The sequence below is a fragment of the Pagrus pagrus genome, assembly GCF_965226575.1.
Source record: "Pagrus pagrus genome assembly, chromosome: 5".
In the NCBI taxonomy this organism is placed as follows: Eukaryota; Metazoa; Chordata; class Actinopteri; order Spariformes; family Sparidae; genus Pagrus; species Pagrus pagrus.
The window spans coordinates 1,283,806-1,412,385 of record NC_140189.1 but is presented as its reverse complement, the minus strand read 5'-3'; the positions used below and the strand labels follow the sequence as shown (position 1 = coordinate 1,412,385).

The window sequence follows — 128,580 nt, the reverse complement described above, 5'->3', positions numbered from 1 at the left end:
CGGCCAACACTGTCCACCGCACATCAGATGCCCCCTCTTCCTCCTGGATGACCGTTGTTAAGAAGGGGAGACGGGTCTCTCTCTCCCTGTTTTCCCCTGGCATGGATGAATATGACGATGATCCCATCCCATTGTCAAACTTCCTCACCCCACTGGAGAAGTTAATTGAGCTACCGGCTACATCCTCACGCACCGCTCCGGAGCAGTCAGCCCTGCCAAACTCCAGACACAGAAAGCGTTGCACCCCTCCATCTAGCCCAATGATGTCCCAGGACAAACGCCCAAGGTGTTCATCCCCTTCATCTGTATCCTTTGCAGAAAACTGGCCTCCTCTCCCTGCCCCACAGCCATCGTTTCCACTGCCCAACGTGGGTCCGTTCCCCTCGACGCTCAATGATGACGTCATCTGCGCAGGTGACTCTAATCCCTCTTCTGCTGTTCTGGAAAACCCTGGCATCTCCCATCTCTTCCTGTCTCCTACATTGTCAGTCTATGACAATGGCTGCAAGAATCAACCTCCTGAAATTCTCATAATTGGTGACTCTATCATTAGAAATGTGCATCTCCCAGGCTCCATCACTTACTGTCTCTCTGGTGGGATTACTACGGACTTCATAGAACTGATACCAGTCATCTTTGATCTCCATCTGTCTGTTCACACTGTTCTGTTGCACACTGGCACAAATGACATCATGTCCAGACGCTCCTTCAAACTCTACCATGAACTTGAGTCGCTGATTCACACTGTTGAAAGCCTCGGGAAGAGGTGTGTTCTCTCTGGCCTTATTCCCACCCTGCTCAAAAGCTCAGAGCGTTTTCGTCGACTTTTTAGTCTGCACACATGGATGCAGAACTTCACCACTGCAACAGGCCTTGGTTTTATTAGCAATTTTGACTGTTTTTGGACTGAGCGTGACCTCTTCAAATTTGATGGTCTACATTTGAACAGGAAAGGGTCTGAAAGACAAACAAACAATTTTATTAACTTCATTGCTTTTAGCCTGAAATGATGCCTTTCCCAGCAAGACCCTGCCCTGCTCACGTTGTCTTCCTGTCACAACACTGTCTCTGACAGTGCGGGTCCTGCTGTCATCTCTAGTGTTGGCACTATCTCCGTCTCTGGCCCCCCTTACTCCACCTAGTTCCTCTGCAGCTGCAAAACCTGTAGCTCATCCTTTAACCTCTTTTCCAATGTCGATTTCAACTCCTAAATGCTCTCATATTCCTATTAGAGTTACTGACAGGCGTGATATCCTGTCAAAACACTCTCTCTGTCCTCATAGCTTCAACCCTGATCTCACCAAAGTTACTCGCTCCAGCTCTCATAGAAGGGTCAGATCTAACCTAATTAGCATAAAAACAGTTCCTGTCCCTCAAGCTCCTCCCCCTGTCGACCTCAGGTGTGCCTTACTTAATATTAGGTCACTCTCCAGCAAGACTTTTTATATTAATGATTTTATTTCTCACCATGGTTTGCATTTCTTTTTCCTCACTGAGTGTTGGCTTTCCGCCACTGCCAGTGCTGTTCTTATTGAGGCATCTCCCCCTGACCATAGCTTCTTATTCTCTGCCAGGCATGACAGAACAGGTGGAGGACTTGCGGTTATCTTTTCCAATCAATTTTCTTGTACAGCATGTTCACTTGGTAACTTTACATCTTTTATGACAAAATAGTTCTGCTCGGTGACCTGAATTTTCACATTAATGATGTTTTGGATACAAAAGCAGCAGAATTTCTGAATCTTCTTACTGGCCTCGGCTTCATCCAGCATGTCACGGGCCCCACTCATAATCATGGTAATACCTTGGATCTAGTCTTTACAAAGGATATCACTGCTGATCTCCCATCTATTCTTCAGGTGCCGGTCTCGGACCACTCTTGTGTCTTTTTTTACCTCCCCTCGAATGCACAGACTACTCGCTCTGAACCTAACCCCCACTCTTTTCGTGTCATTAACAACCATGTTAAGTCCCTTTTAGCTGAGCATTTGCCTGATAAACTTGAGTCATTCTCCAATACGGCTATGTCTGTTAATAACCTTACAGATAGCCTAAACACTGCACTATTAGAATCACTCGAGTCCTTTGCGCCTCTTAGAAATAGTAGAGGCACTCGAACCAAATCTGTCCCTTGGTTCTCCGACCTCACTCGTTCATTAAAACGGGCTTGCCGCAGACTTGAAGTCAGATGGCGCGCCGGCAAATCAGAGTCCTCCCGCCTCGCCTGGACTCTTAGTTTTAAACGCTATAAACATGCACTTTCTGCTGCCAGATCCTCTTATTTCTCCAACCTGATTGAAACCAATAAGAACAATCATCGGGTCCTGTTTAATACTGTGGCCAGGCTTACACAGTCTTCACCTATTCTGAGCCCTGCTATCACAGCTAATGATTTTTTAGAGTTTTTTACTGATAAAATCTCCCTAATAAGGAGCAATATCATTAGCCAGCAGTCCTCTAGCAACATGACTGACCAGTGCTCTGCATCCTGGTCCACAAGTTCACTCTCACAGTTTAAACCTATTTCGGCTGAGGCCTTGGCCTCAATGGTTGCCGCCTCTAAGCCTACAACATGTTTACTAGATCCCATCCCTTCTGACCTCTGTAAGGAACTTTTTCCTTGTCTTAGTGGCCCTTTACTTACCATCTTAAACACTTCCTTCACTGAGGGGTGTGTCCCCTTATCCTATAAATCTGCTATCATTAAACCACTCCTCAAGAAACCCAATAGCGATCCTCTGGTTCTTGCTAATTATCGACCTGTCTCCACTCTCCCTTTTTTCTCCAAATACTTGAGAGAGTTGTTGCTGATCAACTGCCTGCCCACCTTTCTGCCAACAATCTCTTTGAAAAATTACAATCTGGTTTCCGCTCTTGTCACTCTACTGAGACTGCCCTAACTAGAGTAGTTTATGACCTACTTGTTACTGCTGACTCTGGATCAGCTTCCTTACTTTTGCTTCTTGATTTAAGTTCGGCCTTTGATACTGTAGATCATTATGTGCTTCTACACCGACTGGAACATTGTGTTGGTGTTCATGGGCTGGCGCTCTCATGGTTCTAGTCCTACTTATCTAGCAGAACACAATGCGTTAGTTTTAATAACTCCTTGTCCGAATGCTCTACAGTTATCGCTGGTGTGCCCCAGGGGTCTGTCCTGGGCCCTCTGCTGTTTTGTATTTACATGCTTCCTCTGGGTAGAATAATTGCTGAATACGGTATACAGTTCCATTTCTATGCTGATGACACACAACTATACATTCCACTGCAGCCTAATGACCCCTCTCAAATACAAAATCTGGAAACGTGTAAATCAAATCAAGATCTGGATGAGCCACAACTTTCTCATGCTTAATACTGCTAAGTCTGATCTGCTGGTGATCAAGCCTAATAATTATAAATACTTATCCGAGGGTCTTGGTCTCAATATTGACGGTTTTTTTTATCTCTGAAAGCACTCTCATCAGAAACCTCTGTGTTATTTTTGATCCAACCCTGACTTTTCAGTCCCATATCAAAGAAATCACCAAAACAGCTTTCTTTCACCTGCAGAATATTGCCAAAATCCGCCCTTCTCTATCCCTGCGTAGCGCCGAGGTGGTTCTCCATGCCCTTGTGTCCTCCCAATTAGATTACTGTAACGTCCTTTTTTCCGGCCTCCCCATCTGCACTACCAGGAGTCTCCAGCTTGCACAAAACTCAGCCGCTAGACTTTTAACGAAAACAGGTAAATTTTGCCACATAACTCCTGTCCTGGCATCTTTACATTGGCTGCCCATTCAAGCTAGAGCTGATTTTAAGGTTCTTCTGTTAACTTATAAGGCCTTGAATGGACTTGCACCACTGTATTTAACTGAACTACTCACTCCCTACACTCCGTCACGTCCTCTTCGTTCTCTTGGTTCGAACCTCCTGGTCATTCCATATATCAGTAAAAAGTCAGCTGGTGGTAGGGCCTTCTCCTACCATGCTCCTCTCTTATGGAATGGCCTCCCACAAGAAATCAGAGACGCTACATCCACTGCAATTTTTAAGTCTGGTCTTAAAACATACCTTTTTACCCAATACTTTGGTTTATACTAACTAATTTGATCATTTTCCTCTGGTGTTTTACTATTGTTTTATTTATTTTTTATTGTCTGTTATTATTGTACTTGTTTTTACTGTAAAGTGTATTGAGACCATGTACCATGGTGATTTTGCACTTTAAATAATAAATTGATTGATTCAGACCCATTACTCAGTACCTAGTTGAGGCACTTTTGACAGCATAGAGTCTTCTTGGGTATGACGCAACAAGCTTTGCACACCTGGATTTGGGGATTTTCTGCCATTGTTCTCTGCAGATCCTCCTTAACTCGCTTGGGTTCAAGTCAGGGCTCTGGCTGACCCACTCAAGGAAATTCACAGAGTTGGGTCATTGTCCTGTTAGGAGGTGAACCCTGGCCCAGTCTTAGGTCCTGAGCGCTCTGGACCAGGTTTTCATCAAGGATATCTCTTTACTTTGCTCTGTTCAGCTTTCCCTAAACCCTGACCAGTTGCCCAGCCCCTGCTGCTGTAAAATTATAGATCCATGGATCGGGCACTGACAGGCCCCATAACGTGGCACATAGAGCATGCACAGTTGAGTCACCCCCCATGATGCTCTGGGGCCTCTCATCATGCCCCGGGGCAATGAGAACGAGCAAATTGCGTTCTGGACAAGCGCTGCGCGTTCATGAGTGCTTGTGGATGAGTTTGAACGGTAACGACAGATCTACACAATCAAACGATGGATTTATAGCGCACATCAACCGATAATGTTCTCAAAGTCATGGTTATAGACTATACGTGGTTAATTTGTGTTGTTTTATTTTTTCTAAGTAAGGATAAAACGTTGTTCTCCGCTGTTTTCCTAACCCTCCTCCGGTCGTATGCATTTGTTTTCAGCGAAGTCAATCGGTGGATCGATGGATTATCATATACATGTTATGTTGTGTGTATTTGTGTAGTCCGATCTGTCATAAACAACAGATTACATGTTATGTTGTGTGTATTTGTGTAGTCCGATCTGTCATAAACAACAGATTACATGTTATGTTGTGTGTATTTGTGTAGTCCGATCTGTCATAAACAACAGATTACATGTTACGGGGCGCGTTTGTGTCGTGGACTCACAGTGCCACAGAGATGGGAGCTTTTTTTTTTTTTTCACCGAGACGAGAGAGCTGACCCTGTGGCCAGAGCGACTGTCTGTTTAGTGTTTCATACTGTACACAGTGACTCAACGAAATCAAACACTTATGGCACTATAATGTACACATGTGAGCCACAGTAATTATGGCACATGTTCCACCAAATACTAACAAAGTGATACACCATGTCCAGTCTCCCTCTATTCAGGATCCTGACTCTCCCTTTCAGGTGGAGCTGGTGTGATGTGTAAACAATGTTGTGTGTGAATCCAATAAAGTGCAGATATCTACCGAAGTGCAAGTGCCATTATTCATGTGCATTAAGTTGATTGTGCATATATGTATAAAAAATAATTGTAAAATATTTTCAAGGCTCAAACAAATCTGTCCCAAGTAAAAATTGTTTAATTTGTGATCACAGTCTGCAAAACTGAGAAAAATAGTTTGTAAGAGCTAAGTGAGAGTATAACATGTGACTGCATGTTGACTGTTGTTTCTTACTTTCTTTAAATAGAGAATGCGTTGACATTACGTAAGTAAAATGTGCATTTCTTAATTAATTTTATCTTATATTTTTCTATTTTATTCATCTTTATTATTTATTGCGTTGTAGTTTATACTTGCATCATCATCAGTATGCTCTGCTGCAGACTCCATACTTCCAGGCCATCAGACTGAGACGGTTCAAACCGTAATAAAAGGTCGTTATGATAGGACCCTGGTGACACACATCACCGACACTATCACATGCATGGTAAATAACTTTTCGACTTTTACACAGCAGTGGCACTGGCAGTAAGTGAAAATGCGGTCATTAAGCGGGTAATTTAACGCCAAAATACCTTTAGAATTGCATTTAAAATACATGACATTAAAATATGAAACTTGTATCACAACTCTGTCTCGAAAAAAACTCACCCTGGAGTCATTTAATTCACTTTTCCAGCCACGTTTAGCCCCGTTCAGAGCTGTCATTAAGCCAACAGGCATCCTCGCTCCCGAGACACAGCACGACCGCGCTTGGGAGTTCACGCACACAGCTGTGACGTCACCATGAAAAATGAGACTTGGGGGGGGGGGGGGGTTTCTGGCCTTTAGAAAACTTTTTGACGGTTTAAAAGTCCATGACTTAAAAATATGGAATACAAAGATTAGCAATTAACAGTGGTTACAGCCTAAGGTGTCCTGAGAACAGTTTTACAGGCTTCTCTTTTACTATTACGGCTTATGGGAAAAAGGCTTTCTGGGCCCCATGGGATTTTTTGTTGCAATACCGCGAGTGGCCACTGGAAAAAATCGGCGTGCCTGCTGAGAGGCTTCGTCATATCCAGGTTGTATTATAGATCATGGTCTGGTCATGATACATATGTATACCGAAATTGCAAAACGCAACAGTGCCACCTAGGGGACAATTTGTGTCCAACACACACCATACATGGAGATGCCTCTTACAACAGGCAAGCATCGAAATTGACCGCACTGCCACGCCCACAGGTATATCGGAGGCGAAAGCTTTTAATACATTTTCATCTTCAAGGTCTGAGGATGATCCTGAGTGAATGTGAAGTCTGTGGTGTTAAATCTGTAGGAGGAGTTAGTTAAAGTACGAGTCATGGGCCAAGTACAGAATGGGAAAAGGCCATAAGGGGGGGCGTTAGGGGGCACTACTGAGCTGTTGTGCTGCACCTGAGGGAAGTTGTGGTATCAAATTAACGTACTCATGGGTTAGAAGCTACGGGCCAAATTTGGTGTGTCTGCGAGCATCCTAAAGTCTCGAAAACTGTCGGAAAAATACAAATCGCCGCAAGTCATTCAAGATGGCTGACTTCCTGTTGCAGCAAAAATTCCAACAAAAATAATTCCTGGCTAAATCCTTGAGACCCATGAGTCCTGTAAATTTCATGACGATCCAAGACTGTTTCCAGGCGCACTAAACAACGTTAGGTGGCGCTACGGAGTCCCAGTTTGGTGAGTCGCGCTGACAAGCGCTCGGGCCCTAATAATAACCATGAATTATATCACAATCTCTGACAAAATAATCGCATCATTTTTTAGCATATTGTGCAGCCCTAATGTCCAGTCAATTGAATTTACCATAGGTGGACTCCAGTCAAGGTGGAGAAACATCTCAAAGATGATCAAGAGAAATGGGAGGCACCTGAGCAAAATTTCAAGCCTCATATCAAAGGGTCTGAACACTTACTGTGATGTTTCAGTTTTTACTTTTTAATAACTTCGCAAAATTTTCTAAAATTCTGTTTCTTTGTCATCATGGTATATTGATTGTAGATTGATGAGGGGAAAAAATTATTTAAACGATTTTAACATTAGGCTGCAACATGACAAAATGTGCAATGAATGCACTGTAGATGTGCACAAACACAATCTTTCTTTTGGTGAATGGTAAATGGACTTGCATTTCTAGAGCGCTTTTCTAGTCTACAAGATTTTAGATTGTGTTTTGTTTCTCCCACCTTGATGGTCATCTGTTAATGATAGGACTAAAATTTAAGGTGATACAGCAAATATTTATCATTATCACCACTGAACCAACAAACACATCGTAAGAATGTGATCTAAGAGTGTGCCTCTAAGAGACAGTTAGAACAAGAAGTGTATTAGTATCATTAATTGTTTTATACTACAGACTTGAGGTTAAAGAGCAAGTAGATTCATAAACAGCAAGGACAGTGTGGCGTATCGATGCTTTTATTTTGAAACGTCGAAGCGGTAGTACATACAGCCAACGGAAATAGCGTGTGTACTGCAGTTAGAGGAAGCTAACGTTATCTAGCTACAAACTATGAGACGATGTTAATATGGAAACGGAATAAAACAGCGGCCGTACACCTAATAGCTTGTTTAGTACGTGGACTTCGAGTTACTTTGGTCACTTCGAGCTAACAACTGGATAGTTTCAGTATTTTAAAAAGCAAGCTGCCAGCTGGTAAGAGGTTAAAGGGACAGGCTGTGTTTACATTTGTTAGCATTGAAGCAGCTAGTAGAGTGTTACCCTTTAAATTGATTTCAGTGATTCCTTTCCAACGCAAGCTGGACTTTAGTACACTGCGGATAGGATTTATATAATAATACTTAATTTTGTTTTTAAAATTTCATGTGAATGTGGAAATATGTAAATTGTAAAAACTAATTCACTTGAAATTAGCATTTAAAATTTGAGTAATGTGATAAATGTAGCTAATAGGTAGAGGACAAGGATAGAAAACCTTTCAATATCAGTACCATCGCACTCTAATATACTTAGTAATATACTAAATATGGTAAAGTATAAATGTAGTACAGTTGCTTTTTAAGCATCACCATCAACACTTTTGTGGTAAACAATAGGGGTACACCTTCTGTAACACCTTAAGAACAAAGTACTTGTTTTAATAATCCAAGACAGCCTTTAATTACCAGAAATCGTGACATGGTATACAATATCACCATGTGATCCAGTATTTTATTAAAATAGCAATACTTCCATATCATTTTTTCTTTCACTTGTGATTCAGACTCCACTGTTTAGATTTCTAGGTGTTTAAACATGTCTGCCTAATGTCTTGTATGGTTGGCTGGAGTTCAGGTAAACTCCTTGTTGTAAATATCGTATTACTGGTATTACTTGACAGGTGTGTTAATGAATAGTGATGGAGTCGTCTCAGAGGGACAGACTGTCGGTGCTGGTGGAGGAGCTGACCACATCAGGACAGCCACAGCTCAGCCAGGACAAGATGAAGGAAATCAAAAAGATCTGCAAGTATGTCACTAATTCAAAGACACCTGCCTCCTCAGAAAGATACTTCTGGCATACGTAACTGTGTACCATGGAGGGCTGAGAGTAAGCTGATTTACAGGTTATTTCACATACTAATTCTTTGTCTAAAAGAAGCCAAAACTTAGAAAAATAAACCAAAACAATAATATTTTAAACACTGCTGCACAGTTGCCATTTAGTGGTGATTGAATGCAGTTCTGAATCCTCTTTAAATAATTCTCAAAAAAAAAGACAATTTACTGTCACAGCAAAGCACTCAGCTACCCATTGTCTAAGAGACTAAGGGTCCCAAGTTCACTGTGTGGTAACTTAATTTATTCTAAATGTGATTAGTAATATGTAGGAATGCACAATTAATCATAACATTATCAAAATTGCAATCTGGTCAAGTGCAATATTCATTTTGCAGAAGCTGCAACTTTTTGATGAGGGCTAAATTTGTGACAAAACAGCATTATAATGAAGTACTGTAGAGCTGGAGATATGTCCTGACCTACAAAATCTGTTTTCCAGATGTAATACAACAGGTTTGTTTGAAATTAGTGATCCAAAATGGATCATACCCGACTAATCATAAATTATATCACAATCACAAAATCTGTCAAAAATAATCTCAATATGATTTTCTTTTTTTTTCCTACCATATTGTGCAGCCTTACGTATCACTAAAACACACTAAAAACAAAATGGTTAGGACCCTCAGACTTGAGGCCATGTCTTGATCCCAACATATAATTTATTAATTTCCTTCCATTCAACTGGATGGAATTTTCATTGTAGCTGGTGGTTTTAATCAAACAGACCTCAGAACGATTTTACCTAAATTCAGCATGTTCAGATCACCACCAGAGGAAATATATCCCGGACAATGTGTATACAAGTATTCTAAGCAGCGACAAAGCCCTCCATGTCCTCACTTTGGCCTATCAGATCATATTTCTCTGCTTCCTCTGCCTACTTACTCACAGTTGATTAAAAAGGGTCAACCCATCATTTAAAACTGTTAAAAGTGTGGACAGATGAAGCTACAGCAACATTTAAAGGACTGTTTTTGAGTGTACAGACTGACAAATGTTCAGAGATGTTGCCACTCATGATAACAACAGCATCAACATCAGAGGATTATACATCTGACAGTGACATCATATATCATCAATGTGTTGATGACGTGGTGAACACAGAGACCATAACATTATTCCCCAACCAGAAGGCCTGGGTGAATGGAGAGGTGAGGGCTCAATCCAGAGCAACAGCACTAAAGATATAAGATAAGATGTACCTTTATTGATCCCTCGTAGGAAAAATTAGATTTGGCACAGCAGAAAAAGGGAACAAACTGTCAAACTGTCAGTAACCATAGTGGATGTGAGAAAAATCCTGCTCGGAGTGAATATAAATAAGGCTGCTGGTCTAGATAATATCCCCGGCTGTGCACTAAAAACGTGCAGATCAGTTAGCTGATGTTATTACTGACATTTATAACATCCCACTCCCACATGAGACTGTTCGTATACCTAGAAGTCAGCTGTGTTAAAGCTCTGGTCTACGATCTGAGAAAGGTTTGAAAAAAGCATCCCCCCCACACACACACCCCTCCCCTCTGTGCTCCTTAACCCCTCCCCTCCGTGCTTGTATCGCTCTCCCCTCGGAGTCCCGCGACACACCCCCTCCGGCTACAAGCTTTTTTTTTTTTTTCTCTTCAACAAACTTTATGCGTCTGAAAAACAAACCTGTGTGAGTCTTGGAGCAGCTGTGTGTGTCCCAGCTGCTGTCTGAGTAGCACCAGACAGCAGCTAGGACACACACAGCTGCTCCGAGACACAAACGTGTCCGTAAACCGTAATCTCTTGTTTATGACAGATAAGAGACACAAATACACACATCGTAATGCGTTTATGATAATCCATCATATTGATTTAGCAAAGGCTTCGTTGAAAACAAACGGACAAGACCGGGAGGAGGGTTAGCAAATCAGTTGAGTAGTGACCGGGCGAGAGGTTGTTATGGAGAAATAAATCCGGACAAATAAGATAAAAATCCGGAAATAAATCCGAAACCCCTCCGCTTCGCGTTGGGATTTCATCCATCCCTTCATTCATCTTACTTGCTGCTTCATTTAGCTGCCACGAGCAAATAAATAGGCTGATTTGGTGTAAACATGTTAGCAATGTTAGCTTGTTGTTAGCTTGCAATGCTAGCATAGAGGCTAACGTCTCCGTCGAACAAGTAAACAAGTGTTGACAACACTGCGGAGACAGACACCATCTAATAACACAGAAACAAACTAACGGCAGCTTTCACAGTCATCAGCCAGCATCGGCATGAAAGTTATCTGTGTCACAACATCCACAATAGAGACGAAGGTTACCTGCTCAACAGAAACGCCGCTGTATCAGCACCGGGTCCATATCTTCACGGACCTTTCGCCACCGTTCAGATGATGACCCGATGTTTATTCGGTTTGAGCACTCTTTGTTTCACATCTCCGGTTTGTGTCTTTTCAGTGACAGACTTTCTTTCTTTGACTCTTTGTCGGTGGGGCGAGCAGAGGCAGCTGAACAGCTCAGGGCAAAACAAACCTCTTGTCCGCTTGTAGTTTCAAATGCGGAAGTGTGTCGGGACCAGACGTGAGCAGGAGCAGGAGAGTGAGCGAGGATTGGATCGGAAAATTGATCCAATAGGAGCCATCCGGGCCGGATGGTTCCTATTGGTCAATTTCTTTTCAGTTTTACAGACACTAGAGAGAATGGTTTTTTTTGGTTCCTTTTACTCTTCACATTGTGTGGGTGGTACTATTGGGTCATAACCACCATCTAAATGGTGTTAATAATAATAACAAATCTTTCAAATCGTAGACCATAGCTTTAAGTCTTGACAAGTTCCACCCTGTGGCTCTCACCCCAATCCTGATGAAATGTTTTGAGAAACTGGTTCTCCAGCACATCAAAGATATCATCCCTACCAGCCTGGACCCTCACCAGTTTTCTTTCAGAACCAACAGATCAACAGAGGATGCTATATCTTCTGCCCTTCAATCGGTCTTCACACACCCGGAGAAGAAGGGCTTGAGCACAACACTTTGCAGCTGGATATTGGACTTCTTCACAAGCAAACCCCAGAGAGTACAGATTGGCAGTCGCACCTCCTCACCATTAGTGCTCAGAACTGGAGCCCCCCAGGACTGTGTGCTTATCCCCCTCCTGTTTACATGGTAGACCCATGACTGCACACCAAGACGTCAAGAGAGCTCTCTTGTAGAGTATGCAGATGACACCAGCAAAGACCGGTCAACTTTTACAGGGGAGCAATAGAAAGCATCCTGACTGGAAACTTAATAAACTGGCATGGGTCGTGCACAGCCTAGGACAGGAAGGCTCTGCAGCAGATTATTAAAACTGCCAAGAAAATCACTGGTACCCATCTACAGAGCATCAGTGACATCGGTCAATTAGAGATGTCTGCACAGAGCCCAACGGAAACTAAAAGACAACACCCAGCAACACCCAGCAGGGTGAACATTCTGTTCACCCTGCTGCCATCTGGCAAAAGATACAGAAGTATCTGCTGCCATACCACCAGACTACAGAGCAGCTTCATTCCCCAGGCTGTGAGACTCCTCAATTCATCATCAACACCCCATGTTCTAAAAAAGATAGCTCTGTTTTTGTGAACATTGTGTTTTAAAAAATGACAATAACAATAATTTGCCTTGTAACCTTGTAATTTACCTTGTTATTTTTTATTATAACTGTCGGTTCTGAATTGAGCTCAAGTCTCAATTTTGCTGTGGGGCCCCTCTGCAGTTTACTCCAACCATGAAAATGTTTCAGTACATCTCTGATGTTGCAAAGTATGCTCTGTAGTCATTGTAATATGTCACAGCATTGTTTTTTTTGGTATTTGTTTTTTTTCTTGATTACTTAATCAAAAGGGTTGAGTGTAGTCACTCAACTACAAGAGAAACATTTCTAGTGGGTCATACCCCTGGTTTTGTCTTTTGGAAGATGAAATTAAAACATGCATATTGTTAGCACTCAGTGGCAAAAAGTGACCTATACTTGTACAAAGCACTTGCGAGCAAGCTGACATGAAGCAAAAAGTGGTAAAGAAATAATCATACATACTGTTATATGGAATTGAATGAAAAAATCACTGATACGTCTTCACTCGATGTCTCTCATTCCTCCCAGAGTGTCGAATGACTGCATAGACCATGTTTACCACTCAGTGATGTCACAGCTTAGCCAAGAACATGCTGAGGTCCGACTGTCTGCCTTCCAGATAGCCAGTGAGCTCTTTACCAGATCACATCACTTCAGAATGCTGCTGGTGGACAATTTCCAGGTACTGGCATTACGTAGACATGTAGTTCATCTCAGATATTTCTTTATACCATGTACAAAATTACATCACCTAATTGTACTTCGTTAAAAGAATTTGGAGCATAGTTTTCATTTTGTTTCCTTGGGAGTGTAAGTTTTCAAAGTTTAAATGAATTTTAGAATTTTCTATGATAAAGTTTAATAGTTTATGTTTCTGTAAGGGATGGTGTTGACAGGACAGCTCTTGCTGACAGTATGTCATGTTCCAATCCCTTTTCTTTTCTCTCCCTGTCTCTCTCAATCCTTCTTCTCCTGCAGGAGTTTTTGGAGTTGACTGTAGAGACTGACTCAGAGCAGCCCCTCCCCCCCCCTAAACAAGTAGCCAGGAAACTGAGGTCACTGGCCATCCAGACTGTCCAATCATGGCAGGCCTCGTATGGGATGGCCTATAAGAAGTTAGCTCTGGGCTACCACTTTCTCAAACAGGTCAAGAAGGTGAGAGGATGGTAAACCAGTACAATCCATTTTTTCTTTCATTTTGTGAATACCCATGAAATACATTTGTAAGAATAAATTATTTTTGAGTCTCATTCCCAATGATGATGATGGTGATCAATGATGATTGTAATACTGAAGATTAGACAATTGTCTGTGGAAACAGGAAGGTCCTATTTGTTAGAAAACTTGATTTTTGAGTCCTATTCCTAACTTGTCAAAAACTGGGCTTTGGGACGGCAACCGATGCGACCTACAATCCCAAAGTGTCAGTATTTGATGAGTTGTAGGATGAGTAGGACCTTTTAAGCCCCTGTTGGTGGTGTCCTTCCTGTTTCCACAGGTAATTTGTCTAATATCTTCAGTTTTACAATCCACAATGGCCTGGCTGTTTTGTTTCTACTCCAATCCAATCAGCTGACCAATCATAAACAGATTTTGAGCAGTTGTTGGCATCTGGGAAAAAAACAACTTCTGCCTAGGTAACACCTGTGGTTCCTCTGTCCTCTCTCTGAGCTTCTCGCCTCCTCTGAGACACAGTTAAGGGACTGGAACATCCTCCATGATGGTCCAGCTTGAGCAGTTTCCTGGTCGCAAGATGGAGGGAGAATGGTCTAGCTGCAGCCCTGCAGACTCTATAAACCACACCCCCTACAAAACACAGCCATTTCCTAGCAACTGAGAAAGTGAGGCCACGGTCACACATACGCAAAATTAATATCAGCCTCTCGTTCACTTCCATTCCACCACAAGAAAAGGGGCAAAAACACAAATAAACCCAAATATACTAGAAATGGTAGTAGTAGTTATAGTAGACGCTGTAGTACAATAAGTAGTAGTAGTAGAAGTAGTGGTAAAGTAGTAGTATTAGTAGAATTACTAGAATTACTAGTAGTAGTCATAGTACAAAATAGCGGTAGTAGTACCAGTAGCATTAGCAGTAGTAGTAGTAGTTGAAGTAGTAGTAGTAGTAGAACTACTAGCTGAAGCAGTAGCAGAACAAAAGTTGAAAATTTCCCATAGGAAATAATAAAGGAAATTTTGCAGAAAAAGCTGAAAATTTAAAAGGCTGCAAAGGCAGAACGGCTGAAAAGCAATAGGCTTGCTGACATTGCAAGACATTGCTGAACTCTGCGATGTCTTTTTTATTTCTGTAGAGTGAAAAATGAGGGCGCTAGAGCGAGGGTACCGTCCTCTCTCCTCCAGAAATGTAGGCTCAAAATTAACATTGTGGCTTATGGGGGAGTTGCTGGAGTGCTTGTTGCTCTGGGCCTTCTACAGCCTAAAGTGTAAGTCCTACATCTGAAAGTATATATACAGGTCCTTCTCAAAAAATTAGCATATTGTGATAAAGTTCATTCTTTTCCATAATGTAATGATAAAAATTAAACTTTCATATATTTTAGATTCATTGCACACCAACTGAAATATTTCAGGTCTTTTATTGTTTTAATACTGATGATTTTGGCATACAGCTCATGAAAACCCAAAATTCCTATCTCAAAAAATTAGCATATCATGAAAAGGTTCTCTAAACGAGCTATTAACCTAATCATCTGAATCAACGAATTAACTCGAAACACCTGCAAAAGATTCCTGAGGCTTTTTAAAACTCCCAGCCTGGTTCATTACTCAAAACCGCAATCATGGGTAAGACTGCCGACCTGACTGCTGTCCAGAAGGCCATCATTGACACCCTCAAGCAAGAGGGTAAGACACAGAAAGAAATTTCTGAACGAATAGGCTGTTCCCAGAGTGCCGTATCAAGGCACCTCAGTGGGAAGTCTGTGGGAAGGAAAAAGTGTGGCAGAAAACGCTGCACGACGAGAAGAGGTGACCGGACCCTGAGGAAGACCGGGAGAAGGGCCGATTCCAGACCTTGGGGGACCTGCGGAAGCAGTGGACTGAGTCTGGAGTAGAAACATCCAGAGCCACCGTACACAGGCGTGTGCAGGAAATGGGCTATAGGTGCCGCATTCCCCAGGTCAAGCCACTTTTGAACCAGAAACAGCGGCAGAAGCGCCTGACCTGGGCTACAGAGAAGCAGCACTGGACTGTTGCTCAGTGGTCCAAAGTACTTTTTTCGGATGAAAGCAAATTTTGCATGTCATTCGGAAATCAAGGTGCCAGAGTCTGGAGGAAGACTGGGGAGAAGGAAATGCCAAAATGCCTGAAGTCCAGTGTCAAGTACCCACAGTCAGTGATGGTCTGGGGTGCCATGTCAGCTGCTGGTGTTGGTCCACTGTGTTTTATCAAGGGCAGGGTCAATGCAGCTAGCTATCAGGAGATTTTGGAGCACTTCATGCTTCCATCTGCTGAAAAGCTTTATGGAGATGAAGATTTCATTTTTCAGCACGACCTGGCACCTGCTCACAGTGCCAAAACCACTGGTAAATGGTTTACTGACCATGGTATTACTGTGCTCAATTGGCCTGCCAACTCTCCTGACCTGAACCCCATAGAGAATCTGTGGGATATTGTGAAGAGAAAGTTGAGAGACGCAAGACCCAACACTTTGGATGAGCTTAAGGCCGCTATCGAAGCATCCTGGGCCTCCATAAGACCTCAGCAGTGCCACAGGCTGATTGCCTCCATGCCACGCCGCATTGAAGCAGTCATTTCTGCAAAAGGATTCCCGACCAAGTATTGAGTGCATAACTGAACATAATTATTTGAAGGTTGACTTTTTTTGTAATAAAAACACTTTTCTTTTATTGGTCGGATGAAATATGCTAATTTTTTGAGATAGGGATTTTTGGTTTTTCTTGACTTTTTTGCCAAAATCATCAATATTAAAACAATAAAAGGCTTGAACTACTTCAGTTGTGTGTAATGAATCTAAAATATATGAAAGTCTAATGTTTATCAGTACATTACAGAAAATAATGAACTTTATCACAATATGCTAATTTTTTGAGAAGGACCTGTAGTCTATGTGAAGTAAAAGCTGTGGGATCTAAATCAAGATGAAGATGATTTTTTCAGAAGTTTTTCCAGCTGCTCTCCACTCTAGGGGTCATGTGACCCACTCCACACACCCATTGAAAAATCTGAAGGGGGCGAAAAAACCTTAAAACTAAAACTATCATAATTTCAAAACTGTAAAAGATTTTAAAAAGCTGAAAACAGGCTGAGTAGTTCAAAGTCTTGTTACTTCTTAAAAGTTTGAATGATGTCTGTAGGTCAAACTATGAAGAAGAAGAAGAGGTTGAAAGTCAGGCGGGTTTGAAGAGGATTTGAAGATTTTTCCATTTACTTCCATTCTAAATCTTTTCCTGAAAAAGCTGAATATTTGAATAAGCTGAAAAGGCAGAAAGGTTGAAAAGTACAAGGCTGAAAGAGGTTAAAAAGCTGAACATTTTGATGCGGTCAGGGTTCCGAGTTAGGATTAGTAAAAGCTGCAAGAAAAACATACAGAGGAAAAATAATAATATTAATAAAATCCAGAAGGACAATAGTCACAGCACACTTATAATAAAAATAAAGAATACTGTGCATAGAAGAACATATGTGGTGAATGCCTCCAGCATTCACAACCAATAAAAACAAAGAATTCTGTGCGCAGACTACCATATGTTGTGAATGCCTCCAGCATTCACAACCAACTAGAGAGGGATAGTTCTGAAGAACTTGCGGTTGTGAATGCTGCCTGTTGAGAAGCTGAAGCCCAATGCACATTGCTGGCTGTGAAAACTTTGAATGATGTCCAGAATATCTAAAAACTGTGGGAATTTAGGGTTTGTTGAAAAACTAAGGCCAAACTTAATTGGTGGTGTTAATTTATTTGAAGTCTCGTCTGAAGACAATAAAGCTTCCTTGTAGTTGGGTGAGAATGAAGGATTAAAAATAGAATATAAGCTGCGAGCCAGACTGCAATGCTTGCTAGAATTTGTTTGGAAAAGCAGCTGATGGAGTATGAAGAGATGTTAAAGTGAGAATGAATCAAATACTGTGAATGGGACTGAAAAATTGAATACATCTAAAAGTATCAATGATTGGGAACATTTAAGTATTTAAATGGAGTTTCTGTCTGTATGTGCTGTTGTGACCGAAATATAAGTTTGCTGTGTTCATTCGGACTACAGAGTCCCTATTCATTATTTTATTTACTTCATAAGTGTAGGTGCAACTTTCAACCCTCGGCTACAATATATATGAACATAAACATTTTGTTTTTGGTATCTTCAATCCACAAGCCATATTTGGAAGTTCAACTTCCTTCACATTCACGCTGTGCCTCAGCTGGATATACTTGGAGGGCAGAGCGAGGACCAAGAGTAAGCAGAATTGGCAGAATGGAATGCAACCAATGTTTACCATGCTCACCATCTTAGTTTAGCGTGTTGGCATGCTGACATTTACTAGATATTTGGTCCTAAACTAAACTATTAGACACATTTTGACTTAATGAGGCCACTAGTTGATATAAATCTGCTATGTTAACTATTAGTCATTTCCCCTGCTACTATTACTGTTCATCATTTGTGAGTGATGTCTCCATGTTATCAGGTGGACTTCCAGGATGCTGAGGCCAGGACAGTAGCAGAGAGGAGGAGGGAGGAGGAGAGACAGAGGAGAATGGAGACGATTTACAAAGAGAGAGTGGAGGCAGCCTCCACAGACATGGAGGGTAAATATTACATTGTTCAACAACACTCCTGCTAGTCATAATAATAACAGCAGTAATAAGGACAAGTGATTTTGTTGATGAAGGTTCTCAGTCAAGTGCTATATCGTAGGACACTGAACTTGTTTCATTTTCTTGAAGACGTTTCACCCCTCATCCAAGAGGCTTCTTCAGTTCTAACTAACTGGAGGGGAGTTGCAGGCTTTTAAACTCTGTGTGGGAGTGTCCTTACAGAGTTGTTCAGGACATGTGTGAGCTCTGAGTTTCAGAGTCGTTAGGGCCACTTGTGGGTTGCTAGGGCTAGGTGTGCTAGGTCAAGCTGTCTGGGGAGGGAATTAAGTACTGCATTTTAGATGGGTGATAGGTAGTGTTGTAGGCCACCTCCTCTGTTCAAAGAAGGTCGTTCCAGTTTGACATGGATGGATTCTTTGCTGAAAACAATGTAAACATCTTGGTCAGAGGAGACAGGTGGTTTGAAAGAGGAGTAAAATAATCCATCTATGTCAAACTGGAACGACTGTCTTTGAATAGAGGAGGTGGCCTACCACACTACATATCACCCACCTGCAATGCAGTACTTAGTTCCCTCCTCAGACAGCTTAACAACCATTCATACCTGGGATCACATAGCCCTAGCAACCCACATGAAAGCCAGTTGGGTCAACAACCTACTAGTGGCCCTAACGACTCTGAAACTCAGAGCTCACGCGTGTTCTTAACAACTCTGTAAGGACACAACCACACAGAGTTTAAAAGCCTGCAACTCCCCTCCAGTTAGTTAGAACTGAAGAAGCCTCTTGGATGAGAGGTGAAACGTCTTTAAGAAACTGAAACAAGTCCAGTTGCCTACGATACAGCACTAAGGACAAATGATTTTGTTATTGTGAAGAACTGGACTGGACCAAATATTCTAGTTTTGACTAATTTTGTCCCAGTGTGACAGTCCAGCATTCTCCTTTAAGTCAAAGTTTTTTTGTTAGGCAGTTTCCTGAGCAAAAAAAAAAAAAAATCATATTTTTGTAAATCTAATTTTCTGTTTGTTTTAAATTTGGTAGCAAGATTTGTATATAAACAACTTTAAATCAGGAGCAGAAAAACAAAAACTGGCATTAAAATGTGTCTTTTTTGTGAAATATGCAAGTATAACTTGTTATTTCTTTGTCAGAGTCATACCAGGAAATTAAGGCAACACTAACAGAGATGGAATCCTGCATGAAGCTGCTTTTCCCAGAGTTTGACCTGACAGATATCCCGACCACCAATAGTAGCCCTTCAAACATCCAACCAGCCAATGAATGTCCATCAGTTGGTGAACAGACCTGCAGCAAACATGTGAGGGGTGACAGGAGAGAAGGAATGATACAAGAGAGAGAGGAGGGCTGGGAAGAAAAGAAAAGCAATTGTGAGGAAAAGAGAGGGAAAGAAGAAAAAGGAATGACAGGGGAGAAGAGGAACCACAGTGAGGAGATAAAAGAGAAGGAAGAGAAGGAAAGGTCTGAGGATGAGGTGAGGGAGGATAAAGAGAGGAGAGAGGAGAAAGGGAAGAAGAAGATGACAAAAAAGGGGGAAGAAAAGAAGGTAGAGATGGAGATAGCACAAAGGGAGGGAGAGGAGGAGGAAGACAATGAAGAAGAAGAGCAGGAAAATAGTGTAGAGGAGGAAGATGCTGATGATGAAGACTTGTTTATTCGTAACTCTGGACTCATCTCTCACTCCTACAATCTGGACCTGAACATCAGTCCTGGTGGGTGCAACTCACTGAATTGACACTTCATCTAGTGCACCCACACATTATAATACTATTAATACTGTAACACAACATATTTTTGCTTTGTGAAGCCTATAATGTTCAGTTATGTTGATGGCATGCTAGATGTGTTGATTCCATTTTCCATTCCGTTTGGGACGCACAAAATATAAGAGACACGTTTCAGCAGAATGTAATACAGATACAGCACTACAAACTATGTACCTCTAATTACTCAAACAGCCCCTCTGACATGCTCATTATCTCATAATGGAACATTACAAATGTACAACGTTTCTCCTTTTATTTATTTTATTTTATTTTATACATTTAGCTAGGTATTCCTAATAAACCGGCATCTTAGGGCACAAAGTTTCAGAAACTGGCGAGTGCTGTCAGTGGGGACAGAATGTTATGTCAGATTCAGAATCTTGATTAGGAGGAGAATAATCTTTATCTGATCACATATCATACAATGTACAACATAGTGAAACTGGTACTCTGCATTTGACCAATCTCGATGGATCAGTGGGCACAGGTTAATCCCTGCACCCGGGGGCCACCTCCAGATCTTAGCCAGTGCCTTTGATCAAGGGCACTGACTGGAGAATTAACCTGGTGTGCATGTTTTGATAGTGGGGGAAACCGGAGTAACTAGTGTGTAACCCATGTAAGCAGGGCCGCCCCTGGCAAAATTGGGGCCCTAAGCAGAATTTTACTTTGAGGCCCCCCCCTTTACAAAATGACTGTATCATGAAATGCCATTTAGGTTTACAACCTTTTATTAGTAGGAACAAATCAAATGAACAGCCTCTTTCAACAATGGAACAAGCCTTTTACAGATGCAGGCTGCTTCAGTAGACATGGTGCCTGATGGCCCTTGGTGACATACTGGCCGCTGGCTCCGTGTCACCCTTAGTAACAAACTTCAGCATGGACCCTGTTATGACAAGAAATCCACCATACAAGCAGATTATTAAGATTTGTTTTGGTCTTAATGGTAAATTACACAATGAAATTAATGTAAATACTAGCCTCACAAAGATTAAAATGCAATTAATGCAAATACGACTACAGCTAATAATATTCATTATGATTTGATTTGATGATATTTCTATATCTAAATATTTTTCTATACTTATTTTTACATTTAGTACTTAGGTTCTATATTCCTACACTGCTGTTTGCTGCTGCAACGCTTTACATTTCTCCATTGTGGGTCAAATAAAGGATTATCTTAATTTTTCTTATCTAATCTTATACTGTTATGAATTAAATTCACCAAGAGATGGCGACATTTTACCTCCATAAAAATAGCCCAAAACTTCTACTGATAGCATAGATTGATAGGCTATAAACCTGAGCCAACATACGACCACCAACTGGTCAATTAACTGCTCCTTTTTCAACAGAGGTGAATGTAGATGCAGTTAACAAGACATTCAATAAATGATAATCGGGGCCGCTGGGAAATTTAATCTCCAGTCCACATCTAGACAGAATTATCCTCTATCCTGTCTCGTGATTAGCAAGCTAGCCGCTGGGGTGTTTATGCCACAACATACCCACCTTCAAGTGAAGCACGAGCCTCCTCTTGTTTTGACTTTGTCTTTCTTTTGCTTGCTCCCGATTCATATTGCCGTTTGGACGCCATCTCTCCACCTGCATACAACTGCCTGTCGGCGCATCTGACCGCTGATTGGTCAGATGCTGTGTGCTGTCAATCATTGCGGCAACATGTGCGGTGTCAGATTACTCGTCTCTTTTTTTTCTCTCCTGCCTCGGGCTGACTTGGTGCTCTAAGCGTGCCTCACGGCAGCGATGCGCATTCTTTGCGCACTTGCAGAGAATGCGTCCCCTTGCGCAAAATGGGGCCCCCCATGGAGGTGGGGCCCTACGCACAGCGCGTGTTCTGCGTCTAGGGAGGGGCGGCGCTGCATGTAAGCAAAGGGGGAAAGTGCAAACTCTGCACAGAAAGGCCCTGCCCCATCAGGATTCAAACCCAGGACTTCCTTGCTGTTTGGAACAGTGCTAACCACTGCCCCAGCATACTGCCTATGTATATATTCTCTGCTCAGATAGTTCCTCATTTTAATAATTCTAGACTATTTATTTAGGCTAGAGTCCTTTTGTCTCCAACTGTCTGCTTGTGTTTAAACAAAATTTATGGGACCTATTGGTGACTAAAAGTTTAAAGCTAATAAAAGGGGAAAAAGGCCCCCAAAATTGTAATAAGAAAAATAACATTTGAGAACTTTTGCTTAAACATACTACAAGCAATGTTTAACTGGTCATGAAACAGTCTAAGTTTAATACTGATGCTGCTTTATGACCTACATAAGCAAACAAGACTGTCAATGAGAAGGTTGGCTATTTCAGAGGTTTAAAAAGTTAAATGGTTCATTGAATTATCATTTTACAACACAGGGTTATAGAACGACATGTAGGTTGCATGCTACAAAAGAAAAAATAAACATTTTTTCATGGTGGAGTGATGAGGATAAATTGAGGAGGCTCACAATCTGAGGATAAATTGAGGAGGCTCACAATCTGAGGAAAGAAGCTGCTCTGTAGTCAGGTGGTACGGCACTAAAACACAGTTGACTTTGTGTTGCATTTGTCTACAGGTACTGCCAAAATCAACAAAAAATGAAAATTCCTTGTTGCTGCTTTCACATAAAAAAAGGCCTTTGTAGAAAAAGTCATTTACATTTCTCCCCTTAAGGTATTGAACAAGTACTATTCTGATATTGGGATAGAAACTCAAACAATTGAACATTACCCATGAATACACTCATTGGTCAGTCTGTTTAGGTACCCCTGCTTGACTTGTAATATAGTATTTTACTATACAAAGCATGCAGACAGTATCAGGACAACTAAGACTACTTTGACACAAGGTAGGGGTTTGGTAATAAAGATGATTCAAATCTAAATGTACCCTTTGATTCTTTTCATGGTGATTTCATTGAGGCCTATAAAGATCAGTTTAAACCAGTAATGTAACCACATATTTTGTATAATAAATACAATAATATATACAAGCTTACAGCATGAATGTATGACCCAACACATCTACTGGAAATTCATCAGGCTGTTTAATCAACAGAAAGTAAAATCAGCGAGAATGTTTCCAGGGTCTTCATGACACCAGGCTGTTCTTAAGGCTTGTTAATGTGCAAGCTTGCTAATTAAGTGGCACCAGTGTATACATTCTATGTAATCAGGAATTATTCACTAGGAATGAAGTGCTTAATTGCTGTATGGTAAAGTGTTCTATTTTAATTTATTTTCCTTCTCCCTTACAGGTCTTCAAGTTCAGGAGACAGAGGATAACGAGGCAGTTGTTTCCACAGTAATAGACCTCCATAAAGTGATAAAAACCAAACACCTTCCAGCTGTGCATGGCTGGATTCAGGTTGGTACAAACACACGGGGCTCAAATATGTAGACATGTCATTGGTTATCACATTAAAGAGGCTCTTTGGAACTTCTGTGTTGTGCTGGAAGCCAGTCATTAGTTTATGTAAGTGGACCCCATTTCTAAACCAATGGTAGCTACTGTTGCTCTCTGTTAGCTGAGCAGAGAGAGGCACTGAGACGAGGCACTCCAGAACATGCATAAAGTCACATCCTTTGGACTGTTGCTGAAAGTCCTTCATAAAGAAATCCACAGTCAAGCAGCATTTAACAACTTAAACAAATCGTCCACAGGCTTGTGTAGACAACTGAGAGAGACAAATCTCATTTTTTACATCATGCACAAGTGCATCTAAAAAAAATTTGAATATCATGGAAGAGTTCATTTTTTTCTGTAATTTAATACAGTAAGTGAAACTTTCATATGTTCTAGATTTATTACACATAAAGTGAATTATTTTAATTTGTTTTCGAATCCAGCATCTCAAAATATTAGAATATTACATAAGACCAATCAAGAAAAGGATTTATAATACAGAAATGTCAACCTTCTGAAAAGTATGTTCATTTATGCACTCAATACTTGGTTAGGGCTCCTTTTGCACAAATAACTTCCTCAATGGGGTGTGGCATGGAGGTGGTCAACCATTTACACTGCTGAGGTGTTATGGAAGCCCAGGTTGCTTTGACATCTTGTTTGTAATGTTGGGTCTGGTGTCTCTCATCTTCCTCTTGACAATACCCCATAGATTCTCTATGGTTCGGCGGGTGGCTGGCCAATCAAACCAGCCAACTTGCCTGACCTGAGTATTCAGACCCCATCACTTCTTCCACATTTTGTTATGTTGCAGCCTTATGCTAAAATCGTTTAAATTATGCTCAATTACTGCACAACTGTCACAGTAACAGGTCTGTCTGTCTGTCTGTCTGTCTGTCTGTAGGTCTTCACCAAGTCAGGTGCTGAGCAGCAGCTGCTAAGGAGAGCGTTGGATCTGAAGCAGTCTTTGGAAGCTGCCCTGCAGAAGCACAAAGAACTTCACATCAATTACAGAACCAGGGTCCGCAAAGTGGTGAGTTAAAACTAGATTTTCCTCGAAAATAGTTGATAAAGGTAAAAACACTTGTTGTATACCTTTACTGACTGTCTAAAACAATGAGTATTTATATGTAAAAAAAAAAAAGAAATTAGGATTATCTCTGTTATTCAATTCAATTAAAAACTTTATTTGTCCCCGGGGGGCAATTAAAGGCACGTGGAGTAGTTGTACACAGACACAAACAAGTCAGCACGTTCAGGAGGCACTGAACAGCCTTGGGAACAAAGGTTGCTCTTCTCCTCTGTGTCCTGCAGCCCGGGCAGTGGAGCCGGCGTCCCGAGGGGAGCCACTCAAAGGCCGGGAACAGAGCGTGGGAGGGGTCCTGAAGGATCCTGCGCGCTGTCCTCAGTGTTTGCTGCTTGCACACAGTGGAAAGTGCTCTGACCGGGCAGTCCAATGATTTTAGAGCAGATTTTGACTGTGCTCTGCAGGCGTGTCCTGTTTTGCAGGCTTATGGAGTGGAACCAGCAGGTGATGGAGAATGTGATGACACTCTCTATGAAGGAGTAATAAAATGTCCAAAGAATGTTCTTATTGACCCCAAAAGTGTTGAGCTTCCCCAGGAGATACTGCCGCTGCTGGCATCTCCTGAGGAGCTCCTCAGTGTTGGAGGCAAATTTAAACGTACTGTCAAAAATTGTGCCCAGGTGTTTGTACTCCTCCACAAGCTCTACATTCCTCCTGTGGATTGTGCTGATAACAGCTGCAGCCAGCTCCCTCTGCTTGCTGGAAAAGGTCACCACCATCTCTTTGGTCTTCTCCATGTTTAACCCCAGGGCTGATTTATCACACCACTCCACAAACTCATGCAGCACTGAGCTGTGGTGATGTGAGGGGCCTGAGAGCAGGGACACGAGAACTGTGTCATCCACGTACTTTACCAGTCTGGATGGGTGGACCTGCAGTCATCGGTGTAAATGTGAATGTGATGAAGAGCAGAGGTGAGAGGACACAGCCCTGAGGGGATCCTGTAGAGGTGACTGAGATGTCAGAGAAGGTGTTATTGACCAGCACCCTCTTTGATCTGTTGGTCAGGAAGTCTGTAATCCACAGGATCAGCTGGTCGTCCAGGTGGAAGCGGGTGGAGATTTTCTCTGCTAGGATGTGTGGCTGTAGGGTGATGAATGCAGAGGAAAAGTCTGCAAACAGGAGTCTGGCTGTGGTGTTGGGGTGTTCCAGGTGTTTGTGTACCGTGTCCATGATGAGTGTTTTGGCATCATCAACCCCTCTGCCTGCACGGTACGCGAACTGGAGGGGGTCCATCAGTGGGTCAGTTACCATGATGATGTCTCTTTATGACTGTTAGAGGTGAGAGCCACAGGCCTGAGGTCGTTCAGAGCTTTGACTGAGCTCTTCTTGGGAATGGGGACCACTGTGGAGTGCTTCCATAGCTGGGGAACTGGGCCGCTGTCCATGGATCGTTGAAACAGGAGCTGAAACACGCCCCCCAGCTGCTCTGCACAGCACCCCAGGACACGGCCACTGATGTTGTCTAGGCCAGGTGCTGTGTTCTCCTTGAGGGCTCTCACCACCTCCTCCGTGTTGAAGGAGAGTTCAGCTGCTGCAGGCTTGAAGGAGGAGATGATTGCTTCTAGCCGGGTGGTGTTGTCTGTCTCGAATCTTGAAAAAAAAGAGTTGAGGTCTTTGGGGAGGGATGCTGGGCTGCTGCCGGCCACCTGTATTGTCCTGTGGGTGGAGGGAGCACCTCCACCTTGTTCTTATACTTCAGCTTGGCATTTTTTATGCCGCGCTGTACCTCTCTGTTTACCTGTTTTTTTTCAGATTCGGTGTCCGTGTCCACTTGCTAACTGATGTTGCTGGAGGTGGCAAGAAGGTTACCTCAGTCTGTGGATTCGAAACATCCCTGCAGAGTTGCAATGCTGTCGCTGGTCCACTGCTTGATGTGTTTGGTCACCTTCTCTGTCCTCCTAATGACTGGGGTGTAGGCTAGTGCCAGCAGGATGGTGTTGTGGTCAGCAAGGCCAAGGGGGTAGAGCAACTGATCTATATGCATCTGGAACGGATCCATAGCATTTATCCGGAGTCTTTCCCAAGTGGGTGGTGCAGGTGACATATTGGTGAAATCCTTTCAAGGACTTGTCAGCTGAGCAGTGGTTGAAGTCTCCCAGGATGAATTTGGGAGAGTCAGGGCATGTAGTAATATGTAGTATCATTAACTTATGGTTAGTACTCTAGGAAAATATGAAACAAAAAAAACAACACTTTTTATCATAAACACTGTTTACAAAATGACAACGTCAGGTTGGTATAGTGCTGTGCCAGCAGATGGCAGCATCCTACTACAAATCATGTAGGGCAACAAGCCTCACTGTACTCTGTAGGAGTGATTTATTTAAAGAAGAAATTTGTTTCTTCCTTTTTAGCATCTTGTGAGCTCTATTCCTTAATAAGCTTGCACCATTTTCGTGTTCTTCATTTAAAAAAAATGTTTTATCACATTGGGAACATTTCAAGTCCAAGTTGGGACTTAATGAGGAATCAAGCAGACTTAGGTGTGTGTTAATCATCTCTGTAGGTGTGTTAATCATCTCTGTAGGTGTGTTAATCATCTCTGTAGGTGTGCCTCTAAGCAATTGGGTGTCTGAACACCTCCAAGTCTGGGTCTTTAAGTCTTTTCTAGTTCCAGTATTACTCCAAGTTGGACCCATGTTTTCATTCACACCATCTAGTGGCGATTTAAAGCACTGCTGCTTGAGATGCTTGCCTCCAATGAAGCATGGTGTTTGCTGCTTCAGGCCATCTTTAAAGTGTGGAAAACTTGATGGTAACAAGTCTGCTCACATTACAGTCCACTTAAGATGTCACTGAGCTACAAGAATTCATAGTTCACTCACATAAAGGGTTCTGGCTGAAATTGTTAAAATTATTAAATAAATAAATAAATAAATAATCCTTTATTGATCTCCAGCAGGAAAATTCAAGTGTTGCAGCAACACAAAGACAAAGTAGCAAGTAGAAAATGTAAGCACAAATAAAAATTGAAATAGGATGGATAAGATAAAAATATACGTCAAATAAAATAAAAATAGGAGGTAACTACAGTTGTTAAAAGTGGCAAGTTAAAGTGGCAATAATGATATAAAGTGACATGGTGTGATTGGTAGCAGCAAGTTATGTAAACAGCGGGGTACAGTATAGTGTACCCTGTACCTAAGCATAAGGCATGGAAGTTAAATGACCATTACAAATTGATTTGTCTCTTTCCATGATGTGCTATACACCTGAGATTTATCGACACATCCCATTGTTATTATTGTGTATTAGTTTGCATGGCGTTAAATAGTGTCCTCTTCTTGTTTTTTTTTTCTTTTCTGTGGGCTCCCAGAAGGAAGTACCATAATAGAGACAGAGAGAGGCCGGATGAAAATATTAATAGTAAAGGCATTTGGGAGAGGTGAGATAGCAAGGCACAGCCATAATGCATAATGCATCAGAGACAGAGAGAAGAAATTGGGGAGCAAGGGGGAGGATTTACCCATTCATTCGCTTCACTGGCACTAATGTGCCCCATGGCTTGACAGCTGATATCTCTATCTGGCTGCCTTAATATCTAGCTTAGCATCATCATTCTGCTGTTGTTTGAGCCAGCCCAAAACAGAGGCACAAACTAACCAGACCTGTCTCGTCATAAAGGTTGTCATTTGGAAACTCTCTTTTTCAAATTATAGCTTATTTGAGAAGGTTTAATTAGTGCTGAATTGTCTGTGTTTTAGAGATGGGTTGCCTCTGCATAATTGCAGTTCGGAGAATAAAGACAAGATGAAGAAAATCCAAGAGCCATGGACAGCAGCATGCAGTTTTAGGTGTTTAAGGACCAATGAAAACAAACTGCCGTATGCCTTTGAAGAAAAAAGACATAAAAGTTGTAGGGTGTGAATCCATCTTTAGCTGAACAGAGCGGCAGAGTGACAGTGACAGAGCGCCGGGCGTCTCGCTCTGCCTGGTTATCACTGTCAGGGACCAGTCTGCTGCACCAGCAGGCCCAGCACTGTGATAACCACACAACTTACAGCCCCTTTATCATAATTAGCTTTTCCTTTTTAGCCTTAAAAGGCCTTCCATTACTGGGTCCTTCTCTATCGGGCCGCTTACAAACCACACGATTGGTTTCTCTCTCAGCGGGCCTCTCAATATAGTCTTCCATAACGGGGGAGCTGCAGAGAGAGGAGAGGAGTGTTTTAGAGGCAGATAGAGAGGTGTGTTTATTGAATGAGAGAATGAGATAGAGGGAGGGTTGATTGAAAAAGCATTTCCATGAAGTTGGAAGACTTTGGAAAATAAAAAAATGCACAAGGCCTTTTTTTTCATAGCTGGCTGGTGAGAGCATTGACTCATGGACTAATATTTGATTGTTTGGTGTTAGATAAATTCCTTTTCCAACAGCAAGCCAATAAGGGTTTTCATGGTCTAAGTTTCAATCAGGTGTTGTCATGCAAATCACCAGCCATGTAGCTGGTAGAACTAGCTAGATAAAAAACAGCTACATTACATTGAGACTCCTACTTTCTAAATTTGCTTTCATCAGCCATAGGATTAGGCCAATATGATGACAGGAAATGTTTTTAAATTACACCATCTAAACTGTAACTGTAAGTGATGGCTGTGCCTAAATGAAGCACACAGTTCTGACACCCTTAGATGGGGCTACTCTGAGCAACCTCTCAGACGTCTGTGCAAAGTGCAGCTGACCAACATCTGCCAGCTCCAGATGCTCTGGAGTCTGACTAGTTTGGATCTTTTTTAAGTCCATTATTTCTGTAAGTGTTGTTTTACCTCGAGGACATTTCAAGTCTCTTACTATGTAGGGATGAACCAATTTGAGTCTTTATGCCTCCACACCAGCAATAGCAGTGACTGGAGGCATTATGTTTTCAGTTTGCCATCCATCCTATTCTTGTGAACGCTATGTCTCAAGAACACCTTGAGGACATTTCTTTACATTTGGCACAAACATCCACTTGGACTCAAAGATGAACTGATTAGATTTTGGTTGTCAAAGGTCAAGCTCACATTGACCTGAGGTCCTTCCCATTCTCGTGAACACATTATTTCAGAAATGTCTGGAAGGAATTTCTTCAAACTTGGGACAAAACTTTTGGCTGATATTGAGCTCCAGGAGATTGTTGTTGCTGCGTGTGACAAAGCTATCAGTCCTCTGTACTTCTCTGTAAAAATAGCCTCTAGGGGGCTGATCACACAGAGACTCATCACTACAGTTGCAGTCACTTAAAAAACACCTTGGAAAAGCGTGCACCTGTGGAGCGTATGTTTGAAACATACTAACAGCTTAATTGAGTAAAATAATTGTGTATCTTTCTGTAAAGCTTCCCTTTAAATCAGGAATTGGACAGCTTTCACAGTGTCTTGTCTTTCGAACTTTTAGGAATGGTGAACATGTTTGAAAGGAGTTTTCAGTGAGACCCTTGACCAGGAGAATCCCATATGCATCCGAAAACATGGGCTTGTGTTTAGGAAAGGATAAGACGTGCAGACTCATTTGAACATATCTGTTTTTAAGAGTGTATTCAGTCACTCCTGGCTCCATTCATACAGGCCCAGGTCTTGTTTACTGCTGATAACCCATCTTATCACAGCACAATGGATGTGGCCGCCTGTTTCTCACTGGAGATAAACAAAGAAAGACTATCCCTCTATTTCTCTCCGGCAACCCTCCCTCCTTTTCATTAGTACATTCATTCTCTGAATGTGTCTCCTTCTGTACACAAGATATATGTTTTCCTCTTGCTCTCTTTGCCTCTATTTCCCTCTCACTACACATTATGTTCTCATGGAGTCATGGCTTTGTGTTTTTGCACCGCAGTAATTCAGCTGGAAGTGTGGAAATACATGTAGTGACTAACACTTGAACGGTAATTGCAAGGAGGAAAGCATTTTAGTGAAGAATAAGACAGTGGGTGAAAAAAGGTAGCTAAAGTGAGCCTAGTTAGTTAAACAAGCCCATCTAACTGGAAGCTACTAAGCTAGCTAAAGCTAACAAGCAATCTGTGTTCACAACTAAAGCTTAGTGAATTACACTTTTTTATCACAGATTTTTTTAAAAACGACACCTTTGTGCTGTCTCGTGCTGCAGCTATTGACCACTTTAATAATCGACTATTCCTCCGATTATTCCAGCAATTAATCAAGTAATCAGATAATAAATATTGTGCGCTCAGCAATTTTTTCTATTAAATTACTTTTGCTCTATTTAAGAGCAATAGTAACATACAAAAGATGAATTAAGACCAGTCTCTTAAATGAACAATTAATTTGTTTCATTTTTAGAAAAATCAACATTTTATTGCTTAAATTGCACTAATATCTGTATCTCCAGTGTACTACTAAAACTGTTGACAAATCAAATGATGCACCTGAAGTTGCATGTGTCTTTATTGTTTCTAAAGCAGCAACATCATATTTATAACAGCAAAATCACTATTAACTCATCAACATGTCTGTGGAAACAGGGGTTGGTTTCCCATTATTAGGCTCATATACCGAACTGGGTTACTTGGCTCCTCAAACTCCCAGGGGTCTTTCATGCACCACTGAGGATATTCCAGATGTCGTCCCAGAGATTTCACAGGTCCCCAATAAAATGAAGAATAGCACTATGTTATTTCACTTTGGTACTAGGTGAGAGTGTATCATAATGACTGTTTTGATCACAGATTGAGACAGGCTGGGAGGAGGAACTAAACTAGGCAGCTGAGAATAAGCTTGTTGACAGCGAAAGGTTAGGGAAGCTCTGGGCTGGCTAATAGACCTGCCAGGCTAGGTTAGTGACATAAAGATGTCACCCTATACATCATATAAGCTGACTGCTCCCCAGAGACAAAGGGTGCGCCTATGCTTGTGTTTGGGAGTGTTGGGGGTGGGGGAGTATAATGGGATAAAACAGCGGAAAAGAAGCTATAGAGGGAGAGCGAGGGGAGTGGAAAGCCTTTTTTCTCATTAGTGAAGGATCCCCTGGGATCCTTTCAAGGTAGTAATGAATAGGAGTGCAAGGTGGTCATAGAGATGTGGGATGTTCTGGGAAATCAAGGCCTGAACAGGTCAGACTATGTGGAAGCTTTAGTCCTAATTACTTTGTAAATATGTTGAAATCAATCAGTGACAGTGGACTTCCAGTCACTGTAACACAACAGAGAATAGTATAGTAATAATATCACAATGGTAATGATGAAAGCAGAGTCACAAATTGATTTGCCATTGGCTACAATAAATAATTTAGGACTCAGATACATTTGTAAAAATTAGTAAAGATTATAAAAGGGCAGGAAGTTGTTAGCTTGTACCACATCTGCTGAGGCCTTGATCAGAAGATGATTACCAAATATTTTCATCAGTCCTGGCTGGTGCAATAGCTAAAATGTAACCTGCATTTAAGAGCACTGGTTATTATTTGAAAATAATTTATAATAGTACTGATAGTTTTTGAACTGAAATACTCTATACCTGACTATATTTTTTTGTGTGTTTTTAAGAAAACAAAGCATCAGCTAATGCCACATATCACAGCATTTGTAGCATAAACTAGTGTGCAGCACCCATCCCTAGATTTACATTATACAAACACACATAACAGGAAAATACAGAAGCCAAACATCAATACAATAAAAATAGTTAGAACTCAATGAAAACAACAACAACAATTCCCAATAGATGACCCTTATATATATATATATATATATAAATATATGTATATATATATGTATATATATATATATGTATATACGTATATATATCAGGGTTTCCGGCAGCGCTTTCCTGTTAAGGCTGCCGCCTAAAATAACGTCTTCAAAAAAAAAAAAAAAAAAATCTATATACTAGCGATATTCGCCGTGTTACTCTGTCATGTTTTCTCCCTTTCATTCCAAACCGTGTCCGACACTAGTCTCCCTTCTCTGCAGAACGTATTAAAATAATAATAATAATAAAAATAAAATAAACTTTTTAAAATGTGCCAATGTGTCCGAATGCCTCTGAATCGCACGATGCGTCCGAACAGGCGTGTTGGGTCGGGTCGGGTCGGACCTCGGGCTTAATTTTTTCCGCTCAGTAAAAAAAAAACAAAAAAAACATTTATTAATCATCGCTGCTGTTCACCGTAAAGAAAGTCTGGCTGCTGCGTGCAACGTGCATCATGGAGAGGGGTGGGGGCAGACCTGACGTCGCTGCGTGCACGCCTTTAGCCTGGAGAAGAAGATGGAGTTGGTGAAAAGTAAACTTGCCGCAGGTGAATTCACCGTCGCTACTACAGGAGTGGGAAAATAAAAGGCGTGAACATTAAAGGTTGATTTGAATTCCCGTCTGCTGGTCATGATAATACCTGTATGAGAAAAAAAAAAAAGGCGGCGTCGGGTGTCGGATAATTCATGTCGATGTGTCGGGTTACATCGGGTCCGGGCTTTAAAAGCCACGGGCCGGGTCGGGTCGGGTTGTAATTTTCAGGCCCGTTGAGAACTCTTAGCCAGCCCACAACTAGAAACACTTGGTCAAGCCAGCCCACACGTTGTTTTGCTGTGCGCGATGTAGCCTTTCAAAATAAAAGCCCGTTACACGTTCATATTTCCTTTAAAGTTTAAAAAAAATGTTTTATTACTGGACCGTTCCACTTCAGACTGATAGTACTCAACCTCAGGATGACACCCAGAAAAAAAACAGGTCAATCTGATGTGGAATTTCAGAATAAAAGGGGGGGGGGAGACAGACACCACACAAACACATTTTCTCGGGGAAACACTGTATATATATATATATATATATATATATATATATATATATATATATATACATATATAGTTAGTGAGCCAGAAAGGGTTTGACCCCCAAGATTTAATCGTGCTAAACCCATTAGTGATCAAAAAGGGGGAAAATATTTAGTTTTTTGAGAACATTACAGTGGTGAGATTGAGCTTGTTTCGTGATTCTGGATTGTCCTGAGAGGCCTCGTTAGTGTAGATGCTAGTGACACAGTAGTTTAAATGTGAAACTTGTCAACTCTTAGTTCTTGATAGTTTTAAGTCCTGCACTTATATTTTGGCCGTTTTTACCTTTAAAGTTTTGAGGCACGTGACATGCAGTAAATTCCAGATGCAGGTTCTTTACCCGGTCCTAATCAACTGCAGTATTGTCAAGTCCCTGCTGCTTTCTGATGTTCCATGTTTTGCTGGTGCGATTGTGATGAAGAACATGATACACAAGGGAAAAAAAACAGAAGAAGAAAAAGAAGGGCCAACTTGTCCACTGGCAATGGGAACAAAGTCAAATGCTTACTTTGAACAGGTAAAAAAACAGCATGTATGCAATAATTTTGGTGTACTTTGGTGCCACTAAGATCAGGATTGACCTTTGACCCTTGACACCAACACCTTTCCAGTCAGGTTAGGTATTTGAACTCCTTAGAAATCAGTGGATGCTGATTTTTCAAGATGCATACAAGATCAGGAAGTTACGCCTTAACTTCTCGTGTGTGTGTGTGTGTGTGTGTGTGTGTGTGTGTGTGTGTGTGTGTGTGTGATTTATGTATAGTATTCTCAGTAAGATTACTGTATGTTTTATACGTTTGTGGTTTGTGTATAATGTGTTGATTAAGCGTTTTTCACTTGCTGTCTCTTAAAGAAAATGTCTTGAGATAATGGTGGCATTAGAGACACTTGGTATTCCCAAAAGACATTTTTCAATTTTAGCCTTAAATGTAGAATGAAATAATCTAGTTACTGTATATGTGTGTGTGTGTGTGTGTGTGTGTGTAGCCAGCTGTAGAGCTTTATTAACTTGTCAGGGAGACAATGGAGACATCTCTTAAGGCTTTTTCACCTCCTCATGTTCTCCTCTCCTCCATTCCCCCTTATCCCTCTGCTTTCACTTCCTCCTCCTCACTCTTTTTCTCCTCCTATGTGTGACTGTGTGTGATGGTTAACCTCCCCTCTCTGCCATACACCTGACTTATGGCTGTGCAGTAATAATTTGCCAGACCTTGGCAGGCTGAGTGTACATTAGCATATAAATAGCAGATGCACTGAGTGCCCATCACAGTCGACTACATTTAATTTTTGGCTTATAAGATTGAATGGGTTTTTAAATGCAGCGCCATCAAACTTGCCAAGAGACAAATGAAGTCAGGAAAGCAGTTGTCCCAGGCAGCTCCCTGACATCATTTTTATAAAGGATAAGAGTCTTATTTAGGGGCCAGGAGGGGAGAGGAGGCATCGTGAGATGCTATAGTAGCTGAATAAGCAAGACACCTGTGGAAGCAGCAACAAACTTCAGTTTCTAATCATGTTCAGACATTGCTTTTTTTATCCAGGTGTCAATCTTTCTCCTTGCTTAAGATACATTCTATGACTAAAAGTATGTGGACACCCAGACCATTGCACCCATATGTTAACATGAACATCCAAAACCATGAACATGAATCTGCTTCTATAATGTTCAACACTGATATTGAGCAATAAGGTCTGGCTGAGGGTGTTGGACAGGGTAGGGGTCAGGGCCTCCACACAAACTGGGAAACACTTTCACAAACCAAGACTTTCGGTGAGTTTTATTTGATTTATCTTGAGTTTGAATGAAGTAGTTTCTACAATTAGTTATTGAGGCAATTAAGTTCACCTTAGTTCAGTAAAAGAAAGAAACTTGAATTCAGAAAGGGTAAGGTTGTATTTCTGTTCTGTGAGTTTAAAAGTTAAGAGAGCTTGTGAAAAGTAATAAGCATCCTGCTTGCATATAACACCGTTTCCCAGCTGAAACTTTGGCGGGCTGTGCTACTAAGACTATGGCCTCTTGCAGTACAAAGTGGCATTCCATGGCAGGATTCATTGTAATCCTTGTGTTCAACATTGACCGTCAAAGTAAATCCACTAAAAGTGATTGTTTTTGCCACTGACAGGCTGATGTTGTTATTCTAAGTGTCTGACAACATTAAAGAAGGATCTTTACAGAGATACAAAGACACAGAGTCCGATCCTTTTTTTAACCAAAAACTGCCACTACATGACTCTCACCAAATCCATCAGACTCCATTTACAGAAAGAGTAATATAATAATAATATAATATGTATGTTGATGAATGGTCTCAGTCATCCAGGTCATGGTAACTCTAAGTTCTATACTGTAGGCAACTGGACTTGTTCCAGTTTCTTGAAGACCTTTCACTTCTCATTCAAGAGGCTTCTTCAGTTCTTCTGTCGATCTGATGGTGTTCACTGTCTGATAACTAAACAGGTCCATCACTCAACAAAATATAGAGAAATGTCCCACAAAGCAACGTTACAGGACCAAACAACAGTAACGTAGTAACTGGTAGTGTCTTTGCCAACTATTATGAGGAAAAAAAATACCACAGTTATATGTGGAGAAACGTCTGTCAGCCTGTCGGTCCTACCGACTCTTCGTCACATTTCTGCCCGAAAAACAGCGTCTGTCCCCGGCAAAAAACTTTAACTCACCAACTGTTTGTTGCAGTGAAAAAAATCACCGCGATGTCAGCCCTCCACCGAGACTTCACTGAACTTTCCCCCAGAAAACAGCCTCCCTCCCCGCGAGTGACAGAGTCAGACAGCGTCCAGTTTACTGATGGAGATTATGTAATTATGTAATTTAGAGAAAAACGTAACTTTGTCACTTTCCAGGATGTTTGGTGGGTCAGGATCCCAATCACAACACATTACAACAGCATTCATATGATTATAAACAGTCACTGTGTACATGTTTAGATTAACAGGTAAACACCGGGGGAAACACGTTGAAAAAAACACACTGCATCACCATGACGCATATCGTCACGCCTCTTTTGAAGCCGCGGCGCCGGCTTGCTGTGTGAATTACACTCTGGTTCGTCTTTAATGCCAGAGCTGCTTGGTTCTGTGTGAACAACCAATGGCGGAGAATTGGCGAACTGCCGCTGCAGCGAAAATGCGGTGTCTCTGTGTGAAAAGGGCTACTAACAAAATATTGGTGAAATGAACTAGTTTCGCGGCAGATAATGCATTATATAGAGGCTGCGCTTCGGTGTCCGGATCACTCACATTATATGGATATACGCGGCGCTCCACTGGGTCTAATTTCGTCCGAACGACTCCAAATGACACCAAAGTTATCTGGGTGAGTAAATTATCGTATTTTATGCTAGAAATAAGGTCCAGGTTGTAATAAACGGTAGTTCCCCTTTAACTCTTAATACATCAAGATACTGAAGATGTGCCAATTTAGGGAGAGGGGCGAGAGAGATGCCAGACAGCAGACTATTGTCATATTTAAGGCACTTTTCATACCACAATTCCACATAAGTCATTATCAAGCAAATACCAAAAATGGCTCTAAAATATCAGGGTGTGCTGCTTTTCTAAATACAGGGATGCAAACAGCGCGCCGAAAAGCGCAACTCGCTTTTTTCGTGGCCAATTAGGTGACTTGTGTGAATCGTTCAGATCCGAAGAGTTTTTGTTTTTGGGGGGTGGGGGGGTGCGTCTCAGCTCGGGTCAGTAAAATTAACAGCCTGACAGTGACAATCACGTGAAACTGAGGCGAACTCATTCATGGTTGCCTCTGATTATACTGATAATAGCCTACCTATTAGCTTCCAATGTAGACGCGCGACATGCGCGCTCACAACCCAAAGCGGCACGTAGCCGCGTGCATTCGGTGCGACGGCGACGCCATTTTTTCCCCCCGTGCATGTCCGTGGAGCTGTGCGCCACGGACGTGCACGGTTCTCTACGTTGCTGTGTCAGGCAGGTGTTTCCCACGGAGCTCTGCCCCGTTTCAAAGATGAAGGAAGCCCTAAGTGGAAAGATGTTGTCTCTGCGATGTAGAATGTGTTTTATAGAAGAGAAACACACATTTCAGGACCGCTGACTTGTATCATCAGAACAGACACATGTAAACACAGAAAGCTGAAAATCACTGGACATGTCTGTTGGGATTATACAAATCAACAGTGTAAAGTAGAGCTGTCAAGATGTATGCAGTAGTTAATTATTGCATATCCTACTGTACCTGTCACTCCTATTGTTTCTGATGTACAGGTGCATTAGAATGTCATGGGAGAGTTTATTAAGGCCTATGTCACTAATTCAATTAAAAAAGTGAAACTAATACATTATATATATATGTCCATTACACACCGAATGAAACATCCCATGTCTTTATTTATTCAGTTTATTTTAATAGTAATAATTATGGCTAACATTCAATGAAGACCTAAAATTCAGTATCCCCAAAAAATTAAATATTACAAAGGAACTTTTTTTCTTTTTCTTTTTTTTTTTAAAGCATTGTTAATATAGAAATGTTGGCCTTCTGAAAACTATGTCCATCTAAATGCACTCAATACTTGGTTGGGGTTGAACTACTGGAAATTGACTTTTCCGTGATGCTATAATGTAATTATTTGTTAATGGTAAACATTGCAATTACAGTAACACATAGCCTTGCTTTACTTAAACAGCTTTTTAATTTCAGTTTTTCCAGGAACTGTTTTTATTTATATCTGGGTATCTGGTTTTTAGTCTTGCCAAGTTACCAATATTTGTTTTGTCTTTTTTCCTATTACAGTGACACATGGCCCTGCTTTACCTGAACAATCACTGCTAATTTGTCGGTAAATCAGTTAGAGAAGCAGTTTTTATCTCATCTGGAGGACTCTTCGATGCTGTGTGATTTTCTTCCCATGTGTGTCCAGCAGAATAAACTAAAGCTCTGTTAAAATGCAAAGCAGCCCCCCATGCAGCCATGTGGGGGAATAGAGGCCATATTTTAGCCGTGCTCCTCGTCAGCAAAATGTTTCTGGAGGAAAGCTTCTTCTACTGTGAGACTTACAGCTCTGCCAGGCTGGCCGACAGCACTCGATGCTATCAGGATTAAATTAAGGTGAATTAGAGACAAAGAGGCAGAAAGAGGAGGAAAAGGGATGATGTTAGGGCAAGATTTTCTTCCAGCTGGGTGATCACTTCTTAGTCTTTGGTCATTGATCAGAGTAGAATAAACCAGCCGGGATTAAAGTAGACAAGCACAAAACCTATAGAGACTATATTTGTATGTGTGTGTGTACGTGTGCTGAGTGTGAATGCATTGTGCCGTGAGGATGAATAAGAGTAGAAGTGGAGTGGAGTAATGGAGAAAGTTTGCTTTGGTGTTTAAAATGTTCCACTTCTGTTTAACAGCATCCTCTCAGCTTTTCTTTGTGAAATAAATAAGATCAAGTGTCAGTATATTACTTGAGCTCTGCTCTGTACAACTTCCTTTCTTATATTAAAAGGATCATTTGAAGTAATAACAGCTGTTTTTATCAGAGTTGGGAATTTTTTTAGGTGGACTTGCAGGTCTAACTTTGTCTTAATGTGATATCAGTTGTTGGCTATGTTTAGGTTATTGCTTCTCACTTGATTACATTAAGGTGACCAGATTTCTGAAATGAAAACCAATATATACCAATATGTCATGAATCATCATCCAATATTATTATCTATGAATAAAAAGGGGGGCAATGACTGTTTAGTGTTTTTTGACCATAATAACTGTTGACAGAAAAAAATACTCCAAGTTGAGTTCATTTTAACTACTTTATATATTGTTGGCTCATTTAATCTATAGCAATGCATCATATTCTATAAGATCATCATATATTTGGAGTGTGGCTGTCTTGTGAGAACCACAGAGCTAAAAAAACAACATGTCAACTTTGCATGTTTTTTACATTTTAGTCCAAGTGGGTTGTTAAATGGTTTGTTGCTTTAGCTAAAGAAGGAGGGTCATTTTCTCGCAAAGGAACTTTTCATCCTTCAGTTTATCACAAACATCCAAAATCAACACATCTGGAGATGCATGGTTTTCTCTGGACAGGAAGGAGATTAAACATAACAAACACTGATGACCTGCAGTCATCACAGCCGGTCACTTCAGGTCATATTTCAACAACACTAAATGAAACCCATAAATGTGGGATCACCACCTGACCTAGGGCTGGGCGATATGGCCTCAAATCAATATCACGATATATTGAGCAACTCACCTCGATAACGATAAATGAACGATAAGTACAAAATCCCCCCCCCCCCCACGCCTAAATAAAAAAAAGAAGGTAGTGTCGCTTGTAAACAAATGATAAATAATGGTATGAACAAAAACGTCAATAAAACACTGAAAAAAATATTGCAAATAACACTGCCATGTGACAACTTTAAACTCTTTTAAACAAATAAGAGCACTGATGATTAAGAATAAGAGGGGCTTGAACAGGGCACTTCAAAAAGGAGCAGCAGACTTGGTATCCTGACCTGTTTACTCAGACTAGTGTTGTAGATGTGAATCTGACTCATGGCTGCATGTGATCACTCTACTCTACACACCAGTGTTTACTCCAGGTTCTTGCTAAGAAACACTAGCATGTTTACCATTTCAGGCTTCAGGCAGGATCTGAGGCATGTAACAATGTTTCCTCCAGAACTGAAAAAGCCACTTTTAAGTTTCAGTTAAAAACCTTCTTTTTAGCAAACTTTGTGTACACAAACGATGTTCTCAATGCTCATGTTCATGTGTAGAGACCCTGGTGATGCTACGAGCAAAGTTTCATGTTGTGTCGAGTCTTCTTAGTGTTTTAAAAATAGCGATTTTGATGCTACAGAAAAGTTGCCCGCACACCTCCATTGTAAATGAGTTTGACCTGGAAACGAAACTACGGTGAATCTTAAAAGTGGCTTTTTCGTCGTAATTATGCTTTTACACAAAGGTTTGACTCGTGTTCATTCACAAAATAAGCCGAGGTTGCATTTTGGCAACAGTTACACATGAACATACCGGTAGCCTACCTACACACACAGCCAAACAAGACATAATACGATTTTTTTTTTTTTTTAAAACACCGAATATACCGACATGGGCAAAATGACGTCGGTTATCGTCGTAAATTTCGGTATCCGTAAATTTTCGGTTTATCGCCCAGGCCTAACCTGACCGCTCTGTGTATTATCTTGTGGTATTAATAATGATTTAAAATAATGATCAAAAGAACGGGACTCAACAAGTAGCTCGTTAACGAGGATTATTATTAGCCAGGTTTATTGCCTGTGGTCCGTCTGCTGAGAAGAAATTTCCAGTGCCTCATGGAAATTATATTTAAAATATCTGCATTGTATAAACAAACGAATTTCATTAAAGCAAGTCATTCGGTGTTTTCAAAGTCACTCTATGAAGCTGAGGCGGATTATTCTTTTAGCGCTCAGAGGCTGCTGGCGTGAGGCTATGAGCTTTCTTTAATTCTTTTTTACAGTTTTCATCAGGTCGATTACTCTCCTCTCCTCCTCTGGAGCAGGTCCAGTGTCCAGAGGAGGTGCTACAGGTTTATCACCAGGTTGGAGTCACTGTCACCTGTTGGAGCTGCAGCCCTGTGCGCTCTCAGAGATACTGCTTGGCTCTGTACGCTCTCAATGTGCCTCTTTGTGTTCCACTCTTGACGTTGCATGTTTTGAGACGCTAAACTGTACGCCTACATATTTCTAAATATATTTAAAACATTGTGTTAGACATCAAAATATTCACTCAGTGTTCATATTTCTTCTCGGCCCTGCTGGTCTTGTTTTTTTCCAGTTTATCTTTAGGATCTTGAAGAAGGTCTCTGGCTTAACTCTATGCAAACCAGAAGTGAACTTTCATGTAATGCACTGCATCAGTCTGGTTGTCCGCAACAGTATCCAACAAAAACTTCCCACGCCAAAATTCACTGCAGCAGAAATAATCCGCTTCTGTTGGCATCGGAGGGCAATGTGAGCAAACACACAGCCAGTCGCTGACTTCTGTCGACAGCTCTCTCTGCTGGATTTCTTCAGTTGTTTACTCTTACTCAAATAAGTATCCTGCCTGAGTATCATTGTCAGCCAAAACACTGTAAAAAGTTTCCCCTCTATGACCTCCTCTGCCCTCATGTTAAAATGACGCTTTCGCTGTTCGCTTATTTCGATCTATCATGCCGCTGGATACCCAGAGGTGGAGACTAGAAATCCAAAATGAAATGGCCTGTAGTTCTTCCAAATACCAGGGACATCACTGGTACTCGGAAGTAGGCCAGATTTTACGGTGCCCCCGAGCGACACAGAGAACACTGAGGGGGCTTATTAGTGTGTCCCTCAGCATGAGCTAAATTCCAATAGATAAAAATTGGTGAAGTTATCCTTTAAGGCTACACAGCTGTTTAGTCCCAATTCCTTAAGTTCTCTTTGCATTGTGTGTGTGTGGAAATGCTCTTACTTGCACTATTAAACATAGCCACGAGTTCTACTGATTGATCAGTAGAATCTTGATGATCATGATCATCAAGATTTTTTTCCGAACATATTTCTTCTTCGAAGATGATGGTTCACCACTGTCCTTCCAGGTTTTAATAATGCGTTGGACAGTTCTTAACCCAATTTTAGTAGTTTCATCAATCTCCTCAGCTGTTTTCTTGCTTGATGCAGGCCAATAAATTTGACCCTTCTGAAACAGAGTAACATCTTTTCCACGACCACAGGATATGACTCCTGACATGGTTGTTCAAGGAATGAGAAGATACTCACTGCATCAAACGTATTAATCACTGCAGTAATTATCTAATGGAAGGCTCTTACCTGTTTGCTTAGTTAAATCCAGGTGGTGACTTTTTTTTTTGGCCAGGCATCAAGTTTAAATATTTGAGCATTTTTCAGGAGGATGATCTGAACAGCTGTTCTATTCACACTTAAAATGTTTTTTGTCTTTTCAATGTAATTTTCAATCTATGAAATCAAACTGTTTCTTTATTTTTGCCAAGCTTCTCTCAAGTTTTACTCTTTCAAATAATCAACCATCTACAGAACTTTTCAGTACACTATTTTTCTACTTCTTCTTCTCATCATCATTCTTATTAATAATATTGTTTAAAGTGAGCCTCTTAAAGTTTAACAGAAAAATACATCATACAAACAGCAACTTTTGCAGCCTTGTCAGTCTGATGGCGAGTTATCACTTTCTGTCATCACTAACATGCTGTTAATAATCAAAGAAGCTCTGAGGCTTTGTTCTATATGTTATAATACAAGATTTAAGCATTGAGCTACAATCAGGCAACATTCATGATTCTGTACAGTCAAACTAACCAAAAACTTCTTATTGATCATCATTATAAAGTTTCAGGGCGGTCCTGTAACCATGGTAACTCACGGTGCCAGAGGGGAGGGAGAGACGCTGAATGAAGCCGTTTACACAGATACACTGCAGAAAAAGTCCAGACTATAGTTGTTGTTTCACACATGTAGCACACAACAGGAGACTCTCCGTGTCAGACGAGTTCTCACGTGCTGACTAAACTCAGTTGATAACGTAGCAGCGCGACGAGTCCTTGCTAGCTAAGCAGCTAAACTTTAGCGCCGCTCCGTGTTGAGATCCCGCCCCGTGTGGGTCACTACACTGTCATTGGTCAGGCGAACGATACCATTGGCTGTAGAGTGTGACAATCTGTCAATAAACATCAGCCAACAGTTCTCCGATCTACATTGATCTCATAATGCTACTGCCATGCTGACTAGCAGCAGATGTATATTTGTATATACATATTTGTAATGTATATTTTCGCCTGTTTTTCAGGCAGTGGGGGTCGACGCGACATGTTGTCCTCTTCTCTCCGTGTCTGTCTGTAGGTGTGTGTTCACGTGTTTGTTTGTGTGTACGCCGGTGCGAAGCTCCACCCATCGTAAAACAGAGAGCGGAGGAGAAGCGTAGATGCGCGACGATGAAGAAAATGAAATGAAATATCCTCGCTTAAATTAGATCAGTAACATCATTATTTATAAAAAGAACACGGTCCAGACCTGTTCTATAGGAAAAGTGACCTGTTGTGATTTGGTGATATAAATGAAATTAACTTGACTTTCGGGGGGCGCGGGGTCCCGTTGGGGGGGGCAGGGCGCCCCCCCTTACCACGGTAGGGGAAACACTGCTCAGCACATTTTTGCTGTCCCAACTGTCATGTGTATCCAACAGATGACTTTCTTTGTGAAGTTTGCATATTCCAGGTAAAGCTACAATGATATGTAGATCAAAAGAAAATTTAGTTGCAAATCATTTCAATTAATCATATAAGTCATAGGGGTGGAGCCGAACCCGAATACGGTATTCGGAAAGGCACAAATAACGTGTTTTTTACAAATACTTATTTCGAACAAATACTTTAAAAAATATTTGTATTCGGGAACAAGAAAAACATCATATCAAAAAGCTACGTTTCCTCATGAGACCGCAGTACATGCCCGGATGAGTGAGTGAGTGACGTTCAGGAGTCGGGGGTGGGGGCGTCAAAACACCGCTGTTCCGACCACCCCGCCCCCGCAGCTGTCCATGGTGCTGCTGAACCAGGTGACGTTGTTTACACTCTGCGTTGTGGCTTGTCTGTGAAACGCGCGCTGCTCAGGGACTGGGCAGATCTGTCCCACTTGCTTTGTCCCTCACTCCGTTGGGAGATCTTCCACAGAGTAAAAGAAATACACATTGTTTCTCTCCCCCGCTCCGCTCGAGCGCAGCTGAACGCGGCTTGAGCCCACTTCACGGGCGCGAGGCTGCTGCAGCCGGCGACCCTGCTGACAGCAGACCGGGGGAGAAAAGTTTACTAAAAAGACCAGGGGTCCGTTTCACAAAGCAGGTTTAGTGAAAACTCTGAGTCTGTTAACCCCGAAATGAGGGAAACTCTTAGTTTTCGTTTCACAAAGGGAGGTAACTTAAGCTCTCGGTCAGTTTCCATGGTAACATACTCTATGAACCTAACCTGGTCGGGACCAGGTTTTTCTCAACAAACCTCGAGTTTCTCTCTGTCTCCGCCCTCTTTCAGCCACACACGGTATTTGATTTCCTCATTCATTCAGTCAGCAGGCGAGTTTTGGCGTAATATAGTTCTGCCGTCTGTTTTTTGAGAAAATCATTGCAAAAATCAGTCAATAGGCCTACATTAGAAGTTATATTAGGTGGCGACTATTTTCACTACCATGGCATGTCCTTTTGATAATGATCCCGTGGATGAAGGTGCAGCATTACTGCGCAGATAATTAAATATTCGTCGGGAGATGATTATCAGACCGCGCATAGATGTTCTTGCATTTCCAGACAATTATCTTTTTGAGCGACACCATTTCACGTCACAGTCCATCATTTACATACACAACCTAATCCGTCCTTACATTTCCAACATTACCAACCGAAGTCATGCTCTCACATCCCAGCATATATTGTGTGTTGCGCTGCTTTTTTTTTTTTTTTTGAATAGGGAGTTTTTTTATACAACGTCGGAGATGCAGAGCACTTGAGCAAGGCAACTGTATGCAGAGCGGTCAGAAAAGTGTGCCTCGCCCTGAAACGCCCAGTGGGGTGAAAAACGTAGCCCTCCTCTTCCCCGTTGCCATGGTGACTCGTCGAATCGAGGCTCCATTGATGCTGTCTTTTTATGCTTGTGGCGCACGCGCTTAACTCCAGGTGAAACTACTCCGAGTTGATCAAACTAACTCAAATCAGCTGTTCTGGAACCGAAAACTCAGAGTTTCCTATCTCAGAGTAGATCAACTCAGAGTTCAAGGTTAGACTCAGAGTTTGTTGAACCTGCTTTGTGAAACGGACCCCAGGTTGAGGCCAGAAGCATAATGACCGTTAGCTATAGGCTACTATGTCATATTATTTACAGATCAAGTTTAGTTCTTGGAGCTCTGTGCATTAGAAAGAACAGTTCTTTTAAGTATTATTTGTTTTTATTCTGTCTGTTCAACGTCCTCCAACAAGGACGGGTGGTGGTGGGGTTCATAATGTTCACAATGATATTTTATTAGTTGTTGGATGAGGTAATGGCTGTTATGTTATTTTCTTTTCAATGACATTCCTTGTTACATGTTCATTGCTGGATTTATGGAAAAACATCAACCAATGTTGCATATCCATAATTATTATAATGGATAATTAAAGAATACTTACACTGTAACGAAAATTAGTGTAACTCAAAAAAAAAAAAAATTTACACCTATTTTGAATTTTACTCGAATACAAATACAAATACTTTTCCCCCCTCAACAAATACAAATACAAATACAAATATCGGTTGCTCCACACACCCCTACTATATATATTATATTATTCACAGTGAGGATTTATGTACATATAAAGTGCAATTTAGTCTGTAAATGTAAAGACTGTGAGTGGATGATTTTGGAGTCCGGGGGTTACTGACACTGGGTGACTGATCAAGTGTTCATCAGTGTGACTGCCTGGGGGAAGGAACTGATGCTCCGCTACAGTGTTCTGTAGCGCCTGCCGGAGGGGAGAAGTTCAAACAGATTGTGTCCAGGGTGTGATGGGTCTGCAGAGATGTTTCTTGCCGTTTCCTGACTCTGGATGAGTATAGGACCTGGATGGTGGGCAGTTTAGCACCAATGATTTTTTCTGCAGTCCTGATTGACCGTGTCAGCCTGTTCCTGTCCTGTTTGGTGGCTGATCCAAACCAAACGATGATGTAGGTGCAGAGAACAGACTGGACTATTGCCATGTAGAACTGCATCAGCAGCTCGTGGGGCAGGTTGAACTTCCTGAGCTGACGCAGGAAGTACATCCTCTGCTGGGCCTTTTTGATTATGGAGTCTACGTTGGGAGTCGACTTTAGGTCCTGGGAGATGGAAGATCCCAGAAACCTGAAGGTTTCCACAGCAGACACAGAGTTATTGAAAATGGTGATGGGGGTAGTGTAGGGGGGCTACTCCTGAAGTCCACTGTCATCTCCACAGTTTTGAGCATGTTCAGCTCCAAGTTGTTCTGACCACACCAGAGGGCCAGCTGTTCCACTTCCCATCTGTAAGCAGACTCGTCACCGTCCCCGATGAGGCCGATGACCGTTGTGTCATCTGCAAACTTCAGGAGTTTGACAGATGGGTTTCTTGAGATGCAGTCGTTGGTGTATAGGGAGAAGAGCAGTGGGGAGAGCACACATCCCTGGGGGGCGCCTGTGCTGATTGACCGGGTGCTGGATGTGATTTGCCCCAGCCTCACCTGCTGCTTCCTGTCTGTCAGGAAGTTTGTTATCCACTGACAGGTGGAGGCTGGGACAGTGAGCTGGGTGAGTTTGGAGTGGAGGATGTCTGGGATGATGGTGTTGAACGCTGAGCTGAAGTCCACAAACAGGATCTTAGCATATGGGTCAGTGACATATGCACCAGAAAAAAGTGTTTTTTCAAAAACTTCAAATAACAGGCATAAAACTGATTGAGTTTTGTTCTACTAACTCTCATCTTTATACAAACATATGTTGTTTTTAGATTTTCAATTGGAATCACAATTTATGTGACAATTTGTTGTATTAGTGCCTAAAATCGTCATACGGTGTGACATGAAAATAATTGTATATAAAATGAAAATAGATTATACCTTTCTTAAGTTACTCACTTTATCAAAGTCCTTTATCATAACTAAACTGTGATCCTTTATAGTTTTGTGAAAATTAATTAAATTTGTGTATTATTTTCTAAATCATTGCTCAATGTGAGACCTATGTCGTCAGTCTTTCAACGTATTTTCTATTTATTGTGACAAACCTTGCTATAAAATCATAAAAATATTTGTGACTCTTGCTCATACTATTTTCTATGTATTCCATGTATTCCATTTTCACGTTTTATAATTAATAAAGGTATGTTATTTTCACAATTTGGAATGTCACACCACATGATATAGTGTCACACCATATGATCATGTCGCCATGTGTCAATGCAAAACATGTATTAACCTACCTATTGGTGAGTACTGATCACTCATATGACAGGAAATATTAATTAGGGTTATTCTCTGCATTTCATAACTGCGTTCCTCTTAGTTGCACTGCCTACAGTGTTCTAGTCCAATGATATTTTAGATATGATGTATTGCCAGGCTTCAAGAAATCTGCCCCAATGCCGTTTTATTCCCACGGTGAATAAAACGGCTTACAGTTTATGAAAAGTGTCTCCAAGTGGTGGCTGCATGATTTGTTTAACACTGTGACATCTGTACACCAACCTTCATTAATATAAAAGCAGATTCCACCTCCCCTCCTTTTCCCGACAGCTCCGTTACGCGGTCCGCTTGGAGAATTGCTTATTAGTTGAATTGCTTATTGATATTTTTCAACTTACAGGCGATGCTTTCCATGGCAAAACAATAAGATGGCAACAGATGAACGTCCTGTGCTCTGTAGGACTGAATCTAACCTCCTGGGCCCACATGCAATGTTTGTGCTCCTGTCCAGACAGGAAGTTGCATCATTGGACTGTACCATTAAACAGAAACACTATAAACTAAAACTCTCTCCTCTCCACTCTGGCAGAACTTGGCATTGCTAACCCTGCTCTAACCTGGTTCACATCATACCAGACAAATCGCACCTTTCAGGCCACGTGGAATGGCTCCTTGTCCAAACACTGCTCTCTGGAAACTGGTGTCCCTCAAGGCTCAGTACTTAGAACACTTCTGTTTTCACTATGCACTAGATCACTTGGCTCTGCAATCACATCACATGGATTCTCTCACCACTGTTATGCTGAAGACACCCAACTGTTCCTCTCTTTTCCCCCATCCCCCAATACCCACGTTGCAACATGCATCTCGGAATGTCTGGCAGACATCTCCGCTTGGACAACTGCGCATCACCTCAACCTCGACCTTAGTAAGACTTAACTCCTCTTCATCCCGGGGAAAGACTGCCCTCACATGGACCTGTCAGTCACTGTCGAGGATGTCACAGTATCGCCTTCATCGACTGCAAGGAACCTGGGCGTTATCCTCGACGACGGACTATCCTGCACCCCCAACATCACCGTGTTGGCCTGATCCTGCAGATTTGCCCTCTACAACATCCGCAGGATCCAGTCTTTCCTCACAAAGGACGCAGCACAACTCCTGGTCCAAACGCTGGTCATCCCCTGCCTGGATTACTGCAACTCGCTCTTGGCTGGACTCACAGCCTCCACGACTAAACCGTTGTAACATATCCAGAATGCTGCAGCACACCTCGTTTTCAATCTACCCAAATTCTCCCATGTGACCCCCCTCCTCCGTGACCTCCACTGGCTTCTTGTTGCGGCCCGCATCCGATTCAAGACGATGGTGCTGGCCTTCAAGGCCGTCAACGGAACTGCACCCATCTACCTCCAAACACTGGTCAGACCACACGCCCCAGTGTGAGTACTTCGCTCTACTACATCCACTGGCCGGCTGGTACTGCCATCGCTGAGAGGAAACAAAGATCGCTCAGCGAAGTCGCAACTCTGTTCTGGCGCCTCAGTGGTGGAATGAACTCCCGACCAATGTCAGGACAGCAGAGTCACTCGCCATCTTCCGCGAAAGTTTCAAGACTCACTTGTTCAGACCTCGCATAGCATGACTCATTGCACACAACACATAATACATGAGTAATATGCAAAGTCTGTAATATCTAATTTTGATATTATTAAAAGCTAAACTTGACCTACTCATCCTCAGATGAAGGCTTCTTCAGAAGGAGAGGAGGACAACAGTGATGATGATGATGACTTCGATGAGGTTCCAGAAAAAGAGGGATATGAGCCGCACATTCCAGAGCATCTACGAGCCGAGTATGGTGAGTCCAACACACACAAACACACAAAACATGCACCTCAAAATCTAAAGACACGTAGTATAAATAGTGAGGTTAAGCTACAAAGAAGACCTGCTGCTGCTCTAATCTTATAAGATTCACACAGACACTCTACAAACAAACACACACAGACACACACACACACACACACACACACAGACACACTTCAGAGAAGCAGCTGGTTATATGCAGGTAAAGTGCTTCTTAATTGGGTTTAAGACAAGTGTGTACATGGAAGTGTGTGTGTGTGTGTGTGTGTCTGTCTGTGTCTGTGTGTCTGTAGCCCCTTTTAGTTAGAAAATGCGCCACATTTGCAGCCAGATAAAGGCTGCAATCTGCCGTCTTGTCTATGTGAAACAGAGGTGTAATATTCCTCCTTTTCAAAAAAGCCGCCACTGGGGTAGGCGTAAACATGTGACGTGACGTGAAGCATGAGGGCGTGAACAGTGATGAGTGATCTGGTTATTGATGATTCTCTCAGCTGTGATGATTAGCATCTCCCGGATCTCAGCGGCTTTCCAGTTACTCATCTTGACGTCCGCAGATGAAGTGATGAACTGACTGCTGTGATCAGCTGTTTCCTGCTTATGAAACTCCCGGCTGTGGGTCACACAACAGTGCACGTCATCAACACCTCCGCCCCTGTCACGCAATTGCCGGCACATGGACGCCTTGGATTTACATAGCAATGGAGGTGGCAAAAAGTGTACCCTCCGCGGCGTCATATTGGCGGACCAAAACGGACCCCCAATATGCCGTGGTCTGTCTAAATTCGCGGACCTAGCCACAAAAAGGACAGCCAAATTGGCGGGTTGCTGTCCAGTATAAAACACTTTGTGGGTCTGTGTGAGAGTTTATGTGTTTTTCTTTGCCAATGGTTTTAGAAAAATAAACTAACTTTATAGGATTGGGGAGGATTGTGGTCCCAAACAGTGTGAGGAAACCAGATAATCAGACTGCTCTGAAATTGTTCAAATTCAAACTACAATTTCAATGTGGGAAAACGTTTTAATCAGTAATAATGTGTTCAAATTCTAAATTTATTTGACAAATTATGTGTTAGTTATTATTTGTTTGCCATTTTTTTGAAAATATGAGCCTATTTCTCTCATTGTCTTTTTCAGACTGATTTAAGTGGATAGTAAAACCAAATATTGACAGCATTCTCAGAACAGCAGCCTTTTTTGTAACTTTACAGGTGCATTCATTGGATTTTGGCCACTTGGGAGAAGTAGAACAAGCTATAAACACAAGATTGACTTGTTGAAAGTTTTTATGATTGCTTATTTACACATTGAGCAGTCTCAGCGCAACACCTGAATTAATTTGGAGTCGTGTTTCCTGCTGGAAAGATTTAATCAGGGAATTTAGACTGGTATTAACATCCATCCTGAGTGATCTGATCACAAGTGGACAACTTTAAGTCCATCAGTTCACACCTGGCATTAAAATACATCTCGAGGGACCACACTACTGTTGTTTTGGGGAATGATAAACTGTAGGCCTATATACTGTACATCCAAACGTTACCCCCTCACTTTAAGTGCAAGCTGGACTTTTTTGTTTAAGAAATGAATTAACTGTGGATATAGCCAAGCCTGATGTCTATTAACAGCACAGTTTTCTGTTGCTTTGGGGAGATTTTTTGTTGAATGTTGCGTTATTAGGTCTGAACATAAATAATAGATGCTGCTCTTTATGCTTTCCCAAGCTAATACATCAAGGCCCCCCTCCTCAAGAGACTTGATAGGGACTATCAACACTAACACTAACAAAAAAAGTTAAAACAATGTAAACAATGTTGATAACAAGACAAGACTAGACAAATGAACGTACAAGTGTTAAAATAATTCTGCGTTAATTTAAACCTGGAGGAAGGAGATCGGAGTCAGCTCAAAGTTCACACAAGGTTTTAATCTTGTACAAGAGGAGCATTCACAGAGGAACACACAGGTCAGTTACAAAGTGAAGACTCAATTTCTAAGGAGGAAATCTTGGTATTTATCTCTCTCTCTCTCTCTCTCTCTCTGGGTGTGTTTACACTCTAACAGCTACTAATCAATGCCCTTCTGCAGAGAAGAGAGTGTTTACCTTCAGTGATTACTCAGTACCTTACATGGGTCATAAAACAACATAAAACAAGTCATAAAACAAGGTCACAGGTTACAGGTCACAGTTCACGTTAAACAGACTCTTTGAATAGGGCTGTGTAAAACTTCAATTCACATACCTCTACATGAAGTCCAAAATTCTCACCACAACAAGAAAAACAAATTGGTATAGTGCATTGTATGTTGAGGGTATTGAAGGGCGTTTTGTGCGTGTGCATGTATGTATGAGTGTGTTTGTGTATGTGTGTGATTGTGTGTGTGTGTGTGTGTATGTGTGTGTGTTCAGATGCAGAAAAGGGATTATATAGTCAAAGTCCAGACTTAAATCTGATTGAGATGCTGTGGCATGACCTTAAACAGGTATATATATATATATGTATATATATATACATATATACATATATATACATATTTATATTTATATACAGTAAAGACCAAAAGTTTGGACACACCTTCTCATTCAAAGAGTTTTCTTTATTTTCATGACTATGAAAATTGTAGATTCACACTGAAGGCATCAAAACTATGAATTAACACATATGGAATTATATACTTAACAAAAAAGTGTGAAACAACTGAAAATATGTCTTATATTCTAGGTTCTTCAAAGTAGCCACCTTTTGCTTTGATTACTGCTTCGCACACTCTTGGCATTCTCTTGATGAGCTTCAAGAGGTAGTCACCTGAAATGGTCTTCCAACAGTCTTGAAGGAGTTCCCAGAGATGCTTAGCACTTGTTGGCCCTTTTGCCTTCACTCTGCGGTCCAGCTCACCCCAAACCATCTCGATTGGGTTCAGGTCCGGTGACTGTGGAGGCCAGGTCATCTGGCGCAGCACCCCATCACTCTCCTTCTTGGTCAAATAGCCCTTACACAGCCTGGAGGTGTGTTTGGGGTCATTGTCCTGTTGAAAAATAAATGATGGTCCAACTAAACGCAAACCGGATGGAATAGCATGCCGCTGCAAGATGCTGTGGTAGCCATGCTGGTTCAGTATGCCTTCAATTTTGAATAAATCCCCAACAGTGTCACCAGCAAAGCACCCCCACACCATCACACCTCCTCCTCCATGCTTCACGGTGGGAACCAGGCATGTAGAGTCCATCCGTTCACCTTTTCTGCGTCGCACAAAGACACGGTGGTTGGAACCAAAGATCTCAAATTTGGACTCATCAGACCAAAGCACAGATTTCCACTGGTCTAATGTCCATTCCTTGTGTTCTTTAGCCCAAACAAGTCTCTTCTGCTTGTTGCCTGTCCTTAGCAGTGGTTTCCTAGCAGCTATTCTACCATGAAGGCCTGATTCACACAGTCTCCTCTTAACAGTTGTTCTAGAGATGTGTCTGCTGCTAGAACTCTGTGTGGCATTGACCTGGTCTCTAATCTGAGCTGCTGTTAACCTGCGATTTCTGAGGCTGGTGACTCGGATGAACTTATCCTCCGCAGCAGAGGTGACTCTTGGTCTTCCTTTCCTGGGGCGGTCCTCATGTGAGCCAGTTTCTTTGTAGCGCTTGATGGTTTTTGCGACTGCACTTGGGGACACTTTCAAAGTTTTCCCAATTTTTCGGACTGACTGACCTTCATTTCTTAAAGTAATGATGGCCACTCGTTTTTCTTTACTTAGCTGCTTTTTTCTTGCCATAATACAAATTCTAACAGTCTATTCAGTAGGACTATCAGCTGTGTATCCACCTGACTTCTGCACAACACAACTGATGGTCCCAACCCCATTTATAAGGCAAGAAATCCCACTTATTAAACCTGACAGGGCACACCTGTGAAGTGAAAACCATTTCAGGTGACTACCTCTTGAAGCTCATCAAGAGAATGCAGAGTGTGTGCAAAGCAGTAATCAGAGCAAAAGGTGGCTACTTTGAAGAAACTAGAATATAAGGTGTATTTTCAGTTGTTTTACACTTTTTTGTTAAGTACATATTTCCACATGTGTTAATTCATAGTTTTGATGCCTTCAGTGTTAATCTACAATGTCAATAGTCATGAAAAGAAAGGAAACTCATTGAATGAGAAGGTGTGTCCAAACTTTTGGTCTGTACTGTATGTGTATATATATATATATATATATATATATATATATGTATATACATGTATATTAGGGCCGGGACTCGATTAAAAAAATTAATCTAATTAATTAGAGGCTTTGTAATTAATTAATCGAAATTAATCGCATTTGTAATCGCATATAAATATTTGACCTGAGAACAGTGAGAAGCAATTTTTTTCATATATGTTTTAGTATACCATTGAATAATGACTGAATAAAAAAAAAAAAGTTCCTTTGTAATATTTACATTTTTGGGGATACTGAATTTTAGGTCTTCATTGAATGTTAGCCATAATTATTACTATTAAAATAAACTGAATAAATAAAGACATTTGATGTTTCATTCGGTGTGTAATGGAAATATATATATATAATGTATTAGTTTCACTTTTTGAATTGAATTAGTGACATAGGCCTTAATAAACTCTCCCATGACATTCTAATGCACCTGTACATCAGAAACAATAGGAGTGATAGGTACAGTAGGATATGCAATAATTAACTACTGCATGCATCTTGACAGCTCTACTTTACACTGTTGATTTGTATAATCCCAACAGACATGTCCAGTGATTTTCAGCTTTCTGTGTTTACATTTGTCTGTTTTGATGATACAAGTCAGCGGTCCTGAAATGTGTGTTTCCCTTCTATAAAACACATTCTACATTGCGGAGGCAACGTCTTTCCACTTAGGGCTTCCTTCACCTTTGAAACGGGGCAGAGCTCCGTGGGAAACACCTGCCTGACACAGCAACGTAGGGAACTGTGCACGTCCGCGGCGCACAGCTCCACGGACATGCACGGGGGGAAAAAACGGCGTTGCCGTCGCACCGAATGCACGCGGCTACGCACCGCTTTGGGTTGTGAGCGCGCATGTCGCGCGTCTACATTGGAAGCTAATAGGTAGGCTATTATCAGTATAGTCAGAGGCAACCATGAATGAGTTCGCCTCAGTTTCACGTGATTGTCACTGTCAGCTTGTTAATTTTACTGACCCGAGCTGAGACGCACCCCAAGTGTCGGCGGCTTTTTAACTCGTTAAATAATTGTGCTTCAGTATAATCGGTATGCCTGAAACTCATCCAGTGAGAAACGTTCCGCAGTGCAAATATAAGTGCGATTAAAATGCGTTAATTTTTTTAACGCGTTAATTTTTGTGTAATTAATTAATCTTAATCAACGCGTTAAAGTCCCGGCCCTATATATATATATATATATATATATATGTATATGTATATTTTAATATCAGACAAAGATAACCTGAGAAAATACAAGATGCAGTTTTTAAATGATGATTTCATCAAAAACTATCCAAACCAACCTGGCCCTTTGTGAAAAAGTAATTGCCCCCTAAACCTAATAACTGGTTGTGCCACCCTTCAGTGCACAACTGCAATCAAGCGTTTGCGATAACTGCCAGTGAGTCTTTCGCAACGCTGTGGCGGAATTTTGGCCCACTCCTTTTTGCAGAATTGTTTTAATTCAGCCACATTGGAGGGTCTTCGAGCATGAACGGCCTGTTTAAGGTCATGCCACAGCATCTCAATCGGATTTAAGTCCGGACTTTGACTAGGCCACTCCAAAACCTTCATTTTTTTTTTTTTTTTGAGCCATTCAGAGATGGACTTGCTGGTGTGCTTCGGATCATTGTCCTGCTGCATAACCCAAGTGCGCTTGAGCTTAAGGTCAGGAACTGATGGCCGGACATTCTCCTTCAGGATTTTCTGGTAGAGAGCAGAATTCATGGTTCCATCAATTACGACAAGTCGTCCAGTTCCTGAAGCAGCAAAGCAGCAACAGACCATCACACTACCACCACCATGTTTGACTGTCGGTATGATGTTCTTTTTCTGAAATGCTGTGTTAGTTTTACGCCAGATGTAAGGGGACGCACACCTTCCAAAACGTTCCACTTTTGTCTCGTCAGTCCACAGAATATTTTCCCAAAAGTCTTGGGGATCATCAAGATGTTTTATGGCAAATGTGAGACGGCCTTTGTGTTCTTTTTGGTCAGCAGTGGTTTTCGCCTTGGAACTCTCCCATGGATGCCATTTTTGCCCAGTCTCTTTCTTATTGTTGAATCATGAACACTGACCTTAACTGAGGCAAGTGAGGCCTGAAGTGCTTTAGATGTTGTTCTGGGTTCTTTTGTGACCTCCTGGACAGGCCCGTGCAGAGACCTTTGGAGGGGCAGGTGCTTAAGAAAAAAAAAAGGCTTAAAAAATATATATATATGTGTATATATATATATATATATATATATATATATATATATATGTATATTTATATTAGGGGTGTGCAGAGCAGCCGATATTTATATCTGTATTTGTATTTGTTGAGGGGGGAAAAGTATTTGTATTTGTATTTGTATTCGAGTAAAATTCGAAATAGGCGTAAAAATATATATATTTTTTTAGTTACACTTCTAACTTTCGTTATAGTGTAAGTATTCTTTAATTATCCATTATAATAATTATGGATATGCAATATTGGTTGATGTTTTTCCATAAATCCAGCAATGAACATGTAACAAGGAATGTCATTGAAAAGAAAATAACATAACAGCCATTACCTCATCCATGGTTAAACCAACAACTTATAAAATATCATTGTGAACATTATGAACCCCACCACCACCCGTCCTTGTTGGAGGACGTTGAACAGACAGAATAAAAACAAATAATACTTAAAAGAACTGTTCTTTCTAATGCACAGAGCTCCAAGAACTAAACTTGATCTGTAAATAATATGACATAGTAGCCTATAGCTAACGGTCATTATGCTTCTGGCCTCTACCTGGTCTTTTTACTAAACTTAACCAACTCCTTTCTTCATTGCCTAAAACCCAACCAAAGCACCGAGCAAAGAATTTTTTTCTCCCCCGGTCTGCTGTCAGCAGGGTCGCCGGCTGCAGCAGCCTCGCTCCCGTAAAGTGGGCTCAAGCCGCGTTGAGCCGCGCTCAAGCGGAGCGGGGGAGAGAAACAACGTGTATTTCTTTTACTCTGTGGAAGATCTCCCAACGGAGTGAGGGACAAAGCAAGTGGGACAGATCTGCCCAGTCCCTGAGCAGCGCGCGTTTCACAGACAAGCCACAACGCAGAGCGTAAACAGCGTCACCTGGTTCAGCAGCACCATGGACAGCTGCAGGGGCGAGGGGGTCGGAACAGCGGTGTTTCGACGCCCCCGCCCCCGACTCCTGAACGTCACTCACTCACTCATCCGGGCATGTACTGCGGTCTCATGAGGGTTCGTAGCTTTTTGATATGATGTTTTTCTTGTTCCCGAATACAAATATTTTTAAAGTATTTGTTCGAAATAAGTATTTGTAAAAAACACGTTATTTGTGCCTTTCCGAATACCGTATTCGGGTTCGGCTCCACCCCTAACATATATATATATATATATATATATATATATATATACAGTATATAGCAGTGGTCATAATGATGATGAGAAAAGAAAACACATTAACTAAAGGTACTACCTATGCTGAGATTTGAACCCATAGGATGGTTCTGCTTACTGAGGGAGCTGCTCTACCGGTAAAACAGCTGGCCCCAACCAACTTTTATCTTGATCACATCAGCAGGACTGCATCTTCACGCAGCGGTCGCAGTCACCTCGGTCGTTGTGGCATTTGCCCACATCCCCCTATGGCCAGACCGTCACTACTCCCGTTTCATAGCGTAAATGCAATATTGTTGCTGTAACGTGCGATCTGTCAGATTTTGGGCCGAGCCCATCTCTCGCTGCGGTGGGGGTTAGTCGGGGCACATCTTGGTGGATGATGTTACCAAGGGGAGCCAGGTCATTTCATTTAGGCTACATAAATTATTATTATTATTTGTTAAATGTTATTCTTTAAGGGCTACTGACAGGCCTTCACACAAACACACACACACGCAAAAAAAAATAAAAATGGCACAGACAAAAGGGCACTTTGGGCATCAAGGAGCAAAGGGGCAGGTGCTTCAGTTGTCGATGCGCTTTTGGAGTAATTTTGGTAGGCCGGCCACTCCAGGGAAGGTTCACCATTGTTCCATGTTTTCTCCATTTGTGGATAATGGCTCTCACTGTGGTTCACTAGAGTCCCAAAGCCTTAGAAATTGCTTTGTAACCATTTCCAGACTGATAGGTGTCAATGACTTTGTTTCTCATCTGTTCTTGAATTTCTTTGGATCAGGGCATGATGTGTTGCTTTTTGAGATCTTTTAGCTTACTTCATGTTGTCAGACAGGTTCTATTTAAATGATTTCTTGATTCTACAGGTCTGGCAGTAATCAGGCCTGGGTGGAGCTAGTGAAATTGTGAAAGTTTTTTTCCCTTTATAAATGAAATCATCATTTAAAAACTGCTTTGATCTAAAATCTTTGTCTAATATTAAAATGTGTTTGATGATCTGAAACATATAAGTGTGACAAAAAAGCAAAAACAAAATAAATCTGTAAGGGGGCAAATACTTTTTCACAGCATTGTATATACAAAGTCACACCACCACCACCAACAACAACAACACCAATGACAGCAGCAACTATAACAACAATAATAATAATAATTGTATTGATAACCATACGAGTAGTGATAACAGTAAAAAGATTATGTGTATATATGAGTGTGTTTTGTTGCATGGAAATCAGGCAGGTGCAGATGTTAATTTCTTGAGGGGTGTAGACCAGGTGTTATTGAAGTCAATGATTTTATGGTTGATGGAGACTTGGATGGACATTTTTTCCATGGATATATGATCTGTTAGAAGATTCTTTCATTGCATGAAAAGTATGTTTTAGGGCTGGGCGATAAATTGATTTTATCGATTAATTTGTGTTTGTGGTTGAGGAAGATTTTTAAAAATGATAATCGGTTTACTCTTTAACTTCCTCCTGTACTTCACAGTCCCCCCCCCCCCCCCCCCCGTATTTACTTGTCACAGAGAGACAATCACAACAACAATACAGCAAGCAAAGAGTTTTTTCCCAAAAAAGGCACAGTCTCAGTAGAAAGTAGTTTGGAACTGGTTCGGTTTTGCAGCGTCAGACCTCGAGCAAACCATGGACCGCTGCAAAGTTTGTTTAAAGGCTGTTGCAAGCACGACCAATTTATTTCAGCATCTCAAACAGACCAATGCATCAGAGTGAGATAAAGGTTGTTCACTACGAGATGTACAAGACCGCGGCCGCCCACAAACACTCGCTAAAAAGCAGCCAACATTAGCGGAATCATTTTCTCATTTTTCCCTAATGACAAGAAAGGGGCCCAGTGGACAGCTATTACAGATGCAGTCATGTTGCCATATCACTAAAGATATGGTGCTATTGTGCTCATAAATTTACATACCCTGGTAGAATTTGTGATTTTTTTTGGCAGAGAATATGAATGATATTTCAAAACCTTTTCTTTCACTCATGGTTAGTGGTTGGGTGAAGCCATTTATTATCAAACAATTGTGTTTGCTCTATTTAAATCATAATGACAACAGAAACTACCCAAATGACCCTGATCAAAAGTTTACATACCCCGGAGGTATACACAAGTTGAGACACACGGTTTTAAATGGCTACTAAAGGTAACCATCCTAACCAGTGATCTGTTTGCTTGTAATCAGTGTGTGTGTATAAAAAGTCAGTGAGTTTCTGGGCTCAGAATTTACAGGAACTGGAGGCTTTTTGCCAAGAAGAATGGGAAGCTTTACCATCTGAGAAAATAAAGTGCCTCATCCACAACTAACACAAAAGACTTCAAGCTGTCATTGATGTTAAAGGGGGCAATACACGGTATTAAGAACTAATGTATATAAACTTTTGATCAGGGTCATTTCTGCAAACACAATTGTTTGATAATAAATGGCTTCACCCAACCACTTACCATCAGTGAAAGAAAAGTTTTTGTATTATCATTCATATTCTCTGTAAAATGCCCAAAAAATCACAAATTCTGCCAGGGTATGTAAACTTAAGAGCACAATTGTATACAGTGGAAAAGCCGGGGTTTATTCAAATGCTGAAAACTTTCGACCCCAGGTATGTGCTACTAAGCTGCAGTATTTTGTCAAAGTTGCCTTGCCTCACCTGTACGAATGTACACATGAAAAGATCGCTAGAGAGCTGGAGGGGGTGTCGTTTTATTCCACTACAACAGACCTATGGTCCAGCCGAACCATGCAGCCCTACATGAGTTTGACGTTGCATTTTATCAACGACGACTGGGCTCTGCAAAGTGTCTGCTTCCAAACAGCTTACTTCCCCAAAGACCACAGAGTGACCTAATTGCCCAGGGGCTAAAAGATGCTCTGAGCTCTTGGAACCTTGCTGAAGACCAACACATCTGTATGACAACAGACAGCAGCACCAACATGATCAAAGCTCAAAGACAATGGGTGGCCTAACCTCCGGTGCTTTGGAAACAGACTGCACAATGCTATAGGTAAGAGTCTAAATGGCTAATGCTGCATTCAAGTGATGTCCGAATAACGAGTTCCCTGCTGGGAAAATCCACATTAATGGCCCCCTTAATGTATGATGCAATTAATGCATTTTAATCAAATTAATACATTATGTTCATGCATGATTCATCATAATGGTACACATGCCCTGTGTACCATTATGAGGAATCATAATAATGGTACACATGCCCTGTGTGTGTGTCTGTCCTGCGTATGAATTCGAAGGTGCACTGTTTACAATGGCAGGGCCATTTTGTTTACAATAAAAGCAATACCTTGAATAATTTCTTTGTCATTTGTAGTTTGTTTTTAAGAAGGAAAAAAAACCCCGATTAAAATCGTAAATCGAGTTGTGTGTGAAAAAATCGGAGATTCAATTTTTAGGCCATATCGCCCAGCCCAAGTATATTTCTAGATTTCCAGGTTAGTAGGATGGTCTTCTTGACGATAGTTTGGGTTGTGAGGAGAGTACTGGGAAAACTGTTGTGTAATTGTATTCCTGATATGTCGCCTAGGACTCAGATCTCGGGGGATAAAGGGATGTGGCAGCCCAAGAGTCCTCTATTTATCCAGGAACGGAAGTTTATTGCTTTGTTATTGGTACAAAAGTCAAGGTTCCAAATGGCTGAGAGGAGTGAGTGAGTGTGTGAGTCCCTACAAGTGAATTGTGTGAGTGAATCCTAAGCAAACAAGATACACATGGAGGAGAGGAAATCAGGCAATCAGAATAGATTATCTTTTAACATATTTTTCATTGACTCCAACAATTAATAAAACTGGGATTAAAGAGAGGTTTAGGTCAACTTATTATCTTATAATGCTGAGTACCAAAACCACAGATTTTCTTCGAGCCCTGGATATTGGAAACTGAATCAGCACCTACTACATGATAAAGAATTTATACATATAAAACACAGACATTAATTAAAAATGTCTTTATGTTAAATAATGTTGCATCCTTTCCATTCATTATATGGCATGCTTTTTAATGTACTTTGAGAGGACACTGTAATCAATATAATAAATTAAAGTATCATCTGGAGAAAGATATTTTAACTTTGGTGATTCTATAACTAAGGGGATAAAAGTAATATATAATAAACCCTAGGCGTAAAATAATAAACAATGTTTTCTTTTTCTGAAACCATCCCACAGTTCAGGGGTTTAGAAACAAGGATGTTCACTATCTGCACAGATTCTAGCTCAAAAAATAAGAATAAATTATCAAATAAAAGGTTTGGAATGTATGCGGATGATGTAAATTTTCAAATAAAATCAAATAAAATCAAATAAAATTTTATTTGTATAGCCCAAATTCACAAATCACAGTTTGCCTCAGAGGGCTTTACAATCTGTACAGAGACGACACCCTCTGTCCTTCGACCCTCGATTCGAGTGAGGAAAAACTTGCCCCAAAAAAAGGCCCTTTTAACAGGGAAAAAAAATGCGGAAGAAACCTCAGGGAGAGCCACAGAGGAGGGATCCCTCTCCCAGGACGGACAGACGTGCAATAGATGTTGCATGTACAGAGCAGATCAACGAGATCACAATGTATTCAATTATAAGCGATGGTTGACAGGAGTGAAAGTATATAAAGATGTATTACAGCAATAATAATGAAATGCACATGGAAATGTGATTACTAGTGATAACAGTAGTAGTGATTAATGGTAAGGATGGTATGTAGTAATGCATTACAATAATAGTAGTGGAACGTATGTAACAGAGATGTGACTAATATTAGCGGCAGTAGTGGTGGGTGTCAGGCAGGGTCATGGCAGTAGGCGCATCCACGATCAGGCAGGGCAATAGCAGTAGGCGCATCCACGATCAGGCAGGGCCATAGCAGTGGGCGCATCCTCGATCAGGCAGGGCCATAGCAGTGGGCGCATCCACGATCAGGCAGGGCCATAGCAGTGGGCGCATCAACAATCCACGACCCGGGCGCGGCCAGGATCCATGGGAGCCTGTAGGACTAGAAAGCACAAGGACTCTGGGGAAGAAGTAAGTCAGTGACATGCAGAGATGGGGCATGTATACAGGCATAATGTATACAGATGTAGAGGAGAGGAGAGGGGAGGAGAGAGAAGCTCAGTGTGTCATTGTCCCCCGGACTAGGCCTATAGCAGCATAACTAAGACAGCCCTAACTATAAGCTCTATCGAAGAGGAAGGTCTTAAGTCTATTCTTAAAGGTAGAGAGGGTGTCAGCCTCCCGGACCAAAACAGGAAGATGGTTCCACAGAAGAGGAGCTTGATAGCTGAAGGCTCTGGCTCCCATTCTACTTTTGGAGACTTTAGGAACTACAAGTAATCCTGCGTTCTGGGAGCGTAATGCTCTAGTTGGGTGATAGGGTAGTATGAGCTCCTGGAGATATGATGGTGCCTGACCATTAACAGCTTTGTAAGTGAGGAGAAGGATTTTAAACTCTATTCTTGATTTTACAGGGAGCCAGTGCAGAGAGGCCAATACAGGAGTAATATGATCTCTTTTCTTAGTTCCTGTCAGTACACGTGCTGCAGCATTCTGGACCAGCTGGAGACTCTTTAGAGACTTGTTAGGGCAGCCTGATAATAGAGAATTACAATAGTCCAGCCTGGAAGTAACAAATGCATGGACTAGCTTTTTTGCGTCTTTTTGAGACAGGATGGGCCTGATTTTTGCAATGTTACGTAAATGAAAAAATGCAGACCTTGAAATTTGTTTTATGTGGGAGTTGAAGGACATATCTTGATCAAAGATAACTCCCAGATTCCTGACGGTGGTGCTGGAGGCCAAGTTAATGCCATCCAAACTCGCTATATCATTAGATAATGCATCTCTAAGATGTTTAGGACCAAGTACTATAACTTCGGTTTTATCTGAGTTTAACAGCAGAAAATTGCAGGTCATCCAGGTCTTAATGTCCTTGAGACATGCATGGAGTTTAGTAAGCTGATTAGTTTCATTTGGCTTTATTGATAGGTATAACTGTGTATCATCTGCATAACAATGAAAGTTTATGGAGTGTTTCCGAATTATATTTCCTAGAGGGAGCATATATAAGGTGAATAGTATGAGTCCAAGCACGGAGCCTTGAGGAACACCATGACTAACCTTGGTATACAGGGATGACTCATCATTAACATGTACAAACTGAAATCGATCCGATAAATAGGACTTAAACCAGTTTAATGCGGGTCCTTTAATGCCAATTAAGTGTTCCAGTCTCTGTAGTAGAATGTGATGATCAATGGTATCAAATGCAGCACTAAGATCTAGTAAGACCAGGACAGAGACAAGTCCTTTGTCAGAAGCGATTAGGAGGTCATTTGTAACTTTCACCAGTGCCGTCTCTGTGCTATGATGTGCTCTAAAACCTGATTGAAAATCCTCATATAAACTATTTTAATGAAGAAAGTCACATAGCTGGTTGGCGACTGCTTTCTCAAGGATCTTGGAGAGGAAAGGGAGGTTGGATATAGGTCTATAGTTGGCTAAAGCTTCTGGATCAAGATTAGGCTTTTTAAGGAGCGGTCTAATTACAGCTACTTTAAAGGATTGTGGTACGTATCCTGTTAATAGAGACAGGTTGATCATTTCTAGTAGAGATGTGCTAATTAAAGGTAAAGTTTCTTTCAGCAACCTAGTTGGGATGGGGTCTAGGAGACAAGTTGTTGGTCTAGATGAAGAAACCATCGAAGTTAGTTGGTGGAGGTCGATGGGAGAGAAGCAGTCTAAATATAAGTCAGAATTTACAACTGTTTCTGAGGTTCCTGTGTTTAAAGATACAATAGTGCCAGCTGAGGACAAGCGATGATGGATTTTGTCTCTAATAGTTAAAATTTTATCATTAAAGAAGCTCATGAAGTCATTACTACTGAGCGTTGTCGGAATACATGGTTCAGTAGAGCTGTGACTTTCTGTCAGCCTGGCTACAGTGCTGAAAAGAAACCTGGTGTTGTTTTTGTTTTCCTCTATTAATGACGAGTAATAGCTTGCTCTGGCATTGCGGAGGGCCTTCCTATATATTTTAAGGCTATCTTTCCAGGCTAAGCGGGATTCTTCCAAGTTGGTGGAACGCCATTTCCTTTCAAATTTCCGTGATGTTTGCTTCAATTTGCGGGTATCCGAGTTATACCAGGGTGCTAACCTCCTGTGCTTTATAGGTTTCCTTTTCAGGGGGGCAATAGAGTCCAGTGTTGTTCGCAATGAGCCTGCAGTGCTATCAACAAGATGATCGATTTGTGAGGAACTGAGGTTAGCGGAGGAGTCCTCTATTATATTAAGACATGGCATTGAATTTAGTGCCAGCGGTATAATTTCCTTAAATTTAGCTACAGCACTATCAGATAGACATCTAGTGAAGGAGTTTTTGCCTAATGGTGTGTAGTCCAGTAATAGAACTTCAAAAGTTATTAAGTGATGGTCTGATAAAAGAGGATTCTGTGGAGAAACTTTTAGATTTTCAATCTCGATACCATAAGCTAGAACAAGGTCAAGGGTGTGGTCAAAACAGTGAGTTGGTTTATGTACACACTGAGAGAAGCCAATAGAGTCTAATAATGAGATAAATGCAGTACTAAGGCTATCATTAACGACATCCACATGAATATTAAAATCACCTACAATAATTACTTTATCTGATTTGAGGACTAGACTCAAAAATCAAAAGTTGCTTCTCTTTCAGCATTAGTTGAAGACCTAGATAGCGTCTCTATTATTTCCAGACTCAACTTAATTATGATACAGTATTAATAAGTATTCACCCCCTTAATTGTTTTCCCCTTTTATTGATTTTATAAATGGAATCATGTTCAATATAAAAAAAATGTACTAAACAGAAATGTACCAAAAAAAACTATTGTTAAAGTGAAAAGAGATTTAATTACTTTAAGAGACGTAATGTGAATTACTTAAAAATGTATAATGTAAAATAAGTGATTGCATAAGTATTCACCCCCTTTAAAGTTTCTGACCTAATTCAACAGAGGTCCAGCCAACTGGTGCTAGTAGCCTCACAATGAATGAAATGGAGATAACAGTGACTGTGTCTCAAGTGATTGTAGTATAAAGGCACCTGTGTCTGATGGGCCAACCACTGGTTAATCAGTATTCCTGATTACAATTACACCATGAAGACAAAAGAACACTCCAAGCAACTCTGTGAAAAGGTTATTGAAAAGTATAAGTCAGGGGATGGATACCAGTGTTTCCCCCAGAAAATGTGTTAGTTAAGGTGGTGTCTGTCCCCCCCCCCCTTTTATTCTGAAATTCCACATCAGATTGACCTGTTTTTTTTCTGGGTGTCATCCTGAGGTTGAGTACTATCAGTCTGAAGTGGAACGGTCGAGTAATAAAAACATTTTTTTTAAACTTTAAAGGAAATATGAACGTGTAACGGGCTTTTATTTTGAAAGGCTACATCGCGCACCGCAAAACAACATGTGGGCTGGCTTGACCAAGTGTTCCTAGTTGTGGGCTGGCTTAGAGTTCTCAACGGGCCTGAAAATTACAACCCGACCCGACCCAGCCCGTGGCTTTTAAAGCCCGGACCCGATGTAACCCGACACATCAACATGAATTATCTGCCCGAACCCGGCCCGCGGCCCGACGCACACTTTTTTTTCTTCTTTTTTTGAAGACGTTTAGGCGGCAGCCCGTTGTTGTTAAGGCGGCCGCCTTAACAGGAAAGCGCTGCGGGAAACCCTGGATACAAAAACAAATAACTGACCATCCCCCGGAGTTCAGTAAAATCCATCATTAAAGGAACGTGGGGCAGGATTTGTGAAAAAATAAACATGCATTTTAAGTTTTTTAATGCTAATGGGTGATGAAGCGTTCAAAAGCAAAAAGAATGAGCACACCCATGTATCTCTCCATTGCCTTGAACAGGCTGTGTGCTGCATAATGTACTGCAATTTGTGGTCCAAATTTCCTGCGCAGTCTTGCGGATGTGGCGTCAGATGACGCTGAATGCGCATCCTTGGATACAGTAAGAAGACAAGCGCGGTGGACCCAAACTAGTCTTTGGGTAGTGATGGATATTGCTACGGCCAGCAACGACCCACCACCACACAAAGTCCACTAAGAAGTCATACAGCGAGCCGGCTGCTTCATGTGTGTAGAGATAAGGCATCAGCTGCACTGCTGTGAAGAGTTCATGCGCGCTCCCTCGCCGGCTTTGCCGATGGCTGCAGTTACCCTAACGGCCGTCGTGTCACTATTGAGTCTTATTTCTTGATCCTGCCCCAAGTTCCTTTAAGAAATCGAAGGAATATGGCACATATGTAAATCTGCATAGAGCAGGCTGTCCTCACAAACTGAATGACCATGCAAGAAGGAGACCAGTGATGGAGGCAACCCAGACACCTATGACTACTCTGAAGGAGTTAAAAGCTTCAGCAGCTGAGATGGGAGAGACTCTGCATACAACAACTGTTGCCCAGGTTCTTCACCAGTCAAAGATTTATGGGAGAGTGGCAAAGAGAAAGCCACTGTTGAAGAAAGCTCATTAAATCTCAACTAGAGTTCATCCAAAGGCATGTGGGAGACTCCAAGGTCAACTGGAAGAAGGTTCTTTGATCTGATGAGACCAAAATTAAGCTTTTTGGCCATCAGACTAGACACTATGTTTTGTGCATGTGGCTGGACATAAAAAGGGCTGTTAGCGCGCCATCTCCGTGCAGCCTTACAGAGCTTGAGCAGTTTTGCAAAGAGGAACAAAGTAAAATTGCAGTGTGCAGGCCTGATTGAGACCTATCCACATAGACTCAGTGCTGTGATTGCGGCCAAAGGTGCATCTACTAAATACTGACTTGAAGGGGGTGAATACTTATGCACTCACTTACCATTACGTTTTTTTAATTAATTGACATTACTTTGTAGAAATCTGTTTTCACTTTGACATGAAAGAGTTTGTGTAAGAGCTGTCGCCCTGTGATCGGATCACACTGCAAACTGCAGAAATTATGATAATTTTCCGTGGATTTGTCAGCATGAGTCAACTATTTCATATTACACACAGTCATTTAGGGTTGTTAATGTAAAAATATTATATATAATTATTAAATATAAGTTATTCTTTAAAAGTCTGAAGCAAAAACCAAGCACAGCCTTACAACTTGCTTGTTCGTCCACTCAGTTTGATGTTACAATGAAGGGAAGCTGTTGATGGTCACCTGCAAAGTAATTCTGGTGTATACCCAGGAATGACATGACCATAAATGCCTATTGAGCCTTATCAGTGCACAATGAGTGAGTTAGTGGTCTAGCCAAGTCTCAAATGCTGGGTTCTGACTGTTAAGTATGTGTTTCTGTCTGATTTGGAATGCAGCACAACCTTGTAATGGAGACAGATAATTTCTTTTCCACAAGCATTTTCCCTGCGTATCTTTGATGGATATCGTCCTGTCAACATATCCATTTACCTTTACACGCAGAGTCGTCACTACCTACATATGAATGGCTGTAATTGTATTGTTCCTTCTTGCACTGTGGTTGCATTGGACTTGTATGGCTCATGTCTTGCCTTGAGGCGGCACACTAGTTTAGAGGTCAAATGTTCAGGTCATTAACCAACTGCTTGCTCATCTTATTGCACTGTCAGCTACATAACAACATGTTTTTCTAAATATTAAATAGTATTTGAATGCTGGTAACATCATTAACAGCAGCCATGTGCGAGCTCCAGGCAACAATAAACACTTGAAGTCTCCCGGTGCTGCTCTGTCAGTCATAGTCAGGTTTCTCACATCATTCATATAGATTAAAATGTGATTTTTAGTGTGTTTATATTTTTGTCTTTATTTATGTGTCCATGTTATTGACACCATAGAAGAACATGTTGTTGACAGTGCTGTAAATGCTAGGTCAGCCATGTTGTTGTGAGCTGACCTCTGACCCCTGGCAAGTACTCCCCACCAACCTCCTGAGTCATTACATTCACACTGAGCCTCTTCTTTACCTGTGAGCCCGTCCCTCTCTACTCCCATCTCCCTCCATTACTAATCAATTAGACGTTAAAGTAATAAGATTGTATCTGATGTGCCCAAAACAGCTGTGTGTGTGTGTGTGTGTGTGTGTGTGTGTGTGTGTGTGTGTGTGTGTGTGTGTGTCTGAGTGTGTGTGTGTGTGTGTTTGTGTCTCTGTCTCTGTCTGTGTCTGTGTGTGTCAGGGTGATTAGTGGGCTAGGTAATGATTTACAGGGGCCATACCAAATTAACAATGCAACCTTTTTAATGAGTCCCTATTAGCCCTGCACCCAGATTTTACCACCCACCCACACACATATACATGCGAACACCCACACATACACCAGCCTGCCTTCTTGTTTGGATATAGAGAAATATATAGAACTGACAAAGTGATCGTTTGTTGTTGCTGCTTGGTTCATTGAATCATACTACCACAGAGTAGTGTCAAGCCAATCAGGTTGCACTACATTTGTGTTCTGTGTCGGTTGCCACATGTTAGTATAAAGATAGGTTTAGCATTTCTTTGGCTTTAGCTGCCTCTACTGACATAAGCAAAAGCATCCATGCCATGTATCTAGGAGTGTCACGAAATACTCATATTGACGATAATCCCGATATTTAAATATGAAATATGGATATTGCAGCCAACTACCTAGCTAGTTACTTCAACAGTGTGTGGTGACTACTGCCGTGCAAAATCATGTCCAGGAGAAAATTATGGTGGATGTAGGAGGGCTTTGTAGCTGCTAGGAATATTTGTATAGACACGGTCTGTTTGATCAAAATCAATAGCCAAAATGAAAATTCCATCCAGTTGTTTCGTCACGTTGCTGTTGATGACATCATACATTTCCTGCAGTGCATTTTTTGAGTTTGCATCTGGGCGAATGACACAGCAACAATAAAAACACTGGTGAATTCTCGGGGCAGATAATATGGTAGACATCTTGGAAACAGAAATTTGACATCTGGTAAACAATGTCCATCCACTTTAACTGAGTATGAGTACCAAGCATTATTTATGCAGACACAGAGCCCTCCTCCTCTCTTCTTCTACCAGAGTCCTGTGTCCTGTCGGCTCTGAACAAGGTTTGCCCATCCAGTGCAATAGCTTGATCCAGGATGTTAGGGATTAACCATGTCTCTGTGAAGATGTGCTTTTTGATAAAGGTAAAATGTGTGAAGAAAACACATTATAATGAAGTACTGTAGTCTGATGATTTTAATAGTTTGGGTTTTTTTGAGAGAAAAAAAGACAATTCCCACTAATCTTGAATCATATCCCAATCGTAGTATCTGTAAAAAATAATCACATTAAGATGTTTTTCTTTTACCATATCATGTGGCCCTACTATTATGGCAAGCTAATAAGTGGCAGTATTTTACTAGAATTTTTCTGGTTAGCTATTACCTATTTTATCATGCTGTGATGTTTCCTGCAAACAGTTTGAGCTGTTGATAACAACAGGCTAATTTGGTCAACATGAGTAAAAATAATACATATTTTTATCTAAATGTTAAACAAAAAAACTAGAATAGCACTCAGTAGAGCGCATATCTCAGCCAAGGCCAAAAATCCCCATTAATTTAATCAAGCCTATTCCAATATCAAATAAAATGTATTTATATCTGTTGTCAAATTGTACTCACTCATAGTGTGACCAGTCTACGAGTGATTTTTTTTTTATATAAGATCCATGCATTATTCCCTGTGAATGTAATGTAAATGTTGAAATGCCCTATCTCACATTGTCAAAGAAAGTGAGAAAAAAATCACCAGGATCCGTCCCTTTATCCAGATCTGCAAGGTAATATGATCTGTTTTGGGCCTAGACCCATCCTCCATATCTTAAGTTTTGTGGAAATCCATTTAGTAGTTTTGTGTAATCCTGCTAACAAACCAACCAACCAACCAACCAACCAACCAACCAACACATAGACACGGGTGAAAAAACACAACCTCCTTGAATGGGGGAAATAACAAGTTATTGTTAGGATTTCAAAGGTCCGAATAGTGAGCCTTTGAGGTTTAATATTTTTCTGTAGTCCTCATGTGTCATTGTTCCTCTTCCTATCACATTCATTTTTTTTCTGATTACAATAGTCTTTCTATTGCTTTCTGTCTTCCTCTGACTCTTTTCATCTCAGCCAATAGATCACATTTGTCATTTCTTCTCCTCTTTCTTCTCTTCTAATTCCTTCCAGTGTTCATTCATTCAGAGACAGCTTGGGTCTGCTCTGATCTCTCCACCTTCTATTTCCTCTTTCTCTATCTATATCTCCTTCTCTCTCCTCTCGTTCTCTCTTCCCCTCTGTCCTGTTTTGTCATTCTGATTATCTTATCCCTCTCTGTGCTGTCAGGACACTATCTCTCTCTTTCTCAAATTAACATTTTAATTACAGGCCCTGCTTAACCCGGAAAAATCAATACCTTTTGCCGCCTTTCATCTCTCGTTTTCTCTCTCTCCTCAAACCCCCTTAACCCCCATTTTCTCTCTCTTTCTCCAACACCCCCCTCACACACACACACACACACACACACACACACACACACACACACACACACACACACACACACACACACACACACACACACATCAAACACACAACTATACACATTTCCCTCCATTTGATCTGTGCGTTTTAACATCCACAATATCTGGACAAACCTTGGCCATTTGGCAGTTTAGAGCAGATAGAGTCTGCATTCCACCATTGGAGACAGAGTGAGGCTCTACTTTGAAAATTGAACAGTGCCAAAATGACTGAATGTATGACAAACATTTCCCAATCCTAAACCTGGCAAGGCTTGCAACTAATGATTTAAAACTTTATTACAGATTCAAGGTCCAGATAAAAGACAAGACATTCCATGAAATAAATCACAGTTACAGACCATAGTTTGAAAATAATAAACATTAGTGTCTTACAAAGAGCCACCTGTACCAAGCAGGGTTTGGTAGAGTGTAGTGCTAAACCTTATGTGTGAACAAACCACAATCTGTTTCATTTTCAGAGACATTAAGTTGGTACATACATTTCTACATGAGATTTCTTAAAACAGCTTGGAGAGTACTGACTCCTGCAGCAACAGAAATTTCACTTGCACTATTCCATCTAAGTCCCTTAAGGAATATTCTCAAGGTATAAGCTACAGGAAGTCTCCGTAAACTTGCTTTTCTGTAGTTTGAACACAAGTGTGCAGTATAAAGTGGTGTACAGTATGCTCTGAACAGAGACATATTCACTCCATCTGTACACAAACTAAACTTTCGCTAAAATATATTTGCTTGTGTGTACATGTTGCTTGCTTGGACAGGTCATACGTTAAAAAGAACTGGAGGCAAATTTTCCCTTGTCTTACAACATTACTAAATACCTAACGGGGCTGAGACAATATCCCTCATTGTACTTGCATAGTTTGGTGGGAATACTAGTTAGCCAGGATTCTCCCAATGTATTTGGACACCCCTCACTGACTCAATTTAACAACTTTTTATGGGTAACACAATCAAAAGCTTTGGACGCATCTGAAACACATAAGGACTGATGAGTTTTGGCCTCTATATTTGTTTACAATTTCTTTCAAGACATATATACACATGCAAGTACCATCTGTAGCTTTAAAACCATATATAAAAAAATCAGAAAACAGTGAAAACTTCCCTTCACGTACCTTGGCGCAAGACAAGATGTCACTAATTGTGTTTTTTTGTCCAAGCAACATCCCCAAACCCCAAAATATTAAATTTGCTATAATAATAATAAGACCAAGATAAGCAGCAAATTCTCACATTTGAGAACCTGGAACCATCAAATATTTGGCATTTTTGCTTGAAAATTATGTCAATTGTCAATTGTCAATGAAGTGTTTACAAAATAGTCTCCCGTTTATTTTCTTTGAAACAACTAATCAGTGAACTGACTAATCATTGCAGCTCTACACCTTCAAGTCCCCTGAACACACCCCATACAAGTCCAAGAGAATTTTTTACCAAAAATAAGAGCGCAAACACAATTTAATTACTTGGATTTTACAGTAAACAGTAACCAATATAGGCTATTTCTTTGAGTCCCCAGTCTCCCTTAAAAAATGACTCAATTTTGTGAGTTTGTGCTGGAGCTGGTGCTGGAGCCGATCCCAGCCAACATTGGGCCAGCAGCAGGTTACACCCTGGACAACTCGTCAGTTCATCACAGGGCTGACATTTAGGGACAAACAACCATTCACACTCACATTTACACCTGCAGGCAATTTAGATTGACCGATTAACCTAACTTGCATGTCATTGGATTGTGGGAGGAAGCCGGAGTACCCAGAGAGAACCCACACAGACATGGGGAGAACATTCAAACACAAAGAGAGGCCCAGTCGGGTCTCGAACTGTGTCACCGTCCTGCCCTTGAAAAAAGACATAACGCTGATTAATTACACTCTATGATGCCCCTTGACCTTGCGTCACTGAACATGTTCTACAGTAGCTTTGTAAACATGATGGAGGCAGATGACTAAATGCTGCTAAGCATACTGAATGGAAAAGTCCCACTCCAGCCAGTGTTTTTAACGGTTAAACGGTTAACATTCTTTCTCAAACTGAGAATAGGCTGTGTTTAATAGTCAGATGTCATACCAGCTACCAGACGCTGTCAGTTCAGCATGATTAACATAATTAACACCAGGGCTGCCAAGTTTAACCAAAGGTTTGGAGTGAGACTTTTGGGAAAGGGACCTTTGGTCACTGGTGAAAAAATGGGGCCGTTTGAAGACAGATCAAAAGTAATATCTCATTTTAAATTAACATTAGGATTAGACTGTTGTGATGTCATTATTTGGTCTTAACCATCAATATTTGTTCATTTTCTCACCCACTCCATGCCAGCTACTCTCCCTGCCCTGTTGGCCTATGCGTGCTCTCTGCCTCTCTGTCTTTACTCTGAATATAGCAGTGAACATGCAAGAAATATTATCAGTAAATTAGTGACTAGAAAGATGTTCATACACATAGTCTACATTAAGATTAGACTGTTGTGATGTCATTATTCAGTCTTATTCTTCTATTATTCAGGCAGCCCCTCTCCCCCGCCCAATTATTTTTGCAACTTTCCTGTTTCCTGCAATTTTACATAATGGACCAGCATAAGTAGAAATGAAAACAATTATAAAATCTGATAAAGAAAGAAAAAATCTGGCAAATTAGGACTGCCCAGAATTAAAGCAGGACTTTCTGCTTCTTCCCTGGCATCTTTGAAGAAGATTTAAAAAAAAAAAAAATAAGGTCTAATGTGTATGACCCACACAGTCTCTAGCTAATGTCTTGTAAATCCCCTTAGCTCATAGTATGAATTTGCTCACAAGCAAATTAGTGATTTCTGTTTTTAAATCCAATGTGACACTCTAGACTAAAATGAAAAATAACTAACACTTTAAATAATTGTCACTGATGGATCAGGGATTTTTTCTGCCAAGTTTGGTCCAACACTCACAAAAAAAAGTATTAAAGCTATTTACCACATCGTCTATGTTATAGATTTCATTATCATTATCAATAAAATACTGAGAATAACTTATTTGTTTAGAACCATTTCTAATAATACTATTTAATATATTCCATATTCCTTTAACATTATTTTTATTATCATCTAATATTTTACTGTAGTAGTCCTTCCTACATCTCCTTATAATAATAGTAAACTTTGTATTTATTTTCTGCCCCTTTAGTTATCTGTCATATGAAATCTTTGTATAGTGTATTTTTCTTCTTGCAGGCGTTATGTAATCCCCCGGTGATCCATGGATGAGCTCTATATTTATGTTTTCTACAATGATGTTTTATGCGACAATTTGAATCATATAATGATCTGAATATTCTTAAGAATGTTTCATATCCACTGTCAATATCCTTTTCCTTATATAATATTTCCCAATTTTGTGCCAGTAAGTCTTGTTTTAGTGCGTTCATTAATTCCTGTCCTCATTTGTCTGTATTCTGGTTTCTTGTCCAGGTGATCTTTTTTGTGTTAAATGCCATAGACTGTAAAAACTGGTAGATGGTCACTGGTATCGTAGATTAATAGTCCCCTCAGTGTATGGTTATCTATTAAAGTGGCACAGTGGGATGATACTCGATTGGGTCTTGTAATTTCTGGAAATAGGCCCATACTGTACATTGTGTTGATGAGTTCTTCAGTCATTTTTTGTTTATTTGGATTCAACAGATCAATTTTGAAGTACTTTCCGACTTATTTTTGGAAACATTTCCTGCATCCAAGATTCAATACTAGACCCTGGTGTCCTGTATACACAACTAATTATTATATTTTTGTTTTTCTCTATGCAGATTTCAATTGTTATATTCTCTAATAAGTTGTCCACCACAGTTCTCACTCAATCTAACACTGAATAATTTAGGTTTTTGTCTGCATTCATAGCCACTCCTCCTCCACTCATATCCGTCTAAGTCAAAGTCTCTTCCTTTATCATTGTTGATCCAAGTTTTAGATATGGCAATTAAGTGGAACGTTTGTGTAAACTGACTTCAGTATTCCTTGATGTTGTTGAAGTTTGATTATTGATAATCTGTAAACTGTCTTAATGGTTTGATTATACTGTTCCTCTGTGTAGTAGCAGCTATCATCATTTATGTTACTGAAGAAATTATTGTCCGGATTTGAATAAGTCCCAATGGCTAGCTCTGCGCAATTTGTTCCATATTAGTTTAGTATTCATAATAATAGGGTGATCTTCCTATTGTACAATTTTGTGCCAAATAATCCAAACCAGGGAGATAACCCATTATACACTTACACAGTCTCTTTCTGGAACCAGCTTGGTTTATCTCTTGCATAACAAGTCGGTGACCATGTTCTTACATATTTCACATTAAAAGCCCATTAGTACCATTTGAAATTAGGAAGAGAGAACCCCCCTCTCTTTGTACAAGTTTGCAGTTTCTTTATCCCTAAGCAATGTTTTGAGCTGCCCCAAAGAAAGTTTAGAATAAGCCAATCAATATTTCTGGCATAGTAAATCACGGGTGCAGTCATCAGAATGTATTTTACCCCATAACGAGGGGTGGATTTTGGTCCATCTACCAAAGTCAATTTTCCTTTTGTTAAGTAGGGGCTTAATATTCTCCTGAACCATATCTTTATAATCAGGTGTAATATGAATGCCCAAGTACTTAATTCCTTTCGGGGACTATCAGAATTTCCACTGATTAGGAAGGGTAGATGGGCAGTAACCAGATAGTGGCATGGCCTCAGACTTGTCCCAGTTTATGCAATATCCAGAGAGTAGTCTACATTCTCCAATACAGTCTAAAAGGTTGGTACAGATTTTCCTGGTCGTGTTAAAAGTAACATACATATTGTCCATGTAAAGTAAAAGTTTATGGTGAGTTTTGTAATTCCATGAATGTGAGTATTATTCCTCAATTTCTGTGCCAAGGGCTCTAAAGCAATCACTAATAGTCCCAGGCTTAAAGGGCAGCCTTGTCTTGTAGATCTGTGGATCCTGACAAGGCCGGTAAGGGACCATTTGTTAGAATACAAGCATAAGGCGTGTTGTATAAGGTTCTTATCCCTGTAATAAAGTTTTTTCCAAAGCCACATTTTTTGAGTGTTTCAAAGAGGTTACTCCACTCCACACAGTCAAAGACCTTGGCAGCATCCAATGACAAGGCGACTGTTGGGTGAGTAGAGTCATATTTAAGCTATTATAGGTTAGCCATTCTTCTGATGTTGTCAGAACTGTAGCGATTTGGGATAAAGCCAGATTGGTCCATATGAATTATGCTGCCAATGACCTTTGACAGGTGGTTTGTTAGAGTTTTTGCTCGAATTTTCTTGGTCACAATTGAGGAGGGAGATAGGTCGGTACCAGCTAGGGTCCAAAACATCTTTCCCTTTTTGGTGGATGAGAGATATAACTGCAGTCTGCATAGATTGTGATAGGGATCCTGCTTTAAAGGCATCTGTATAAACATCAAGTAATAAAGGACAGATTATATCTTCAAAGGTTCTGTAAAAATCGGCGGGGAGGCCATCTGTCCTGGGAGATTTACTGAGTGGCATATTACTTATTGCCTGAGAGATCTCCTCTATTCTCAGTGGAGCACCCAGAAAGTCTCTGTCACTATCAGAGTTGTGGGAGGTTAAGGCCAGTAAAAAAATCATCAAACGTTTGCTTGTCTAACTCACCTTGAAAACATTTATCTGTTTTGAAGAAGTATAAACGGCTCATTAGTCATGATATTAAACTTTGCGAGTTTGTACTATTACAGTGTATCTGTGTATCAGTGTATATTTTGCCTTACTTTTAAGCACTGGAGTCAGTTCTTCCTGGCTCCCATCGGTCTCTTGATAAACTCTGATGCTTCCATGGGCGTGTTGAATCGGTGGCGTCCTCCATTCCCCTGTTTCTCATATCCAGCTTCAGCTGTTTGAACGAGATCCTCCAGTCAATGACTTGCTTGGAGTAATCAGGGAAGATCATGATCTTGGCTCCTTGCCATGAGATCTGTCCTTTCTCTGGAGCTGCACGAAGTATCTCCTCTTTGACCTAGTAGCGAAGCATGATGGGCCGGGGCCGTTCTCCCTTCCGTTTGTCTCGTCTTGGCGGGCCGGCAGGTGTCCACAGGTGTTGGGAACTGGCACTCCAGCATGGCGGGGATCTCAAGTTGTAGAAATTGAATCATGTTTGTTTCCCTCTTTCAGCTCCGGTATGCCGAGGATTTTAATTTTGCAGCGCCGTCCTCTATTGTCCAGGTCATCTATGTGGTCTCTCAGTTTTTGTTATTCTCCTTGCATGGCCTCAATTTGATGTTTAGATGTATCCACATTGTTCTCTAGAGCAGCAACTCGTCCTTCTGCTTCATCCATACGGGAAGTCAGCGTATTCATTTTCCCCTCTATGTCTTCCACAGTCACCTTAATTTCTTTTGTGTCTTGTTCAGTATCTGTGTAGACACATGAATTGCCCTCATTTCTGAGGCCAGGAAAGGCTTATCGGCGGCCACATGTTGTGGGACATCTTCTGATGGTCTACTAAAGAAGGCATCCATGTGACGCGACGCCTCCTTACCTGATGAGCTTAACCACTTCTATGGCCGCTTTGACATGGACAACAAGGAGGTGGCCATCAAGGCTGTGCTTCCTGCAGACCACCAGACCCTCACACTCTCTTCCACCGACGTGCATGCGGCACTGATCAGGGTTAATGCACGGAAGGCTGCTGGTCCTGATGGTGTGCCTGGACGCGTCCTCAGGGCCCGTGCTGTGCAACTGACTGAGGTCTGGACTGAGATATTCAACCTGTCACTAGCCCAAGCAGCTGTCCCTGCGTGCTTCACAACCACCTCCATCGTGCCAGTGCCAAAACACTCCACTGCAGCGAGCCTTAATGACTTCCGCCCATTTGCAGTCACCCCCATCATCACAAAGTGCTTCGAGAGGCTGGTCCTGGCTCACCTCAAAACCAGTTTACCACCCACACTGGACCCCTTCCAATTTGCCTACCGCCAGAACAGGAGTATGGAAGATACCATCGCCACGGCGCTTCACTCCGCCCTCTCCCACCTAGACAACTGTAACACCTATGTGAGAATGCTGTTCATCGACTTCAGTTCAGCATTCAACGCCATCATCCCCTCCAAACTGATCACCAAACTCAGTGACCTGGGCATCAAAACCTCCCTCTGCAACTAGATTCTGGACTTCCTAACCAACAGACCACAGTCTGTTAGGTTAGATAACCACACCTCCCCAACCCTCACCCTGAGCACTGGTGTTCCACAAGGATGTGTGCTGAGCCCCCTCCTTTACTCCCTCTTCACCTACAACTGCACACCTGCACATGGTTCAAACACCATCGTTAAGTGTGCAGACGACACAACGGTGATTAGTCTCATCAGCAACAACGATGAGTCAGCCTACAGGGAGGAGGTCCAGCACCTAACAGTGTGGTGCGCCAACAATAACTTGACTCTCAACACCAAGAAGACCAAAGAGCTCATTGTGGACTACAGAAAGTCAAATGATGGCACAGACACCCCCATCCGTATCAACGGGACGGAGGTTGAACATGTCAGCAGCTTCAAGTTTCTGGGTATTCACATCTCTGAGGACCTCTCTTGGACCCACAACACCTCCACCCTGATCAAGAAGGCTCACCAGCATCTCTTCTTCCTGAGGAGACTAAAGAAGGTCCATCTGTCTCCTCAGATTCTGGTGAACTTCTACAGCTGCACCATCGAGAGCATCCTTACCAGCTGTGTCACAGTATGGTATGGCAACTGCTCTGTCTCTGACTGGAAAGCACTGCAGAGGGTGGTGAAAGCTGCCCAACGCATCACCAGTTCCTCACTCCCCTCCATCGAGTCTCCAGAGCAAACGATGTCTGCGAAAGGCGCTCAGCATCGTCAAAGACTGTTCCCACCACAACCACAGACTGTTCATCCTCCTCCCCTCTGGGAGGCGCTACAGGTCTCTCCGCACCCCGACCAGTAGGTTCAGGGGAAGCTTTTTCTCTGCGTCTGTCACCCTACTGAACTCCACACCCCGTGACAACAAACTGCACTCCACCCCCCCACACTCCTTCCCCCAGACTATTCTATACTTCATCTAAACCCCACCTTTAGTACTGCTATAACACTTGTATACTGTACACAACACTTATATACTGTACAAACTATCTTCCCTTAGTACTGCCAGTGATATTTATACACTGTACATACTGTACCTAGTCCTACTACACTCTATTTATTTATATACTGTACATATTGTAATATCTGTCTTTGATGCACTATTTATACTGTACATACTTTGCACTTTACTGCTTTTTGCACTTCTGGTTAGACGCTAACTGCATTTCATTCTAATCTAATCTAATCTAATCTAATCTAATCTAATCTAATCTCATGTCTTTGCTAGCTTTAGCTGGCTGCATTGGAGGCAAATCTTTGGGACACTGAGGCTTCCGAGGTTCTTGATTAGGCATTGACAATTAAGTTGTAGGGAGCTGACCAGTTATTTCTGTTGCTAACCACTGTTCTGCGTGCGAAGAGGTTGGAGTTATTATCAATACTCTATTATCTAGTGCCGAGTTTACAGAGCAACTTCCTCAAACTGCCATCTCCATCGAGAGTCCACATGATCCCCCAACTGTCCTGTTCTTAAAGGAGCCACGCCACTGTTTAACACCAGAGGCCAGGCTTGGTGGATGACATAAAAGTCCAAGATTCCACTGTAGTCCATTCTATTTTAGCAACACTTTACATTTTCATTTGTTTTTTTGAGTATAAGCACAAAATTAAGTGTTTTGACATATTTGTCAAAAATTATAAAACATTGTCAGGAAAGATCGTAAAAATACTACACTACACTACACACTTGGGGCTTCAAAAAAACTAATGTCCATTTATTCACTGATTTATTCATCTACCAAAATCCCTTTACACTGATATATTTTTAATTGCTTACGGTAAATACTGGTATGTGCGATTAATTTCGATTAATTAATCACAAAGCTGAATTTCTGCAATTGCTTGACAGCCCTAATTGTTATACTACCATGACAACACAAATTTCCATCCAAGCAGTAGAGAGAATGAGCAACTATAGTCCTACTGTTGAAACAGGAGAAGAGGAGGCCCACTGTATAGGGCAGAACATTTGCATAGTGTTTCACCGACCCCCCCCCACCCCCACCCCACCACCCCCCACCCCCACCTTTGCGGAGAATTTTATATTGATCTACGAATGTATGGATTAGATGACCCTAACACAGCAGAGAAACAATAGGCCAGCGAGGTGTGTTACATAACACTCAAGCATTCAGTATGATCTTAACATCCCCTTTTCTCTGTTCGCAGGTTTGGATCCGTCTCCTTCCACCTCAACAGCAACAGTCACAAAAAAAACTCCTGCTAAAAGACCTACAGCTCCCCCTGTGTCCTCCTCCTCCACCTCCTCAGCCAGACGGTTAAAACAACTGGCAGAGGAGGTGCAGGATCCAACATGTGCAGCTGCCACACTGCTCCTCCTCAGACAGAACCTTCCTCTGCCCACAGAACCAAGGTACACCCACTGACAAGTCCTGTCACTTTTCCTCTCACCTTATCTCTCAATTTCCTTCACCTTCTCTGACCTCTTTTCTCATGTTCTCAGCTCACCTCCACCTGCACCCACTCAGTGTGTCATGTCAGCCCCCTGGTCTAGCTTCCCACTTCACATCTCATAAGTCCATTCTGAACCCTAGGACCAATAATGAACCAAAAGCTGAGGCCAGGAAGAGAAAATATGTGTTACTATTGTTTATAGCCCATATAGATGTACTCTCACAACACTGAGAGGGACAGTACAGTGTCCTCCCCTGACCTGTTTTCTGTTATTTTAATAAATCACCTCAGTGACAGAAGTACAAGGCTGTGGCTAATACAATTTTGGTTTTCCCAAGTCTTTGAAAATTGTATTTCCAGTCAAACCCATTTTGTGAAGCTATCACTGCATGTAGTTAAAACTGTATGGCTTTTATTAGATAGCTATATTAGGCACAGTTACAATTTCACAGTGAGCAGTAATGTTTTAAGTCCTGATTTAAACAAGCTCACAGTTTTAGTGGACCTCAGGTATTCAGGAAGCTTGTCCCACAGCTGAGGAGCATAGAAACTAAAAGCTGCTTCACCTTGCTTGGTTTTGATCTTGGGAACACTAAGTAAACCTGTCCGAGCTGACCTGAAGGGTGCCAAAGGATAGATTCTAAAACCTACATCTACTTGTAGGTTTTAGAATCTATCCTTTGACACACAGGAAGCCTTTGCAGTGATTTAAGAGCCATGGTAATGTGCTCCACCTATTTGGTGTTAGTGAGGACTCTGGTGGCAGCATTCTGGACAAGCTGCAGCTGTCTGATTGATTTTTACTAAGACCTGTGAACACACCATTACAGTAGTCTAGCCTGCTAAAAATAAATGCATGAACAAGTCTTTCTGCATCTAGTTTTTATAATTCTTGCTTTGTTTAGGTGATAATACACTGATTTTGTAATTGTCCTAGAGTCTAACTAAGATTTCTAAGATTTCTTGCTTGATTTGTAGATGATTTTAGTGTCATGGATTCAAGGTGCACTCACTTTTAATCTTTCTTGATTGAGGCTGAAAACATTTTTTTTCAGTCTTTCTGTCTTCAGATGTAGAAAATTCTGGCTGATCCACTTACTGATTGTTCCATGCATTTATTCGGCAATTGTAAGGAGCTGTAGTCATGTGGTGACACTGTTATGTAAAGTTGTGTCATCCGCTAGTGTGGTAGGAGATGTAATGATATTCCATAAGCATCCATCTGAGTCCCCTTGCTCAGATGGATGGGCATGTGCAGTTGTGGTCAAAAGTTTACATCCACTTGTAAAGAACTACAACTCTCATTTTTCTGTGATTGAATGAGTGGAACACATACTACTTTGTCACAAAAAAACATTCATGAAGTTTGGTTCAATAATGAATTTATTAGTCTTCTGAAAATGTGGCCAAATCTGCTGGGTCAAAAATATACATACAACAAATTGAATGACCAATTTTAGTGATTGTAGAAATTTGTGTGAATCAAATTTGCTTTGTAGCATGGCTGCTTATCTTCTTGTTAGTGATTATGATTAGACTCAGCCACAACACTACAATGGGAAAGTTTAAGGAGCTCAGCATTGATCTGAAAGAGATCATTATTGATTTGAACAACTCAGGAAAGTCACTTGGAGCCATTTCAAAGCAGTCCCAAATTCAACTGTGCAAACAGTTGTTTGTAAGTATAAAGTACATGGCACAGTTGTCTCACTGCCATGATCAGAAAGCAACGCAAACTATCACCTGCTGCTGAGAGAAAATTGGTCAGGATGGTCAAGAGTCAATGAGAAACCACCAAAAAGCAAGTCTGCAATGAATTAGAAGCTGCTTGGAGACAGATATCAGTGTCTACTGTCAAGCATGTTTTGCATTGCCATGGGCTGAGAGGCTGCCATGCAAGAAAGAAGCACTTGCTCCAGATGCGGCACCTTAAAGCTCGACACTTTGCTGCTGATCACATGGACAAAGAAAAAACCTGCTGGAGGAAAACTCGGTGGTCAGATGAAACAAAAATTTAGTTGTTTGGCCACAATGACCAGCAATATGTTTGGAGGTGTGAAGGTGAGGCATTAACCCAAAGAACACCATACTTACTGTCAAGCATGGGTATTGGTAGTACTATGCTGTGGGGTTTGGCCAGTGGATCTGGTGGTTTAAAGAAATTAAATGCAATAATGACAAAGGAAGATTATCTCGAAATTCTTCAGGAAAACCTAAAATCATCAGCCAGAAGATTGATGATCCCAAACACACATCAAAAGTGGTAAAGGAATGGTTAAACCAGGCTGACTTCCTAACCAAATATTAGAATTACTGTATGTATATTTTTGGTCACATTTTCAGAAGACCTATAATAAATTCATCATTGAACCAAACTTCAAACTTTTTGTGACAAAGTAGTTTGTGTTCCACTCATTCCGTCACAGAACAATGAGAGCTGTAGAAATCATTGGAACTCAAGACTGCCATGATATACATGTTCTTTACAAGTGTATGTAAACTTTTGACCACGACTGTAGATGTTAAATAGAAGAAGTCCAAGAATAGACATGTGATTTTTGTTCACTCAGATTGATGATTACCAATTGACACAAAGTATTCCCTAGCTCTTGAGCCTATCAATCTTGAACCAATTAAGTATAGCACAAGAAAGTCCCATCCACTTTTCTAGTCTGTCTGTCATTATTTTATGGTCAACTGTGTCAAATGCAGCACTGACATATTGTAATACCAAAACTGAATTTTTCGATGTAGTTGATTAGACTCATGTAGAATAAGTTATGTATAATTCCAAGATACTTACATTTCAACTTGCTGAAGTTTCCTTCCCAGGGAAAAAGTCAATTTAATTGTGAAATTTATTGTGAGAGTGCTTGATATTTATCATACAAATCTCTACAGCATCATTAGAGATAGGTGATGTTACCCCGTGATGTTGCCAAAAGATAATTGACCTCTGGGAGCATGCATTAATATAGGCCCCAAGGGTCGACCCCCTAATGACCAGGCTAATTAGATCAACCTTACTGCCCTAGAGACTAGTGATGTTCAGCCACAGTCAGTTCATACATTTTTCATTTTTTGGTAATTTGGAAACTACACACTATACTACAGATTAGTCTCCTGCCCACACAGAGCAGTGCCACAGTCTGGTGGAGATCTCATACAGTATCTCCTGAAGTGTTTAACAATTAATGGGTGAAATTTTACTTTTACACAAATGAAAACGTGTTGGTGGTACTTGGTAAGGAACACACACTTATTCAGTCTCTCTCTCACACACAATACACACACACACACACACACACACACCATTTGATTGGTGCTGTCCAGGTTATCTGACTGTTCTCTTACTTTCAGTCAGTAAATATAAAGGTTTCTTGCACCCAAACTATAAGTTGAGTTTGTTCGTGCATGATGCTGGTTGAACTCTCCCTCCACATGTCTGTCCTCCAGCTGCAGCTCCTCAGCTCCCAGGTCAGAGCAGCCCAGTTCAGGGCAGGAGGCTGCTGATGCTCCTGTGGTTCCTTTTGGTTTGGACCTGTACTACTGGGGCCAGGAGCAGCCCAACGCTGGCAAGATCGTCAAGTAACACAGACATACACACACACACACACACACACACACACACACACACACACACACAAAGTCAATTATACACACAACTGTAAAGTTCAGTAAGTTGTATATTTTGGCATGGCATTCCTGATTTTATTTTGTTGGTGCTTTTTTCAAATGTATGAATGAATGTCAGTTCATATGTTTCAGTGTTTCATGCATGTGGAAGGAATTTACATCTGCAATTAAAGTTCCACTAGAATATGATAATAAACCCAACACCTGGAAATTAGATTTTAAGCTCTCCTTCTTTTTCTTCCATCTGTAGTCATAAACATTTTGCTATCCAGTGGTTGTTTAATCAGATATATTCTGTTTTTATAACACTATGTTTTATTTTATTAATCAGTTTTTCCAGATGGCAATAAAACCATCTTACCGATGTGGGTCTCTGAACACTGTGTAGAGCGATTGTTTTTTTTTGTTTCATTCTTTCTTGTACAGGTTGGCCTCTCAGCATCAGTTCTGGGTTCACGCTGAGGTAGAGGAGGAGGTGGAGAACAAGGAGCTCTTGGCAGAGAGCAAGAGCAGATACATCTCCTTCCCTGGAAGATTCATTCCTGTCAGCCATTACTGCAGAGCTCCATTGGGCAACGGAAGCTTGTGTCAGAGACAGGACCGCCTCAAGGTAACAGGATAAACACAAAGTGATACTAGAGGCATGTCTGTCTCCTTCTGTTTGCCATACTGTGTGTGTGTGTGTGTGTGTGTGTGTGTGTGTGTGTGTGTTTGCGTGTGTGTGTGCGCGCGTGCATGCATGCGTGTGTCCTCCAGTGTCCTTTCCATGGCCCGATCATTCCTCGAGACCAGGAGGGTCGACCCCTCAGGCAGGAGGACCAATTGAGAGAGGAGAGGAGGAAGAGGGAGGAGCAGCCTGGTAAGGGTTGAACACTCACATGCACACTGACAATTCCTGAACACCATAAACTGAAACTGAAATCTTTCTTGACCCTTTAAGACACAAAAGACTGCATTAGAAAGGTTTGAGCTGCATCCAAACATGCTGCCATGGTTCTGTGGTGGACAGTGTGTGCAAACACACATCGATAGCCAAAGGTAACTGCATGACGAGGATTGACTTTAGCTGTTGGAACCCTGTGTATTCAAAAGTACAGCATGCTTAAGCACATGTATCTGCAGGGAATATTGATGCTTTTAAGTATCTGTCTTTCCATTGGATCAGATAATACTGTATCTAATGAAAGTAACTAATTATTATTACCTTGATATAATACTGAGAAATACTGGTGGAAGTTCATGTTTGACCTCGGAAACAAAAGAAATCTCTGTAACTCAAATTCGACTTGCTTGGTTTTTCCTGGAGATTTTATCCACATTGGCTTGTTTAGTGAGCAACCTGAGGATGACCCTGAAACGTGGTGGAAAAACCAGTGGAAGAAAAGCTACTGTAGCAGGTGGACCTCGAGACAAATTTTTGTGTTTTGTTACTACCCATTGTAATTTTCCTCAGAAATCGTGTTGATGTGAACTGGCTCTGATGGATGGATGGATGAAAAATTAAGGGAACACTTTAATTCATACACGGATCATAACTCATTACTGATGTACATTGTATAAGTTGTTGAGAACAAAACTACATAACAAGGGTCAGTAGACACCAAGATCAACACATTGAGGGCTGGATTCAAAATCACACTGAAAATCGTAAGTAAAAAATTGAAATCACAGGCTGATCCAACTTGTGTGAATTTTATCACTGCAACTCAATTGGCGGATGGATGCACCAATGCATAATGTCCCATAGGTGCTCATTTGGATTTAGGTCAGGGGAACGAGAGGGCCAGTCAATGGCATCAATGCCTTCATCATCAGGGAACTGCCTACACACGTATTGTCCTGCACCAGGAGGAACCCAGGGCCCACTGCAGCAGCGTAAGTTCTGACAATCCCTTTTGAGGATTTCTTACTGGTACGTAATAGCAGACAGGGTACTGTTTGCTATGACATGGAGGTCTGTGCAACCCTCCAAGGATATGCCTCCCCAGACCATCACTGACCCCTCGCCAAACTGGTCATGCTGAATGATGTTACAGGCAGCATAACGTTCACCACGGCGTCTCCAGACTCTTTCACGCCTGTCACATGTGCTCAGTGTGAACCTGCTCTCAAGAGACAGGGCACAAATGGCGGAACTGCCAATTCTGGTGGTTCTCTCAGGAATGCCAAGTCGAGCCCTCATGCCACCCTCAAACTAGAGAAGAATCAGTCAGAAGGATAAGGAGAGAGCAATTGTATGTGGCCACCACATGCAAAACCATTCCCTGTTTGGGGGTTGTCTTGCTTTTGCCTCTCCATTGCACCTGGTGTCACTTTCATTTGCACCAAAGCAGGTGAAATTAATTCGCAATCATTTGTACTTCCTAAATGGACAGATTGATATCCTGAAGTGCAACTAACTTTGTTTTTCTAAGTGCTGCATCGTAGGCAACTGGACTTTTCAGTTTCTTGAAGGCATTATGTCATATCAGTTATGACTAACTGGAGGGGACTTTTAAACTCTGTGTGGGTGTGTCCTTGCAGAGTTGTTAAGGACACGTGTGAGCTCTGAGTTTCAGAGTTGTTAGGGCCACTTGTGGGTCATTGACCCAACCGGCTTTCATGTGGGTTGCTAGGGCTAGGTGAGCCCAAGTGTGAATGTTTGTTAAGCTGTCTAGGGAGGGAACTCAGTACTGCATTGTAGGTGGGTGATAAGTAATGTCTTAGGCCACCTCCTCTGTTCAAAGACGGTCGTTCCAGTTTGACATAGATGGGTTCCTTTACTCCTCTTTCAAACTATCTGTCTTCTCTGGCCAAGATGTTCACATTGTTGTCCTCAAAGGAATGATTTTTCTCCTTCAGATGTTTGTTTTATACTGTGATGATTAAGTGTTCCCTTAATTTTTTTGAGCAGTGTGTTTTCCTTTTCATACAAGAATAATAACAGTATGTATGTCACAGCCCAGAGTGCTTCCCAGATGGGATAGACTGATTATCGGCATTCAAGAACCTCAATATTGTACTTAAAAGGACATTAGATAAGATTCAAAGTTGGTCCGATCCTAGTGGCAGTTAAGCGACGTGTAGTCAGCATTCTGCTGTTCGCTCTCGCAGTCGTGCTCGCACTCCTTGGGCGTGAGCGAGCATCCCCCAAAAAACCTACATCACTGCACGAGATTGACCAGCATCATGTTGATAGAAGAGGTAAGTAAAGTCGCACTTTTTACTCTTTGACAATCAATTAGATTTTGTATTTATTAACCTTAACATCATTATTAGCTTGTTGGCAAGCACATTATAAGGTAGGGTTGTTTATGTTGAACTTATCACTTCTTGCATGATACTGTACATTCACATGAGATCTTGGCGTTGACTTGCTAGCATAGTCAGCTTTATCAATGGCTGTTTTTTTTTGTTTTTTTTGAACAGTCTGTTTATTGAGTGTCACATATTACAAAACCAATAGTGTTCTGATTACAGATCTAAATACAGTATACCCCAGAACAGATACCGCCCCCCCACCCCCATCCCTCCGGCACCCAGCCCCAGCAGAAGGACATGCATAGTTAAAAGTAAATTAAAGACAAAGACAAAGAAAAGGAAAAAAAATAAAAAAAATAAAAAATTAATAAATTAGTAAAAAAAAATGATAATAATGATGATGATGATGGTGACAGAGGAAAAGAAAAGGTAGGTACATAAATAAGCAAGTGAATAAATTAATGTATGAATAGATACAAATAAATAGGTAATAACAGTTGTAATACTCAATAAAATAAATAAATAGACTAATAAGATCAATAAAGAAGCATAGATATCTGAGTTGGCAGGTAGTAGGAAATATAAATCAATTAAAAATAAATAAATAAGTTAGTAATAATAAAGAATATATAATAATAATAATAACAAATATATATACACATACATACACATACCCATATATATATATATATATATATATAAAAAATTAATGAGTAAAAAAATAATAATTAAAAAAAACCAAAAAAAAAAAACCACAGGCTCGGCATTGCAGTTCTCAGTTCACAGTGATCAGACATCTTGTGCTATTAACATAAGACAGAAAGGGATTCCAGGTCTTCTCAAATAAGACATCCTTTCCAATCAGAGTCAGTCTAATTTTTTCTAATTTAAGAAAATAAAGCACCTCCTTAACCCAGTTTGTATAGGTAGGTGGGACTGGGGATTTCCATTTTAACAGTATCAACCTCCTGGCCAGCAGAGTTGTGAATGCTATTAAATCCTTTTTAGCTGGAGAAAGAGTACGAGGGAAAGGCCATACACCAAATAGGGCAGTTAAGGCATTGGGAGTCACATCCCTATCAGTTACCTTGGATAAAGTACTAAAGATTTCAGACCAAAATCTAGTCAAAGAAGAGCAGCTCCAAAACATGTGAGAGTAATTTGCTGTGGCTTGTTGGCATCGATCACATAGTGGAGACACTGTATCGAACATTTCTGCGAGCCGGGCTTTAGTGTAGTGGGCTCGATGAAGGATTCGACATTGCATAAAGCTGTGACCAGCACATATTGAAGACTTATGTACTCTCTGCAAAATCTCTTCCCAAATATCATCAATAATCACCCCTCCCAAATCTGTCTCCCAAACTGTTTTAAGTACAACAGAAGAGCCTGGACAAAGACTATAAATATTTGAATAAATAGAGGAGATTGCCCCCTTTAATGATGAGAGAGGCTTCAGAAAAATCTCAAAATCTGAAGATTTGGGAAGAGAAGGGAATCCTGGGAATGAGCCACGGACAAAATTTCGGACTTCGAGGTATCTAAAAAAATGTTCTTTAGGAAGCAAAAATTTATTTACCAATTGTTGAAAAGAAGCAAAAATAGAATTTACATACAGGTCTTTAATAGTTTTTATGCCCAGCCTAGCCCATATAGAGAAGGTGCTATCCAATAACGATGGGGGAAAAATAGGATTTGCTGCAAGTGGAGCCTCAGTTGAAAGAGTTTGAAGGCGAAAATGACGTCTAAACTGAGTCCAAATTTTAATACTGGAGGCAACTATCACATTCTTAGTGTGACCAGAAGTAGAAAAAGACAAGGGCGAATACAGTAACGCTTTCAATGACGCCGGCTGAACTGAATTTGCTTCCAAAATCAACCATGATGGGGGGACCTCAGTATCTCCATAGCTAACCCAATAGTTCAGATTTCTAATGTTTGTTGCCCAATAATAGTAGAGGAGGTTTGGTAACACCATTCCGCCCAAAGCTTTGGGCCTCTGTAAAACTTGTAGACGCAACCTAGGAGTTTTCTTGTTCCAAATAAAATCTAAAATAAGACTGTCTACTTTACGGAAAAAGGAAAGAGGAAGGAAGATAGGAATGCATTGGAATAAATATAAAAAGCGCGGGAAGATGTTCATTTTAATTGCATTGATTCTGGCAGCTATGGAGAGATTTAGTAGGGACCATCGCTCAAAATCTTGTTTAATTTTGGTGAGCAGAGAGAGGAAATTTTTCTTATAGAGATTAACCAATGTTTTGGCAACATATACTCCAAGATAAACAAAGCCAGTGTTCGCTACCTTAAATGGCAAATTTTGAAGCTGAAGCAAATTATCATTTACCTCTCCATTAACAGTAAGCATTTCACTTTTACTAAGATTAAGTTTATATCCGGAGAATCTACTAAATTTGTCTAGGACTGAAAGGGCTGCAGGAATAGAACGTGACAGATTAGACAAAAGCAACAGAAGATCATCCGCATACAGCGCCACCTTCAGCTCTACACCATTTCTGGTTATACCACATTTATCAGGATGAGACCGCAAAGCAATTGACAGAGGCTCCATCACGATAGCAAATAAGAGCGGACTCAACGGGCAGCCCTGCCTTGTAGAACGATGTAAGCGAAAGTATTCCGAATTTGTGCCATTTTTCCTGACCATGGCCTGAGGAGAGGCATATAATAACCTAACCCATGAAACAAATTTTTCCCCAAAGCCAAATTTCCCCAAAGTAAAAAAAAGATAATCCCACTCTACTCTGTCACGCCTTCTCGGCGTCCAGAGCTATCAGAGCTTCTGGGAGAGCATTTGAAGGAGGATTATAGACCACATTAAACACCCTTCTAAGATTGAAAAAGGAGTGTCTATTACGTATAAACCCAGTTTGGTCCAAAGATATAATTGTAGGCAAGACACTTCTAAGCGTCTGGCTAATAACTTGGACAATAATTTGAAGTTGACATTCAGCAGACTAATGGGTCGATATGAACCGCATGAAAGTGGGTCTTTACCTTTCTTTAGAAGCAGAGAAATGCAAGGCTTGATTTAGGGTGTGGGGAAGTGTGCCTGAATTATAAGACTCAGTGAACATCTCTAACAGGTGTGGGGCCAGTTGTTTCCAGAATGTTTTATAAAACTCGGCCGGAAAGCCATCTGGGCCTGGACTTTTACCACTTTGTAATGATTTAACTGCCGCCTCAAGTTCAACTGCTGTGATAGGATGTTCCAGTTCCTCAGCTGCAACTCGATCCAGATTGGGAGTATTAAACCTATCAAAGAAGGAGATCATTTTGCAGAAGTATAAGGACAATCAGATGAATATAGTAATTTATAGAATTCCATAAAAGTTTTATTGATTTCCAAAGGGTCCAGTCTCAATTTGAGGAATTAACTGAGATGCAGAAATTTGACGTAGTCGATGGGCCAAGAGTTTACTAGTCTTATTACCCTGTTCACAAAATTTGGATCTTGATTGTAATAAAAGTTCAGTAGTGTGCTGTGACATGATAAGATCATATTCAGCTTGTAAAGTCATCCGCTCCTTGTAAGTATCTGGTAATTTTGAGACTGCGTATAAAGAATCTAAGAGTGCGATGCGTTGAGAAAGCTTGGCTAACTTCTCTTTTCTAGATTTTCTCTGATGAGCCTTATAAGAAATTATCTCCCCTCTGATAAAAGCCTTCATTGTTTCCCACAGCCCTGAGGCTGTTACTTCTGGAGTTTTGTTGACCTGAAAAAAGAAATCCAACTGCTCTGCAACAAATTTAATAAAGTCTGTATCTAACAACAAATGTGTATCTAAGCGGCATGGTGGTCTTGCATTCCTTCTGAAAATAAACATTCATAGGAATGGAGGCATGGTCCGAAACCACGATTGAATTGTATTTGCAGCCGGAAATTGAGGATAACAACTTGTTATTCACTAAAAAAAAATCAATTCGTGTGTAGGTACGGTGAATGTGAGAGAAAAAAGAGTATTCCCTACTATCCGGATTGAAAAAACGCCAAGGGTCAACAACATTAAACTCTTTCATAAAGGCTTGAATCACTTTGCTCGACTTTGACTGAGTAGCTGAGGTTGGGGAAGAACGATCTAAGGATGGATTTATCCAGCAGGTAAAGTCTCCACCTAAAATTAAATCATACATGGACAAGTCAGGAAGCATTGAGAAAACCTGTCTAAAAAAAGACTCATCATCCCAGTTGGGGGCGTAAACATTAGCAAGAGTCACTTTTACATCAAAAATGTGTCCTATGACAGCTATAAACCTGCCATCAGAATCAGAGATCGTTTTAACATGAACAAAAGGAATATCTCTATGTAAAAGAATAGCAACGCCTCTTGATCTACTGGAAAATGAGGAATGATATATTTTCCCGACCCAGCTCTTCTTCAGTCTAACACTATCTATCTCTTTTAAATGGGTTTCCTGCAAGTATATAATATGAGCATCCAGGTGGCGCAAGTAGTGCAACACCTTACTACGCTTAATTGGATTATTTAGACCCTTACAGTTTAAACTTACAAATCTAACATCTCCACCCACACTGGATAGTGTTCTCTTAACCTGAGCCATTAAAGGACAAAGAATTCAGTATGTAAAAAGAAAAAAGGAAAAAGGGAGAGAAACAAAACAAACAAACAAAAAAAAAAACCCTCTCCATACATCTGAAAAAGTAGCGTAGGTGCCAGTCATTACCCCGAAAAACACGAACAACCCCCCCAGATTCGAACAAACCACCCCACCTTCCTCCTCACTTAGCAGAAGCATCCAAACAATGATGCGTGCTACTTTACCCCACATTGAAATGAAACCTGTCGTTATCAGCAGCTTAACCGTGCTACTAAACGACCTCAGGGAGCGTGGATATGTGCTGTCCCAAAATACAAATAAAAAATAAACAAAAAAAAGGTGCCATGGATAATAATAAAGAAAGAAGAAAAAAAGAAAAAGAACTGGTTCAAAAGCACTGCATCAGTCAAAAACATCCTCATAAGTAGAGACTGACAGAGAGAAATATAACAATAAAAATAGAAAATAGCACCAATATGCTCTATAAGTGGAGCAATAAAAATTTACAGACAGTTCACCATACTATAGTCAGTCCCTGGATAAAATAACAGCAGCATAAATGTTACCTGCTAAATATGCAGCCTATTGCCGCAGAAATACAAACCGAACCAGCAAGCGCTGGAGGATTTCAGAGTCAGTCACTCTCCGGGGCCGGGATTCTTCCTGAGTCTCTTGTTGACGAACTCCAGGGCCTGGTCCGGGTCTTCAAATCTGTAGGACTGGCCATCGGACATGGTGATGTGTAGAGTAGCCGGGTACCGGAGGCCGAATTTAACGTTAGCACAGGCATGGAGCTCCCTCTTCACCTGGACAAAAGCCGCCCTCCGCTTGGCCACAGTCAGTGTAAAGTCCGGGAAAATGTGCACCCGTTTCCCGTTGTGTAGCAGGGGGGAGCTCTGTCCAGCGCGGCGCAGAATATCGTTCCTCGTTTGAAATTGTGTCACCCTGATGACCATCGGGCGAGGTGGTTCTCCCTCCTTTGGTTTAGCAAGCAACTTGCGGTGGGCCCTGTCAAGCCCGGGAAACCCGTCGAGTCCCAACAAAGCCATTAAAAGTTTGCCAATAAATTCTGTAGGTTGAGGACCCTCGGTTCCCTCAGGCAAACCCACTAGCCGAATGTTATGCCATCTTGAGCGTGCCTCAAGTTCTTCACATTTCTTGCCCAGAGACTCCACCGTAGCAGATAGCTTGGTGATATTCACCTGCATGCTAGTTAGCTGGTCTGAGTGCTCGTTAGCGCAGCGCTCCAAGTCACTAATAGTTCCACTTTGCAGGGAGACTTTTTCTTGCAGTGGTTTAAGAGCAGTCGCCACCTCCTTCTTAACTAGCTCTGATATGATTGACTCGAATTTTGTCACAATTTCAGTTTGTTGGTCGTCCATCATTACCTTAATGCTGCGTAGCATCTCCTCATTAGCACTCGGCCTCTCAGGTAATTCGGGCTCCGAGGCCTGTTGCGGCCTGTTTCGCAGACTCATCGGTAGACTCATTTTTCGACCGGCCGCTCGACAAAAATGCTGGTTCGGCTCTCAAGATGCAGGGCTCCTAAAAACCACTTGGTCACCTCGAAGTTGCGGACAGTGGACAAACTTAAAATGATATTAAAACTATATTATAATCACATTCCCGAGGAGCGACCGAAAAACACGTCCTACATCGTTCGCGTCTTCCAGTTCCATCAATGGCTGTTTTGTCTAGCTTTCAGCGTGAGCCTCAGCAGTGTCAGCACAGCTGAATTTGCTGCATGTTAACGCTAACGTTTAGTGAACTAGTTAGATGGCATATTGTAGCCTAATTATAGAGTTGCCACTCTTCTTTATTTTCAATTACAACTCTCATTTAGCTGAATAGATGCGCTAATGTTTCAGTGTAATACAATAGACTACATTTTCAACTAACTGTACTGAATTGGTCTCGAAGTTTGTTGAGACAAAGACAATCCTCAGTCAATCAAATGTTATTCATATAGCCCGAATTCACAAAACAATATGTCTCAGGTGACTTCACAACCTGTGCAGGTAACGGTAGAGTTACAGGTTCTGAAGAACATGCTGTAACAAAGTATATGTATTCACTATTTCTTGAGTAATAGTACGTTCCTTTGCTGTAGCCTATAAATATACTTACAATGTTTATTTTACTGTTACTGTAAATCAACATACATCAAATAGGGAACGTATCACAATGAAACATGCCATTTTATATACTGTCACTGTTTTTATGTCAGGATTCCAGTTCTGACGACTATGCAGCAGCCTGACAAAAGAAAGTATCATTACAGTGTATACTGCCAGTTCATCATCTGGCAACACAGACATCTGGGAGCTGGAAACCGGGCGGCGATACCAAGCTGTCTGACGGATAAGAGACAAATAAACCCCTTTGGAAATTACGTGGCTATAAAGAGGCACCCTTTAGGTGAAATCAAAAACTGTGTTCCGGTGTGACCTCATTACCTCAAGGGAAAAGTTAAAAAGTTTGTTATGAAAGAAAAGGAAAAGTACTGTAAGTTGTGTGAAAATGTGCTCAGCGTTCCAGTGTGAGTTCATTATCTTCAACGAAAAACTACCTTTTACTATTTTTTATACAAGCTCCTTTATTTAAAAAACAAAAAAGTTAAGTTTTAACTGTTTTTTACAAGTTTGTCAAAAGTTATTTATAATAAAGAACTCTCTAAGCCATACTCTGAGGAATTATCTTGCTCCCATTGCCATGTAGCTGAAGTCGTTTCCTTTATGGAGAGAGCGAGAGAGAGAGAGAGAGCAAGTAGAAGTGTAAGCATGTGTGTCATATTGGCAGAAAAAAGAAGGCTGATGAAATTCGATGAAATGAAATTACAGTGGCATATAACCCACAAAAAAGAGACTGAGTAGAAGAGCCATTACAGGGCATGATTTGTAGCTCTGAATTCTATATTGTTGCATGAACGATAATCAAACACTGTGGCTCCTTGTGATAGACCAGATAGGGCTGTAGGCGCCTGCCAGTCCTAAACCTGTCTTCTGTGGATTTGTGCCTCGACCAGTTCAGTTGTTGTGGCTAATATTGTTGTGGAAAGAAGTCCAAGAACCTGTGGTCGTCTGAGACTTCTCTGTTTTTGGAGTCCCCCTGCAGAGCTTAAGCATTTACCCACAATAATATGCTGCAGCTGAGGGATGTAGCTGTAGTCCTTGGCAACTTTAACTGTGTGGACACGGTAACGTTTTGACTTCTTGCTGTACACTCTCTTTTGTCTGAAAGACAACAAGTTTAACATTAGTTGATAGTGACATTTAATTGTGTGGTTTTTAATTCATGTAGAGAGTGATTCTACCAAAGTATTTCCATGTCAGTGGTGGCATCATTCTCTAGTGAACTTGTTGAACCCCAGTTATTCCTCAGGCAAACAAACAATAAAATACGTTTCACACGCACGACTTACAGAATTTTCACCTTTGGGTTGACATGCACATGGTTGTGGTGATTATAGTCCAGTGCAGCGAGGAGGGTCCTTGCTTCATACACTTGAGGAGAGAAGGCAAACCGCTTTCCAGCATACTCAGAACATGGTTTTGAAAGGACTGCAGATCAGATGTTGTACTGTAGTGCAAAGAAAAAAAATCATAAAAGATTTATAAAAAAAAATTCACTTCAGACATATGCCTGTTTCACAACCCAGTCATATAGGGACATCATATTGATAACATTGCTATAACATTTCTATTTCCACATTCACCTATTGTAAATACTAAAAACTGACACATGCTTTAGTAGACAAGATAATGTTGTTTAGTCTTACCAAAAGGTCAGAAACGTCTCAACATCCTTCAGCCAGCGTCTGTTGAGAATAATCTGTGAGAGTGCCTCATGTGCTGCAGAAGCAGATAGCATGTAGTCTTTCTTGCGACTCGCCACATCCAGAGGTGGATGTTTACATCCGAAGCTCCCTCCATGACTCGAATGCACAGCAGTTGTGTACTCTACATTTGACTGACATCAGTCCAATTCCCTTTTTGCCAGACAAGCTTCAGTGGATATTACTCTCTTTTTTGTGGCTTAGGTGCAGTCTGTGTTAGGGTGTGTGTTGTGGAGGATGCCAGTCGCTTGTTAGCGGACTCCATTTCTGAGCTTTTGTGACGCTCTGTTGCACACACATCATACGCGTCACGCTGATGTCATTTTTCCGGGTATGTGCTACCTGAAGCACCACAGGCTGATAGAGGCAACCAAGTAAGAGGGGGAATGTCATTTTTTAACTTATATAACAGCCTGTTAAAAAACATTTTAAAACACAGAAAATTTGACTAATGCCTCTTTAAGTACAGTACTCAAAGGACCTAATGGTAATTCCCAGCCATCTGCTTCAAACGAATGGGGGGTGTTATTTCATCCCTTCTCAATGTTTAGTTCAAACCCTTTTTGTTTTTCATTTTATATATTTCATTTGTTTATATGCAAATTCGTTGTTGAAAGTTGTAAAAGGTGCGATATGTAAGATTTTAGTTGAAAACCAATCACTAAAATTATCACCAGAATGTGAAGAATTAACAGTTTTGACATTATGACATACACTGCGTGCACAATTATTAGGCAAGTTGTATTTTTGAGAATTAATTTTATTATTGAACAACTACAGTGCTCTTGGCCAATCCAAAATGTTAATAAACCTCAAACCTGAATATTTAAGAAAGAAAAAGTGAGGTTTTGTCTAGGAGAATATCTGTGTGCACAATTATTGGGCAACTATTAGTGTGCAGAATTATTATGCAACTAAATGAAAAACGAAAAGTTTCCCATCTCACTTGTTTATTTTCATCTGTTAAAGTGAGAATAATAAACAAAAAACTCAAAATTTACAAATAAACATTTCTGACATTTAAAAAAAAAAAAAAAATCAGTGACCAATATAGCCACCCTTCTTTTCAATAAGTCATAAGCCTTCCATTCATGGAGTCTGTCAGTTTCTTGATCTGTTGACAATCAACTTTTGGTGCAGCAGCAACCACAGCCTCCCAGACCCTGTTCAGAGAGGTGTACTGTTTTCCTTCACCGTAAATCGACTGTTTAAGAAGGGACCACACGTTCTCAATAGGGTTTAGGTCAGGTGAGGGAGGGGGCCATGTCATTATTCTTTCATCTTTAAGGCCTTTACTGGCTAGCCACGCAGAGGAGTACTTCGATGCATGCGATAAAGCATTGTCCTGCATAAAAATCATGGTCTTCTTGAAACATGCAGACTTTTTCCTGTACCACTGCTTGAAGAAAGTGTCCTCTATAAACTGGCAGTAGGTTTGGGAGTTGAGTTTGAGTCCATCTTCAACCCGAAAAGGTCCAACGAGCTCATCTTTAATAATACCAGCCCATACCAGTACCCCACCTCCACTTTGCTGGCGTCTGAGTCGAAGTGGAGCTCTGTGCCCGTTACTGATCCAGCCACGGGCCCATCTATCTGGTCCGTCAAGAGTCACTCTCATCTCATCAGTCCATAAAATCTTTGAAAAATCTGTCTTCAGATATTTCTTGGCCCAGTCTTGACGTTTCAACTTATGTGTCTTGTTCAGTGATGGTCGGGTTTTAGCCTTCCTTACCTTGGCCATGTCTCTGAGCACTGAACACCTTGTACTTCTGGCCACTCCAGGTAGGTTGCAGTTCTGGAATATGACAGCACTGGAGGATAATGGGTTCCTGGTAGCTTCACGTTTGATTTTTCTCACATCTTTGGCAGTTAATTTGCGTCTTTTTTTCTCAACACGTTTCTTACGACCCTGTGATTCTGTGATCACGCTCCATTATCTTAACAATTTTTGATTTTTCAGAGTCAGTTAAATGTCTTTTTTGGCTCATTTTGCCTCAGAAAAAGAAGCTGTCTAATAATTATGCACACCTTGATAAAGGGCGTTGATCTCCTTGGGCCACGCCCTCCCTCATTACACAAATACACACCACCTGATATGCTTAAATCCAACAAGCATTCCAGTTTATACAGCTTGGAGCTGGAATATTTGCATAATAATAATGAAATGGTCAAAATACTGACGTGCCTAATAATTGTGCACACAGTGTATATGTCTGTTCTACAGGTGCATCTCAATGAATTAGAATATCGTGGAAAAGTTAATTTATTTCAGTAATTCAATTTAAAAAGTGAAACTCAAATCAAATCAAATCAAATCAAATTTTATTTGTATAGCCCAAATTCACAAATCACAGTTTGCCTCAGAGGGCTTTACAATCTGTACAGAGACGACACCCTCTGTCCTTCGACCCCCGATTCGAGTGAGGAAAAACTTGCCCCCAAAAAAAGCCCTTTTAACAGGGAAAAAAAAATGCGGAAGAAACCTCAGGGAGAGCCACTGGGGAGGGATCCCTCTCCCAGGACGGACAGACGTGCAATAGATGTCGCATGTACAGAGCAGATCAACGAGATCACAATGTATACAATTATAATGGATGGTTGACAGGAATGAAAGTACATAAAGAGGTATTACAGCAATAATAATGAAATGCACATGGAAATGTGATTACTAGTGATAACAGCAGTAGTGATTAATGGTAAGGACGGTATGTAGTAATGCATTACAACAATAGCAGTGGAACGTATGTAACAGAGATATGACTAATATTAGCGACAGTAGTGGTGTGTGTCAGGCAGGGTTGTGGCAGTAGGCGCATCCACGATCAGGCAGGGCCATAGCAGTAGGCGCATCCTTGATCAGGCAGGGCCATAGCAGTAGGCGCATCCACGATCAGGCAGGGCCATAGCAGTGGGCGCATCCTTGATCAGGCAGGGCCATAGCAGTGGGCGCATCCATGTTCCACGACCCGGGCGCGGCCAGGATCCATGGGAGCCTGTAGGACTAGAAAGCACAAGGACTCTGGGGAAGAAGTAAGTCAGTGACATGCAGAGATGGGGCATGTATACAGGCATAATGTATACAGATGGAGAGGAGAGGAGAGGAGAGGGGAGGAGAGAGAAGCTCAGTGTGTCATTTGTCCCCCGGACTAGGCCTATAGCAGCATAACTAAGAGCTGGTCCAGGACAGGCCTGGGCCTGTCCTGGCCCAGCCCTAACTATAAGCTCTATCGAAGAGGAAGGTCTTAAGTCTACTCTTAAAGGTAGAGAGGGTGTCCGCCTCCTGGACCAAAACAGGAAGATGGTTCCACAGAAGAGGAGCTTGATAACTGAAGGCTCTGGCTCCCATTCTACTTTTGGAGACTTTAGGAACTACAAGTAATCCTGCGTTCTGGGAGCGTAATGCTCTAGTTGGGTGATAGGGTAGTATGAGCTCCTGGAGATATGATGGTGCCTGACCATTAACAGCTTTGTAAGTGAGGAGAAGGATTTTAAACTCTATTCTTGATTTTACAGGGAGCCAGTGCAGAGAAGCCAATACAGGAGTAATATGATCTCTTTTCTTAGTTCCTGTCAGTACACGAGCTGCAGCATTCTGGACCAGCTGGAGACTCTTTAGAGACTTGTTAGGGCAGCCTGATAATAGAGAATTACAATAGTCCAGCCTGGAAGTAACAAATGCATGGACTAGCTTTTCTGCGTCTTTTTGAGACAGGATGGGCCTGATTTTTGCAGTGTTACGTAGATGAAAAAATGCAGACCTTGAAATTTGTTTTATGTGGGAGTTGAAGGACGTATCTTGATTAAAGATAACTCCCAGATTCCTGACGGTGGTGCTGGAGGCCAAGTTAATGCCATCCAAACTCGCTATATCATTAGATAATGCATCTCTAAGGTGTTTAGGACCAAGTACTATAACTTCGGTTTTATCTGAGTTTAACAGCAGAAAATTGCAGGTCATCCAGGTCTTAATGTCCTTGAGACATGCATGGAGTTTAGTAAGCTGATTAGTTTCATTTGGCTTTATTGATAGGTATAACTGGGTATCATCTGCGTAACAATGAAAGTTTATGGAGTGTTTCCGAATTATATTTCCTAGAGGGAGCATATATAAGGTGAATAGTATGGGTCCAAGCACGGAGCCTTGAGGAACACCATGACTAACCTTGGTATACAGGGATGACTCATCATTAACATGTACAAACTGAAATCGATCCGATAAATAGGACTCAAACCAGTGTAATGCGGGTCCTTTAATGCCAATTAAGTGTTCCAGTCTCTGTAGTAGAATGTGATGATCAATGGTATCAAACTCATATATTATATAGATTCATTACACCCTAAGTGAAATATTTCAGCCTTTATTTGTTTTAATTTTGATTATCATGGCTTACAGCTCATAAAAACCCCAGATTCAGTATCCTAGAAAATTAGAATATTGTGAAAATGTTCAATGTTGTATACTCAAGGTGTCACGCTCTAATCAGCTAATTAACTCAGAACACCTGCAAAGGTTTCCTGAGCCTTTAAATGGTCTCTCAGTCTGGTTCAGTAGGCTTCACAATCATGGGGAAGACTGCTGACTTGACAGTTGTGCAGAAGACAGTCATTGACACCATCCACAAGGAGGGTACGCCTCAAAAGGTCATTGCTAAAGAAGCTGGCTGTTCACAGAGCGCTGTATCCAAGCATATTCATAGAAAGTTGAGTGGAAGGAAAAAGTGTGGCAGGAAAAGGTGCACAAGCAACATGGATAACCGCAGCCTTGAGAGGATTGTCAAGCAAAGGCCACTCAAAAATTTGGGGGAGCTTCACAAGGAGTGGACTGAGGCAGGAGTCAGTGCATCAAGAGCCACCTCGCACAGACGTATCCAGGACATGGGCTACAACTGTCGCATTCCTCGTTTCAAGTCACTCCTGAACCAGAGACAATGTCAGAAGCATCTTACCTGGGCTAAGGAGAAAAAGAACTGGTCTTTCGCTCAGTGGTCCAAAATCCTCTTTTCAGATGAAAGTAAATTTTGCATTTCATTTGGAAATCAAGGTCTCAGAGTCAAGTGTGAAGTTTCCACAGTCAGTGATGATTTGGGGAGCCATATCATCTTCTGGTGTTGGTCCACTGTGTTTTATCAAGTCCAAAGTCAACGCAGCCGTTTACCAGGAAATTTTAGAGCACTTCATGCTTCCTTCTGCTGACAAGCTTTACGGAGATGCTGATTTCATTTTCCAGCAGGACTTGGCACCTGCCCACACTGCCAAAAGTACCAATACCTGGTTTAATGACCATGGGATTACTGTGATTGATTGGCCAGCAAACTCGCCTGACCTGAACCCCATAGAACATTTATGGGGTATTGTCAAGAGGAAGATGAGAGACACGAGACCCAACAATGCAGACGAGCTGAAGGCAGCAATCGAAGCAACCTGGGCTTCCATAGCACCTCAACAGTGCCACAGGCTGATTGACTCCATGCCATGCCGCATTGATGCAGTAATTCATGCAAAACGAGCCCTAACCAAGTACTGAGTGCATGTACAAGAACATACTGATCAGATGGCCAACATTTCTGTATTAAAAATCCTTTTTTTACTGGTCTTATGTAATAATCTAATTTTCTGAGATACTGAATTTTGGGTTTTTAAGAGCTGTAAGCCATAATCATCAAGATTAAAACAAATAAAGGCTTGAAATATTTCACTTTGTGTGTAATTAATCCACAATATATATACAAGTTTCATTTTTAAATTGAATTACTGAAATAAATTAACTTTTCCACGATATTTTAATTTATTGAGATGCACCTGTATATATCTATACTATTGTGTTGCAGAGATGTCCATTCAAGTTATCATGCCATCCTAGCTTTGGCCTGTTCTTGTCCAAAGCTCCAGTGTTGGCGGTAGCTATAAACGCTAACATTGTGTTCAGAGCTCCCAGTCTGGACCACTAGATGCACAGCTAACTGACATAATTAGCTAAGGGCAGCTACAGTTAGCAGCAGTTTGTGATTACTGTAGTGACATTGTTTTAACTATGAATTCGACAGGTGGCTATCACTTACATATTGCACCTTTTAAAATAGTTAAAACCGAAATATTTACTACTAAGCATGCATTTATTTACCCATATATTCACCATTCCTCAGTTGTATTGTTGCATTTTTTTGTTATACAGTAAGTGCTAAATAAAAGCAAGTTTTTGGAAACAGGCATACTAAACAACCCTGGTAACCCACATTTGAGTAAAGCTGGCACAAAAGGTCCATGCATGAAGCATAATTCATTTGCACCTGTTCATGTTGTATAATGGAAAATGCCAGTTTAGGGGGTATGTCCGAATTTTACTGTCCTACTTGTGCTAATGCAAATGTACGTTGCCGCGCGTGAGCTCGATAGCCAATGCTGCCTAAACACTGTTAACGCTTGTTCCATTATCCAATTTGTACAATGAATATTGAACATGGAAGGCGTGGGCTGGAAACAGAGACAGTTCGCCTTCAAAGTAAAAGTTGCGTGTTTCGAAAACTACATTAGTCACACTACAAAGAAATTAAAGCTTTGCCAAATATTGTCACAGCTTGACACATCACATACACAGTTATATTAGCCGCTAGGCCTTTTGGGTGAGCATATGCGTTTGGGGTCAAATGCTGAGGTCATAGTGCCAGCAGATCTAATTTTGCTCTCATAAAATTATTGCACAACTTAATTTTGCCTTTTATATGTGCAGTGTATCTGTGTAGCCTACACTAAATCATTTAAATGTCATATAACAAGGAAGCAGTAATAATGATGATTATTAGTAAACATTTAATACATGACAAATGAGTGAAATAAAGTGTTATGCTCTATAGTCAATGAAAGAAATACGAGTTAGGTCAACTTGAATACCTTGATATGTTATGTACAGATAATCTAAATCCGTTGTGCTGTGACATTAAGTCACATGAATTTCATGGTTAAAACCACTGTAATACAGGCCAGTGCTGTGAGCAGATTAAACATGAGCAGCATGGAAGAGACCATCGTAGTGAAAACCCTATTTAAATAAAGGCCAATCACCAGTCTTAAAAAGGTGCTAAAGCACATGGTGCTTGTGCTAAGTGGGCGCTCAGGTGCGTGATGTATTGCTCTGTACATTATTTTATTTTTTTCAGCACAACCTCACATGTGTGACTCTACAGTTATTTTTTCATTTTGACATACTGTATTAACACATCGGACCTAAAATCACACAAAAAGACATAAAATCCGAGTAGGAAAAGTTTGATTTTTTACTGTGAAAACCACACACATTTTTAACAAACCATTTTTATAACTCAGAATGCAAATATAAATTGTTGTTTGCTAAATTTGTACATAGGTTTTTTACAAAGTTATATACAACTATTTACATTAAAATGCAGGCAATGCCTCCTTTTTTTGTACAACTATTTACAACTATTTACAAAGCAACCAGGTGTCACAATAAGATGCCACACAAATTATTTGTGCCACTCCAAAAAACAGTTCCTGTCCACCACAAGACAGAGAGGCACATAACAGGCCTGACACTTCCAGGATGTCACCAAAACAAAAATTGGATCACCCACTTCATCGTCAAAGTCCTCTCTCTGGCTCAGACTGGCTCCGCGTCTCCCTCAGCTCCTTCCAGCTCAAAGAAGAGCTGCACTGCCCACTCCACTTTCAGTAGTTGCCTCATTGTTTTGACACACAAAACAAAAAACGACTACACTACACACTAAACACACTAAATGTCACAAATCTCTCAAATCTCAAAACTCACTATTGCTAGCTGCTCGCTATCACTGTCTCTCTTTCGCCACTGTCACTCAGACAACTTTCCCCTGTTCCTCGGCAACCAAATGCCATTTTTTGATTGGTTGACATGGTGCATTTTTCCACCAATAGGAAAAATAGGGGTAGCCATGTTTTTTTGCTTGCAAGCACTTTCCTTAGAATAGCCCGTTTTTACCGTTTCTTCCTGCACCAAACATGCACCAAACGTGACGACAATCTCAAAGATTTTCATGTAAATAAATATCTGTCACCATCTATTGCTGAATGAGATAACACAATGATAATTGAGCCTATGGCCCACTGATGAAAGCCCTTGCATTTGCTGTAATACCAAAGATGTACGCTGGGTGTAGGTGGCGACTTTCCCAGAAAACAGTTAGTGACATGTTCACCCAGCAGTGGTTGGTCTGCCAGAGAGAGTTGGTGGTTGGCACGCGACATAACAGCCGAACAAACAGAGAAAAGACTGATAACAGTGGACGATGAAACTTTCAAAAAAGGTGCAAATCGCTTTCATGTGATGTTGTTATGGAGGCGTGGCAAAGCTGCCAACTGACATCACTCAGGCAACACTGGATCTCTGGGAAGTAGTGAGGTCCATAAATACACCAACAATTGCCACTTCTGGAAGTCTTTGAGATTGCAACTTTAAGAGAGAGAATGGTAAATAAACTTGAAGGATTTTTACATTGGATAACAGTGGAGTGGTGCTGTTGTCATGACAACAGAGCAATAAAGTACAAGTTGAATGTAAATCAAGTCTTTCTACCAGTCAGACTCATCACGGTAACAACACTATTTTAGTCTTTAACGTTCACCCAAAGTCACAAATTAAGTAGCAGTCAGTAGCCTTAATTAAATGTATTATATTAATGAATCATTACAAACATGAATCACAGCACTCTATAATAATTACAGTGTTCGCACCAATTGGTAATTTATTCACGATGGAACTATTGACAGGAGCACTGTTTTGTGCAACTTATGCAGCAAGGAATTTTCTAACCATCAGAGTACTACAAGCTTCAAATATCAACTCCTTTTAAAGTTTAGAATGTTTATTAATTGATTTACTAATCTACCAAAATCCATTTGCATTGAAATTTTATTATTGTTATCCATCATCTGAAATCCTTTTCAGGGTCACGGGGGGGCTGGAGCTGATCCCAGCTGACATTGGGCAACTGCAAGATACACCCTGGATAAGTGACATATAGGGACCAACCAACCATTCAAGCTCACATTCACACCTACGAACGAGTTAGAGTAACCGATGAACCTAACTTTTTTTTGCATATCTTTGGATTGTGGGAGGAAGCCAGAGTACCCTGAAACAACCCACGCAGACACATGCAAACACTGCACTGAAAGGCCCTGCCCCAGCCAGGTCTCGAACCCATGTCCTTCTTGCTGTGGGACTAACAACTGCGCTGCTGTTTCTACTTTCCCCTTATGTATATGTATATATGTATATATCTCTTTGGATGTCATGGGATGATGGTCAACGATGTCCACTAACAGACATCCACTTAGCTGACATCTGTTAGCTGACTTCTGTCTCCGTACATTACTTGTTGATCCACTTTAGCTGGGTTAGGGTTAGGGTTAGCAACAAAGGTGTGGCAGGGCAATTAGTTTAGTTCAGACACATTGTTTTTATTAGAACATGTTTGGACTGTGTTTATTATACATTGTGAGCAATGATATGATCAAGCTTAGATATACAGTGTGAACACTGTAGTGTTTTGAATGTTTTTTATAAAGCCCTCTGCACATGTAAGATAGCCATCTGCCCTCTGTCAGTAAGAAAGTAAAGAACAGTTGTGTTCAAAACTAATGATTTTATTTTGTCATATAGCGGAGAATGCAGTGCAGAGAATAACCGTGTTCATCAGACAGCCACATGGTTTTCACAGGGCACACGGTTTACAAAGTACAAATGAGCAAGTTCTTCAGGCACTGTAGACTTTCAGCTTAATACAGCAGGATGTTCCAGCTCTGCAGGCCCTGGTCATTTCTTCATGGGGGTAGAAGCTGGAGCTGCCCCTTGTTCATTCCTGTACTAACTATACACATCTAACCCCTGTAATTTCTACAGTTAGACACCTGTAATAAACCTTGTAAGTTTCCCAACCTCAAATCTTGCCTCATCTCATAACCTTAATGCCAAGAAGTTACAATATGATGAACTGAATTATAATAGTCTGTCTACTACTGGGTCCATACAGTCACAATTTTCAGTCATCTGTTGTAAATAAAGGCAATTAATCACTTACAGCAGAGCAAGAATACCAAAAACTCAACCAAACTGATGAACCTCCAACAGCCGGTCAAAATAAGACTGCTATCTTATGATTTTCATGATGGTAGTTTACATTATAGCTTACTTAGCTCAGTTTTAGCAACGCCACAGTAACAGGAAGCAGGCACATCACGCTAAGTGTTACAGTTTGTGTTGTCATTAGTTACACTAAAGACATGTTTCAACAAACAGACAACTTTAGATGTTACTTACCAGTCTAAAGAAACTTTGCGACTGAAACTTTTTACTTGCCCACAGCTGTCTCCAGCATTGAAAGTCCCGCCAATACTCTTGTTTAGCTTATTTTTACATCGCTTCTATTCTCTTGCAGATGTGGTTTCTTTTAGAAAGTAGTTGTCTGAGATGATGATAAAAGTTGTTACCCTGCGTGTGTTTGTGTGTGTGTGTGTGTGTAGCATGGCATGCAGTTGAAATGGCATCTTTTGTTAACGACACTATTGATCCAGAAGCCAATCTCACCTAGACACTCACACTCACTCACTCACTCACACACACACACACACACACACACACACACACACACACACACACACACACACACACACACATTTTTAGAGATTTTTGCACATTCTTAAAAAGAAAAAACTGAAATTCAGACCCTTTCCTATGACACCTGAACTTTAGCTCAGGTGCCTCCTGATCATCTTTGAGATGTTTCTCCACCTTGACTGGTGTCCACCTGTGGTAAATTAAATGTATTCGACATGATTTGAAAAGGCACACACCTGTCTGACATACATTGTCAGCTGTGAGACCTTATATTGAGTAAAAACCCAGCCATGAGGTTAAAGGAGCTGCCTGCAGAGCTCAAAGACAGGATTGTGTCGAGGCACAGTTCTGAACAAGGCTACAAAAATGTTCTGCTTCGTTGAAGGTCCCCAAGAGCACAGTGGCTTTAATTCTTAAATGGAAGACGTTTGGAACAACCAGGACTCATCCTAGAGCTGGCCACCCAGCAAAACTGAGCAATTGGGTAGAAGGACCTTGGTAAGAGAGGTGACCAAGAACCAGATGGTCACTCTGGCTGAGCTCTAGAGATCCTGTGTGGAGATGGGAGAAAGTTCCAAAAAGACAACCATCACTGCAACACTCCACTGATCTGGGCTTTATGGCAGAGTGGCCAGACAGAAGCCTTTTCTCAGTGAAAGACGCATGACAGCCAACTTAGCAAAAAAACACCTTTAGGGAGAAACAAGATTCTCTGGTCTGATGAAATCAAGATTGAACAGTTTGGCCTCAATTCCAAGCGTCATGTCTGGAGGAAACCAGGCACCAATCATCAAGTGCCCAATACCATCCCAACGGTGAAGCATGGTAGTGGCAGCATCATGCTTTGGGGGTGTTTTTCAGCGGCAGGGACTGGGTGACTGATCAGGATTGAGGGAAAGCTGAATGGAGCAAAGTACAGAGATGTCCTTTATGAAAACCTGGCCTAGAGCGCTCAGGACCTCAGACTGGGCCGAAGGTTCACCTTCCAACAAAACAATGACCCTAAGCACACAGCCAAGACAACGCAGGAGTGGCTTAGGGACAACTCTTTAAATGTCCTTGAGTGGCCCAGCCAGAGCCCTGACTCGAACCCAATCGAACATCTCTGGACAGACCTGAAAATGACTGTCCACCGATGGTCCCCATCCAACCTGACCCATAGGAGGATCTGTAGAGAAGAATGGCAGAAAATCCCCAAATCCAGGTGTGCAAAGCTTGTTGCATCATACCCAAGAAGACTCATTACTGTAATCGCTGCCAAAGGTGCCTCAACTATTACATATTCAGTCAAACACTAACATACAAACATATACAGATTAGGTCACACATTTACTGAATATGTACTCCAGTTCTCATAGTTAGGGACCCTCTGTCGTCAAACATAAAGGTTTTTGCTTTGTTAACCTCGTAGTGAATTGTAAATGCCTGTATTGTTTTGATGGCTGCACATTATAAACACAGCTTTATAGCAAATGCAAAGCATCAAAACAAAAGTCCTAGCAGAGGTGCTTCAACTGTGGTTAATTGAACACAGTGGGTCGGAAGCTGGTGAGGGATCTGGTCATTGTTGCTAAGCTAGTCACTCCTACTGGAGTCAGTACTGCAGCTGGGGGATAGCATGAACCACCTGATGAAGCTGCTCACTGACAGATGAAAAGAAGCAGGTGGTGCAATCCATCAAAGGAAGCTCATGGCTGTCTGCACCCTCCTGAAGAGAAAGTTAACAGCATCACAGACTGAAATGCAGAGGAATGTGATCATTACACTACTACTACTTAGTAGAAGGGCCACTTAGTCTATTAAGTAAAATAACAAACAGAAATTGTCAAGAAATTTGATATTTTTACACCTATTTTCCTTACTAATAAGAATAAACAGAAACAAAAAGAGAAACAAACTTCCGAATTCAAGTTTCTCTCTTTTACCAAAGGAAGACAAGCTTTATTGCCTTTTTAAGTCACTGTAAAACACAGTACAGTGCAATGCAGGCCGCTGTCCTGTTGTCCTTTATCAGTATCTGAAAAGTGCTACTAATCTGTCTTCTCTTGTAATAGCTCGTAATCTGTGGTACTGAAGCAGTCAAAATGCACATAGAATCCTAGAGGTAGAAAATACTTGGACCTCCACAATCACAATTTTTCTTGTTTACCTTTACTGCTATCTTATCTTAACTTGCATTTAGTTAAGATAAGAGCGTGCGTGCGTTGACGGATTCTGAATCAAACACACAGGCAGTAATACCAAACATAGGAGTCCAAGCAGCTCACTGACAGACTGGAATTGATGCTCCACTTCACTCTAGATTCATTCTCTCGCACACACACACTCTGGGTCCTTGTGCTTAGTGTTGCATAGCTGAGAGACGTCTGAATAACCAAAGACCCTAGATGCCTTTGTGGATGTGTGTGTGTGTGGTCTGGCCCCTGTCCCTATGCATGCGTGCGCGCGCGCGCACACACATCTGGAAGGACTGAGAGGTGTTGACAGAGGAAAGAGCCCTGCTGCAACATTGATTAAATTCAGAGGACTGTCTTTTTCTCTTTGCTGTCTCCTCTTTCTTCTTCTTTCTTTCCTTCCTTTTTTCTGTTTATAATTCTTATGAATTTATTTCTTTTCTTTCATCTATGTTTTTATTCTCTATATTTATTTTCCTTTTCTCTCAAACTCTTCTAAGACCACAAGATCAAAGTAATAGAGGACACACACCAAGACACACAATGCAAATGCAGCTGCTCCTCTTTTAGCTGTAATGATTCTCCTAAATACACCAGCTGCTTTTCAATTATTTCTGTTCTGCCTGTGTGTGTGTGTGTGTGTGTGTGTGTGTGTGTGTGTGTGTGTGTGTGTGTGTGTGTGTGTGTGTGTGTGTGCGTGCGTGCGTGCACGTTTGTAATGAGGGAAAGTTGAAGGTCCAGTCAGACCCAGGGTCAGCCCTGATTAATTACCCCCCCCCCCCCACAAATACACACACTGAGCTGGGGTCAGTGTTTTGACAGAGTGCAGAGCACAGCTTCAAACCCATCATAATCACAGTGCAATTACTTTGCATTACTGCAGGTTTATCTCTCATTCCAACACACTACATCATTAACTAGAATTGTCTCTTCGCGTAGACCACAATTACTCTGCATTACAGCCACTTTTACTTTATCGCCCAGAATTATGACATTACACTTTTCATTAACACCAGAATTGGATCCAAATGAATCTATATGTCACAGTTTGTGATTTATGCTCTGTAAAACTGTGCAGAATGAGCTCATTTATGTTATCAACTGTAATTACTTCATTACACTTACCATTAACAAGACTTTATGTTAAAAGTAAATAAAAAATCAGTTTTAGCAAACTGTTGCATGGCTTCTGGACTTTCCTGTATTGTGTGCTTCAGTCTTAATTTTCACTTTGTCACTGCCCTGTGTTCAGTTTGGCACATAATGTAGATTTTTTTCTCAGTATTTTTATAAAAGCAGTGATTAGTTTTAATCACACAGTTACTTGTAAGCAACACTAGGTAATTTGGACTCATTACTACCCCCAGCTGGTTGAGAAGTGCAATTATCTGTTACCAGTGTCCTAAATACTATCCCTGTACGAGCATCCCTGGGGAAAATGAATACACGTGAATTTGTTGACGGAGCCGGCGAATCACGAAATCGTCTGAAAAAACCTCACTCGAGTGCCAACAACAAGCTAGATAGAGATAGCAGTTGGTAGTTTGTTAGCATATAGGCTACACAGCACATTAGCATGCTAGAACTATTCTTATACAAGGTTGGTTATAGTGATTGCACCGACTAAGTTACCTCCAAAACACGACGCTTGGGCGTGAATGTGTTTAGTAACGTCTGAAAATATAACTATGTTTTTGGACTCCTCAGACAATTCCCTCCCTGCTTTATTCGCTGGCTCGGCCATGGCGTTGGTTTACAAAAAATCCAAGTAGCTGCTGGCTAAATCCACCGACAAATAAACGTTTGACGTATGTCATAAAGCAGGTCGCACTAGATGCCTTTACATCAGATAGGTTCCTACCCGCTCTGAGAAGTTACACAGTGCAGTTTCTGCCAGCGCGACCCCCCTCAGGGTGCAGAGAGGTCACCATTCATCCTATTAACCGTTTATCTACCACTTAACTGAGTTTAGAAACATTATTTTAAGGTCAAAAAACTACCTAGTGTTGCTTTAAGTAAATAAAAGTATAAATCGTTTTGCTCCATATTTTAATTACCATCTTTGATGTTATGAGCAGCCAAAACTCAGGGAAAAATTGAAGGGGAATCCCATTACTTTTAAACCTGGGCCCTATATATTTACATGTTGCTACATAAATTATTCATACTTACCAAAAGTTTTGAAATTGGTCCAGTAGATCACCTCACCTGGCAGCAACAACATGGCGCCAATGGCCGCAAAATAATCCTTTGGGCCAAAGCCGACCATCACAGTTATGTCCACTAAAAGTGCCTGTTTTTGCCACTGACGGGCTGAGGTTATTATTCTAATAACATTACAGAAAGTAAGTCTCACGTGGTCACAAGGTAAAGTCTCGCTCTGAAATCTCGCGAGAGGTGAGTTGTTGCAGTTGTTGCCTCATGTAGATTGTCACAATCAGTTAAATATTCAGCCTTTACTTTGAAAAATATTCTTGCTGGCAGTTCCTCCAATTAAACTCCACCTCCTCTCCAGCTCGGACTCATGTTTCCACCATCGTCTTCCTGTAACAACTCACATCTCGCAAGAGTTCAGAACAAGACTTCTCTTTGAGCAAGATTTCTGTTTCTGGTTCCAAAACATCTCATTATATACAAAATATAAACATACAAAATCTTAATATTTATCTCTGTAGGAATCATTTCCATTTTTTTGTTCAGTTGTTCTCATTTTGTCCTTTTGTTTGTTGCTGTTTGTTGTATAATCCAGTGGAACTGAAGAGCAATTTAGTCTATCAGTAATTTTTTTTTGATTTTTCTGGATGCTAGAGCTAGCAAAAAATAATGGCTTTATGAGCTTCATCTTCATGATAACTGTAAATGGCAGATTGGTGTCACCCATCCAGGACAGCTCTGTTGCAACAGACGCTGAAAAGCTTTGGAATGCTTTCAAAGTAAAGCTAGCTAAACACAAGCTTATCCGGTATCATAGCACATGCTCAAATATGACATTCAGGCCTGGGTATAATAGCACAGGCAGACTGGTGACTGAGCTTCCCAACATGACAACCACTGAGCTTTGACTACAGCTACAGTTTAATATGTTCTTGTGCCAATTACCAAGAGCCATAATAAGTATCTGGTATAGGAAAATTTCTTCTTACTTCTTCTTACTTTAACGATTCTTTTCTTTGTGTTGTAGACTGGCATGATGCAGAGCTGATGCGAGACATTGAGGCTGCAACTGGAGAAGACCTGGGTTCTGACAGGGTGCATAAAAAAGGGAAAGGGAAGAAGAAGAAATTCCCAAATCTCAGTGATCTGAAGCAGACCGCCAACACAGCCCGCTCCAGGCTGGAGAAAAAAGTATTCAACAAGTACGGCACTTCCTACACTTCCGACTTGCGAGATATCCAGACCTTTTTAGCCCATAGACTCAGTGCCCAGAAGCACACGATCCCACAATTCCCATAATGCAACTCAGTAGCATCTTTTAATCCTTTATTTGACCCTCCCTGACTGTGGAATGCCCTCATCTTTAAATTCTGTGTCCTCCGTTTCTGTCCATTATTTGAAGTCTCAAACCTAACTCAAAATAATTTTGATGAGTCATCAGGTATTTTTCTAGACTTTGGAAATCTCCCTTCAAAACCACAGACATCCTAGAAATATTTTCACAGGTTGACTAGTTTTCTCCATGATGCATTAACTAACCTGTATCTGTAAAATCAGCGGAGTGCTCTTTTAAAACTGTGACAGTAACATTGTCATTGATTTGAACTTTAATCTTCACACAGTGAAGTCGACATGCTTCACTGTCCACATGAACTACACACATATTTTATCAGTCCCACAGTAGTAAAGCAGTAGAATGACTATTTACGACAATGCTATATATAGGTACATATAAAGTAGCTGAATGCCTATGCTAACTTTCAACCTTGGGTCCTGGCATTCATGTGAATGCCACTTGACACAGTATAGTACAGTCGTGGTCAAAAGTTTACATACACTTGTAAAAAACATATGGTTAGGGTTAGCCCTAACCTACTCTTTCACAACTTGAGCCCGATGAATCATGGCATTGTCATCTTGGAATATGCCCATGCCATGTGGGAAGAAAAAATCCATTAATGGAAAAGCCTGGTCATTCAGTATATTCAGGTAGTCAGCTAAGCATTTTTTGGGCACATAACATTGCTGAACGTAGACCTGACCAACTGAATCAACCCCAGATCATCACTGCCCCTACAGGCTTGTACGGTAGGCACTAGGCACGATGGGTGCATCACTTTATTCACCTCTCTTCTTACCCTGATGCGCCCATGATTCTGGAACAGGGTAAATCAAACCACATGACCTTTTTCCATTGCTCCAGAGTCGAATCTTTATGCTCCCTAGCAAACTGAAGCCATTTTTTCTGATTAGCCCCACTGATAAGTGGTATTCATAAGGCTACACAGCTGTTTAGTCCCTTGAGTTCTATTCACATTGTGCTCTTACTTTCACTGCTAAACATAGCCGTGAGTTCTACTGTTGATTTTGTACAAATTGATTTCACCAAACGTTTAAGCGATCTCCGATCGTGATCTTTCAGGATTTTTTTCCGACCACATTTTTTCTTTGAAGATGATGGTTCACCACTATCCTTCCAGGTTTTAATAACGCTTTGGACAGTTCTTAACCCAATTTTAGTAGTTTCAGCAATCTCCTTAGTTGTTTTCTTTGCTTGATGCAGGCCAATAATTTGTCCCTTCTGAAACAGAGTAACAACTTTTCCACAACCACAGAATATGTCTCCTGACATGGTTATAATAATAGAAATAAGAGGCTACTCACTGCATCAGTTAGGATTAAATAACTTGTTGCCAGCTAAAACATATTAATCACTGCAGTAATTATCTAATGGAAGGCTCTGACCTGTTTGCTTAGTTAAATTCAGGTTGTGACCTTTTTTTTGGCCAGGCAGTGTATATCATGGCAGTCTTGAGTTCAAATTATTTCTCCTACTCCCTTTTTTTCTGTGATGAATGATTGGAACACATACTACTTTGTCACAAAAAAGTGTATGAAGTTTGGTTCAAATATGAATTTTATTATACACTGAACAAAAATATAAACGCAACACTTTTGTTTTTTCTCCCATTTTTCATGAGCTGAACCTCAAATATTGTTCACAAATCTGTCCAAATCTGTGTTCGTAAGCACTTCTCCTTTGCCGAGATAATCCATCCCACCTCACAGGTGTGGCATATCAAGATGCTGATTAGACAGCATGATGATTGCACAGGTGTGCCTTAGGCTGGCCACAATAAAAGGCCACTCTGAAATGTTCAGTTTTATCACACAGCACAATGCCAGAGATGTTGCAAGTTTTGAGGGAGCGTGCAATTGGCATGCTGACTGCAGGAATGTCCACCAGAGCTGTTGCCCGTGAATTGAATGTTCATTTCTCTACCATAAGCCGTCTCCAAAGGCGTTTCAGACAATTTGGCAGTACATCAACCGGCCTCACAACCGCTGACCACGTGTAACCACACCAGCCCAGGACCTCCACACCCAGTTCACCTCCAAGATCGTCTGAGACCAGCCACCCGGACAGCTGCTGCAACAATCGGTTTGCATAACCAAAGAATTTCTGCACAAACTGTCAGAAACCGTCTCAGGGAAGCTCATCTGCATGCTTGTCGTCCTCATCGGGGTCTCGACCTGACTGCAGTTCGTCGTCGTAACTGACTTGAGTGGGCAAATGCTCACATTCGATGGCGTCTGGCACTTTGGAGAGGTGTTCTCTTCACGGATGAATCCCGGTTTTCACTGTTCAGGATCCTGAGGCCCATTGTTGTGCCATTTATCCACGACCATCACCTCATGTTGCAGCATGATAATGCATAGAGCACCAGACCCACTGGCAGCTTGACAGTAGGTATGGTGTTCTTGGGGTTAAAGGCCTCACCTTCTCTCCTCCAAACAACTCAATTCGTGTTTCATCTGACGACAGATGAAGGTTTTTTTCTTTGTCCATGTGATCAGCAGCAAACTTCAGTGGAGCTTTATGGTGTCACGTCTGGAGCAAGGGCTTCTTTCCTGCACTGCAGCCTCACAGGCCATGGCAATGCAAAACACACTTGACTGTGGACACCTGTCTTCCAGCAGCTTCTAATTACTTCATCTTTGGTGGTTTTGGTACCTGTTTTGAAATGGCTCCAAGTGACTTTCCTGACTTGTTCAAATCAATAAAGACTCTTTCAGATCAATGCTGAGCACCTTAGACTTTCCCATTGTAGTGTTTGTGGCTAAGTCTAATGGGTGTATCAAACAAGCCCTATTTAAATGGGCCCAGAAAAGTCATCAGCTGTTATCAATCATAATCACTCAGAAGAAGTTGAGAGGTCATGCTACAAGCTAATTTGACTCACACAACTTTCTGTAATCACCAAAATTGATTGTTTAAGTTACTGTATGTATATTTTTGACCAAGCAAATTTGGTCACATTTTCAGAAGACCTATAATAAATTCATTATTAAACCAAACTTCATGAATGTTTTTTGCGACAAAGTAGTATGTGCTCCACTCATTCCATCAAAGAAAAAAGAGTTGTAGAAATCATTGGAACTCGACTGCCATGATATACAGTACATGTTATTTAAAAGTATATGTAGACTTGTGACCATGACTGCATGTGCATACAGTACAGTCAGAAAGTCTGAGACCACTAGTCAAGATATTTTTATTTTGAATGTGTTTCGAAGTTCAAATTTGTCTCATTACAAATCATATGCTTCACAAAAATTGTGTGAGAAGACTTAAAAACTGTAAAGCTGATATTATCCTTTTATAATGAAAAAAAAAAAAAAAACAGTATTACATTCAAAACAAATGTATCCTGACTAGTGTTCTCAGACTTTTGGGCCCTACTATATGCAAATACTGTATATGTTAATGTTGCATTTAGCAGACGCTTTTGTCCAAAGCGACCTACAGTAATTCATACACTGATGGCGGTGGCTGCCATGTAAGGTACCATGCAGCACATCAGGAGCAGTTTGGGGTTCAGTGTCTTGCCCAAGGACACATCGACATGCAGACCAGGGGAATCGAACCAGCGACCTTCCAATAACAAGACGCTGGCTCTACCCCTGTGCCACAGCCTTTATCCAAAATAAAAAAAACGTTATGTGAATGAACTTAAAGTCTGAGTAAAAGTTAACATAGCAAATTTGAAACAAAATGATTTTACGTTCATATGTTTAATCACATTTACAACGTATTTGATTTTTAGAGATGATTTTTTTTTTAACAGGAAGTCAGGCAGTTGGTCAAATCACACTGATAGCATTAGCCCAAAAATTAACAAAAAAAGATGACGATGAATCTAACTAAGCAAAAAAAGTCTCTGCATGTGATATGTATGTTGGCGAAAAGCACAACTTAAATAGAAACCATCATTCTCCAAAACAATGTCTCTCTGACTGCTGAAATATTTATTCATTTGCCTAATTATATTTATATTATGTACTGTTTATTGTTATGTTTAAGTGTTTATTCTTTATAATAAACAAAACTTAGCAAAACGTGTTGGTGTTTGAATTACACAGAGAACACTGGGGTCTGTATGTGTTGTAATCCACCTTGAAAATGTCCAACAGTCACATTTCTTCAATAACATAATCAGCTAATTAGCTAAATGTTTATCAACCAAATATCCTTTTAATGTATGTGCAATACAGTCTGTAATGATCTCTTTTCTGTCCTTCCTTCCAGGAGCACCATGCGCAGAGTAGCTCAGGTGATGAGTAAAGCTGACAGCAGAAAACATGAAAAGTTCTCGAACCAGTTCAACTATGCTCTTAACTGACCTCCAGCCAGCTTTATATGCCTTCAAGTGAAATGAGGTGGACTGTTTTTCTGTCAGACTTTGTTAACTTTTCTCGCACTGAGAGCAGAAAAGGTTTTAATTTATTGATTGTGCACACAGAGTAATGAAGAGATTAACATGATTGAAATAATAATCAAACATTGTTTGAACACTGATATATTTGGAATGATTTTACTTGTGCTTGTTAAAGGAATAGTTCACTCTAGAACGAAATTCAGTCATTATCCGCTCACCCTCATGCTGATGAGAAGTCCGGTGTTGTTTCTTATTCCTCAAAGTGCCATATAACGAGCGTTAATGGCGTCCGAGACGAAAAGGTCACTTGGATTGCAGTGGACGAGCAGTATGGAGGAATATTACAAAGTCTTTGTGTAGTTTTATGGACCTTTTCGTCTCGGACGCCATTAACGCTCGTTATATGGATTATTGCTGCCGGAGGGTACCCCCGTGGGTCTCCAGCTGCACTTTGAGGAATAAGAAACTACACCGGACTTCTCATCAGCATGAGGGTGAGTCGATAATGACTGAATTTTGTTCTAGAGTGAACTATTCCTTTAAGGCGAAGCTTGTTTAAAATGTGATCATTCGCCAGAGGTACCCACATCCTCCTGAAAGATGTGTTCTGCTTTTTCTGACTACATGTGCAGCTTCTGACACACTATGAAAAATGATCAGCGATCAGAAAATAAAACCTTCCTTTCTTTTGATCTCATTTATCAATAAATTCTTCAGCTTAATATTGCCTTTCTATCAGCCAAATCCAGTTTTCATCATGTATTATTGACACAATATTTACTCGTTTTTTCTAGCATTCTCTAGTTCAGTGTTTTGGTTTATATTTGTTTTGTGTTTCTTGCTCTGAATGAACATGATGCCAGTTAAAAAGATTTGTACCACAACTAAACTGTTAGTCTTTCCTCTCCTGTGTTTTTGTCTTTGTCCTGTCCTCCACTTAATGAGTTTAATTCAGGGTTCATTCACCAATCACACCTGCTGCACAATACTGTGAGAAAGTTTGGACAGGAAGACACTTAAGAAATAATTGAGAATTGGCTACACTGGTAGGGCAGGTTTGCTTATTAGCAATTAGCAATTAATAATTACCAATAGTAATTAGTAATAATAATTTTAATAATAACAATTATCAATATAAATTAGCAAACAAGAGTCAGCGGTCCACAAAACTCACGATAAATGCAGCTTTAAAGCATATGTTCTGTGTCTCCACAAGGTAGGTACCTCAGCAACAACTTGTTTTTGGTTCAGTGCTGTTCAGATTCCTGATAAACACTGGTGAAAGTCCATAGGAATGAAGACAAACCAAAAACCAAAACATAATGCATATACATGAAACTATCCCTTGTAAATGAGCGTCCTTTTTTTGTTTAAATGTCCATTGTTAAATTCACTGTTCATGCCTTGTTTCAATAAAGTTCATTAGTATGGTTCATCTCCTTTTGCTCATTGTCAGTTTCACCACACTCTTTAAATGACCCTTTTTTTCCCCAAGTGCCTTTCATCAGCAGTATAAAATTACATACCAATCCTTTAAACCCACTAACTGTAGTATGAAACTGTTCTTACAAAAACATCAAACATGTCAGATAGGGAAAGCTTCTTCATTCAAAACAACAGTTAAGCTCAAATTCACAAAATTCACAGTTTGAACCTTTAGTTTTAACTTAGTGCTTTTCTGCACTTCTTCATAAATCTTTGAAACATCCGAGTAAATAACAAAATATCAACATGTATGCCAAATGTTCAGGGCCCCAGCATCAAATAAAATGGTTAGAAATGTTCACAACCATGTTAACAATGTGTTTAACACCTATACAAATGTAAACATCGTATGCAAATTAAGTCGTCGGCAATGCGGGCACCGCCATTAACCGTGGTAAGCAGTTTTACTTTCCTGCACTTTTTAAAACTCCTTAAGAAAACACTCAAATCCGTCAACAAACCTCAATACACTCGCGCTACATTAAGTTTTACGTTGGGAGTTATTATTGGTGGTTTTCACTGTATTCTTCGCAATTTTCCTCTGGGGAGAGGCGGATACCCTTGCTGTAAGGAACCTAGGCGTAACACCAGCTATGCTCATTAGTTCCGCTCTTCTCTTTCCTCATTAACTAAGGCTTCCTCTCACATAAATTGTGGAAAGAAGCATTTCGATTCTTAGGCTTAATACTTAAGTGTTTTGTTTTTATAAATAGACAAAAAAGGCTTAGAATAATGATAAACAATATTACCAAAAATACAAAAGTTTTTACACATTTTGAGTGTACCACACACTCCCCCACAAAGAAAAACCTGACCTGTATGACCTGTATGACCCAAAAATTTAAATTTCAAGTAAACCATCTCACTCTGAACAGTGTTTGTATATTTTAACCATCTTCAAAACAGGAATAAAATGTTATATATGAATGTGTATATGAAAAGTGTATATCAATGTTTATGTGTGCATATTTTGTGCGTGTGAACGTAATTGTCTTTCTTTCAGTAGTTCAGAAACAAATTGGATATGTGACAGGTGGTGAGGGGTATGAGTATGGGGTGATGGCTTTGGACTGGAAGGTTTGGGGATGGGGATTAGCCTCGATGGCATTCAGTGTGTGATGTAGCTGGTAAACTGGTTGGGCAAGGAATGGATAAGTGAACACATGGCCAGGGCAGTCTTTCTTTGGTGGACTGCCTCAGGGGGACATGATGGACAGGATGAGATTCTTGAGCATCCTCCACCTGGATGGCTACCTGAGGTATCTATTGGTCAATGTCAGACTGCGGCTGGTCCATGTCAAGTTCATTCTCAATATGTATCTCTGGTTCCTGTTCCAAGACATTTTCCATTTCTTGTTCCAGGTCAGCATGGATTGTCTCTCGAAGGTGCAACTCATTCAGTCCAGGTTTGTTTTGTAGCTCGCGAGTAACTCTAATTTGGGAGGCTACCCTCACCATGTGAGTTCTGCACTGGTATATACACCAATCAGCCACAACATTAACACCACTGACAGGTGACGTGAATAAAATTGATCATCTCATCACAATGCAATGTTCTGCTGGGAAACCTTGGGTGCTGGCATTCATGCAAATGCCACTTGACACGCACCACCCATCCAAACACTGTTGTGGACCAAGTACACCCCCTCATCACAACAACACTACCCGATGGCAGTGGCCCCCCAGCAGGACGATGTGCCCTGACACACCGCAAACACTGCTCAGGAACAGCTCGAGGAACACAATAAAGGGCCCAAGGTGTTGACCGGGCCTCCAAATTCCCCAGATCCCAATCTGATTGAGCATCTGTAAGATTGATCCATGGAGGCCCCACCCGCCAACATACAGGACCCAGAGGATCCACTATAAAACGCCCTGGTGACAGATACCACAGGACACCCTCAGAGGTCTTAAGTCCATGTCTTGACAGGTCAGAGCTGTTTTGGCTGCACAAGGGGAAACTTCACAATATTAGGCAGGTGGTCATAATGTTATGCCTGATCGGTGTATGTAGCCAGTAATGAGAAATACCTTCCTCTTCTTCAGAGTCACTTGGATCAGAGATCTGTGGAGATCCTGTGGTCTGCAAGGTCTATGAGGACTTCTCCGTCCTTCTGTCTGACTTAGGGGTGTTAGCAACGGGGCTCTGGGGTGGCTCTACTGATAAGTCATTACCTGTAGCAGCAGGTTCTGGTGCAGGGTGTAAAGGGGGCGGCCTCCTGATTCTGGACTTACTTTGTAAACGTTGCCTGTCCCCAGGCTGCAGGGTAACGCCTTTGCACCGCCTATCATAGTATTCCTTCCCCTTGGAGCTTGACTGGTGGCTGTTAGCATTCGCTATTTGATATGCCTCAATCATTTGTCCTGCCATTTTCTCCACATAGCCCTTAGAAGTTTGAGGTACCTCTTGATTTGGGCAATTGTAGGCATGGATAATTGGGGGCAAATTGTCTTTCCTATTCTCCCTTTCTTTCTCTCCAAGGGTCAGAAGTATTTGCAATAGGGTGAGATTCAGCCTCTCGGCAGGATTACCCTGGGGGTGATATGGAGAGGTTCTAGAGTGTCCAACACCAGATAGCTGTCGGAGTCTTTTGAACAACTGGTTCTCACACTCCTGGCCCTGGTCATGGAGGAGTTTAGCTGGATAGCGAACCTGGGGGAAGAAATCATTGAAGAGCTGGTCAGCCGCTGTCCTGCCAGCTTTGTTCCATGTGGGGTAGGACTGTGTGAACCTAGAAATGATCTACCACCACCAGGATGTACTCCCAGCCACCCGACAGGCTTCTAGGTGTAGGAAGTTATTGCACAGTAGTTCAAGGGGCGAGTTTGATGTAACACTGCCCATAGGCACTCTTTGATGACAGGTCGTTTTTTTCTACTGAATACAATGTCACTTTCAGGTTATGTAGTCCTCTATCTCTCCCTTCATGAACGGCCAGTAGAATCGCCCATGTTGTTATGTAGACGAGTGAAAGCCATTTGCTTGTAGGTTGCAGGAAGGACCAGTTGTCTCCTTCCTGTGGTTTTCCAGTAGAGTTGGCCATTTTCCATGTGCAACCTGTTTTATTCCCTTAAGAGCCTCCTTGTACGTGGGTCGCCTTTCCGTTTGTCATTGTCTGTAGGTTGCGTTGTTTTCCTTTAACTCTGTAACCTTTCCAATCACAGGGTCATTTCTTTGTTCCCTCAACAGTTCGCCGTGGCCAACTGCCTGCAGAGGCTCTACGTGAGGTTAGCTTTAGGAGGCTAAGTTGAGGGCCGCCATCAAGGCAACATTTCCCTGTTGGGCCCTTCAGCTCCCTTCCAATATAGCACCTACTGCTTCTTCCGATGGCCTCTCAGCACTCTGTCATGAAGGCATCAATGTTTTAAGACAGCAGGATAAGGTGTCGGCATTGACTTGCCAGGCCGATATGTGATGTAAGAGTGGAAGCCAGCAAGCTCTCCCACCCAACGGTGGCCCAAGGCGTTAAGCTTGGCAGAGCTTACAATATAAGTCAGTGGGCTATTGTCAGGACAGTGAAATGAGGTGCATAGAATAAATCGACTTTGAACTTATCGCATACACCCCATTTTAGTGCCAGGAACTCAAGCTTCCCACTGTGAAAGTGATAGTTCTGTTCTGCTGGTTTTAAAGTGCGTGACCCGTAGCCTCTTACTCTCATCTTCCCATCCTGGTTCTGATGAAGAACTGCAACAAGACCTTTTTGGGAAGCATCTGTATGGAGTGTGAAAGGGCAGGTGAAATCTGGGCACGCCAGCACTGGGGGTTTAGTAAGCCGGTTTAAACAGCTGGTGTTCCTCTTTCCACTCTATAGGGGTTCGAGGGGACAACTGGGGACCTTTTGTCTTTACACATGGCGGTCTGGGTTGCTCTGCGTTGGGCTTCACCTGGAGCAGGTCGTAAAGGGGTTTGACTATGCACGAGAAGTCTTGCACATATGTGTGATAACTCAAAAACCCAAGCAACGCAAAGAGGCGTTTGATGTGTTAGGAACCACACTGCCTCCTGGGGTCCACTCTCACACCCTCTGCTGACACCAACTGATCATCATCATTTTGCGGAAAAGCTCACAGTTCTCCAGTTTCAGCTTTACCCTGTGGCGCTGCAAGGCTTGGAGGACTTCGTGCAGCACAGCACATTGTCAAGGTAGGAGATGCAACACTCATCTCTTCGCGTGTTGAACATCTCCTCCATGCTCCTTTGAAAAGCTGCTGGTGCATTCGATAACCCGAACGGCTTTCTGACCCATTTGTACCACCCCCATTGGGTTGTGATTGCTGTCAGGTGCCATAATCCTTTGGCTATGAAGCCCTGATGGTAGGCCTTACCCTGATCCAGGATCGAAAACCAACTGTTTCCTCCAAGTCAGTCAGAGGGATCCGGGATCTGAGGAAAAGGATTTTTACTCTGGGGAGGGGGCGGATACCCTCGCAGTAAGGAACCTGGACGCAACACCACCTACACTCATTAGTTCTCTTCTCTTTCCTCATGAACTAAGGCTTCCTCTCACTTATATTGTGGGAAGAATCATTTGGGTTCTACGGTTCGGACTAAACGCAACGCAAATATTTTCTTTACGTTTGGTCTGAACACGGCATAAGTGTTTTGTTTTTATAAATAGCGAAAAATACAGACAAAATAAAAATAATATTAATAAACAATATTACCAAAAATACAAAAGTGTTTTACACACATACACATATTTTGAGTGTACCATGCGTACAATAATGCTATCAATAACTAGTATCTGCCTAGACATTATTTAAGCCTCACTTGTTCTCGCACTGCTGGGATTAGCGTGTGTCCCTTTATGGAGCCAGATCAAGGCTAAAAGGTTTGATGATTTGAAAAAAAAAAGTTTAATAAAAAAAAAAATTCCATTTTTGATCTTGAATTATAAAAAATCAAAAACATTTTTAAAATAAACATAAGTGTAGGGAAAGGTTAATTTCAATTTAAATATATTTTTAATTCTGATATTCTTTTGAATAAATTATTTGTTTTTAATTTTCACTTATACGGGTAAATCCCAATGAATTAGAATATATCGTGGAAAAGTAAATTTATTTCAGTAATTCAATTTAAAAAGTGAAACTTGTATATATATTGTGGATTAATTACACACAATAATCTTGATGATTATGGCTTACAGCTCTTAAAAACCCAAAATTCAGTATCTCAGAAAATTAGAATATTACATAAGACCAGTAAAAAAAGGATTTTTAATACAGAAATGTTGGCCTTCTGAAAAGTATGTTCTTGTATATGCACTCAGTACTTGGTTGGGGCTCCTTTTGCATGAATTACTGCATCAATGCGGCGTGGCATGGAGTCGATCAACCTGTGTCACTGCTGAGGTGTTTTGGAAGCCCAGGTTGCTTCAGCTCGTCTGCATTGTTGGGTCTCGTGTCTCTCATCTTCCTCTTGACAATACCCCATAAACTTTCTATGGGGTTCAGGTCAGGCAAGTTTGCTGGCCAATCAAGCACAGTAATCCTATGGTCATTAACTTTTGGCAGCACCTTTGGGCAGGTGCCAAGTCCTGCTGGAAAATGAAATCAGCATCTCCATAAAGCTTGTCAGCAGAAGGAAGCATGAAGTGCTCTAAAATTTCCTTGTAGACGGCTGCGTTGACTTTAAATCAAATCAAATCAAATCAAATTTTATTTGTATAGCCCAAATTCACAAATCACAGTTTGCCTCAGAGGGCTTTACAATCTGTACAGAGACGACACCTTCTGTCCTTCGACCCTCGATTCGAGTGAGGAAAAACTTGCCCCAAAAAAAAAAAAAGAAAAAAAAAAGCCCTTTAACAGGGGAAAAAAAATGCGGAAGAAACCTCAGGAAGAGCCACAGAGGAGGGATCCCTCTCCCAGGACGGACAGACGTGCAATAGATGTCGCATGTACAGAGCAGATCAACGAGATCACAATGTATACAATTATAATAGATGGTTGACAGGAATGAAAGTACATAAAGAGGTATTACAGCAATAAGAGGTATTACAGCAATAAAGAGGTATTACAGCAATAAGACTTGATAAAACACAGTGGACCAACGCCAGAAGATGATATGGCTCCCCAAATCATCACTGACTGTGGAAACTTCACACTAGACTTCAAGCAACTTGGATTCTGTGCCTCTCCACTCTTCCTCCAGACTCTGGGACCTTGATTTCCAAATGAAATGCAAAATTTACTTTCATCTGAAAAGAGGACTTTGAACCACTGAGCGACAGACCAGTTCTTTTTTCTCCTTAGCCCAGGTAAGATGCTTCTGACATTGTCTCTGGTTCAGGAGTGACTTGAAACGAGGAATGCGACAGTTGTAGCCCATGTCCTGGATACGTCTGTGCGAGGTGGCTCTTGATGCACTGACTCCTGCCTCAGTCCACTCCTTGTGAAGCTCCCCCAAATTTTTGAATGGCCTTTGCTTGACAATCCTCTCAAGGCTGCGGTTATCCATGTTGCTTGTGCACCTTTTCCTGCCACCCTTTTTCCTTCCACTCAACTTTCTATGAATATGCTTGGATACAGCGCTCTGTGAACAGCCAGCTTCTTTAGCAATGACCTTTTGAGGCGTACCCTCCTTGTGGATGGTGTCAATGACTGTCTTCTGCACAACTGTCAAGTCAGCAGTCTTCCCCATGATTGTGAAGCCTAGAGTCTACAATATTGAACTTTTTCACAATATTCTAATTTTCTGGGACACTGAATTTTGGGTTTTCATGCCCATGTCCTGGATACATCTGTGCGTGGTGGCTCTTGATGCACTGACTCCTGCCTCAGTCCACTCCTTGTGAAGCCATAATGATCAAAATGAAAACAAATAAAGGCTGAAATATTTCACTTTGGGTGTAATGAATCTATATAATGTATGAGTTTCACTTTTTAAATTGAATCACTGAAATAAATGAACTTTTCCACCATATTCTAATTTATTGAGATGCATCTGTATATAATTTCATAGGTGAAAAAAGGTGTCTTTTTTTTTTTCCGTTTCAGATTGCGCAGTGTCTACTCTGGAAGCAGTCTATAACCTGTCCAGCGAGGTTGAAGTCTGTGGCCTAGGTAAAGGTAAAATCCGAACATTTGGGTGCTAGTAACTGCTACACAGGAGAAAGTTGGTGCTTCTGTCACCCAGCTGAAGTTTCAGTCAGCTGACGTTTTATATTGTTATTGTTTTGTGTAATGCCCAGTAAAGTTTACGACGGTGTCATATTAGGCAGCGTTACGACCGCCAAGTGTATGGTGCTCCTAGTAGGGATTGTGGGCTTAGCTGGTCATTGCTGCTGTGGAGTTCACGTGTTTCCTGCTTGTCAGTGCTCTGTACTAGCCTGCCAGTTTTTATTTATAAATCCAATGTTTCCTTGCTAGATAAACATTTATATTCAATGCTGTAACTGTCTGCATCGTGATAATGTGCCATGGTTATGTGTGAAGGACCAAACTGATATTAAAGCTTGGGTAGGTAATTCTGTTTGTATATTTGTATAACATTTCTTAACATCCTGAGACTTCCGGTGGCCCGCCTACCAGCATGGCAGCTTAGAGAAGGGCTCTTGCATCAATAGAAATAATTCCCCATAATTCAAGTATATAACTCAACTAATGTGATTTAAACTAAATACAATGATGAGCGGGGATAAAAGTAAAAAAAGGAGAGAAGGTCTATGGAGCAATACAGAACTAGAAACACGAAAAGAAGACAACGTGAACGAAACTCGCAAAGGTGGAAAAGTAGACAAGATGGAAGACGGGGCTTCACCTGCTGCTCTCAGCAACCTCCGTATAGTGGTGAGTGAGGTAGTGACGGAGTGCATGCGGGAGCTTAAATCAGAAATGAAAACAGAACTGACACAAAACCGACTCAGTCTCAAAGATGACATGAAAGCACAACTGGATGAACTAAGAACTGAAATTAACCAGCAAGTCAAAACTGCCACCAGGCAGATAGAGGTGGTCGCTAAATGATTGGGAGAAATGGAGAAGAACATGGCCGGGAAAGAGACGTGGGATATCGGAGTTAAAGACTCTCTTATCCAACTGCTTAACAACCTAAAATCACTCCAAGCCAAAATCACGGACTTAGAGGGCCGTTCCCGACGCAACAATATACGGATTTACGGCATCCCAGAAAGCGCAGAAGGCTCCTCCATGCCACAGTTTGTGGAAAACCTGATCCAGTCGGAAATGGGGGACATTATTGGCCTAGACCGGGACAAGAGTCTGGGAATTGAAAGAGCACACAGAGCGCTGGGCCCGCAGCCGCCTGCAGACGTCTCACCGCGCTCAACGGTGGTCCGGTTTCTACAGTTCTCTGTCAAAGAGAAAATCTTTAATGCTGCTTGGAAGAAAAATATTTGTGTTCAAGGCAAGCAAATGTTTTTAAACCATGATTATGCCGAGAGCGTACAGCAGAGGAGGAAGGAGTACACTCCGATTAAACGAGCACTTAAAGGAATAGTTCACTCTAAAACAAAATTCAGTCATTATCGACTCACCCACATGCTGATGAGAAGTCCGGTGTAGTTTCTTTTTCCTCAAAATGCAGCTGGAGACCCGCTGTGCTTCCCTCTGGCATGAGTAATCCATATAACGTCAATTGTGACCGAGAGGAAAATGTCCATAAAACTACACAAAAACTTTGTAATATTCCTCCATACTGCTCGTCTGCTGCAATCCAAGTGTCCTGAAGTGGTGACATCCAGAGTTTACTCGGAACGACGTCATTTAGTACATTTTTACAGCCTAAACAGTCACTATTCTATGTTTACACGGAGGCACGCTCCACGTTCACACAAGTCTCCCTCGCAGCCGATTGCACTACGGAAGCCGCGCCGGACAAGATGAACGAGACTCGCGATAGATACACACCGGTATTTACTTCCTGCTGTGAGCGTCAAAGTTGTGTTTGTGTGTCGCGCGGTCGCTCAAAACAAGAAGTAAATACCGGTGTGTATCTATCGCGAGTCTCGTTCATCTGTCCGGCGCGGCTTCCGTAGTGTAATCGGCTGCGAGGGAGACTCCCATGAACGCAGAGCGTGCCTCCATGTAAACATAGCATAGTGACTGTTTAGGCTGTAAAAATTTACTAAATGACGTCATTTCGAGTAAACTCTGGATGTCGCCACTTCAGGACACTTGGATTGCAGTGGACGAGCAGTATGGAGGAATTTTACAAAGTTTTTGTGTAGTTTTATGGACATTTTCCCCTGGGTCGCCACTTATGCTCGTTATATGGATTACTCCTGCCGGAGGGAAGCACCGCGGGTCTCCAGCTGCACTTTGAGGAATAAGAAACTACACCGGACTTCTCGTCAGCATGTGGGTGAGTTGATAATGACTGAATTTTGTTTTAGAGTGAACTATTCCTTTAAGGAAAAGAAGATCCGTTTCAGGACCCCACTGACCCGAATCCGCGTGCACCTTGACTCGGGCACGGTCACATCCAGCAGCGCTGAGGAAGCCGTGGCTGATCTGAGAAAGCGGGGCTTTACCGTGGGACCAATACTGGCGAGGAGATCCAAAACATCACCGTGGAAACCATAAACAATCTACTACCATGGAGCACATCCGGGACGTGACGAACCGGCAACGCGCACGACTACCAGGAGAACATACGCGAGAGACTCAAGGAGTTTCAAAGAGTGGACAGAGAGGATGCGGTGATGGATGAGTAGTGAATCTTGGCTCAGTTCCTAAGAAACTTTGTCTCCCCTCACCCTTAATTCAAACTGAGAATAATGCTCTCATAAACAAAACTTTTATATTATTATAGTTTATGTATGGAAGAGCAGGATCCTAGTAAAGCCTAATATTATTTCTGATAACCTCCCTTTAGACTTGGGCAATAACAATAATCGATGCAAACTAAATGACATCTTAGCCACCTCATTTTCTCTCTTTAGTATGTGTCATCTACCTGACATCATTCTTTTGTTATTTTTTCTTTTTCTTTTTGGAATAGCCGAGGGGCCCCACCTTATGGCAGCTCCCCCCTCCTCACAGAGAGGTGACAAAGGTCCCTCTAAATTGGAAGCCCTGTTCAGTATTTGGATGTTGTTCATTACATGTTCTGTTAATGTTCTACTGTGTTTGTGTTATTTGAGGTCTGGGTTCACATTCTTACAGGTACAGGAATACAGGTTTAGACTCGCTAATGATCATGCAGTATCACAATATACAATCGTTGAATGTTAATAGTATAAACAGTCCCATCAAAAGGAGCAAAATGATAGCCAAGTTAAAACGGGAAAAAATGTTGCTTTCTGGCAAGAAGCACATTTATTTGACTTGGAACATGAGAAACTGAAGAAAATGGGCTTTAGAAATTTCTTTTTCTCTTCCCATAGATCTGGGAACAAAAGAGGTGTTGCTATACTGATTTCAGATTCTGTATGCTTCGAACTTGTTTCAGAACATAAAGACAAAGAAGGTAGATTCATTTTAATAAGGGGCAAACTGGGACATAAAGAAGTTACTTTGTGTAATGTATACGCCCCACGAGGTAGTGATCTCACCTTCTTCAAGAAGATATTCAGTCTGATTGCAGCAGAAACATATGGCACACTTATTTGCGCAGGAGACTTGAATCTCAGACTAGACACAACTAATAGAATGAGGAAAAAAAGTCTCATAGAAAAACGAATAAACAAGATGCTGCAGGAAGATAGATATCTGGCGGCACCTACACCAATCTGATAAAGAATTCACATTTTACTTTGCAAGACAAACTAATCACTCAAGAATCGACTACTTTTTTATGTTTAACAAAGACTATCATAAAGTGAAAGACTGCACAATTGGACAGAGGGACATTTCTGATTAGTCTGGATTAAACCTGAAAATAAATTTAGATGGGAAACCAAAAACTACTTTATGGAGACTAAATTTGAGCTTATTGAACAACAACACATTTAAAAGTGAAATGGCTGATGAATTAAAAATGTACTTGGAACATAATCATAATGGGGAGGTTAACCCAGCCATTCTGTGGGATGCATCGAAAGCCTGCCTTAGAGGGAAAATCATAGCTAAGTCCGCAAGACTAAAAAGCCCACAGTATCAGTAAAGGCGTCGATATAATTGAGCAAATGAGACCAGTTAAGCAGGAGATTCAAACATTTCTGACCTCATTAGATCTCCCCTCCAT

The 128,580-nt window shown here is 41.2% G+C and overlaps 1 protein-coding gene across 3 annotated transcripts; it reads left to right on the top strand.

Moving 5' to 3' along the window:
• Nucleotides 1–7,934: 7,934 nt before the first annotated feature.
• Nucleotides 7,935–117,373, top strand: uvssa (UV-stimulated scaffold protein A). Of its 3 annotated transcripts, XM_084352856.1 has the most exons (15): nt 7,935–8,121; nt 8,807–8,934; nt 13,143–13,296; nt 13,593–13,769; nt 18,279–18,399; nt 19,562–20,140; nt 23,452–23,561; nt 24,505–24,633; nt 49,174–49,291; nt 79,746–79,950; nt 83,448–83,579; nt 84,054–84,237; nt 84,384–84,486; nt 111,248–111,422; nt 115,811–117,373. In XM_084352856.1, exons 2-15 carry the CDS (start codon nt 8,825–8,827, stop codon nt 115,902–115,904), a joined length of 2,391 nt encoding a protein of 796 aa, XP_084208982.1. In that variant the 5' UTR covers nt 7,935–8,121; nt 8,807–8,824; the 3' UTR covers nt 115,905–117,373. The 3 variants fall into 3 exon arrangements, with proteins under 3 accessions (XP_084208982.1, XP_084208984.1, XP_084208983.1); XM_084352858.1 differs by lacking the exons at nt 111,248–111,422; nt 115,811–117,373 and adding an exon at nt 93,676–93,900; XM_084352857.1 differs by lacking the exons at nt 111,248–111,422; nt 115,811–117,373 and adding an exon at nt 84,568–84,831.
• The last annotated feature ends 11,207 nt before the right edge of the window (nt 117,374–128,580 follow it).

Bases quoted from the DNA above. Each gene is read 5' to 3' on its own strand.
- uvssa (XM_084352856.1), top strand. From the start codon at position 8,825: ATGGAGTCGTCTCAGAGGGACAGACTGTCGGTGCTGGTGGAGGAGCTG. The intron at 49,292-79,745 runs GTGAGTCCAACA...CTCTGTTCGCAG, and splicing joins GCATCTACGAGCCGAGTATG to GTTTGGATCCGTCTCCTTCC. The intron at 84,487-111,247 runs GTAAGGGTTGAA...TTTGTGTTGTAG, and splicing joins GAAGAGGGAGGAGCAGCCTG to ACTGGCATGATGCAGAGCTG.